Source organism: Trichoplusia ni, chromosome 3, assembly GCF_003590095.1.
Source record: "Trichoplusia ni isolate ovarian cell line Hi5 chromosome 3, tn1, whole genome shotgun sequence".
Taxonomy (NCBI): Eukaryota; Metazoa; Arthropoda; class Insecta; order Lepidoptera; family Noctuidae; genus Trichoplusia; species Trichoplusia ni.
Window position 1 is genome coordinate 12,806,922 of NC_039480.1, and position 108,414 is coordinate 12,915,335.

The 108,414-nt window shown below is 35.0% G+C and overlaps 9 protein-coding genes across 13 annotated transcripts; 5 read left to right on the plus strand and 4 right to left on the minus strand.

Annotated features, from left to right (window-relative positions):
• Positions 1–852: 852 nt before the first annotated feature.
• Positions 853–9,593, plus strand: LOC113491975 (eukaryotic peptide chain release factor GTP-binding subunit ERF3A). Of its 2 annotated transcripts, none has more exons than XM_026869215.1 (12): positions 853–1,806; positions 2,938–3,293; positions 3,974–4,079; positions 4,170–4,316; positions 4,399–4,544; positions 4,720–4,874; positions 5,076–5,193; positions 5,361–5,564; positions 5,737–5,895; positions 6,439–6,543; positions 7,184–7,352; positions 7,468–9,593. In XM_026869215.1, exons 1-12 carry the CDS (start codon positions 1,563–1,565, stop codon positions 7,509–7,511), a joined length of 1,953 nt encoding a protein of 650 aa, XP_026725016.1. In that variant the 5' UTR covers positions 853–1,562; the 3' UTR covers positions 7,512–9,593. The 2 variants fall into 2 exon arrangements, with proteins under 2 accessions (XP_026725016.1, XP_026725017.1); XM_026869216.1 differs by lacking the exon at positions 853–1,806 and adding an exon at positions 1,835–2,136.
• A 1,355-nt stretch (positions 9,594–10,948) lies between these two features.
• On the minus strand, positions 10,949–12,991 carry LOC113491980 (DCN1-like protein 3). 2 transcript variants are annotated; one of them, XM_026869223.1, is made up of 3 exons: positions 12,656–12,991; positions 12,354–12,579; positions 10,949–12,085 (listed from the first exon to the last, which is right to left on the minus strand). In XM_026869223.1, exons 2-3 carry the CDS (start codon positions 12,427–12,429, stop codon positions 11,376–11,378), a joined length of 786 nt encoding a protein of 261 aa, XP_026725024.1. In that variant the 5' UTR covers positions 12,430–12,579; positions 12,656–12,991; the 3' UTR covers positions 10,949–11,375. The 2 variants fall into 2 exon arrangements, with proteins under 2 accessions (XP_026725024.1, XP_026725023.1); XM_026869222.1 differs by having other exon boundaries at positions 10,949–12,265; positions 12,656–12,977.
• Positions 12,992–13,475: 484 nt separating this feature from the next.
• Positions 13,476–15,305, plus strand: LOC113491983. Its single transcript, XM_026869228.1, has 3 exons — positions 13,476–13,893; positions 13,981–14,196; positions 14,464–15,305. The coding sequence occupies exons 1-3, from the start codon at positions 13,605–13,607 to the stop codon at positions 14,592–14,594; spliced, it is 636 nt and encodes a 211-aa protein (XP_026725029.1). The 5' UTR covers positions 13,476–13,604; the 3' UTR covers positions 14,595–15,305.
• An 87-nt stretch (positions 15,306–15,392) lies between these two features.
• LOC113491977 (lysophospholipid acyltransferase 1) lies at positions 15,393–25,685 on the minus strand. Its single transcript, XM_026869218.1, has 10 exons — positions 25,220–25,685; positions 21,890–22,029; positions 21,121–21,198; positions 20,887–20,978; positions 20,555–20,802; positions 20,176–20,305; positions 19,656–19,876; positions 18,722–18,922; positions 16,838–16,989; positions 15,393–16,477 (listed from the first exon to the last, which is right to left on the minus strand). The coding sequence occupies exons 1-10, from the start codon at positions 25,295–25,297 to the stop codon at positions 16,279–16,281; spliced, it is 1,539 nt and encodes a 512-aa protein (XP_026725019.1). The 5' UTR covers positions 25,298–25,685; the 3' UTR covers positions 15,393–16,278.
• Positions 25,686–26,031: 346 nt separating this feature from the next.
• Positions 26,032–27,332, plus strand: LOC113491982 (26S proteasome non-ATPase regulatory subunit 10-like). Its single transcript, XM_026869226.1, has 4 exons — positions 26,032–26,258; positions 26,339–26,584; positions 26,755–26,924; positions 27,096–27,332. The coding sequence occupies exons 1-4, from the start codon at positions 26,157–26,159 to the stop codon at positions 27,244–27,246; spliced, it is 669 nt and encodes a 222-aa protein (XP_026725027.1). The 5' UTR covers positions 26,032–26,156; the 3' UTR covers positions 27,247–27,332.
• Positions 27,333–27,415: 83 nt separating this feature from the next.
• On the plus strand, positions 27,416–33,306 carry LOC113491976 (diacylglycerol kinase epsilon). The gene is made up of 12 exons (XM_026869217.1): positions 27,416–28,069; positions 28,291–28,453; positions 28,529–28,644; positions 28,823–28,946; positions 29,397–29,470; positions 30,103–30,237; positions 30,410–30,549; positions 30,859–31,030; positions 31,582–31,756; positions 32,591–32,646; positions 32,770–32,859; positions 32,965–33,306. Exons 1-12 carry the CDS (start codon positions 27,863–27,865, stop codon positions 33,100–33,102), a joined length of 1,590 nt encoding a protein of 529 aa, XP_026725018.1. The 5' UTR covers positions 27,416–27,862; the 3' UTR covers positions 33,103–33,306.
• A 4,321-nt stretch (positions 33,307–37,627) lies between these two features.
• LOC113491978 (galactan beta-1,4-galactosyltransferase GALS1-like) lies at positions 37,628–108,156 on the minus strand. Its single transcript, XM_026869220.1, has 8 exons — positions 106,530–108,156; positions 84,859–84,962; positions 43,559–43,712; positions 41,013–41,198; positions 40,435–40,658; positions 39,851–40,067; positions 39,170–39,373; positions 37,628–38,744 (listed from the first exon to the last, which is right to left on the minus strand). The coding sequence occupies exons 1-8, from the start codon at positions 106,704–106,706 to the stop codon at positions 38,607–38,609; spliced, it is 1,404 nt and encodes a 467-aa protein (XP_026725021.1). The 5' UTR covers positions 106,707–108,156; the 3' UTR covers positions 37,628–38,606.
• On the plus strand, positions 55,023–56,744 carry LOC113491981. Of its 3 annotated transcripts, XM_026869225.1 has the most exons (4): positions 55,024–55,809; positions 55,879–56,040; positions 56,179–56,264; positions 56,407–56,744. In XM_026869225.1, the coding sequence occupies exons 1-4, from the start codon at positions 55,527–55,529 to the stop codon at positions 56,728–56,730; spliced, it is 855 nt and encodes a 284-aa protein (XP_026725026.1). In that variant the 5' UTR covers positions 55,024–55,526; the 3' UTR covers positions 56,731–56,744. The 3 variants fall into 3 exon arrangements, 2 of the variants coding, with proteins under 2 accessions (XP_026725026.1, XP_026725025.1); XM_026869224.1 differs by having other exon boundaries at positions 55,025–56,040; XR_003400469.1 differs by lacking the exon at positions 56,179–56,264 and having other exon boundaries at positions 55,023–56,040.
• LOC113491979 (putative nuclease HARBI1) lies at positions 56,399–58,190 on the minus strand. Its single transcript, XM_026869221.1, has 2 exons — positions 57,772–58,190; positions 56,399–57,651 (listed from the first exon to the last, which is right to left on the minus strand). Exons 1-2 carry the CDS (start codon positions 57,978–57,980, stop codon positions 56,763–56,765), a joined length of 1,098 nt encoding a protein of 365 aa, XP_026725022.1. The 5' UTR covers positions 57,981–58,190; the 3' UTR covers positions 56,399–56,762.
• Positions 108,157–108,414: the final 258 nt, after the last annotated feature.

Consider the following 108,414-nt stretch of genomic DNA (forward strand, 5'->3'; position numbering starts at 1 on the left):
TAAATTTCCCGCGTCTCGAAAAAGCGACAAAATATGGTCGCAGGAAAGGTAGCGACAAAGCTGAAAATGTTGAGCTACGGCCTTTGTAGTCGGTCGTTTGCAGCGACAAATCTGGTCATGTGATATGTAGCGATCGGCTCAAAATGTTGAACTTTGTCGCTGGGGAAAAAAGGTCATAGGTAATTAATACACTATAGAATAGAGAAAAGAAAAGAAAAAAAATAAGCGGTCGAAACAAGTCGATGTAAATTACATAAAAGTGGTGCTGCAAACGGTCCCTAAATTAATTCCCGTAAATAATGGAATCGGACAAGGTAATTATATTATAAAAAAAAAAAAATACTTTAAAACATTTCATGAAATATTAGTAAAGTATGGACACAATGTACGTTTAAACCATAATTTTGTTTCTTCATTGTACAGTTTTATGAAGTTTAAAATGTACCTATGTAACTTTTAAAAAATCACACTTGTTTCTACTTATTAGTCAGTTCACAATTAGATTAAAAATGTTTTGTTTTTCGGGAAATTTAAAATGGGGTCGCTCGACCAGATTGTCGCGGCAAACGAGCGACGATCGACTCCATGAAGCAGCGACTTTTCGAGTTGCAGGAAATTTAAAAATGGGGTCACGTGATCATATTTGTCGCTGGAAAGGAGCGACCAGCGACTCCATGAGACCGCGCCAGGTATCGAGCGACGAGCGACTGCATGAAGCAGCGACTTTTCGGGTCGCGGGAAATTTAACAATGGGGTCACGTGATCGGATTTTTCGCTGTAAACGAGCGACGAGCGATTGCGAGCGGTTACGCCTTTAAACTGCATACAGCTTTTTCTGAACATTACGATATTTTTATTCATAAAATTTTAATTGCACACTAAAAATGTAGATATAAAATATGTTAACTTTCCTCTTTTGCATTAAAATATAATAAGGGTTGCAATTATTTCATTTATATATATTTGCTTTGACGAAATTAGCAAAACAATCGTGATCATCTGCGTTATCCCATGAATTCGTTACTTTTATTTAATAGTTAATCCATATGACATAATTAATTTGAATATCAATTAATATAATTTTAAAAGATTTTGCTGAAGTTTACTAAAAATCTTGAATTCGTCAAATATCAAAACGTCATTAAATAGCAAACGCTTTAGTCGATTTTCACTATGACCAGTCCATAGTCTAAAAGTCTACAACTCTTGTTATTGTTAATGGCAATTAAATAGTATATTTTTCATGGCAGCATTTAACCGGAAGTTAGTCATGAAATGTATTAATTAAACACAGTATTTAAAATGAAATAGGCTTGTTTCAGAGTATCATAGAATTGTCCTAGAAAAATAAGAAAGAAAAAAATATATAACATTCTTATTAAGGATAAGATTTTAAAATAAAGTATACTGTGATTGTTTCTTCACATATTTGGCAAATTGCCATGAACTTCCGGTACAAGATAAAGACACACGCGGATCTATTGAGAAAAGAACGCGAATATTCATAAATTTAACTGGAAAAGAAAGACTTATTTAATAAATTTACACTGTCTGTATTTAATATGTCCAATAACGGTGCTCCAGACTCTTGGGAAAGTCAAGCCGATGTCATAAGTGAACAAGGTGCAAAAGATTCAGACGATGTGTCTGCAAAATTTTCCACGTTGAATGTAAATGCCGTGGAGTTCGTGCCTTCTTTTTGTAAACCAGATGGTTCTGAGGCTTCCGACAAATCTGAAACCCCCACTACACCTCAAAAATCCGAAAGTGGTTCCACAAATTCCGCCGGGAGTCCTGTCTTAAATGGTAAGTCAGATGTCTTGTCATATTTATCTGCAGTGAAGCTTTGATTATTCAAATTTGTCAGTATTCAATATCATTACATTACAATTCGGATACATTCACTTTATCGAAATACCAATACACAAACTGAAAACCAAACGGCCACTAAAGCGGAACATACGTTCGATGACTTTATTTTTTTTTCTGAATCCAGTTCTAACGGGTTATTTCTCGACACGCGGCGCGCGACATTATATGTGTATACCTTAAAATCGGTATTTCATAACTTTCTTTTGGTGATATATCAGTGTTAAACTACAAAATTAGCCAATTTTAAAGGAATTATGGTAAAAGGTGTGTATAAAAATGTTATCAGCAATTAAGTTAATAAAACAAGTTAGTTCTCTGTCAAATATTTAAACCTCACTTGCATATGGATTGGTTGCTCACATCATTAACGTTATTCTAAGTTAAATTAATTTGAAATAAACATATGAACGTTGTTATTTTACTGTTTACGATTATTTTCAATAACTTGTGCATACTTATAAGCTTTTCAGTCACTTTGGCGAAAATACAAATCATCTGTTCCATACATCGTTGATCTTACTATGTGGCGTGCCACTTGCCGAATTGAGGTTTTTCTTTAGTTTTCGACGATTTTATTGTATTTTACTGTGAATAAGTTGAATATAAACGATTAGTGCATAATCATGCAGCCTGTAATGCAAACTGAATTAGGTAATATTTGACGATTACGAGTGAAATAAGTAAACCTACAATTTAATTTATTTTTTTGCTTTAATGAACTAATTACGGTATCTGAGTGTAATAAAAGTGGTTAATGTTACAAATTTTGCAAGTTTCATTAGTGGTTTAGCCAAAGTGAGGTTATTAATGTACTTGATGTTTAAGTTGAGGTTATAACTCATTGTTATAAGAATACCTTTAGTCTTAAGCCGATTGTCATCATTAGTATTAATTATATTTCAACTGTTTTCTTATAATTTCCATTAAGGACCGTATGTTTATGTGGTTGCAATATTGAGCCTAGTGTTGTGTCAACATTATTTTTATACAACTCTGAGGTGTGATTATACATTCCTTGTCCCACAAGAAGAAGGAATATGTTTAAAGACATCGTTTTCGAAATAGGTTGTGGTGATGGAGGTGGAGAAAGTGGTGATGGGCGGGCAGCTTCTGCCTCGCCTCGGGTAGAGGAGCCGCCTCCCGTGCCGCCCGCCGCCGGCACGCCCGCATCCGGTACCCCTGCCGTAGGCACGCCGGCCGCCGGCAGCCCGGCCTCGGGCACGCCAGCACACGGCACTCCCGCTGCCGGCACACCCACCGCCGGCACGCCCGATGCTCCCTCACCCGCTGCCACCACTGCCACTTTGCCTGTACCATCCGATGTATCCCCCACTGCTGACAGCTGGGAAGCTGAAGCTGACGATGCCTTGCTGACCCCTGAAGAAAACAACGAACAGGAAGATGAGGAAATTGAACAACAGGTATGTGTTTAGCAATTCTATAGATATGAAAGACAAATTGTTTAGCAATAACACTATTTTATGCCCATTTGGGCGAATTGAATGTAAGAAAAAGGTTACTGTTTGTTGTTTCTTGAAGTTTTCTACCTTGCCATTCAGAATTTTATCAATATTTTTAAATGTTATAATGGTGAAAGTCCAAAAGACCTGTTTACTTTCATATTGTAATATTGGCAGGGATGACATAGTTAATTTATGATTTTTACAGTATTCTGTCAAGATAGGTTGCTAGGTGACAACTGATACATATTTTCCACAACATAGGACCCTAAAGTCAAGATTTGATTTAGCATGACTGAACTAGAACAGCTGTTACTGTATGCATTTGTCCCTGTAAAAAACAACCAAATGTCAACTTTAAAATCTTAAAACTTCCATTTCATTAACACTTCAGACATTACTCATGCCATGTTTACTCAAGTCATGTTTGTTCATGATACTCATATCATTAGAAAATATTTGAGTGGAATTTTAGAATTTTTAATCATGAATATCCTGTTTTGAATTCTGACAATTGTATGTTTTTTCCCCTATAAGGGCAATCATATATATTTTTTTTAAATTGTGGAATAATAATATAACATAAGTTATGCAGGACAAGGTCTTTTTCTAATTTAACAATTTTGTTTACTTTTTAACAGGAGGATGGTGAGACAACAAAGAAAATTCCCAAGAAAAAGCCACCTCGTGTAGAAGACACTTGTAGCAAAAAGGAACACGTAAATGTTGTATTCATAGGACATGTAGGTGGGTAAACCAATTGTGTGATCTCATATGAATATGGTTACCAATGTTGTAATAAATTAACAATTATCAATGCTCTTGCTCTTATTTCAGATGCTGGAAAGTCTACTATTGGTGGTCAAATTATGTCTCTGACCGGCATGGTAGACAAAAGAACATTGGAAAAATATGAGAGAGAGGCACGAGAAAAGTCTAGGGAGTCCTGGTACTTGTCATGGGCACTTGACACAAATCAAGAAGGTATGTAAAGTAAATATCAAGAGTAACAGTAATGACCTAACAGTTTGGTGTGCAAATGTAAATGAAATCTTTTTTTTTTAAGAACGTGATAAGGGCAAAACTGTTGAAGTTGGTAGAGCATACTTTGAGACTGACAAGAAGCATTTTACAATACTGGATGCTCCTGGCCATAAGAGCTTTGTACCAAACATGATTGGTGGAGCTGCACAGGCAGACTTAGCCGTCCTGGTAAGTACTCTATTCACTAGTCAATATACAACATTAAAGTCATAAAGCTCACTTCAACTCTAAACTTGTTGGTTTGTTAATCATGTCTTATAGGTATGAAAATTGCAGTTGGCCATAGATATTTTAGGAGGTTTTATGAAGGTATCAAAATTTATGTTTGTCTTTCTTCACACAGGTCATTTCAGCACGTAAAGGTGAATTCGAGACTGGCTTTGACAGAGGGGGTCAAACTCGGGAGCATGCTATGTTGGCCAAAACTGCCGGTGTGAAACATTTAGTTGCACTTGTCAACAAAATGGACGATCCAACAGTTAACTGGGATGAAAAAAGGTAACTTAATACAATATTGTGTCCCTGACCTACACCTGATTAAACAAGTAAGATATTTTGCTGGAGTATAAACAGCTACGCAGTCAATATGTTAATGTGCAGTTATTTTAGACTGCTCTCTGCAAGATTTATTCTTTTATGATTAGTGTAGGTTTTTATTATAAGCATCCAGAAATATAATAGTATGATTATTTTTTTCAGATACAATGAATGTCGAGACAAGATTATGCCTTATCTTAAGAAGTTGGGTTTTAATCCAGCGAAAGATTTGTCTTTCTTACCTGTATCCGGCCAAACTGGACAAGGTCTTCTTCAAAGAGTGAGTACCTTAGTAAATAAAGCTACATATTTTAACCTCAATCTGCACGATTTTCTTAGTTGTACCAAATTGATGGTCACATTGATATTAATTAATGTCTTAAAACATTTTTTAACATGTAGGATAAGTTCATTACAAACCAATTATAAATAATTAATTTTTAATAGGTAACTGAAGAAATCTGTCCTTGGTATCGTGGTCCATCATTCATTCAACTCATTGATGAGCTGCCCTCATTGAACCGCAAGATGGATGGCCCATTCATCATGCCCGTCGTCGATAAATATAAAGACATGGGTACTGTACTCATGGGAAAAGTCGAAGCTGGTGTTACCCGTAAGGGCAGCACGCTATTCCTTATGCCTAATAGGGTAAGTCATAACTTCATTCAGTAATTACTTTAGTGTAAAAGAAACAGTGCCATATTGTCTTTAACATACAACATTTCACGTCATGATGACGTGACTTGATTGACGTCATTCTTTTACTGTTGTATAGATAAGTAAATAATGAGTTTTAAAACAACCTCTGTTGCAAATATAGGTACAAGTAACTGTAGATCAGTTATGGTCGGACGACATCGAAGTAACATCTATTGGTCCTGGCGAAAACGTGAAAGTCAAGCTCAAAGGAATTGAAGAGGAAGATGTATCCCCTGGTTTTGTCCTCTGTGACACGGCCGAACCTATCACCACTGGAAGGGTAATTATGTTTTTTAAATATAGACAAAGAGATTAAATCACTTTGCACAAACAAAAATTTTTCACATACATATGCCTACATTATTAGTGTTTTGCAATAGCTATAGTTTAAAGCTTTTTATCGCTAGCCTTCAATTTTTCTCGTGTAGGTACACTATTTTTGTAAAGCTGCCTAATCCGTTGAAGATAATCTCAGATGTATAGAGGTACAGATGAAAAAACCTACAAAATTGTCTGCCCATTGATCTATTTGATGTTTATTTTATGATTTTTAATTTATTTTGTAATAATCAAGACACAGAGAGTTATAGATTTATGCTATCACTATTTTGTAGGTGAATAAATCCTTAATGAACTTTTAGAAATAAATACAACAGTGAAAACTTGAAAACCATAACTGCAAGTGCATTGTAAGAATTCCTACTTTAACCCTTTTTATTCTCATAAAAAACAAAGACATATACTGTGAAAAATTAAATTATTAAGTTCTGATCTTTTCACTGTTGTAGTAAGAAGCATATAATCAATTTGTCATTATTTTCAGGTGTTCGACGCTCAAGTTGTGATCCTTGAACACAAGTCCATTATCTGTGCGGGTTACTCAGCAGTAATGCACATACATTGTGCAGCTGAAGAAGTCACTGTAAAGGTATGTTTCTATAAGTTGTTTCCTGTGTCACATGCGCAGCGCGACAGGCCGCCAGGCGAACTTCGACATGCGCGTATAGTCGTTAGTCTATGCCACGCCTCGCGGCGCGAGCAAAGCGTCGAGCCGCATGACGCCAATCGAGCGTTGAAGTAAAAATAATAATACCAGCCATATGTCGCATTGCTGAACACAGGTCTTTTCCCATGTAGGGAAGATCTGAGCATTTGGTCACCACTCTAGCTCACTATGGTTGGCGATTTCAGATTCCAATATTTTGATATAAAATTATACTTAAAACTTACTACTCAGAGTCAGTATGCCTGTAAAAGATTTTTTTATTTAAAACAGTCCGATTTTAATAGCTTGTTTATTAAATAAACAAACATGGGTACAACTCCACCAAGTTGAGAAGCATTTGTTGTTGTGTCAAATAATCTCTTTTGTTTGTTAAATTAATCCTTGGTGGATTTATGTTTTATTAATTGTTTGCCAGCAGTATTTAAATTGTTATTACTTTGTCTCTGACATCCTTGCCTATTTCATTTTAATTATAATAACAAAGTTTAAATTGTTTAATAAATCAATACTCAACTTATTTTTGAACTGGCAATTTAATAAACATCGTATTATATTGTTACAGGCGCTTATCTGTTTGGTGGACAAGAAGACTGGTGAAAAGTCGAAGACGCGGCCGCGTTTTGTTAAACAGGATCAAGTGGCTATCATGAGGATAGAATGCGCGGGGATTATTTGTTTAGAACCATTCAAGAAGTTTGCTCAAATGGGCAGATTCACATTAAGAGACGAGAGTAAGTATAGGCTACTTATTTATAGAATCTTGACACATCCTGTCACCTATAAGTGTTTATGCTGTTACAAACTGTTTAATACGACTCTGTTTTAATATTATTTTATTTCTTCCAGATAAAACGATTGCGATTGGTAAAGTCCTGAAGGTGATCGAGTAATTTGGCACTACAATTTGTAATTTAGCTAGGATAGGCCTTTCCAAAACCTATATCAACAGAGAATGCATGTAATATGTAATCCTGAATTTTGGGATCTGTATCCTGTGAGAGCTCGAGTGAATTGCTTTATCATGATCACCAAAAATACATTTCCCAATTTCTCAATATCATAGAACAGCTAGGCTTTATATAAGAATACTTACAGTCACAGCCTTATAAGCGACACATACTGAAATCCTCACGATGCTCTTACGTGTTTACAGTTACTTATCATTCAAGTGATATTTTGCTTTCATGTTTAAGCTCGTAACTTATGTGAACTATTATGTTGATGTTGTTTGCTACCAATGTAAATATTACGTTGGTCGACTTCGTTTGGTCTCACGGCCATATATTTTATTTAATATCCATAATTTAAAGAAATGTATTATTCGTCCATTCTTGTTGAGCATCGCGTAGAATTTGAGTATTCAGACGCGTGAACAACGTTTGTAAGTTTACTACGAATCGCTATTATATATTTTTTTCTGTGAAAAGCCGCAATTGTTTTACTGTAACACTTCTATTGTCATAAAGCGCGATGTGGTTTTCGATGGATAAGGCTCTCATGTAAATTGTTGGCATGATCATCCACTTAGGGTCAGTAAGGGTAGTGGACACTCATAAATGTTCTTATTATTTTAAATACAGATTTTTTTAATCGAACAAAAGTCGCTTCTTCACTACTCGACACTTTCACTAAGGTGCACTAAATGTGGTGATCACACTGACACATATTTATACTAGTGATAAAAATATTTTCACATATGGATATAATGGTTATTATAATACTGTTTCCTATTTTAAAACAAAATTATGTTTTATTTTAATAGTCTGCTATAATTACAACACTGTTAAAGATTTTCTTTTTCAGAGTAAACTGAACATTTTATTTGTGTATAACATCATTGATTTGGCTCGTTTCTGTTTTAATGTTACTTATTATAATCTTGCAATATTGTTTTATCTAATTATGATAATAGATTATAATTTATTGCCTTAGTGGTTGGTACAAGGGCGAAATAAAGGAAATATTTTCGTCGTAATGCAGCAATTATTATATACTGTAACTAAAGCAGTTGTGATGTCTCCCAACATGAAGTGTAATATTTATTAAAATTTAAAGCATATAGACAACGTTATAGTATATACATATATATATATATTAGAACAATTGGTACCGGACTTATCCTAAATAACGATATACGCGGAAGACTTATCAATATTTGGAAAGCCCATAATTTTTACTCATACATAAAGTATTAATGTAGGAACATAATGAGAGTACTTATGGAAAGATGTAAAGAGGCTCGCCTCACCTCAGAATCGTTATGATAATGTATATTATGAATTTATAAATTGTCAGCTTTTTTAATATAATCAGATTTACATCTAGGGGGCGATTGTATAATGTCAATATTTTGTGTATATCAGTGGACAAGGCGTGAGGCGCACGTAGCCCTCGGTTGAGGCCGTGTGAGCCCTTGTGGCGATCCGCTTTTCAGTAGACGGTAGAGAAGTGCGGCCCAGCGGCCCGGCGCGGCCATGTCCGCCTCACGCGCGCCTCGACACCGAGCGAGCACTGGCAGGCTGCGACTATATTATTTTGTTTAAAATAAAATTTTATTAATACCATTGTACTTATCTTTTTAACAACACCTGTTCATGAAATATTAATTCTATGATTTCACTCAACGCAGTAACCTGTATCTTAACTTGCACACTTACAAGTGTAAGTAGATGTAAGTTTTAATGTCAAAAACTTAGTTATTATCAAATAGGGTTGGTGTTTCTGAAATAGCAAAATTTCGGACAGCGCTTCTATAATAAGTACCATTTTATCTGTGCCTTTTAAGTAATTAGTACACATCAGGTATTTGCATATTACACAAACATGCCATAGTCTTAATTGAACATATTTGGCATGTCAATTATGTCCCAGAACAAGCAATAAATAAAACAATTTATATTTCTCTGCGTGTTATGTTATGTAATTAATATATTTTTGTATATCAGTTTGATTACAGATCATGTTATACTGGTCATGATGTCTATTTTGATTGCATTTTCCCCTTTAAGCGCAATCCTTCTTCCGTCCCTTTGTGCTAGGTGTTTTCCACGTCGGCTTCACGATTGTAAATTGTGGTTCTCTAAAACTACGTTACGAATTCAATGTAAATGTAACAATAGTAGTTATCTACTTGGTTTTCCTCCAGAGATCGTGGTATCGTGGTAAGTAAATACCAGTACCACAGTCATTGGGCGTTACTGTTTAATTCCGAGTAATTAGGTAGCACACATGTTTTTTTTTTCTAGAAAATGTTACCCAATTAAGATAGTAGGATAAAGTTTTTTTTTTTAAGAGGAAGTATTTTCATTTCTTTAAGAAGTCTTAAAGCCCGAGCTGGTAAAATTCTATATAGGCTTTATTTTAAACCCAGAAACGGTAAACTGACACAATTCTTGAAATAGAACCCCGCATATATTGTGACGTAAGTATGTTGTGGTTCACCTATATTTATTTTAACAAAAAAAAGCACAATCGTTGCCTGCGCTTTACATTTTTTTAATAAATTTCTGTTGTTTGGTCTATAAACCGAGGAGGAATAAAGCTAAACGTTTTCGATTTATAATCTTCTAGTTAAGTCGTCAATCAATGGCAATACCTGACCAGCCAATAAAATCATAGATTATTTAGATGCAATCTAAACTTACGCAACATCCGTTCTTTTACTCACCTTTTAAAATAGTATAATAGTCCTAGGAACGGCAAGAGGTAGCTAAAGCTGTTTATTATTTAAATACAAGGCTCATTGGTTTATATGCCAAAAGCTCACAAAGACGTTGGTTATTGCTGCAAGGAATGTCTACGTATCATTCCAGCATGTTAGCTTATGAATTATTATTACTATTTTGATAATATTATAAAAAATAAATAAAAGTAAATCCTGAAAACAATTTTTTTTCATCTCGTCAACAACTGGCATCGCCACCGGGCACCAATAATAACCATTTCTCTGTGAAAGTATGTTAAAACTGTTATCTCGTAAGATAGGTTGTTTAGACAAATTAAAACACGATCCCAAAAAAGCTTTGTTTTACAACAAAACTTATTACCAAGAAATTGATAAAGTGAGTAGATCTCAAAAGATAACATCGCGACCTTTATAGGGTGCACATTATTGCAGTACATTATTGAAATCTAAAAACCACTAAACTGCTCAGCGGTTCTCTATTATTTACGACGAGTATTTAAAAAATAAACCTTCCTCTTAAATCTCTATCTATTAAAAATCAGAATCACTACTTAAGGACATACAGACCTAGACAGTGGGAGCGACTTAGTTTTATAATACGTAATGATAAGGTAAAGCTTAGGATTAAATAAAACTTCTTTGTCATCATTATTCTATTATTTTCCAGGCAATATTCAGTTTGTGCAAGATTTAGACTCCAAGTAGCAATGCAAAAAAGGTTAAATAAAATATACAACATTTAAGAAATAAGGTACCTTTGATGCAACTAAGAACAATATTTACATAATTTTGTCTAATTCCATTACTGGAATGTTAAATAATTTTAAAAAATAAACCTAAAGATAAACTGTTATAAAATATAATAGTACTTTATGTACATTTAAAATCTCACATTATGTACCTACACTACCTACGCAATTTTGTTCAGTACGTAGTTCTAAATAAAACATTCATTTACCTTATTCACACTTAACTTCACCAGAGATACAAGACTAACATCATTGAACATTAATTATCAAATTATCAGTCTCAATATCTTAATTAAGTACCTAAAATTTGGCAATGGACATTAATCCTGCGTGCTGATATCATTCTTCTTGACATTTTGATTCATCTGATCATTCTCATATTCCACAAAGTCATCAAAGAGACTGGGCCACGCCTCCGTGTCATCATAACTGCTGAGATCATCCCCAATAAACTCACAGAAGTTTAAAAACATGTACCAAGTATCTTTTGGAATGCCTCTGATGTGGGGGTTCTTTTCTAAATATAATAACCACCTGTCCAATATAGGAGGATCATTGTTGGTGAAGACTAGACGCCACAATACAATTGCTATATCTGTTGGCAGTATTCTCTGGCCAGTACTCACATCTAAGCCAAATTTAAATGTAAATCTGTATAAATCTTTAAAGTGCTCAGTATCTCTTTTCAATTCACTAGTTATTTCATTTAATTTACTATGTATGCCTTTAATTGAATCTGTCTTCATATTCCTCAAGCCCTGTATAAATTCTGATTTTGTAAACCTACACATTTGACTAGCATTCAATTTCCAAGCCAAAACCAAAACTTTAAAATCATCAGGGTTTAACTGCAGATCATTGCAGAGGTTCTCTATGCCTTCTGCTAATATTGCTTCTTCTAATGAGTCTTTGTATTGATCAAACAGCTGGTTGATTTTGGATTCAGATACACGGGAGTCATTTGCACCTAATGAAGACATAGTCCGGGGTATGGATGGCAACTTCTGGTAGAATGGTTTGGGTAACCTCTCTGTAACAATATTTGTTTTCTGTGTACTGAGTAACTCAACAGGACTTTGATCACTTGACAGTGAGCTGGATATTTGAGAAGTACTTGTGGTCCTGAAATTGCTATTGCTATTTTGGTTGTCATGAAGAAGCGGTTGTTGTTGAGGGTAAACTGAAACAGGTACTGCAATTTCTGTCATCTCTGAAATAGGGAAAATTCAGGTATGTTACGACAAGTGACAACAAAGGCTTATACAGTTTTAAATATTTTATAATTTTATATCACTTACCATCTTTTTTTCTGTGAGGTGAAGTAGTAACATCAGCATTAGCTTGATTTTTGAAACAGCTGAGACAATGGCCCATTGGACAAACTCTGCTCGAATTTCTTCAAAGTCATAAAACTCTTAGTAAGCACACAAACAGACTTTACCAGTTTTTCATCATAAATGCAATAAAACATAATGATTAAAAACCGTTCGTTGATATGTCTCCTTTAGATTTTTCAGAGAAAACCTTAAACAACAATTAAGAATGAAATTTTTACAACAAACATTTCTTTTTGTTAAAATCTACCCATTGATTTGCTTACCAGAAATTCATATCATTTCCTTTAACAACAACTGTAATCAAACACATATGAAATAATTTGACCTCAGAAGGATTAACTTTTGCATGCCATCTCAGCTTGCTTATTATTTGAGCTTTATATCTAGAATAGTTTTAATTAAATTAAATTTCTCGTTTATATCAAATACATTTTCTAATCACGATCTTCTTTGACATTTCATTCTCTCAGATAAGGATTAGGATGTTGCTCGAGTATAAACATAAGAAGTTGTTGTAATGGAAATAGTCGATGTTACTATTTCACTTAGTCTGCATTAACAGCAATATTCATAAAAAAATCCTTTATTAAATTGGTTCATTTATTTTAACTAGTACTTTGGTCAAATTGGAATTTGGAAATTTGTTTTATAGTTATATATTTCCTCATCCACATGTAAAACTACATACTATAAGATAGTTAGGCTAGTTAGGTTGGTTGCTGCAATTTCCATGGAAAATATGACATTTTTGGATTTAGTGTTTCAGTACTTGCACTATTTATAGAAAGTATTAACTGTTTTTTTTACTAATGTTTCGTTTACCTTAGAAAGTATAAAGAGTCAAATCAGTCTAGATTGATGCCATGTCCCATTTCGAATATATCGAATGACCTCACAATGCAATTATATCCTTTAAGTACTTACTCTATGAATTACCCTCAAAGAACTGATTTGAAATTGGTAGGTGGTAACTTTGGTGGTAACCAATCAAATAAATATTTTCTGTTTTTAGATTTCATTCAACACGAAAAGCCATTTACGTATTCTGTTACATACTTTACATTAAATTTATAGTCTGTGTGCCAACGGTTAATTTAAAAGTTTAAATAATCAGTCGTGCTGCTGTTGTTGTTGTTGATTATATTTATTATTCTAAAACATTAAGTTATTGATTTCTTACTAACCGTGCCAATATTATTCATAGTTTACAAAATGAGTATTATAGAAAAAAATTGGGATATTAAGTTTAACTTAGATGAAATAGAAGAAAATAGTTATAGAGAATTCGAGGACAAAGTGAAGAGTTTGCATGAACAGATTATTAGTCATATAGAAAATGGTTTCAAAGTGCAGAAGGGTATTTATAACGGAAACTTTGCACAAAATCATGACGATGAGCTCAAAAGTTTGATAGAACAAAACAAACAGCTCAGACATAACATTGATACCAAAGCTGAAGAATTATCACAACAGAAGATTCAATATGAGAACTACAAGAAAGGTATGAACGCATTCTTGCTTTTTATATCTCAAATGTAGTTTAAAATATTCCTTTTTTTATTTACTAAGCATTACATTCATGTTACAGACCAAAAGCTGCTATCTCAAGAAATAAAAGAAACACATGAAGCATTTTTAATGGCGAAGAAATACTACAAGAAGTTTTTGAAAATGTATTATACAATAGAAACAAAGTCTAATGAGTCCCATACAATATTTGTGCAGTTTTTTACTGAATCTAAAAAGGAATCTGAAAATTACTCTGTCCGTTTGTCACGGGACACTAAAACAGGATCCTATAAATGTGAGTCACTGTTGCAAACATACAGTCAGCAATAGAAGTGGTTAAACACAATGAGAATTACAATTATCTGAATATTTTTGTATGTTTTACTATACTTTATGTATGGTGTCCAGTCTGTCTATACAATATTGATACCTGATAGTCAATGTTACTGCTTGAAATTGACTCTCATTGTGTTAGTGACTTCTGATGCTGTCTGTACCAAAGCCTTAACCAATATATTGTTTTGTCCACAATTTTTTTTTTAATGTTGCAATTTTGTTTCAGTATTAAGTGTAACACCAAAGCTGCATATATTCAACGAGCTACAGCAAACACTACAAGAAACAAATGATGTTCCTGGGGCACTCTGTAGTATTAGACAAGCATTCTTGGCTATCAAGACGAATAAGAAGTAACACTTGATCTGAAAAATTGAAGTATCTTATAATTTATGTGTAAGGGTGTTACTTACACCCACAAATACTAGAATGTAGTAACAGTTTATTTTAAAAAAATATGTAAATGGGTACATTAATTTCTTTTATTATATTTTAAATGAACTTAGAGGGTTGAATGAGTAAGGTGAACAAGTAAATACAATACTCTAAAGATATATTTTTTATTAACCATATAAAATACATTAAATATAAAATTAATTTGTAACAAAAATAAATACAATTCCATGTTGAGGTATTACACAAGTGTCACAACATCTCACATAGATGTGACACCATGATTTTAGATTTCAATATGTTTTGTGCAACTCTGGACTTACATCATTCAGCATTATGTACTAAATGCTGTGTGTCAGTGATTAGTTTTGGCCCACTCAAATTCATAATACTAGATATTAAATCTAAATGCATGCAAAAGCACACATTAACATGCTGTTATAAACTATTCCAACTTGACCTAAAGTTAAATACCTAGAAATTCTTTGTTCACTTATTTTTCTATAATTAGTAGTTAAGAATATTTTCCAAGAGACATTATTGCCAACTTACTATGGCATATATTTGCCATAATGTAATAAAATAAACCGATAATATTTCTAGTTAAAATGAAACAATTTTGTAAGATCCCGTCTATCACAACACATAGTTTGTACATAAATAATTTTAATCAGACCTTACTGGCTTTTTAATTCGTAAATGCATTAATTCCAAAGCTTACTATAGGATGTAAATAGGTTCCAAAGCCTGCATAACTTCTATACCAACAGCACTAACCAGCATAAATAACAATATAATAAGAATAAAATTTGATATAAGATTTATCTGTAAGTATTCGAAGTATTCATATTATTTTTATTTGGAGTAACAGTAGACTAGCCACAAATCGGCCGCGTAACAATGTTAGGAAACTAGTCGGGCGATACACATAGTATCGCCCGACTAATTCGTAAGTTAATCGTCAAATAAAGTATTAATAATAAAAGTCCACATTTATAGTTTTTTAAAAACATTATTGTAAGATCTCGTTTTCCAAATAATGCTATTTTTATTATAGTTCCACAGTTTGTAACAATTCAAAGGTAATTTTGCTTTAAACTAACAATTTAACTTTAAAATTTTCGAGTTTTGAAAAGTATATTGGTAATGTTTGTTACATATTAACCTAGTGGGTAAACATAACGGCGGTATGTAGCGGTAATATCAATTCACAGACAAAGCCGCTTAAGTAATATTTAAACTATATAAATCTCTACTGAAAATAATTAACAAAATAGTAAAATAAATCCTACACTTCTGTTCTAACATAAAAGCATCCTATCAGCTAAGTTTAGTCAAAAAGTACCAGTTAACTAATACTGTACGAAATCAATACAAAATAAGCATTGTGACATGTTTTAAAGTATTCGTATAAGTTAACAAAACATTGTTGGAAAAAAATTATAATATAATTAAAAAATCGAAGAGAACCGCCTCAATTCTGAGATAAACCTAACAGGAAGTAGCTGCTTACTTATTAAAAATAAACATGAGCTGTTACAGATTCGAGTTCCAACAGTTATAAACCAATTTCTCCATGAACTTTTTGTACATAATAAAACAGTAAAGTTGTGGTGTTCCATAGAATAAACCTTTAATGTTGATGTTCTTATGACATTTTCAGTTTACCATTGAATTCCTGCGGCACATCTCGGTTTGTTACGGTCACTTCTGTTGTATTAGAAACTGAAGTCTTGTGCTGAATTTCTAGAACATGAGATGACACCTTTCGGACGGTCGAGTGCTTGGTCTTCTCAGGTATTAGCATAGCACCTAATGCGATGAAGTGAAGAGAGTAGTAAAATTTTCTGAAAATAACAAGGCATATTATCAGTTGTTACATGAGACAAATTATTAGAAGTTACTTTGCAGTGAGCTTATAGGTAGGGAACTTTTATAGAAGACACAAAAAAAATTGCGTAATGTGGAAATGGAGATATTGGTAACGCTCGCGTTGGCCTGTTAGGTACAGGTATACTACGAGAATGCGTTCGACCGCCATGTATACACTCTCGCTTGGTCCCTTTCTATGCCCCTTTCCCCAGGACAGTTGGACGTTTAACGCAACAGTGCTTTAAAACCCGGTTCATGGTAGCGTCAAAGTTTCACTTCAAAACTTTTATCGTGCTACAAATCTATAAAATAAATGGTCTAAAAAAGATACAAACCCATAGAAGGCGAGGCTAGGAGCGAGATGAAGGAGAACAAATGGCACTGTGGCGTAAGTCATCGCGACCCGTGTGGTGATGAACGTCAGCGAGTCGTAGAACAGCTTCTTCGGTGGGCTGTCCAGAAACAGGGGGCGGATCGCGAATCTTATCTGTAATACAATAACACGATTTAATCAGTAACGTCAGCAAGTTCCTATTTTTGCAATTAGCCTGGTCGCAACTCGCAGGCTATGACTGTTTCACCGGACTATAAGAATAGTCCTCACACAAGTTGATCCAGAAAACCCGATATTCCGCCTTTTGCGTCCAGCCCGACTCTGCCTTTTCAAGGTAACTTGGTTCGGTAGATATATTTTTATTTATTCGTTCGACATGGCACTACGATTAAGCATGTAATTAAACATTTAGAAACATTATTCATGAAACAAATGAGTATTTGTAAAATACATGAATTTATTCTGTAATTACATGTTAAATAGGCATTGAAACTGAATCAGGTAGATATTATCTTTCCAGGTTCATCAGTGACAAAAAACCGTTATCTAATCAGTCTAACTAAATAAGTGCAGGTCTTAAGGTCAAGGCTGTCATGTCGTATTCTCATCTAATTTATTCGATTCGACGCTACGTCGATACTTATTTTGATTATATAGGTAGGTACCTACATAAAAAAGGTGAACAATCTTAGGTGATAAACAAACACACATTAAATAAATATAAATGACTGTTAAGTGGTATATTTGATTCGGTAATCTTTATTGTTAATTTACATTGGATTTTAGTCCCGTTTTTTTAACTGAGTTTTACTCTTTAGACTAAAACGAAAACAATCTTGGTGTGTCACCAAGATTGTTTACCTTTTTTAAGTACCAAACCAAATGGAGTAGGTTGTGAGACCCGCCATTGTTAATACCACATGAGAGCTATTTGTGATATCTATCCGACCGTAACGTATTATTCTTATCATCTTATGAATAATTAAAATTTATAAGCATAATCAAACTGTTGGTAATTAAGATTGTATGGTTTATGGTGGGAAATAGAAGACTTTGGCCGAATGCAAGAGCGATACTTTGCTAAGTGATGTTATATTATAAAATATTTTTTTGTCTCTACATTTTCTTTGAGATTAACTGAAATAATTCATTTTTTTATGACGATAGTAACGTCCGCTACACGCTGCGCGGAATATTCTGCCACTCATCCCTTTTGATGAATGAATTGGTTACAGCGCGCCGCATCGCCTCATGTTCATTGTTATGCAATTGTAGTCGGATCGCGCCACTACGCCAAATGGTTCATCAAATTTTGCGATACGAATGATTACATATGTATAGTGTTCGCTGTTGGCTTATATTCTGTAATCTAAACTAGGTTAGGCTAGAAGGAATTATATTGAACCGGTTCTCAATAAATGAACATTAAGGCTAGAGGTAGTCTGTAAAATAATTTCCGCATTTTCCTTGGCAACAGGGATCGGAAACCAGTTAGTGGTCTACCTATACTAGTTTGGGATGCCTCTTAGACTCTCTGGGAGCTGATGAAAAAGTGGTAACTAGGTCATAGCACCAAAACATCAAAATCAGGGCCCCAATTCTGCAAAGTACAATGGTGGATGAATGGAAATAGGACTAAAATGACACTATTCGTATAACGATTCTTCCAACACATAATTGAAAATTTAGTACGGAGCAGATCCCTCACGGACAATATAATTAATTTTCAATTATTGTGTTGGCAAAATGCTTAAAAGAATAGGAAAAGTTTAAAATTCAATCCAATTGCAGTTCATCCATCGGCCATTGTAAATAGCAGAATCCAGGCCCAGGTCACCTGCATCACTTTGGGGGGAAGAAGTGAATTCGGGTAAAGGTGTTTTACCTTTCTAGCAGCAATGGTGAAGATGCCACCGGCGAAGAAAGTGAGGTAGTATCCGGGGTGGAAGCCGTGCCAGACGGCGGAGAGCGCGTACACGCGGGAGGTGCGCCACGCCGCGCCGCCGCGCTCGTACGCCACGTCGCGGAGCCACGCGTTCGTGTTCTTGTTCCAACTGGCCACGGCTAAGCGAAAGTTTTGTGCGAACTGAAAATAGTACCAGGTTTAATAATATCCGTATATTTTTCCAATTCGATGTCAAACTGGAGAAAAGACAGACAATAAGACACAAATACGACTTTAAAAAACGAGAAGCTTGCTAAGCTTTTTCTGTGAAAGTGTACTGAAAAAAAAAGGTCACATGCAGAAGTATGGACAACAAAGCTTTAGTATTACAATACCGTGTTTAACTTTTGTGCATTGAACCCTAAAACGCGGTGTATTTAAAACCTTTGAACAGCGGGTGTCAATCGATGAATAATGTAAATCTATTATTATGCTGGCAAAAGTAAGTTTTAGAAGTATTGAAAAGGAAATTATACAAGATTATACGAACGTTATATGGAAATTAAGGAACGTTCAATTAATTATAAACATTAAAATACTTCGCTGTATATTTTATAAGCGATACAATACCTAGGCAGGAACATAAGAAGACCAAACAGAATATAAAGACAACTGTTTTTAAATGCTGTAGCATCATCAATAAAAAGTTATAGGGATAAGGCAGTTATATGGTTATACATGGGTCAGGGTGTGACAGTGAATGCATATACGATCTGGACCTCTGACTTGTTATTAATAGAATTAACGCGTGAGCGGAACCTGCTACAGCCTTTCCAATTCATTAAGCATATCGAGTCAGACTAACGACTCATAACACAACCATACAAACTCGGAAGGCCTACATATTATCTAAATAAAGTCAAAATATAATTACCTCAAAACCAAATATATCGATGTTGGACATTTTGTCCCATTTAGGAGTACCGTCTTTGTCGTAACCGTTGAATCCCATGCCGCAGTTGTTGCAAATTGCCTCGGAGAGAAGCCAAGCGTGGTAGTACTTGCAACGTACGACTAAGGTGGACAGGTATGCGTACCACAGCAGATACAACGCTGACCATGACCGGGAGACCTCTGATGCTGGATCTGTCAGTTCTAGGGATTAAAAACTTCATGTTAATAATAGACTCCGACATCGCGACACGGAGAAAAGACGAAAAAATTTGGGAAGCGATTCGATTTTAGGATAACTGGTTTTTATGACATTTGGTATTCCATATCTACGTTTGTTAAGGTGTCTAAGTAAGTAAGTACCTGCTTACTTATATTCTAAGGTGTGTTTGATCAGAACAACAATACAGAGTATGAGTCTATTTATTTCTTGTATGGTAGAAAATTTGCACGTTTAATTTAGATAAAGCTCTCAATGCAGAATAAAAAATCGAAGTAATCACCTTCTAAAACAGTCAGTGGGTATTTCTTGGCTAAAGTCAAATATAATAAAGCTGCGGCCAGAGAGCCGGCGACTTTATAAAGCACGGCTCGCCTCGGAGACGGTTCCTTGGCACTTGTAGTCTTCTCATCCTGTATGATAAACATAATTTGATTAAATTGTATCGAGGATTTTTTTCAGTACTTTCATGACGATTTATCAGCTTAGCTACTAAATGAGGTACCTAGTAGGTATATGAAAACATAAATAGTTATTAAGCAGAAAATTAAATTTATCTAAAAGGACTAGGTACTTGACATTATCTTGATTGTATTTAGTACGTAGAAAGGTAGGTGATGTATGAACTTCAAGGAAACAGCTATTATAAGTAGGACAATTACCTCGTCCACTCGAGCACCTTCAATAAACTTAATATAGTCGGAATAGAATACTACTGGGCCACACATCAACGTTTGGAATGCTAAAGTGAATGCGAAGTACTCCAAAGGTGACGGAATCTTCTCCAGTTTAGACAATTCTCTATCGACAGAATTACTCGTACATTTAGAACTGCTCGCTTTTCCAGTTAAATTATCCTGCAGTGAGTAAGCTAATGACGTCACCCTTTGAGTTATCACCATTAACGGACCTGAAAAGTACTTGCGATGAGTAAGATAACAACTGTGCCGTACTAATTAATGAAATCAGGCCTCCGTGCAATGTTTTCGTGTACCTGTTATATCCAACGTGTAGTCAGCAGTATGATATATTTGACGATGCAAATGAAGACATGATAAATAAATCATAGAAGCTGCTAAAATAACGCTGCAAAAAATACATTACAAATGTACGTCGTTAATTTATGATTAACAGAACTGTTATCCAAGCAATTTTAATGATATAAAGCGCGTCTTATTTTGTTTAAAATAATGTGAAGCTTTAAATATGCTTATTGGTTGACACTTACTTTCCCATTATTCTATGTGGAACACTCTTAAGTAGGGTGTATGTTAACATAGGCAGCACCGATAAATGTATAGCTTGTCTGTAAATAAAATATTTTTTCTTAATTTCGATTTAAACACAAGAATAACAAAAAATATGATGTACGGTTACATCAGTAACTTGACAATTGACTTGTTTAGTGTGCCAGCGAATGAAAATGAAATCCTTAACTCCATTCTAGAGACACACCTAGCCTAGTTAAGCGTAAGCTCTTCCTTTTTATGTCTTTTTAGAGGTTTTTTTTTGGTAATCCAAGGAGCAACCCTGGTGGGTGATAAAAATTTAATAAAAGGTTTACTAGTTATCGAAGTGCCTATACAAATTCAATATTATCTTTATTACCGCACATTATTGATATTTAATTCAAAACATAGCTCAGAGAATAAAATACAGCTTCAGCAGGATTCTGATATTGGTCTTATTGACTTTTTTGATAATTTCTGATCTGCACTGCATCATTGAAATAGCCCATTTAAATGCGTACTATATATTTTTGTAATTTTATAGAAATTGCTTCTTGGATAACCGCTAAGTGTTGATGGGGAGGGTCAGACAAAATCATCAGCGTCTCGTCCGCAATCAGTCTTTTTCTTTATCTATGTGGCGACGCTTCTGTACTTTTCCGGGAGATATTTGTCAAACAGCCTTTGCATCTACGACGCATCCGCGTCTTATTTTGTTTGTCCCGCTCTTTAAAAGACATGCAACATAATAAATCTAAAATGGTTTACCTTCCAAAACAAAAATAGCCCATCGTTAAACCTATAACAAGGCACACGCTATGTCGGAATTCGGGCGAAGCAAATCTTAACGGTTTTCGAAACAATCTTGCCAGGCATAGTGCAGCTACTTGTGCTATCAAAAAATTTACCTAATGAGGAAAAAAAAACCTAATGAATAACGTGCGACACGAGTGAAAAAAAACAATATTTTTTGCATAAGCAATAAACTTTACCTACTACGTACAATGAATAATGTGATATTGAAATCTAGATTGCTTTCTAACTACGAATATAGGTAACACAACAAAGGCTGAAAATATGTTCACTGGAATTGTATAAATTTGCATTGGTAATAAAAACATTGACCCGTGTACGTAAATAAATATCGTTGGCATCATATCCATTACAACAGTCATGAAAGACAAATTTCAAATTCCGATCTACCCAGACATAATATTATAACTCTTTTCAACAAAAAGATATAATAGATATAATAGATAGAATAGGACTAATGTTTAGTTCCAAGAACAAGGTAAATACGTTTTATAAAATACGAACACAATAAGACAATTAAGTTACAGCGCTTCGATATCTACAAAGTTTATAGCTGAAATTATAAGATTACCGCCAGTATTGCGATAAGAGAGAATCTTTCGGTTATCTTTGGGTTAACAATAATCTCGAGCAGTGAACTTAAAAATAACAAAGTCTTGGTCAGTTATCGCTCCCGATATTAAATAAACATTATGACGTAAATCAAACATCGAGGCCAATATTCGAGGTCGGTTAAGTGATATAATCGAGTGGGTATGACTATGACAGCCAATTAGGTAGTAGGCACCTGTTTTTTTCTTCTTCTTTTTTCATAAATTTAAGGCACTATTAATTTTCTTAATGTAGGCGTTTCTTATTTCAACACCTCACAATAAATTCAAATCTTTGAAGAAATATTGTGAAATAAAACCACGTGTATGTGGGTATTCCAGTTTCATGATTTCACATTTACGATATTTTCTCTTTAATGGCAAACTCGCTGGCACGTGACCACTTCGTTGGGTGATATTTTTGGAGTTAACATATATATTATGTACCTATAGCATAGGAATGATGTGGTCTAATAGAAAAATAATTTCGGTTCAGTAAATCGTGATATTAACTGAAGCTAAACCGTCAAAAACTTTACCTCTTTATAATATTTTACTAGGTATATGTAATATATATTATATTATGTATATTACATATACCTATAGTACACTTTGGTACATACCTTTTTGACATTCATCCTTAACTTTATCATCGAGTAAATTTATCGATGATTTTCCATCGTAATTTATTACGTTTTTATGAATCATCGTTCTTATACACTTAAATGATAGAACTATAAAATTAACCATGAAACATTGTTTACAAGCTGCATTATTCAAACTACCAATTATCAAACAGATTCTTTAATTTAGTTATTTTTAAACTTTTGTTAGTAGGTATCTTGCGAGTCCTTACGTTTATGTACAAGAATTCATTATGGGAAAGCTGATATGAATATAATATACGTAAGTAGGTACGAATTTGTATCTTATAACTTATATTTAGACATTACCAAGACGAAGGAAAACAACGTGATAAAACCAGGATAACTATGATGTCACCTCGTACTGAGTAGTGTAGTGTAGCGATCAATGCTTATTCTTTCTCCTTTCAAGAAGTTGCCATTGTGACGAAATGGCACAGTTAGAGCCTATTTATGGAAATTTAGTATTTTAAAAGTACAGACTGGACTAACTTCGGCCTACTCCGATGACGAATATCCTTTTTTTGTTTTTCTTTTTAATTTTATTACATCAGAGTCTATTTGTGATGTTCGTTATTCGTTTATTCAAAAATAAATACTCTTCTTACATTTAACATCGAAGCTGTTTTATTTTATGGTTTCTTTAAAGTATTTGTTCTATATGCGGCTGTGAATTCAAGTTTGTATTCGATCGCCGCGCAACTTTCTCTAATATTTTTTTCGGTCACATTACGTATTACATACGTGATGTTTTTTCTCATTCAGAGAAAAATTGAGATATCTGCATCCGAAACGCTTTAATGCAAAAAGTGAAGTAGCCGGCAGAATAAAAACTATTGGAACTGTGCTAAAATTACTATCACTAATTATTTTTTCATTTCGGTAATGTAGATAGACACGAATTTTTTGTTTTAAAAAGCACTGAGATTTTTCAAAGATCTGTAGATACTTTCCGTTGACACGCGTGATTTTTTCCGCGAGTAAAATAAATTTGCTACGAAAAACATATGTAGAAAGTTTTTATGATCAACAAATTATGATTTGAGAGATTTTCTCTTTTTTTTCTATGGGAAACTATGGCCATGCTAAGGCATAATAAGTAACTTGTGTTTGCAGGTCTAAAATACACATGTATATACCATTGTAATGGTTGGATCGTGGTTTTTATAACTTACTCTTGGTTTAATCATGTTAGTTTATTACATAACTTCAATAATAATTTTTAATAAATTGAAAAATCACAAGATTCATGAAGACATTAAATTGTGCAACATACTTTTATGAGAGGGATGGAGTGGCCCAAGGTTATGTACTTTGACCTTTAAATTTTATATATTTTTCAAGGTAGGTACTAATACTGAGAGCCATAAAATTGTACCATAAAATACTTAAAAACAAACTTGCTTCAGGTTTGAAACATTTTATGTAAAGAATGAATCTGCTATTAGATATGTCTTACAATACAACAGATAAATTCAAACTATTGATTAATAAATTCATTATCTTAGTTGGTAATTACAAATATTAATGGTGGTGCTTAACTCATTTAGATGGTTTAGACCTTGGTGACTTTAAAACTAGCCCGTCACTCCCTATAATACTTCTAAAGTTGTTATGATAAACATTAGTTGTAGACACTTGTAGTGAATCATACAATTTATTTATAAACATATAATAATGTTTTTAATAGAAACATCTATCAGATAATTTATTGTTGTTATAAGAGATAATATATTATGACAAAATATTGTAAGCCTTTGTTGTGCACATTGCCAAGCCGTATTTCTTAGAAAGTTTCAGAGTTCAAACGTTTCATTAAGGAATCATAATCTTGAATGATGCACAAACTATATTCCTAGTAGCAAATAGCAATACATTTGCTACCAACATTATCAATCAAACCATAATAATATTTATGCTATTCAATATTCTAAACAATATCACTTGCATGAAGCATACTTTCCTTCACTTATAAAGGCTAGTATAGACAATTATAAACTATAATATAACAACAATTATTTATGAAATAAAGAAATAATCGAAATACTTACAAGATCCAATGGAAGGCCAATTCTGCTTGACAAAAACAAGAATATTTTACTGCCGTCGTAGTAATCATAATACGTCATTGTAATTTCGATGTGTATACTGTAATTATTGTTAGAATAAATAGTTATTACTTCCACTATTTATTTGAAGCATCTAATTCCATACCCCTGACAGAAAACTCCTTTGCTTGTATGTAACAGTAATTTATTTCTTGAACCTGAAACACTTTATGGCTTTATTGTTTGCCAGTTAACTCAACACCAATGTATCACTCTTTTATTGAATAGAGCTTTATATGACTCGCTTCGAATTACAACTACGTAACTATATTCGATATAGTATCAATATTCACGTCGTCTTCATACTACTATGAAGTTTATAAGACGATAGCAGCGTATTTTCATTTTATAAACTTGTGTCAATTAAAAATTAAGTACGTCACTCGTTACAGTTGACACTTGTCTGACAGCAATAACAACAATGCGAAAGTTGAGGCAAACGAAAGTCGATGCCCTACAAAATAAAGATAAAGAAAAGTAGATGTGGGTTGGTAGGTAGGTCATGATAATATAACTTTATTCTCTGTATTGATAAAATGCCCCATAACACACAATAGAGTTTCTCCCGTAAACCGTAAAAATAGCTATGTTTTTAAAAATTTTAATAAAACTCTTGTCCCAAACAACGTAATTCACAAATTCAATCATAATTTGGAATCGTGATGAACTTTTCCTTTTCTAGATTTTCAGGCTTATTATGTTTTTAGTTGCATATAGTCTGTGACATTTTTTTTTGTTTTGTATCTGTTGCAAAAGCTAGAAGACATCTGTCAACCAGCATTCGGCATTTCATTGTTTACATTTTTCTAGCGCCAGATTCGCCTGAAAATCAGTTTTAATAGATTTGTGATTAATTCTAATTCATAAAATCCTTATAAAAATGTCGATAGGCTCTGTGTACGAGACTGCATATAGAGGAGACTTTAATCAAGTTAAAGTAAAAGTTGATCAAGACAGCACTTTAGTAAAAACACCGGACTCTGTAAGTTGTTGTTGATTATTCAGAGATAGTATTTTAATAACGAATATTGTTTTCTTAATAAATATATGCTGTATTTTCAGAACCAACGGCTTCTAATACACTGGGCTGCACTTGGAGGAAATGAAAACTTAGTGGACTTTTTGATTGACTTGGGAAGCCCTGTCGATCCATTAGATGACACTAATTCAACACCTTTAATATTGGCTTCATCAGCGGGAAGAATCGAAGTTGTAAAACTATTACTTGGCAAAGGAGCTGATGTTAATAAGAAAACAACTCGGGGCCAGTCTTCATTACATTATTCATGCTCTAAAGGTCATTTAGAGGTACCTATCTTTTTTGAACTAATAAATTATTCCTAAGTTTCTTGAATCTTCTAAATACTTTTAGAGTGACATCATTGCAAGAGGATAACTCTTCTGAGAGAACATTTGATTAATAATGATAATAGGTATGTTATAAATCAAAATATTTTAAATAAAAACTACTATTTCAGGTGACTAAACTTCTGATAAACTATGATGCAAACATTAATGAGACAGATGTCCTAAATGCAACACCTCTACATCGAGCTGCTGCTCAAGGCAGGAATAATATAGTTGAGCTACTTCTGGCGACACCTAATATTATAGTTGATATTTGTGATTCTACAGGTTCAACACCACTGTATGTACACCTTTTTTTTTCATATCTATTTTCTTGCATAAGTAAATATAATTTACTCCTTGAAAAAAAAAATGTTAGCTTTAGTAGTAGTATAAGACATTAAATATAGTTGCTATTTTATGAAAGGTGTAGAATGTAGTAAACTTATTTTCTATCAACTTATTTTTTCAGACATGTTGCTTGTGAAGAAGATAGAGAAGCTGTTTCCTGCATGTTAGTGAAGGCTGGAGCAAGTTTGGATGTATCCAACAAAGATAAAAAGACACCTCTGGATTTGAGTTCTGTCAAATTAAAGAAAACATTGACTGCCTTATTACAATAAATACATATGTACATATTTTAATCTAAAAGTTCAGTAAACTCTAATTAAAGAATTATTCTTTTAAAACAATAACTGCTTAACTTGTATTACTTGCTTTACAAGGTAATTTAAAAGTTGCCATTCTTATAAGATTTAGATAATTTTAGCCTACACATGCTGCTGCATTGTCCCCAGTTTAGATAGTAATAAAGAAAAGTTGTCTCTGCTGTCCGTCCTTATGTCTGTCCGTTCGTTTGTCGCCATGCTTTATATAATTAACCACTATACCTAGACAACTTAAATTTCAGAGATGATATTTTTCTGATGCCGCTAGAATATATCAAATATTTGACACACAACCAATTTATTTATTTTTAGCTTAATTGTACCGAATTTTACAAGGTCTGGAAGAAATAACGAACAAAGAAATTATATTTTGGGTGTGGCAAGTCTTGAAATTCAGAAGTTGACTTTGACAATGACATTTAGATTAGAAACTTGACAGAATTATTTTGTCAACATAATTTGTACCTAACAATAACAATGGAACTTATCTATCGATTTTTCCTCTATTGATAAATTCAAACTTTTGTTTCATAAATTAGATGTTCTAAATTAAAGTGTCCTTAGTAGGTCAATGTTCGAAATGGAATCCGTTTTGAATTTGAACGATGTTTTTTGCAATCACTATTTTTTAGTTGGTGCTGTGTTTCTGGTTTATTTATTATATCGAATTCTGCATTCTGTTTTTTCTGATAATAATTATATGCGGACAAGGTATAGGACAAGAGGACACACTTGGAGAAGTATTCAGTGCAACAAATCAGTACCGTACAACATTTATGTAAGTTTTTTCTTGTTTTGTGATTTCGTATACTCTGGGGCATTTTGACGCGTAAGTGATTACTTGATGGATGTAAAGCTATACAACCTATAAATAAAAATTCATTTTTTTATTATATTTAGGAAGAAATACATTTAATAAAGTCAAGATAATTAGGCATTTAAAACAATTGTATAATTTAAACAATTCTTTAAATGCATTAACACGATTCAATTTTTCAGTGCACAAATTGTAGTAAACTCATGTTACCCATAGTAGGATTGTTCTGTGAGTGTTGTGCTGTGAGTGCCTGCAAGAGATGCCACAGGGCAATAGACAAAAGAATGAGGTGCAAACCAATCACATGGCCTGGAGACAAACCTTTTTACCATCATTGGGTCCATGGTATGTATACCAAGAAAGCCAACTGCTTAATTATTTATTAGTGCTTATATTTTACAAAATGTATTTTATTACTAGTTGCAACAGTTCCAAGCGAGAATGTGGACCAGAATGATGAAGGTTTCAAGAAATACTTCTGTGCATGGTGTCAGAGAATGAAGCTCTGGACAACATCTGTAACATTAGATGATGAGGTAACTAGCAACACTGACTCATTATTAAATATATCATTGTTTTTTTCATGAACACAAAAAATAATTACATATTTAAAATTCTGAATAATTAACAAAAGAAAAACAATTTAATTAATCATTTTGAATAATTTATTAAACATGCAAACTTATTTATAAAATATTTTTCAACATTTTACAGCAATGTGACTTTCAAAAGTACCGGAACATAATAATACCTCCTGCATGTGTTCAGTTAGAAAAGGGAGTAGTTTCTAACATAAAGCATCCAGGGGACAATGACTGGGAACCATTTATTATTTTGGGTGTGTATTCAAAAGCAAAAAAGGTTGTGGCTTATTTAGAGTATCAGACCTCCTTAACTTCGCCTTTTTAATTTGTGAGTAGTTAGCTTTCTTCAAGACTTTACCCATGGCACTGTCCATTATTGCAGCAAAAAGTAGTATTCTTTTAATATACATAAGATTAAAGAATACTACTTTTACCTTGAGCAAATTTTATTCACATGAAACAAGAAATTTATTAATTGTTTGTCAAGAGATACATATCTGTAATATTATGTTGATATCTGAATGTGTCTGATTTAGTAGGTACATAAGTATAAAGAATGACTCTATTGTTTTCAAAATTCGTGCCAAGAACCTTTTGTGTATTTAATAAACATGTATATTAATGACTGTAGGTTGACGTTAACATCATACAAATTACACTCGTGAATATTTAATTTAAATATTCATGACAATAATTTTTTTCAGCTAACCCCAAGTCTGGAAGTAATAGGAGTGATGAAGTGCTGTCCTTATTTAGAGGCTTACTTAATCCCATTCAAGTAAGTTTAATTTTATAGTTTTGTATTTTCCCGACTTTCTTAGAAGGTGGATAAAATTTTTCGAGTATATACCCGTGCCCAATCGGTCCATCGAGCTGGTGTGAAACTGCGTTTGCCGATTCTTGGTCTCCACTCAAGAACTCGTCTGTTCTAACAGCCGTAGCTCGTTTAGAAGACGTAACTAGTTCTGTCACTTTAGCTTGCTTACTCTACAAGCTACGTCGGCATCGGTCACTTAATATCTCGGGATATTTTCATTTTATCTATAAAAGAAACTGAGCATAACTCGCTCAGCGACTTTTAAGTTTGTAGACTAGCCTCATTGTTAGAGTCTACTTTTCGGCGTCATAGGTCGTGATACTTTCGTTTTTAAACATTATTTATTATATATATACTTATCTTTGAATCAATTTGATTGTCTTGTGAGTTTAATCTGAAGAATTCACATTGGTATTTCCCCGCATTATATATCCCTTAAACCCCGTTCATACAAGTCCGTATCCATATAACCGCAAGGACCATACGACCATACGACTGGTGAAAACATAATAGAACATTCGCACACTCTTTCAATTTAGGAGTTTGTAGTAAGTAATGTAGTTAAATGTAGTAATGCTAAATTGTTTTTGTAGGTAGTGGATATTAGTTCGACATCTCCCGAAAGTGTTGTGCGATGGCTGCCTTCAAGATGTCGGATCCTCGTTGCCGGCGGAGACGGTACCGTGGCCTGGGTTATGAACTCTTTATTTTCATCACCACAAGTCAAGGTACCTATAATAATTAAATCGAAACGAATGATTGCATAAACATTATTTGCATATATTATAATTCATTATTGTTATTAATATGCATGCTTTGTTTAATGATCAAGTCCCGTCCATAAGTTATTTATGTATTTAATCTAACATATGTGACGTGCATATTAAATGTGTAACACAGGCAGCTGTTGCGATTTTGCCCATGGGGACCGGAAATGATCTGTCTCGCGTCCTCGGCTGGGGCGCTGGTGGACACTCAAATTTGGATGCGCACAATATCATAAATGCTGTGAAACAAGCCAATCACCAGCCCCTTGACAGGTATGCATAGCTACATATATATAAAAACAAGAGTTGTTCATGTCCAATTGTAAGTAAAGATAAATTATTACAGACATAAGTTTTTTTTATTCCTTTCGTTAAGATGATTTATGACTAGTTCCGTGATGGTTAATTTAGTATTCCGTTTAACCCAAAACTAGTCCGGTAATCCCTATAGATACGCGTGAGTAAACAGTTCCATCGAATAATAGGTACCTATTTTCTCCAGATTGGTTCACAAGCTCCAGGACTTAGAACCAATGATTTTCAACATGTAACTTAATTACAGCGTTAATTAATTGTTGACAGATGGAAGGTAACAATCAAGCCGAAACGAAGTCGTCTCGGTCGCTTGCGGCAACAGCGCGTGCTGTACGCGTACAACTACGCGAGCATCGGCGTCGACGCACAAGTGGCGCTGGACTTCCATCACGCGAGGGCCCAGTTCCTCTATAGATACGCTAGTCGGACGCTCAACTACGTAAGTTACCCTGTATCAAATCTCAAATGAAAAAAGATGATATAGTATGATTCAATAGTAGGCTGGTGTCAAAAAGTCATGGAAAACGTGCTCCAATATCAGTCTTTCAGAAAGACGCACTGATCCACCTAATAGGATTTAGGGACTTGACCTACATTGGTAATATCATGTCAATCCCATTAAGTACTTACTTAATTTGGAAATGGTTTTAATTTCATTTACACTGTACTATTACCCAATACTTATTGAAAGCAAAGTCAATAAAATTTACTTATAATTAAGTATTCAGACTGCAGGGCGACGTACAGAGGCTTAAGTAAACAAAAATAGTAATTCTTAGCCCTTCTGTAAGATGATTCTACGATGTTACGTACATCACAGCGCAATGTGCCGTATGCAACACTCATAACCCGCTTGGTCTGGTGTTTGTTCGGCAATTTAATGCGTTCTGATTTCATACGACGCGGGGCAAAAAAAGATGTTAGACTACCTACTTAATTAGGAATGCAGATGATGACGTAAGCAAGGTGAGTGTTGTACGTGCGTGTCAGATGGCGTACGCGTTCCTGGGCGTGGGCCGCGCGCTGGACGACGGCGGCTGCGGCGGGCTGGAGCGGCGCCTGTGCGTGTGGCTGGGCGCGGCGCGCGAGCCGCTGCCGCTGCCGCCGCTGCAGGCGCTCGTCGCGCTCAACATCCCCTCCTGGGGCGCCGGCGTCGACCTCTGGAGTAACTACTATTTTTATAACTCACCTCACAGCTTTTTATTTTGGTTTTGCGGGGAATTGACTGGCTTGACTGGTCTGTTGGTCTGGTTGTTAGTGGCCCTGACTGCTATATCGGAGGTCGTGGGTTCGATTCCCACGCAGGACAAATGTTTGTGTGATGAGCACGATCATTTGTCCTGTGTCTGGGTGTAATTTATCTATAATATATTATGTATATATTTAGAAGTATATAAGTACTAGCTTTTCGCCCGCGTCGAGGTCGGTTATATCGCGTTTCCAAGAGAACTCTTCAAAAGTCCGGGATAAAAACTATCCTATGTTCTTTCTCAAGGTCAACTCTGTCTCTATATTAAATTTCATTAAAATCAGTTCAGGGGTTTAGACGTGAAAGCGTCACAGACAGACAGACAAAGAGTTACTTTCATTTATAATATTAGTAGGGATGTTTATCAGTTACCTCACTCATAATATAAGCTGTTGCTAAGTTTGAGACTAGATGGCGTTGTGGGAAAGTTAAAAAAAATCCTCATGGGCACTCCCTCCCTGAGGGGAGGAAAAGGGTAGTGTCAGACTCTCACTGACTAAACCTGAACCGCCGTGCTACGTCATCCGTGTTTTCGTGTCGGTGTATGGCAATGCGTTGCAATCCTTCATACACCGACCGCGGGACTCACCTCACACCTGTGTACAACGCCGATTTGAAGAAAATAGAACTGTATTTTATACCCCTTACGGAGCAGAATATTTGGATACAAAATCTGTTTATTACCTAAATGCATTCGATTTGTATTGTGATATTAGGCGTTAACTTTCAAATAATTTTAAACGATTTCAGGTATGGGGAATGAAGAGGACGTAGCGGAACAGAGTATAAACGATGGGAAACTAGAGGTAATTATAAAAGAAAATTGAAATATAATATAGGGGAGGCCCAGCAGTAGGACAAAGGGGACTGGATAAAAAAATAGAATTTGATATCAGTATTGTTTTCAATATTTAAACGAAAATTTCCAGGTCGTTGGAATATCGTCGTCTTTCCATATTGCAAGATTGCAATGTGGTTTGGCAGAGCCGTACCGATTCGCGCAGGCTTCTAGTCTTAAGGTAATTGGACTTTATTTTTTCAGTATAAGCCTCATTTGAATACCATAAAATGTAGCGCTAACATGTTAGTTTTAATTAAATTAATTTCGCATTGCGTTGTTTTAGATTGAATTGGAGGGGTCATGCGCTATGCAGGTGGATGGTGAGCCTTGGATGCAAGGCCCGGCTACGATATTCATCGAGCCCGCAGGCCAGAGTCTCATGCTTCGAGCAAACTCCAAAATTCGGAGGTTTAATGATTAATATTAAAATTAAGGACACACCCAGTATTTTGAAACTAGAACCTCATTTGGCTAAACGTATTTAAAAGATAACTGTGAAAGTGGTAGTTTAGTACTTATTCGTAATTTAAATTACAACCCACCTCTAATTTTAGTGCCAATTACGATGGATTCGTTATTATGTGTTTGTTAAACAAGATATAAATTAAATTATGACATATTTAAAGCTTGTTTTATTTCTGCGTTGATACCTATGGCTTATCTTGACTCACATAAATATATTGCGGTGTACACCCTCAAATACGCAATAAATTATACAAGTAAAGTAATTTAATTCTGAGGGAAAGCCGTGCGCTTAGGTCATCAAGCAAAACCCACTGAGCGCGTCGTGTCGCGGCTTCAATGCCCTGGTAGGACAAGCATTGTTGTTTTGAGTCTGGGTGTCTTAAATGCAGGGCTGGATTAAGGAGAGGGCCACCGTGGCGAAAGCCCGGCGCTTCCACAAGCAGGGCCTTCCTTTGTTGCCCCGAGGCCTCTGGGCCCCTAAATCCGGCCCTGAGCCCCCGGGACAAGGATAAATTACTTATTGCGAGAGCGGTTTTATGTGAAAAAAAAGTACTTTGATTCTGTAATAGGTTATGTTTTTGATAGGTATATATTTGCAAGGTCGTTTATTTTTGATGACGTAGTTTCACAAAATTTGGAGCGCTTTCCTTTGGGTTAGCTGTAACTGCAGTCTGGATGTTATAATTGTTTCGTATTTAATAATACGTTGGACGTCATTGATGAAAAAAAAACACTTTGGTAGTTGGCCAAATATAGACAATAGTAATACTTGAATGGGTAAGAAAAGGAAGTTGTTGTTGCTGTAACGTACCAAAGCAATAGACTCAGCTCAGCTAGGTAGTAAAACTAGATTCCATAGATTACGTAACAGTTTTCGTAGCAAATATGCTACGCCAATATGCTACGCCTTCATGCTACGATGCTACGCCAGTCCATCAATACATTATAGAATATGGACCTTGTTTAGTGTAGGTGTTTTATTTGCAGTTTATGTTAATTTAAAAACGTTTTTCGAAAGGTATTAAAACACATATTAAAGTCAATATTCTTTTATTTTAATAAAAAAGACCATTTCAACATTCGACTAACAAATCTCTTTCTCCTTTGAACAAATACAACTCCTCACCACTAAAATAGACATCACAGATAAAATATAGACACAAAATATCCTTTTTGCCACTAAAATTGTTACCAGCGCTCACCATGAGCTCTTACAGCAAGGCTTGTAATTGTGGACGCGAGACGCTGCTACGCGAGGTGCTTATGCTTTCTCGCTTCCACAACAGCACGGTCCTGCTTTAACCGCCTATAGTACAAGCACAGTTGTCTATCAAACGCTGTTTAGCTTTTGTTTATGAAGAAAGTAATCATAAAATGAATGGCGCATATGAACTATTACTCTAAAATTATAATTATTATTACCTATCTACGAGCTACGATCGCCGTGTCTAACTACACACAGCCTTCCTTGATTAAGACAATTCTGAGCCTACCTATTTGATATAACCTGATAATTAGGTATGCTCTTTATACCAGCCAGCCCCTTAGCAATATTTCTAAAACCATTCAGTATGCATCAACCTTATGTTTTGAAATGAATTGGACCTGTCATTTCTATACATTTGAGAGATTTTAACGGTATTTATCAATGTTGAAATATCACTTACCTATGCGGGGGGGGGGGGATATAACCACATGTTTTAAAACTGTTAAAGCTGATGTTTGCATTTTGGAAAAAAATGTGATTTGGTTGAAAAATGTATGGTATCTTGAAATACAGAAATCCGAACCCGAGGCAAATATCGGTTCAAGGCGTTTAAGTTATTGTAGGTATTAGAAAGACCTATGTAATACGCTTGACCTGCCTACCACCACGTTTTGAAGGAGTAGGTATCATCGCAACATTCTAAGAGTAATAGCACATTTTACGACGACGCGTTACATCGTCTTTTTTCCACACCATTACAACTTTGAAAGGTATTCGTACGCTATATTCTTAATACCACTTTTGTGAATAGTAGGTACCTAATTATCATGACATTTTTACACAGTACCTAATAAACGAGACTGAAATGAATGCGCTATAATCACAATATTTTTGATAAGTATAGCTTTTATACAAATCTTATCCAAGTATATTTTACGCAAAATACAGGTTTACAAATAAAATCATTTAAAATCAAAGCGCTGTTTTCAGTTCACTTTTGATATGTTTCATATAACGGAAAATATATATGAAACAAAATATATTTCAGCCATAGAATTTTTGGTTTAAAAATGTGTTCATAAAATACATTTTTGACATTTATTTTAGTTAATTGTGTAACATTAGCACATTGAAAATAACGACTATTGCAATAACCATAGACTGTAGTTTAGGTAATTTAACAGTTAAAAATATCTAGTTGTTTGACAACTAGTTGGTTCGCAGCTTGATGATTTAAAAGTAGTTGATTGCTGCAACAAGCTGTAAAATAAACTATTCTTTAGCCATTTGATGAGATAGAGCAGCAGGATACAGCAGCTAAACAACATTTAATAGTACAAAATAATCACCTAACATAGACATTGTGCAGTTAATTGTATGGTTCAGTACAATATTTACAAGACGATTACACATATTATGTACAATTACTTGAGTTATTTACTATTCCTCACAGGGTAACATAATGACAGTTTCAGGGTAATATGGATACACTCCTAATAATACTCGTGTATTTTAAATGCGTCCGTGGAAAAATAAATTATTATTTGTTGAAAGTGATTTGGTAGAGCTATTTACAGATGCGTAGAAAAGTGGGCGTAGGTAAGAAAATAAACAGATTAAGATCGATTGTACACGTGTTATTGTGAGTCTTCGCTACCCGATGGCTTAGATCTCGAAGCGATTACCCCGTATTATAGATTTGAATTTTTTCAAAGGACTTTGCGCTTACCCTGAGCGCAAGTTTCGACTGCCTCACAAATTAGGTATGGTAGACATGAGGCGGGTGTGTAAAATAAGCTTATTTAGTAAACATAAATAAAAAATATCTTAAAAAATCACCATTAGCAAGATGTTGTACTTTCTGTTATCGCAGTATAGACATTTAATTTATCGATACTGACGTCACAATTAGCAGATGATCGGCAGATCGATACATAAATGGCGCGCGATAATTCTTGTAAGGGTCGAAACACATAGAACTTGCGCGGTGAAATGTAAAAAAAAATCGGTTTATGCAAACCTTCTTCCAAACTATCTTCACCAAAGGTTTGGACAGGTCCCGTTATCTGCGTGGATAGTAACCGGTGAGCGAAGGTTACCACACAATGGGTTTCAGCAGATGTACGATGTCCAACCCACTGTCGTGCACTTCATAGCCGAGACGCCAAGCGCATGCATACCGTCCCGACCCTTAGTTAAAATATATAAACTATATTCATCTTTAAGCGTTTATAGAACAATAATAATAATTGTACTTGGTTAATTAAATACGATAGAAAATTAAAGTGGTCCGTTGTACATAATCTTGCATAATTATTATGTTTGTTTTCTATTTCTGGGGCATTACATAATTATATGTAAGGCCGATCTTCCAATAAATTCTCAATGTCGGAATTATTTTACAGAATGAAATATATAACATGGGATTTATACATTATTTAAACTTAATAGAATACAGAGGTTTTTTTTTAATTGTAAACCAGTAGAAACGATACGATGTCTATAAAAAGCATTTTAACCCCTATTCTTGTCAATAAGCAACAATAAACAAGGAAATATTACAGATATCTTGTACTAACGCTGAGCAATAACATCAGATTGTTCAAGTTTATATAAACTATACTAAATAGTACATATTCCGATACATTATTTACAGTTTCAATATCTATCTAAAGTACCCGTCACGAGAAGCTATAAATTATGTAAACAAACATCTTTTACTAAGTAAACATTTTATACTGCGAGATAATAATAAATTGACCATATTCAATCGACATGAAATATAGACGGGTTATATGAAAGTAACAACCTATTTAATTTAGTCGGATCATATTTTAACGACGCAAAGCGCTATCGTTTGTGTTTCTTGGTACCGGAACGCGTCCGTCGCAGGGATTGTGAACTATCGGGACGCCATTTTGAAATAAACGCATCATTCGAGTTTCGAATGCGTACGAGTTTGTTTCATTGCTTTGCATATATCGCGGATCTGGTTGTTATTGTTAATTTTGTTATTGTTTCGTTATCACTTTTTTATTGTTGTTACTTTAATTGTTGCGTTAATTTTATTTGTTATTACGTATAATGGAGCCAGAAATGGAAACATCTGAATCTGACGAATAATTATTCTTAAATAATATTTATGTTAATTAATATTTGTTACTTAATAATTTATTAAATCTTAAACAAATTCATTTTTTTTGTTGGTCCAAATGTTGTGAACTCCTGAACACTTGTTTACAAAATTTATAGCTTCTCATGACGGTTACTTTAATGATAAATGGTAAGGCTAGGCGCATAAGTTCTTATTACAAAATATCGATTAACTACAGGATAGGAATGGAATTTATCCTAACATTGTTAAAAAAAAAAATGTCAGTTGTATGTACGTTTGACAGATGAATATCACCATTCTAAAAGGAATATGGTAACCGTCAGGATGACTGGACCGAGAAATAAAATACCGCATTATTTATTACCAATTTTAAAGAAACAAGAGACATCCAACCCATCAAATGTACGACCTTTCGAGTCTCTGCTCAGCAAAACTTTAAAGTTCTTTGTAGTATACATAATATAACCCGGGCTGGCAGCAAATATTTTTCTACAGCCTCGAGCATTTTATTCGCCTACCTTCTTTGGCCCAGTCATCTTGGCGGTCAGGTATTCTGACTTGTAATACCAGGTCTCATCACATATAGAAAATAATACATCTAATTTACTATGATGAAAAAATAACTTAGTGTATCTTTTGACTCATATTAAGAAAACATCATAGTTCTTTGTTTATATGTTTGCGTTATGTCCGACAAACTTTATCACTGGTGTTAAAACAGTCTGTTCCTCACACTCAATACAGCCCCAGTTAATTATTGAGATTTGGTCGAATTCGATAACAAATACTGTTGGTACAAAGTCGTAGACACTCCTAGCAATGCCTATTCAATGAGCTCCTAAAGAACGCGCAGTACATGCATTGCACTGTCTTGGTTTCACATCGGACACAGTACTGCACATAACATACATTCAGATATAGATTTGAAATGTTATCCTGTAAACTCGGCCACAATATAAATAACAACACAATAACAAACAAGATTAACTTTCCGATCCGTAACAAAATCGTCAAAACAGTCTTTGTTACCTAACGGCACACATCGAGACCAAGCAACTTCCTATAGATACTTCTTTCTTTATACTGGAGAACATTTAGGCAGTCTACATAGATGTATAGATCAGTTCTTCCCGCATGTTTACGAGGGACAGACGTTGGTCAGGCGTTTTCTCTCGGCGTTGACCCTTTGTTGTAGTTCTTCGGCCCACCGATGCGATGTGCGGTCGATCGTCGACGGCACTGTTAGGCAGTTCATGCCGCCGAATTCACACGCGATCTGTAACGTATATTTTGAAACATGTTAATGAAACATAAATTTAAACCACCTAACTGAGAAGGCCAAAATAAGATGGCAGGACAAACACAACGAATTCGAGCGGAACTTACATCTAACAGTCCCAACTGAGGTAACTTATAAATATAAATGTGAAGAGGAATATGAGAGTATTTTACTCTTTTTAGAGATATTATAAAAATCCCTAATAGAAATACCAAATACACATGCATGGCCAACCGCCTAAACCCTTTTATCCAAAATAACGTCTCCTGCCTAATTCCCCTTAACAAAGGAAGGCTTTTCGGCAAGATACGAGTACCATCTATACTACTCTATTATAAAATCTACCGGACCAAGTATACGTTGGTAAACAATCTTGGAAGTTTCAGAGCGTGGGAGATGAACACTAAGACGTAGTAGTGTACCCGGTAGTGATGCAGCAGCGCCCTGTCGGTGGGCACGCCCGCGGAGCTGGCGCCGGGCGCGAGCTCCCACACGAAGTGGTTCCCGAGCTCGACGGCGTCGCGCGGCCGCAGCGCGTACTTGCTGCGGTTCTTCAGCGCGTGCGGCGTCGCCCAGCGCCGCGTCTTGCGCGCCGTCACCAGCGGCGCGGGGGCCTCCGCGTCGTCCTGCCAAACAATCAGGAGTTTTAGTTTTTATCTATCTTTTGAAACATAACTGTTTTAATGAAACGTTGCAGAAACTTCTTGAGAAATGCTGCTGCTCCGGGAGCCTCTCTTCACCTTAGATTCTTACTTGGATTTAATTCTAATTAGGATTTCTAAGTCTCTCATAACTTTGAATTATTACTTAAGTAATTGAATTCTCTAAATTGTGTCAGTACGTACTTTGTACAAGACGAGTATAGCGCTTTTTTTTTCAGGACAGTTCAAAAATCTTCCACGTTTGATAACATATATCAACGGGTTGCTGCGGTTCAAGAGATCAAGTCGAGTAGTGTAAAACCAATTGGTTTGACCATACTTCTGGGTTACACCAGCAGCATAGTCGCAAAAAAGGTACCTACCTCATCTCTTACATTTTTTAGAATTTAAGAATAATTTAAACTTGGTTACATTAACAAATAAATACCATATCATATTTACCTCCCATCTTAAATAAAAGAATGCATTCCTAAAGAGGAAGGCGGACGGCGCTTTAGAAGGCGGGTCGTACGACGCGCGCAACGCCATGAGCAGCGCGGGCAGCGTGCGCTCGCGCCGCGGGAGCACCACCTCGTCCACGTCGATGACCAGCAGCCAGCCCGCGCTCGACATCGACCTGTATAGGCAGTCGTTGAACGCCGCGAACTGGCCTTCTGTCCTGTAATTGTATTTGATCAATTAAATACTGTTCAAATATACAACTTCAGGTTAAAGTCAGATTCAGACTGAGTAATTTTTGGATACCGCATAAGATTTATGTTGAAGATTAACTTTTGTTCATTGAACATTGGATTCAGAATATTTATTGCTTCGAAAAACTTACCCTGTTTAGGGCGATTTTTTATTTTATTAAGTTCTAAAACTGCCTTTTGAATTCCACAAATTTTGCGTAGCGCTTTAGCGTAGGGAATAGAAGGTAGTAGCTAGCTATGTAGCTATCTAATGTAGAAAAATGGTATTGATGTTCGCTCCAAAAATTTCTGTGTAGTGGTGTTTCATACGAAAGTATAATATAAAATATTTACCTGATTTCAACCTTGGACACAATTGGTAATTTCCACTGCAGCAGTGTGACTAAGCCCTGCTTGCGGTAGTCGTCTAGCAGACAAGCGACCGACGGACTCAGCGACTCGTTGTACATGTAGAAGTGACTCGCGCCAAGCTGACGGTTGAGCTCAAACCACTCGACGAGCCACTCGTCACGAGCATACAAATAGTGGAATGGCTTCACGCAAACATGTAGCGTCTCCTGTTCCGAAAAAGTAAAGGTCAAATAATAATGGATTTAAAGAAAGTGAGTGAGAGTTGTAAAAAATTAGAATTGGCCCTTTCAAAATTAGACCAAAGACTTGACGAACTGTAATAAAACAATTGCACAAAATACAATGCAAAATTATTTTATTAATAAGCAAGCTCTTATAGCTTGCTTATTAATAAAATAATTTTGCTCTTTCTTTTTCGAGCTCTTAAAAAATCAGTCCATTGTCAAAACTATCTTGGTTCAATATAAACTGTCTCGACTTTCCATTCAGCGATTATTGCCACTAGTACTTCTGCTTCTGCGTCAAGATATCAGGAAATATTTTTTTCCGCGTATAGTTACCTCAATCCCACTCTTAGGTTCAGTATCCAGGACAGTAAGGAGGTTGGTGGGCGGTCTGCTGGGAGAGGTGCTGGCCACCACGGAGATGGAAGCCCCCACTGTCTCCTGCGGCTTGACGCCCGAGTCGCGCAGCAGGCACAGAACGTATGTCGCGCTGTATTTCAAGTTCCAATTCTCTCGTATTGCCTGGAATTGTGGTTTGAAGAGGATTAAAAATAGGTTGTATGAGAATGTTAGCTTATTTTGTGATTTGGTTATAAAGTCGTTTTGTGGAATGTTATGTGCATTAAATGCAGTGGAAAACCACGAGTTATAATGCTAATTGAAAGACGGCTACATCCAAACAGGTAGGCACCGAAGTGTCTTGTTCGATTTATTTAACCGCTCTATTAATTTCGTTCGTTTGACAAACAGAAATATTATACCAAAATATGTTTGTTTGTTTTCTGTGCTGCACATTCCGTAAGACCAGAGTCATCGATTACTCTATCTCACGATATCAAAAACATTCGAGCAACATAGCCTGACTTCAGAAACAAATTCAAAATTTTACTGCAAATGAAGTCGTAAAATGTTAAAAAGATATCAAATCCCAATATCCGTACAAACGAGATCCAGTAATAAACGGGAACAATGACAAAAACCTTTTTTCAGATGAGCCCGTCAAAATTTTATTTCCTATCAATTTCGTACCAATTGTGCACACGTGTGCTATTCCCGGGAGAAATGGATTCGTGATTTTTACCGACCGATAGTTTAGCCGGATTGGGATTCGTTTCAGGGCATACGGAAGTACGCCTTTGAACATCAAAAAGGTGGGTAACGCGTGACTTGTGAGGGGAAGGGGAAATAAACTGTACGAGTATGTTTCGGGATGTTTGCTTGACAATGTTCCGATATTTGAACATGAATTCTTGGTAAAAAGAAATGCTTGGTTTAAGTATTGTCCTTGGTTAGAATGCATTGTATTGTTTATTCAAACAGCCGCGGGTGAAATGAACAAATCTTATTGTACTTCTAAATTGATACGTGAATAAAACATGAAATATAATGCCAAGTAAAGTATGATAATACGGCTTTGAGAGGCTATCTAGGGTTAAGTACTTCTAAACTTCTACATTGAAAATTAATTTTGTCTGTTTCAAAGAATAAAAGCAAACTTAATGAAAAAAGAAATATAAATTTAGAATTGTGTCAGTCTAAATTGGAATTTATGCCTTCTGGAATCAAAAACCGCTGAAATGTGTCCCTAGCCGATGGAAATGTATAAAGTTAAATAAACTGCGTAATAATGCGTAAAGTGGCATTTAGAACGCAATCTAATTTCCTTTACAAACCTTTTTGCTAATCGACTTTCATTTATCCTTTCCACTTGGGCGAACCACCAAACCATACCTTTTTGAATTCTTGTCACTAAAACCTTTTGAGCCACAAAGATCCGCGCTATTTAGAGCTCACGTACGCAGTACTTGGTATCTTTTTTGGATGTACTTTTGGCTTTTACGTAATGTTCCTTTCAAGGGACATACAATTAGTTAAATCATGTTGTTCTTGTATAAATAATAATTCTTGGTGTCAGTTTTACAAACATTCGTAACCTTTTGTCTGTCAATTTTTTTTTAAAAAGACGACTACCTCACTAAGGAATTTAATCCTTGTGTTGCGGGGGGTTTTACAAACCCCATGTACAATGACACCCAGACTCAGATCAAGCATTTGTGGATCACACAAATACTTGTCCTACGTGGGGATCGAACCCGCGACACGACACGCACAATGGTTTTTGGCGTGGTGACCTCAACCACTCGGCTATCCGTGCAGTCATTTATCAGTCAATTATAAATAAAGATGATTAAGAAACCTGAAATTTTAATTATTACAATCAAAAGACAACATGAATAGAAAAATATCTTAATATCAAATTTTATATTTCAAACACCAAAAACATATCAACGATTTATAAAATAAACAGCGCTCGTAAAAAGCTTATAAACTTGAAACCACAGTTGGAAAACTAATTGGTCCACAGTTTGTTGCTATAAGCTCAGAAGATACAGCTGTCGTCATAAGTGTACTGCGAACTTATCTTTACGACACGTACGCCAACTTACTGTCATAACTTAACACGGAACTTATACTGAAAGCTGTTCAAACATGCCATCACCGCAACCTCTTGAAGGCAGAATTTAAATCTTTTAATAGTTTCTTAAAATAGACATTTCTAAAGTGTATTTTGGTCTTTTGGGTGTTCAAAAAATTGCTGATGAAATGGATGGGCTAAAACTACCGAATTGCAGTACACTGGTTCCAATTACGCCGTCTTAAAGAAAAGCTAAGAAAATACAACTAAAAGGCGGCTGAATCGTTAATTTTTTAATTAAACTACGTTGACTTAACAAAATATTTCCGTGCATTTGAGTAAAAGTGACAGGGAAAATATCACCTGTCTCGTTTCTTTCGAGGAATACTACAGGTTTCGGGGTACAGTCAGACAGAAATATTTCATCCTGTTTTTCTTTTTTATATTTACTAAAAGACCTCATTACCTTGACTCTAGCTTTCAGCGTGAGCGTCCGATTATCCGGCAGCCACATGCGACACATGACGGAGTCAGCGCCGCGGGTCTTCGTCGCTGCGATGATGCGAACTGCCGCCACCGTCCGGCGCTCCACGTAAGCTGAGTACACGTAAAACCTAAACCTGGAATAGAAATGTAAGGTGGTTAATTGGTTAATTGTTAAATGGCGAAAGACAGGAGTGTCTTCAGAGGTAGGTGTCTAGGTGGTAAAATATATCAATGGTATTGACGATCACAAAGGAGCATACAATCAAGAATAAGCATTGTTAATATTAAGATTGATCGGTGGAAATGCCGCCCTCGTATTTTCCCGATATGAACTTTCATAAATTCAAATGAAACTTTGTATTTAGATCAAATAAAACGAATAATTACCGATTAACTAGCTGTCGGGTACTCGGGTGTCGAGTTGCCATTACTTTACATACGAGGAGTTTAAATCCTATTAACACATTTTTAACTCTAAAACAATTGAAAACCTTCAACTACCATCACGTTATTCTTATTCAATGTATATTCCACACGCCTCTGTATAGTTGAAAATCAGTATTCAATGTAAACACAAGCTGCCCCGCATCAGAGTAGTGATAGTCGGTCTAATACATCATGTGAATAAATAAGCACATACATAATGTTCCAAAACAATGCAGCACAATAGTACGCTAAGTCTGCGCCGTCATGTACGCGGGAAGGAATCTCTCTCGTGTAGGGCTGTCCGAAATTATACAAACTTTTTTTTATATTATCTATATTTTTTTAAGTGCAAGGTGGCACGGGTATACGCTTTGATGTCTTGAATACTGCGTTTGCTCAGGAAATTATCAGATTTCTTTAAAAGAACTACCATCTATTGCAATAAAATTGGTTACCTTACAGAATTATTGATAAGTATATGAGACTAATTATTTATCGATTTTATTTAACAACATTTAGTTATGAGGTATTATACCGATACCTAATCAGGAACAATATCCCCAAATACGGATAACTATTAATTTAATACCCATGCCAAGTAAATTGATTTTCTAACAAGAAAATAAACGATACACTTCCTACAACGTGATATATGTAGTCACAAATGAACTTTGTGATTACTAACGTCAAAATAATTAATGGCAAATAAGAAATTCATACACGCGTGTTCAATCTGACAGTCGAAGATGGCCGACCGTCATATATGACTTCGAAGAAAAATGAAATAGAATTTCCGTAATATCTACTTACTACCAATTCTGTTGGTAATGTGTTTAAAGATTTAGCTTTTCTTTGTCTTATTTTTTCTTTTATATCTCTAGCACTATTCGTAGGTACCTGTTAGTTTGTTGCTAACTCCGGTTTCTGAAAAACTTTTTTATGAAAGTATAACCTAATAAAAATAATATGATGAATACTACTGTTATTGGTTAACCTATTGCTGACTCTGATCATATTTAGAGGTCTGTACCTAAGGATCCTTTTACTGAGGCCCTGTTGTCTGTACGTCCACCCATCACCAAGCTGTATTTCATGAACCGTGATAGCTAGACAATTGAAATTGAATTTATTTTTATGGATGTGTTTCTATAGTTGCTATAAAAACAAACAAAGGAAAAACCAAAATTGTGGTAATGTGGTAATGTGGTAATGTGTGGTATACCTACTCATCTCAGGGTCACGAGGTCTATGTACATTCAGGTGGTGCTTTTGACAAATATTCCGTTAGTTTTTCATAAACTGAAAAATTCGTTACTTAAACACATTTTTTATTCTATTCTTTTACCTTGCCTGTCATCCCTAACGTCAGACATACGGTGTGACTAATATCGCGTTGTGTACGTTCATGAGAATATCCGGCCGGAAGGGATCGCTAGTTTTGTTTGTAATTACAATAGCTGAGAGGAACGCTCACCGTATTCACTGAACCTATTCACCTAGTATATATTATCGCACATTTTCTATTTAAACTTGAACATTTTTAACTCTTTCTTGCATGCTTGGACAGGCGACTCCATAGGAGCTAATTTTCGACTAGACATATATAGGTATATGTCTAGTCGAAAATATCACTTTCTTAACTTAGAGCGCTCTGATCAGCGCACAAATATTAAATATAAAATTATCTTCGCTATTGCGTCAAATTCAAAAGTGTTAACAGAGAAGAATAACTTAACGTTCTATGGTTTATTCTAGTTTATCAAAATTGTACGATGCAAAAGTCCAGTCGTAATTGAACAAATAAATTAGTACAAGAATAAGTGTGACATTTTTGTTGACTCTTTGAACGAACGTAATTCAACAAAGAGTGAAATTATAAGTTAGAAATATTATGAGTAAATACACTCTTACCGTGAGCAGTGCGCAGGGCCGAGGAAACTTTACATTCATGGAAAAAAGACATGCCCACTCGGTTTACGTATAGGTATTGTAGCATTTTTTTAATAATAATAATAATAATAATAAATCGTTTATTTGCATTAAACATGGTATACAAAGGTGTTAAATAGGTATATAGTAGGTACAAGCATGTTTAGCTAAGATGAACATAGCACGCAAATTTTTTAGGAAACTAAACTATTTATACATTAACATTTGTAATCCATAAATTCTTTTAAACTATAAAAATTACAATCACTTAACCATTTATATAATGCAATCTTTAATAATCTTATATTTAATACTTTGAATTTACTTGGCATCTTGTTATATATCCGCACACATGTTGCAAGACAATTTTTATTATATTTGGTCAGTCTTGGTAGATCACTCTGTGCTAATCTAAAAGGATCTCGTCTGTTGCGTGGACATATTTCATTTGCAGTTTTAAACAGCTGTATATGCTTAACTACGAATACGCATATTTCGTAAATGTAGATACATGGGAGCGGTAACAAGCCAAGTCTTTTAAACAGTGGTCGACATGATTCGTCGGGTTTTAGTCCACAAATTGATCGTATGCACTTTTTTTGAGCAATGAATGCTCTGGTCATGTCGGTGCTATTGCCCCACATTATAACACCGTATCGTAATATCGATTCAACATAGGCGTGATATGATATAAAGGCAGTCTTCATATTGGTAACATTTTTAACTTGCTTGAGTGCGTATACGAATTTATTAATTTTAGTGCTAATATTATCTACATGTAATTTCCAATTAATATCTTTATCTATTATTATACCTAAGAACTTTGTATGCGTTACCTCATTGAGTTTATTTATATTAAGTTTAATGTTATTTTTATTATTATTTGTATTATTGAATTGGATATAGACGGATTTGTTTAGGTTTATTTTTAAACGGTTAACGTCAAGCCAATGTATTAATTTATTGATAGTATTATTAATTTCACGCTCATGATCTGTAATGGTATTTTGTTTTTTATCAGTTGCTACTACAATAGATATGTCATCAGCAAAGAGGATGCATTTGTGTTTGGTTATTTCTGTAATGTCATTTATGTATATAAGGAATAATACTGGGCCAAGCACACTTCCTTGTGGCACGCCGTATTTATTATGTCTATATTCTGAACAGTAGGATGTCATGACTCTATTTTTGTTAATTTTATTGATACTAACGCATTGTTTCCTATTACTCAAATAGGACATAATCCACTGTAGAGCGGGTCCCCTTATTCCAATAGCTTCCAACTTTTCTAGCAATATGTCATGTGATACCAGGTCGAAGGCCTTTGATAAATCAAAAAATAGTCCAGTGGTCATTTGATTGTTGTTAACATTGGAAAGTATTGCTTTCATAAGAGAGAATGTAGCTAAAGTTGTAGATTTACTTTTTTGGAATCCAAATTGTTCGTCACTTATAATTCTGAATTTATTGCAAAAATCAATCAGTCTTCTATACATACACCTTTCATAAATTTTAGATAAAATCGGTATTAAAGTTATTGGTCGATAATTATTTATATCATCCTTATCTCCCTTTTTGAACAATGGCTTTATTATGGACAACTTCAATTTCTCAGGAAAAATTCCATTTAAAAATGATATATTAATTAAGTGAGTTAAGATCTTACTTAGCTCGTTACAGCAGGTTTTTATTATTTTAGTGCTAATTTCGTCATATCCCTCAGATCTGGTATTGCGTAAAGACATTATTTCTTGTAGCACCTCATTTTCTAGCAATGGCTTCAGAAACATTGAGTTGTAATATTTATTTCTTCTAGAGTTTCGGTCAGCACTTTGTTGATTTGGAATAGAAGTTAAGTTAGTGTAATGGTTATTGAACATAGAGGCTATTTTCAAAGGGTCTGTAATAACTGTGTCCTTTAGCTTTATGCTTTCTATATTCTCTTTGGAATTAGTAGCGTTAATTTCATTTTTTATTACAGTCCATGTTGCTTTACATTTGTTATCATGTGCATTAATATATTTAATATTTATGTTCTTTTTTGAGCTATATACACATTTATTTAGTAGATAAGAATAATTTTTATATTTGGCTTTATTAGTTGAATTTTTATTTTTATAATACTGATAACGTAGTTTTCTTTTAGTTTTACAACATTGTCTAAGACCTTTGCTTATCCATTTTTGTGCATTTTTGTTATTAGTATTAACCTTAACTCTTACGTTTGGAAAACAAAGATTGTAAAATAAACACAACAAATCATGAAATTCATTAAATGCGGAATTTGAATCGGTATTTAGATGAATATTAGCCCAAGTCAAGCTTTGCAAGCATTCCTTAAATTTTCGGATATTTTCTATGCTGTAGTCTTTTTTGAAAATATAGTATGCTGCTAATTTTAACGGTTTATTTTTAGTAGGGAAGCTCAACATTTGTGCTGTATCATGATCTGAAAGATGTAGAGGTAGCACGGTTGAGGTGGCATTTGAGATGTTGCTTAGGATATGGTCAATACAGGTCAATTTACGTGTTGGTACCTTAATGTGTATTGTCAAGTTATAATTATTTGCCAGGCTATGTAATTCATTAGTTATGTTGTTTTTTCTTAGAGTATTTATATTGAAATCACCGGCTATTACTAAATTTAATTTAGATCTATATTTTCTCAGCAGATCATGTAAAAGACAATTTAGTTTTGTTAAAAACTGATTTGGATCTGATTGAGGTGTTCTATAAACAGATATAATTACTAATTTATTACAAACTATCTCTACACCGCAGGCTTCAAAAGTGTTTTGTATTGCATGACCTTTTACAAATGTTAACTCTTTATAATTCAAACCCTTTTTAATTAATATACAAGTACCACCTCTTTGTTTTTCTCTTGAGAAATTAGAAGCCATTGTATAGTTATATATTTTGACGTAATTTTCGTTACCTTTTTTTATAAATGTTTCAGATAGACATATAACATCCGGATCATTATTTACTTCTTTTAATTCTTGAATCGTTATTTCTAATAGTTCTTTCTTTGATAGGATACTAGCAATATTTTGATGGAGTATTCTAAAATTTTGCTCCTTATTTACTTTGGGCTCGAAAAGTAAATAAGGAGCAAAATTTTAGAATAATTTGTAAGAACGAAAAATGTATACTCGAGAAATTGCTCCAGTGTATAGCCACCTTTGCAAAACTGTTACCATAACCGTAAACAAACAACAAAAAAATAAAACCAAATATTGAATCACAACCCTAATTTATTACTACGCAAGAAATCCAATCGTCAGTCTTCAGAACATTAACATAAACTTAAATACGAACTAACAGTTTGAGGGAAAACGCCGAAATAATATCTCGAGGCACGAAACATTAAAGCCTTGTTTTTGCAGAACAAAACAAAAGCTTAATTTCCTTCTATCGATAATAAATTCCGAGCTATAAAGGGAACGGCTTCGCAATCGAATCGCGAATCGTCGTCGTTATAAACATGGATAACAGATAAGTAGACGGACGTGCCTTTACACTGGTATAGTGCTGGAACCAAGCTACCACCATTTTTTTTCAATAAAACTGGGAGTTGTGGAAGGAAGGTGGCGCAGGGCGTAGAGTGCCGTCTCTTCTACAACTGACAGAAATCTAATTTAAAAGGGGATGTTAGTCTGAGTTAGTGAGTCCTGATTCACTTATTTTTCGTTTGTTTGTTGTTCTTTGCCAAGATTCAAACAGGGAAAAACCAAAAAAATATGCCTAGTTTCACTGTCGCTGCACGCAAAAAAGAAAAAAATATACCTCGTATTTATAATTTTTTTTTCTAATTTATTAACCTTACACAAGCTACTGTGGCCCAAGACATCGATAGTACCCTTACCCACAACCCGTAAAGCAAACACCATCAAGAAAAACTACAATCATCATCGAAAAGTGGTTGTTGTGTAGCCAGAATACCACTTCCTTCAGCCCCTCTTTATTCAATGTTCGCAATAAACAATGCCTATCGAAATGCAAATATTTGTCAACGACCTCGAGAGACGGGATTTGCGGCAGTGACGTCCAATTCCTATTGCTTATTTAATAATAGACAGCGGACGAGCGACACTATCGATCTGTCTGTCGCCAAGCTGCTACAGATTATCCCATTGTATCTAGAAGCATTGAGTTATCTTACAGATTTCATTAAGGAGGAATGGCGATTGAATATTTTTGGCACTGGAATGTACTGATTTAGTAAATAAGTTACAGAATCGCTGTTAATTAAGTGAAGTTTTAGTCTGTTACTAAATTACTTAAATTTCCATATGATATAATACATAATATGTAACTTACTTTCTCTAAGTAGGAACATTCTTCTTGAGTACTAAAAATGAAATAAATATTGTACTTTATAATTATTCAAGTAAAATTATTATAAGTTTTCCCCTCCGTAACGAAGAATGCATAGCCGCTTAAGCTAACTAAGATGATTAAGTACACTGATTGAGTCCGAAACTAGTCGAATAAATACGCGTGAGTCAATCATCTATTACATTAATAAAATAATTTGTAAAATTCTCGATAACTACTGAATATTTTCTTCCATCTTAGAAAATACTATCCTAAAATTCGTTACCAGACAGAAGTTCTATTAATTTCGTTTACACAACTTTCCAAACAAACTACAATAGTTAGTCAAACAACAAACGAATTCCATCATAACTCACAAAGAAATATTATTATGAGCAACATTATTAGTTAGCACACGTCTACGATCAATCTTACATCAAGATCAGTGCCTGTACCACGAACTCTACAAAATAAAAGACATTTGTCGTGGCTGTCTATGTTAAAGCGGGACGCTGACACGTGACGCAGAGCGCTATCTCGCTTACATAAAAAGAAAAGTATTTCTTAAGAGTTCGTAGTACAGGTGCACTGGTAAAGGTAATTTCACGAGTCTCGCGTACTCGGAATGAGAAGGCTCGAGTGTTCACACCTACTCGTTCACTGGCGACGTTCGCCTCGGGAAATGGAAAAAGCACTTCATTTTCCAACGTCGAAGAATGAAAGGAAATTGTTCGAGCGACAAATCCGACAGTCAAACTGCACTTGTTTACATTTCGCTTTGCATTTGATAGTGCTATTAGGAGATTTTTTATCGCCCTGCCAATGCTTTTCCGATCACTCTTAAAACTTTAAGGAATGTGTTTGAGGCTTTTAACTTTAAGAAATGCTGCTTCGAATTTATGTTAGTGAACTTCTCGTGCACATCTAACTTCTGCCAGAGGTATGAATAGGAAGGGTATTGCCTATTTTTCTTCATAACTGTCCGGTAGACTAAAAAAGTATATTTTTAGTTGGGATAAGTGTGTCAAACATGTGTTTAGTTTTTTTAGTACCTATATTTCATGGCAATATAAATTTAAACGAACAACTTCAAATCATACCTTGATCGTCTGTAACTGTTTAAAAACCAATACTACAGATTATCCTAGATTTAAGAAGTCAGTATTATAACACGTGCCGCTATAAAAAGGATTTCGGGGAAAATAATCCACACGCCTCAAAAAAAAAAAAAAAATTGAGTACCGCTAACTTTCTGCGTGATTAGTGTTGCCATTTATATCTGGATGTAGCACAATACCGGCAAATGTGTTTCGGGGTCTCGAACCAATTTATGAAATCCGTGGGATATATCTTTAGGTAAAGTACCTGTTTATTCTATTTTCGTCTGCGTAACAATTTCCTTTGCCCACCTGATTCTATTCCAATAGCTATTATTTTCCAGGAAGTGGTGTATGAAACACTTATACGATTTATTACAAACTTACCACTGCTGACTTTGTTGTTGTATCTTTCTACCTGTAAGGTAAATTAACCCTAGAAATTTGTGTGCAATAGGATATAGGTATAAAAAAGAAACGTGTTAATGTGTTAAGGACGGAAATTGTGTTTTACATCAATTAGAAGTCGGTAGTAAATAGTGACGTATCGTCTAATTAGTCTACTGAGAAAAACCAGATGCATCCGTGACCATCGTTTACTCGGTGTCTTACTTCTTTTCAGCTTGCATTAAGTGTAAATAACTATTAAATAAAAACAAAAAACAGTAGTGCATGAATATAATGACGACACAAATTCAAAACAAAAGAGGTATTTAATTAAGAGACGTTTGCAATAATGACTCTTGCCATAAATGGCTTTCGCCAATCGGAATTGCCACTATCAAGCTGATAGATGCAGGCGATTCCATTCAAACAGGTCAATGGGAACCAATGGACCGTTTATCACGACATTTTTCACAATACCCTCTAGATAACCATTCGAAAACAACCTTTAACTAGTTAAAACTCGTGGTGTTACCTGCGATTTAAGGATATACCAATAAATCAGGGACCAATATCTAATATATTCATATAAATTTGAATTTTCGACACACTGGGAACAAAAGAAGTCTATCTATCCTTTATAAACATCTGATTGATCGTCCTAAAAATAAGAGACAGCCCAGCCACACACAGTTTTTTTCAAAATTAGTTAAGCTGTTTCGGCTTGAACAAGAAACAAGCATACATCCTCACCTATTTTCGGTTGTATGATAATATTCTAGTATAAAGTGTGACTCAAACATAAGCAATAAAAAAAGGTATCCAATGTTAAAAATAGATGGTATCTACTATCTGATCGGGTGCCGGAATAATCGAGTTTGGAGCCAAATCTCTTAAATCCGTTACAGCTCGCCTTAACTCGTGAATGACATCCATTTATATTCAGTACGCATCGCAGCCATCGTTAAGATGATATTCAATGACGTTTTTATGAAAATTTCGCTTCGAATCGAAAATATTTTTTGAACTTTCTGATATTTTTTAGTATCCGCCATTATTCGGCTATCGGTATCCTATGGTAGGGTAATCCCCATTAGGAAGTCGCTCAAAAAGCACCTGAGTCAGTTGGTCCTGAGGTAGTTATTTCGTAGAAAGAATTGATAATATATTACAAGTGCCAATAGTCTGTAATATAATAAATATACGCTATAGATATTCCGCTACCGGGCAAACCTCTTCCTATGTAGAGAAGAAATGAGCAATAACCTGATGTTTACTCATTAAATTGGACATACTTTGCAATATTTGAAAATTAAATTTCCTTGTTGTGTTAAGTTTAGAATAAAAAAGAACGTAATATATTATAATAATTTATTATTTGACGAAATGGAATGAAACGAAATAGTTCCGTCACATAGAGATCACTCGTTACAAGTTTCTCATTCAATGGGCGCTTAATTTGCAATACCGTACCTCATATTTTGTAGCTTTAATCATTTTATCTGTTAACCGTTAGATTGCTATGTCTAGCATCATATTCTATTAATTATATTTAGAATGAGTACACAAATATTAAAATCTGTACTCAAAACAATTGTTCAAAAATAAAACAATGGCACCAATTAGGAAATGTCGCCTATTTGTTTTAAATAAAACAAAACACAAACGAATTCCAAACATTTTATACCTACGTCATAGTAAAACCACTGACCTCTATAATAATACGTTATAATAGCTATCTAATTTCTGTCAAAAAACAGTTATCCTTTTTTGTTTTAATTTTATTGTATGAGCTGGCTATACAAAATTCTTTAGGAGTTAATTTAAAATTCGAGGACATTCACAATTGCTCTTTGACTGCTATCAATTCCTTAATGGTGAGCTTCAAATAATCATGTAGGTATAAGTAATAAGAAGATTCAGGCGGGTGGGTCCACCATAAATAGGGAAAATGACCCCAGTTGCCTATTAGCATTTTTCAATCAATCGATTAGGACCGCCGCCTATTGAACTTCAATACACAGTTTACTGATTTTTAATCGTCACGTCATCTAATATATAAAATTCCCGTGTCACGATGTTAGTTACCGTACTCCTCCGAAACGGTTCGACCGATTTTTATGAAATTTTCTACACATATTCAGTAGGTCTGAGAATAGAACAACATCTATTTTTCAAAACCCTAAGTGACAAGGGTTGCCCACAATAAAATTTATTTTTTTATTTTTTGGACAATATTGTTTGTTTTCATTTTTTTATAATGTAGCATTAAAAAATAAATACAACTAGAAAAAAACATCGGCAAAACAACGTTTGCTGGGTCAGCTAGTATATTATATATTTTACTCTTATATTTCGCTAGACAGCATATTATAATAGAGGTTAAATGAATCAATGACTGAATGAAACAAAATAGCATCGCTACTTTAGGTACTTTATTTTTATCGACTGCATCAGACTGATTGAAGGACGGATGCCAATATCATAAGCTGATGTTTTTTATACATTTCATTGTTTACAAAATATGATAAGAGTTAAAACATTTAATTAACTAAATGAATGCACAGTGGGCGTGTTATCAGCGCTTTATGTATTGATAGATAATTTTACTATCGCCGCGTAAGCTGAGTGCACTGTTATTTTGTTTTTTTTTTCAGAAATTCAATATTTTACTATGATTTTGTATTAGTATGATAGGTATCAACTGCGGGTTTGTTTTAAATCTAAAATGGAGCAAGAATATCTTTATCAACTAGAAAATTAATTATAGATAAAAAAACTTAAACGATACTAAAAACACTTTTAAAAAACTGAAGCACCGATATCGTTGCGGTGGACAAACGTACCACGAAATATATGCATCAAACGCTGTGGACAAGCAACAACTTATACATACATACGTAGGTATATGTTGGTAACTATTGTTTACACACAATTATATTATAGAAAATACTGAATGTCATTTTTTGTTTAATAATATATTCGATGTGTCCTTCGATGTCAATCAATTAATTATTCAATTACTGTTATTTACACACGCAATGGTGCTATGGAAGTCAAAGGTTTTTGTTGACTCATGACAGTTACATTAAAGGATATAAAGATAAACGGTATGTTGATTTAATAAATAAACATATATGTATGTACCTATATCTATAAAAAAAAACTGTTATTTATGTAACAGCTGCGATGGCACCTCTTACCTCTACGTATATTCTCTGCTACTTGCGGATAATGTAGCTCTATACTAAAAAAATATTTTTTAATTAACATCGGTTCAGTAGCTTAGCAACGGTGGAAGTGTCACAAACATACTTGAAATCGTAATAAATATATCATTTCTTTTGTGCCTGGGTGCAATTTTTCGATATGTATGTACATATTAGAAAATAAATCTTTTTATCAGTCTCAACTTTTCTCCCTCGAAAAAGTTTTGCGTGTTTGAGACTAAGGCCCGGTTTCACCAACATCGAATTAACACGAGAGTAGCTACCCCAATATAAATTTATTCTAACCATTTACCCCTTGGTTAACTTCAATTTCATTTCACCAAGTTAGTCTGCGGATATCTTAATCTTGTTTAGTTACTCTGTAACCTTGAACGAATGGATGGAATGAAACTAGAACGCTACCAAGTAAAATAGTCCGGTTGTTCCGTGCCTGAGCAATGGCGCTCCCTATTTTCTAAAATTGTTTGGATAATGTTTTGACTTATGCTTTGATCATATTTGATTAGTTTCCTTGTTTATAATTGTCATCAAAATAAAAATAAATAAATAAGACCTGGAAATGGCAAATTATAAGAGAAAGCGATCTGCTAATTGGATGGCATCAGAAAAGACGCAGCTGGTAGATCTAGTTACTGAGCATTTTCATGTCATAGAAAATAAAAGAACCGACGGGGTTTCAATGAAGCAAAAACTTGCGGAATGGACGACAATATCCAATAAATATAATTCGCAGACAACGCTTTCCCACCGTACTGCCGAAAATTTGAAATCCCAGTGGGAAAGTTTAAAAAAAGCTACCAAAAAAGAAGCATCTTTTAAGAGGATGCATTTAATTAAAACCGGTAAGTGTATGTTACAAAATTTTTATGGCAATTGTATCTATAAATCTACAAAAACTTGTTTTTTCTTAGGTGGTGGACCATCAAGGCCGAAGATTGATGATCCTCTTCAAGAGAGGATCCTGGGTCTTATAACGCCAAGTGCTGTAGGTCTACATAATCCGTATGATAAAGATAATGTAAACGTTACAGAAAATATCACGGAATCATTTTCAGCAGAGGCACATAAAAAGGGTTTGTCAGATATCAATTCATACCTAATAAATAAAAGTAACAGCCTTAAGCTTTGAATAGTATGATAATGTCTCACGAAAGTTTAAACTCAATGTATTGTGTCTTTGCACGATGATCTTCTATTATATATTTTTTCAGACGAATTATTACATACAATTCCTGGCCCTGAGGTTCAGACTAAGTCAACACACCACGTTGATACTAATGAAACCATGAATAATGTGGTAAAGTTGCACACTTTTTACATCATAGATTCAAAAATATTAAACAAAAATGTTCCTTAATTTTAGTAAATTACCTGTTTCTTCATATGTGTACTGTATTTCCATGTTTACGGTTGCTTTACATATTATGTATCTTTTTTAGGATTGGGGCGATTACACTCCAAACTGTCTAAAAACGCCTGTTTCAGAACAATTGAAACCTTCAGGCAAAAAAAGGCCTTATTCAGGAAAACGACTTGAATGGATGTCGAAAAGGCGGCCGCAACTTACGAGAGCCTCTCTTGAAAACTTGCAGGAGTTGAAGGGGAAGGCTATTAATGTCCAAATCGAGCATGCAGCTAATGAGAGAGAAGAAGCTAAAAAATTGTTTGAAATCCAAATGGATATACAACAAGAAATTTTAAAACAAGAAAAAATTAAAACTAGGTTGCTACTTTTAGAGTTGAGACAAAAAAAACGCAAATAAATATTTATTGCTTATAAAATTTGTTTTATTGGTTACAATATACTTTGAAAATAATTATTAATGATAGCATCTCGCACTGAATTGGGCCTGATGTATTGTTGTGGATGTTGTGGTTGCTGAGTTATCTGACCATGGTGTAAAAGTTCATCCCATGGAGCTGGAAGTTGTAGTGCGGGATCATCAATGGGATTGACTTCACCTCGTTGCATCAACATATTATGCAACACGGCAGTGGCTACAATAATAGTCAAAGACTTGTCCAGCTTAGTGCGAAGCCCTAAGGCCAATGCAGGAAACCGTTTCTTCCAGATCCCGTATGACCTTTCAACAGGATTACGAGTCCGTATTTGTGACTCGTTATAGAGTTGTTCCACTGGAGTCCTAGGGTTCTCTAAAGGCGTCATCATGTACGAAGTGGAAGCATACCCACCATCTACTAACAGCAAAGCATTGCCATACTGGCCAGTTTCAAACTTACTTTTTATGCAACTATTATTGAATATAGTGCTGTCGTGAGATGAACCTGGCCACCGGGCTACTATATCAGTGATCTCCAAGTTTGCATTGCAAATAGTTTGCACGTTGATGGAAAAGTAGCCCTTTCTGTTGCGATATAGTTCTGCATGATCTCCACCTGGTGAGGATATACGGACATGAGTACAATCCATTGCACCAATGACTCGCGGAAATCTAGCGATTTGAAAGAATGAATCCTGTTCTTTTCGTATTTCCTCGCGTGTTGTTGGAAATCGGATATACTCTTTGTGCAACGATGCTATTGCTGCACTGACTTGGTGAATAACTCTGTGTGACGTTGGTGTACTGATACCGACAAAGTCACCAATGCTCATTTGGGTATTATTTGTTGCGTAAAATCTTAATGTAGCTAATAATTGATTGACAGGCGATATTGGCTTATTTCTGAAACAAAACGAACAAGTGCTAGAATTAATTTCCACTTTTTACATAGAAGAAGGCACCTTTTTTAAATAAAATTTGCATAAATTACATAAATAACATGCTATTATTAATAAAACTCACCTATCTGATGTATACTCCAAGCGGTGCTCGATTTTTGCCAGTAAACTTAATGTTGCCTCCTTGGATAAGCGAAATCTTATCACAAAATCGTGTTCGTCGTACTCTTCAAAATAATTAGCCCTTTCCTTAAACCACCGTGGACGAGGACAAAAATAATCATCATCTTCGCTATCGGTTTCATTTATTAATGCATACAAACGGCGCGCCATTTTTTAAATGCGATGAACTGACTTGACAGTGACACTTCTAACCAAAGATTAGCAGCTTATATGACCGAAATTGGCGGTATATGACCTTATTCTAGTATAGAGGTTTTATCATTAGTTTAAATGTTGGTGAAACGTAAAATGGATATACTCGAGAGTAATTAACGATTTATTCTTGTACTAAGACTTATACTATGTTGGTGAAACCGGGCCTAAATGGCGTTATGTGAAAGTTGGGGAATATTAAAAAGAATTATAGTATTAAGATAATCAACACGGTGGTAATACTGAATACATTTAACTATTTAAAAAAAAACATAAGAGGCAAGGTTGTCCACCTCAACCTAAGTAAAAAAAAGAAACCTAAGTAAAGAATCTACTAACCCTTTAAACGTGTATATTGCGTTGTTTTTCAAACGGCTTCAACCCTAGCGCTATTCAACCGATCAGCATAAGCGCCGACAGCAGGCGAACTAAGCCTAAGTGCGTGTAGGCGACAGCCTGTGCGAACCACTAATTGTTCAAACACAATTACGAGTTTATACTGTACGTCTGTACCCATACCATGAAACGCTGAACAAATAATGTTGTTGTTGTGGAAGCCAGATGGCAATATACGCAATGTATAGCGCTCTCTCGCTTTTGTAATGACAGTAGTCTTGCCTTAAGTGATCGTAGTACAAGTTTTGGTATCTAAGGCGAGATTGCAGCAAGCCCGAACAGTGCTGTCATGAATTATCAAATGATTAGTCTTGACCTGGTTTGTCAAAGGAAAATCAATGTACCTTGGCATTGCTGACATATATGCTTCATATTGTTTGAAGAAACGGATCAATGTGTTAGCCGACGTAATGGGTTTGTCATAAGTTATGCATAATCGCGATGATTGAACCAACCATAGGAACATGCAACTTGAAGCGATATTGAAGAGACAGTCGCACGTAAACGTTAATACAGAAATCCACATTATACGTTTGGAATAGAGACAAATTATCATGTGTGGTCTATTCAAAGATATGGTGACATCAAAAATCCATTTCTAATTTATTAAGTAAACTAATCTCCGAATACTGAAACACTGCGTATCCTAAAAACATACTTATATTTATCTGTCGCTACTTAATGCATAGATGTGACAGACATGGCATGAGAATTTTAGTAAATTAAAACTGATTCACTTGACAGCATTTAATATGCCGCTAGAGGTTACATACAGGACTGCCACAATACCCCATTGCTTTCCCCTACAATCAAGAAAAAGATTCATGGCGGTATAACGACGTCTGTCTTATGGAGCTCAGTAATGACGTCTTCCATCCATCTTAGAAATAGAAATACATAGTTTTCCCGTCATGACAAACGCAGTCTGGTCACGTCGTCAGACAACGCCAAAAGAAAGTATAACATCGCCTAATCACAAACATTACAGGCCGACATAAAAGTCCTTATGCGAGATGAAAAATGTACAGAAATATTAACACACATTACTATGATTGTCTACAGACAGGCACAGAGGACCTTTAGCCTAGTCTTGAAGTACAATTATTAGGTGGTGAACATCGAAAGTCGATACAAATTTGCAGATTGCCAAAGTTGTTAAAACCACTTCAATTGTTGAAACTCTGATGTTCAAGCTAATTTGTTTCTTAGTCCTAATACTCAGTTACTGTTTTTTTTTTAAATTAGTTGTTCAGGAGTCTTGCGAAACACTAGTAGTAATTTTTTGTAGCTAACTGTACCTTTTACAAGTCATATGAATGGGAAAGGAGAAATATGAAATGAGCGAACAGAATTAATTTGACCACGTGACCTTCTCGTGGGTTATGTAAAAAACTTGGCAAAACTTCTAAATTAGGGACCGAAGAAAGAAAACGTACAAAATATGACACAATACGTAAAAGGTTTACGTAAGTAATGAAGGGTTGGGTTTGGCTGTTTTCATGAATATGATTTTTTTTTCCAAGTTTGAGTTTTAATAACCAATAAATTTGCTATTCTCCTGGACGGCTGTCAATGAAGTAATCCAATTATTTCATATACATAGAAATCATTATGTATCGCTGATGGAATTGCAGCCTTATTCCTTCTGTCCTCGTAGTCCCCCCGATATGGACACGTCTTTTTTCTTTGCGTAAAAAACGAAATAAGCTCGCGGGCATCAGCTGTGCAGTGCCTGAAGATCGCAGGACTGGACGTTGCGGCTTCCAAGGCCCCATTTTAGTAGCATCTGTAAAACATGCATACAGCTGCGATCGTCATTTATTTGACTATTTTATCAGGTGTTGTAAACGCTTTTTCGATCATACGATTTCCAACCAATTTCAGGCTTTATTACCCTTTTTCTATCTAAACTAACAAAAAAGCAAAACAAATTAGGTCGCAATCTGTTCTAAAGGGGCTGTAGGCAGGATTTATTGCCTATCTAGACAATGTTTCGTATATTGACTGATAAATCAAGCCAGTATCCTCGTGAGATCAAATGCTGGACACTCGCAGCGTCGTGGCGTTAATATAACAACATTAAATAACTAAACGATGATAATAAAGCTTCTAATTTAAGATTTTCTAGCAATTTAATTTCACACGAAAATTAAAAAATTAATATAGTAAAATAAAAACAATACTCTCAAAAGTGCTTGCTTTGTAGTTGTTGAATGATGTTTTCCAAACGATGTCAAAACTTTGGTCATGATACAAGTTTTGAGGGTAATAAAAAAACGTCTTACGATATAAATATTCCATCAACATTCGGACCGTCGCTACATAACTTACATGTGTTGTTATTATCGTTAATGCCTAATGACTGACATTCAACCAAACCATAAAACTTTTGATAGTTAACAGAAAGCTTTGTCTATATGCCTGTGCTTTTAAACATGTAAAAATACCAAATTAACCATCAACACCAAAGGAATCCAAACCGATCTTTGATCAGTGTCGGATACCTTTCTCTCCAATTTACATTAACCGAGGGTGGAAAAATTCCCATAAGGCTGGTTACACACCTGTTCGGGAGGCCGGTCCTTGCAACGATATTATGGTACGGACTCACACCGGGAAGCGTACGAACTGATCCACGTCATGCCTAGGCTACAGTGGCTAGTGGTTTGCGATGCGACTAAAAAGCGAACGACTATGGTATGGCTACATTTTAAGCGAAAAACTAGCCATGATGTGACTACATTAAATGTTTTTGGTACCTAATTTCGTTGCTACTGATGATACCCATAATGTGGTCAAATACATATTATTTTATGTTGAACTTGTCGCGCAAGTGAAAAAAAAACGCCGGTAATTTTATACAGCCAAAGACGTGATTACTCTAATTTTGTAGCTTCTTCTACTTCTTCATAAAATCAAACATTAACAGGGATATTCTACAGTGTACCCATAAACGTGAATTTAATTACATATTTATTTTAATCACTCATGTAACGTGTTATACGGTCCTGTTCCGGGAGCGCATTCAGCCCAAACGGTTCTCCCGAAAAACTGCGAAACCAGCCTAAAGAAATTCACCCCGCGTTAAGTCCCAAACATTAAAGCGACCTTTTCAATCTTTCACCTTTATGAACATCGTTCAAATTTGAGCAGATATAATCGATACTCTTGTTTCCACATACTCGTACGTGTATACTCAACGTTCTTTGATTTCATATTATTTGACGTCGAAGTGTGTTCTTTTAAAAGACGTGTGTTATTGGCATTTTGAGCCCTTTTTAATATCGCTACATAAGTATGTATTTATTGTTAAGGCATTAAAATGTTTTTATTACTTACTTAATTAATACAGACTTATACGAGGTATGTTTAAATCAAACTTCAGGCTGTAATTTGTGATTTAAGAGTTTTCTGTAGAAAAATGCACTTATTCTTGAATTTTATAGTCATCTTACTTCAACATTTAAAATAGTAACTCGCTGAATACGACTATACCTTCTTTCATTCAGGTACACATTTAAAACAAGACCGAACTTTAATTTTAATACACAATAATATATGTACTTAAGTCCACTTTTATCCCCAAATCGCAGTGAATCGTTGGTTAAATTTAAATGTCAATTACACTGCGCGGTGCCACCGCATGATTTGGCGGACTGTGCTTTACAAAAGCTCCGATGGAACGGTAATTCCACGTAATGTACATGGTCAACCACAGCGCTCCATTTATTTAAAGTTGTTGGCGTCACGCAAATACACAATGTTTATAATTCGGCCCCCATCAATTTGAACTATTGTTTGTCAGTTTTCTGGTCAACTACGGTTTATTTAACTTAGTACAGAGTGAGTACAATTGTTTGGAAATCCGTATATAGTGCCTATATACAAAGTAGGCCTTACCATATTTTCTACTGTAACCGAAACTTTAATGGTTCGTCAATTATGAAAAATTGATTTCATAAGGTACTTAACCTTGATTTGAAAGGTACTCCTATTAGTAAAGGAAGTTGAACTTACATTTATCGAGTAAACGCTTGGTGTTTCAACTTTATTGAAAGTCTTTTTAGACAAATCTAAGTCTGAGTAGTACTTACCAGTCAATAGCCTGTAGCGGGCCTTTTCCAAAGTTAGGAAAATGTCTCTCAAATTAACTCAAGACTGTTTTATTCGTTCTGATTGAAATCCCACGATATACGTAGTGACTTTTCAATTCTACGTAAGAATTTCCAAGACCTGAACCCAGGCAAGATATAGGTAATGGGACTATTTAAAATGTATAACTTTTTAATTATTTTAAGTCAATATTTTATGTAGCATAGGAAAAAATCTTGGGGTAACCTGGATTCCAAATATTGGAACCTTAAATATTGAATGCCTCATATGCATCAATACTCAAAACTTCGTTAAACGGGAACAGGTCTTTGCCTAGCAGTGGAACATTTATCTGAAGGCTGAAAATTTAAATATACGAATATAGCACTTCAGACTTCACCTTTTAAATAGAAAGGCAAAAAAAATATTTTAATAACTACACTCAACATTAAATGTTGGCCCGGATGGGCAGTCAAGTGTAAAACTTTTCAAACATAGCGAGATCTTGACGTGACACTCCACACTCCAACTTTTACGAGATTTTATATTTGATTCACTCTGTTCAACGAGAGAGGCAAAGATTAAACATATTTTTAGATGCTGCTAAGTTTAAATCTTGATATATATTTTTACAAAGTTATAAAATCAAATGTAAGAGTCTAGACAGTTTGCTCCTCTATTTAATGGCTAAAGTTAGTCATTTTAGCTTGTTATTAGACTATATTGGTTAACGTAATTAGTACCATATTGTAGTGGTTGACGTGGCAGTTGGTTTGCTCCACGTAAATACATAAATAATCAAAATCGGACAAGTTCGAGCCAGAGCCGCGGAGATACTGGAGAGGTAAGGGGTAGCATATAAAATATAAACGTGTGGGTATTAACTATCAAATTTATTTTTATTTTGAGTATCTGTTATAATAGCAGCATTGGAAATACATTATCTGTGAAAATTTCAACTGTCTAGATATCACAGTTCATCAGATACAGGGTGACGGACAGACAGACGGTCAGCGGAGCCTCAGTAAAAGGGTTCCGATTTACCCTTTGGGTACTTGCATAAACAATATGAATAGATAGCATCTTCCGCGTGTTGTCTGTACACTCACCTAGATTATAAACAGAACACTACATCGTGGAAGCGAGACAGCGCATTATACATTCCCAGCGTCGTTTCCCTTCCGCAACGGTAACAGTCCTGTAAATTCTTGTTTTAAGAGCTCATGGTACGGGGACTGTGCCTCTGTATTTAGTAGTTAGCACTCAATACTCCCGCAAACACCGCAGGCGACCCGATGCGACACTAATGGACATAAATATTTTGTAGCCAGAGGCGGGAAGTGATTTAACTTTCAAGAAAACCCGATTTCCAACGGTTCCTTAATGGCTGGTAGATAGAAATGTTGAGAGTTGATCGACGCTTGGAATTATGTCAGTGTGGCGACGAATCTAGTTATCAGATGGCTGTGGCTTTTACGTAAAGGTAATAAATAAACCAAAGGTTTTTTTTGTCATATTTATGATTGAACTAGATTAAATTTAGTTGAATTCTAGACTGCAGAACTGGAGATAAAGTCTATATACTTTAGTACAGATGAATCATAAAGTATCATCTTCTTAAAGCTACGGAGCTAACAAGGTAAGCATCTAAGCTACGGCACTGGAACTAAAACTACAAATCTATGTAGAAATACGTACCTACATACATATTATGCACACAAATTACCTAATAAACAAATGCTAGGTACAAACTCCCAACATTTTCTACTATTTATACTGTGCAAAAGCTACGAAGTTAAATGTTCAAAAGTTCAAAAAGCTTGTCGAAAACATACATGTCGGTAAACGCTGTGTATTTCCATTTCAGTTAAAATACGCGGAGCGCTGAATAGTTTCAGTTTTCACAAAATAATAGCTTGAATTCGGACTATTTTTGTAGTTTTTAGAGTTACAAATTAAATATTTCGTGGCGATTTATTTTAACTTGAGCTAAAGACTCATCGTGAGCGAGGTATCGTTTCTCTTGCTACCTATGAACTTATTAAAGTCTTTACGGCATTACGCTTGAATAAAATAATCGTCGGAAATCGGAAACTTGCGATTTCAAATACAACTTGTCTAATATAAATCGCTGATGGCTTGAAAGTTCAGTGTACATTGCAAGGCATCTTTATTCAAAAACGTTAAAGGATGACGCCGAGAACAGTTCAGTTATCTTATTTATTTCTTTCAGAAAAAACTTGATGCCTGGAAATTACTTCATATTTTAATTTTTTATGTATATTTGAGAAGATGTTTACGATTTCTAAGCTTAGAGAAATTAAGACCTTCTTAAGAACCAAGAATCATATCATCAAAAGAACCTGTGTAAGTCTGTGATTGAATCAACTCTAAAAAGTCCGGGAAAAACCTCCATCCCCAGTGAAAACGGAGCCTTATTATCAAAACTACCGCCCATTAACAACCGATCCATCATACCGCCTCGTCCAAGATTAGATACCAATATAACTGAGTGGAAATAGTCAGCAATCAATATTGCAATACCCTATCCAATATACGGGACAAAAGCATTCCCAACGCTCACACCATAATAGGCAACAATAGACAAATTGCGGTAACATTGTACAATAAGCAACGGAAGCCCGTTAACACAATCCGATTTCGGTACAAAATGGCCGTATTCTTTCAGTGGCATGTGTTGGTGTTTATTATAGTGCCAAGCCATTTTCTACCTAATAGCAGGACAGTTACTCATTTAATTTGAATGTATGTACATGTAGTTGTTTTAAAACCTATTTGACTTTGCTGTGTTGTGTTGCTGACCGTACTTGTAAATGTTCCGGCGATTGACACACTTTAACACTATACTGCGCTGCAACTTAGCTTTTGTGGACACCCTATGTTAACGGCTAATTGCAACAATGTAAATTCTTTGTGAATCCGTTTGTGTTCCACTTTTGTTGCTGTCTGTATCTACAAAACGTCGTCTGTCAGGCATGTCATTTTAATTGAAGCCTTTATTACGTGTAAATAGGAGTAGCAAAACAAACAGAACGTCAAATAATCAAGGAGCTTAATGACGCAATTGTGAGTACATTCGGAAAAGGGAAACTATGTAGAATAGAAATCACGTGTATTGTTACGGTAAACAAATGTAAATTGCATTAAATCCGCTGTTCATTAGCGACAGTGTAGAGCTTAGCTCCACTACTGTGTACTAGTGTTACGCTGTGATTCCCCGAATAGTGTAAAACAATAACATAACTATGAAATTCTAACTGATTCTAAGAATTGAGTAAATGCAGGTTATTGGTATATATTTGTTTGTTTCGATATCAATATATAGCAGTAAAGAATCATTGAACCAAATATATGTATTTAAATATACATCGAGTGTGCATTTTCTGTATATAAATGAGTACGTTTAATTTATCTATACTCTATACTAATATATAAAGTTGAAGACTTTGTTTGTTTTTTTGAACGCGCTAATCTCAGGAACTACTGGTTCAAATTGAAAAAATATTTTTGTACTGAATAGACCATTCATTGAGGAAGGTTTAAGGCATGGTATATAACCATCATGCTGCGACTAATAGGAGCGAAGATACAATGGAAAATGTGGAAAAAACAGGGCGGGTATAAATCTTAACTTATATCTTATAACCACGCGGACGAAGTTGCGGGTAACAGCTAGTATATTAATACATCGAGCTAGTCAGAGAAGACGATGAAGTTACTGGGATAATATGGCTCATGATAGAAAAATCTGTATTCTAATGCGTAAAGTGAGTAAACCCGTTGCCAAGAGGAGAGAGAAGAGAGATACAAGTAGGTTATAAACCTCATCTAAAAATCAGAAAATTTGACCTACAATAAATGTTAATTTTCATTAAAACTGTGGCACACTAAGCTTCGAAACAGACCACGTACGAATCCATTCATCAGCGCTCTTCAAATGTAAACCAGGCACCTAAACGCAATGTGTGCACAAAACATATTGTCGGTGGTGGTCCCAAATTTGTCGCGAACGCTGCAGGTGGCAGTTCTAAATGAGATCCGAGCCACATTGCGGGCAAGCTGCCTAGACATCTCAACCCTCTATTATACAACATGTTTAAACAAACCTTGGCCATCATTTAAATAAAGCTTTCGTACAAATAAGAAACATGTAATAAAACAGTATTCTACGTAACAAATTAGGCTTTCGATACACTGGCTACTGCCTGAATACGCTGGTAGCGCATCCTTGTTGGCAATTTCTTGGTGAAAATTATTTATTTGCCCACGTTTTTATAAACTTACTTTCTTGTTTTTTGTATGCTTGTTTGTTTGTCGTTCCGGTTGGATTTTAAAAGTCAATTTTGAGGCACTTCCAGATAAGCTAGCAGGCTGAAATTTTCAGGGTAGCTTCAAACCCGATGACAATGCAATTTACAACTATAACAACTGTCAAAATTTGGCATTTAAAAACGTGGGTATTTAGATTTTTTAAATCGATTAATTTTGTTATGCTCCTTCGTCATGTCAGCTTGAAACACTACGCAATAGGCCTTCCTTCTTTCCTGATACTTTTTTCTTTATTGCGCGTCTCGAACATTTCTATGCCTATAATTAGTATTAATCATGTGACCAGGGTCTGTTTGCAAACATTGTACAAATAGACACGGAAGCACACACGCACGCCATTTTTTCCTAAAGTTAAAAGCAAACGCTTGCCGGCAACGCGTCGCTTGTCGCAACACACCTAACCTCATTATAATTTATGTTCCCTTATTTACTAAAGAAACAAAAACTGACCCGCTTTTGTAGGGAATGCCAATTAAACACTGCTGTCCTTATTGTTGTATGTTTGATACATTTTGTTTTGTTAAACAAGAAAGAAACAAACAAGAAAGTGACAATTTATTTGCTCTGCGTCATTTTTTTTTGTTGAAGCGACTATTAGCAATATTTGTTTTAAGTATAAATAAAATTACAAAATATGTACATATTGTGTTTTTTACTTGAAGTTGTGTGTTACTTGTTACGGCGGTACATTTTTAATTAGTTTACGTTACGTTTAGTTTACATAAAATTGTATAGATCCTGAGACTCATGTAGCGCATTCCGCAGCGTTGAAGTTATTTGTCATATTTTGATTATGTCGTATAAAAATATAAAATACTAATTATACAAATAGGAATAATCAAAGTGAAGACCCTAACTTCTTCCTTCCTGCGTTTGTCACGTTTATTCATTGGCAGAACTTATTCTTCTATTTTCTTCTATTTTGTCCTGTCTATGCCTTCACTTTCATATTACTTCTGTGTGAACAGCCCATATTTTTTTATCCTTAGAAATGTTCTTATAGATATTTACAAATTTTGATTTTACAAACAAAAAATATTCCTTTGAAAAACATAAAAGTGGTTTTAATTAATACAAATAAAGTTGGCTTTTTATATTCACGCAAAAACCACTTGATTCTGGGAATAAAGAAATCGAACCAATTAAGATTTAAAGAACAACCGCATAATGTAAGGTTAGGACACTATAAGACTTCCTTTACAATTCCGAAATTTAAGAATTTTATCGGGAGAAACAATATTCCTAAATGAAATACATCTTAAGTAGAATAAGGTCACTTGACCCACAAAATGTCTTAAAACCAAATGATCACACCGAAACGGTCGGCTTATCTTAAATCATTTAGATCCGGAGATCTTGAGATAAAATAAATTACGTGCTCTGCTAATGAAAAGATGGTACAAATATGATGTAAGTATATTGTAGTGTATATATTCTTTTCTTAAGAATTATCAAAAACTCGTTACAACCGAGTCAGTCTTGAGACACGGAGATTTCCTTACAAATAGGCACGAGAAAATTTATCTTATAAAAGAAAATTCATATTTCCCGTTTCAAATTTATGACCTCACCAACCGCTTAACTTAGATTTTTGTTTTTTGGTTGTTATGGCATAAACTGAAAAACATTATCCGAGAAAATTTTAGTTGTTCAGCTATTGCTGTACATGAAATAGAGCATGATGACAGACGAACGCATCGTATACAACGTATAAACACGTTTGAAATCATAATTCGCATTTCCATTGGGTTGGGAACGCAGAGTCAGTTTTTATACAAAATTTTCCAAATATTTCATTAAAAACAAAAGGCAGAAAGGATTATGAGATAAAAAGAAAAAATCTCACCAGTGGTCTGGTTAATTTTGTTTAATCATATTAGTGAGCGGAGATTTCAGCGACACAGCCGCGGCGGCAACGTTGGCCAGGCTTTTACACTAAATTAGAGTTCTTTGGACAGAAATAGCGCGGTCGGCTTTCAACCGCCGTGGGTATAAGCGCGCGTTCTAACCAAATGTATAAATAAGTAAGGTATTGTGAGTAGCAGGCTTACTCCCGAGAGTGGCTTGGTTCTGTATATTAGGTTCCGTACTTAAAGAAAAAATCCGGGTCCCTATTATTAAGGCTCCGAAATTTGTCCGTCTGGCACTAAGCTACATCTCTGTTCTGAACTGTTTCAGCTAAAATAGTTGAAACAGTTGACAATTTGAAATGTTTTTTAATTTTAAATCAAATTCTCATCTTTTAACGCAACGAAACGTTATTTTCACATATTTGAATGTATTCTATTACTTATCACTTACAACCTGGCCACTGACAGGCAGGCTGACAGTCAACCCCGATGTGAACGGTAAACTATTCGATATATACATCGTCATTAGTGACGTCATTACGTCTGGTCACCGTTAGTCATTACGCCTGGCCTAATGCGTAGCGTAATGTAATTTAGGTGTTAACGAAAAAGTGATTATGTGTGGAAATACACAGTCCAAAGCGTAACGTCCACTCACAGTCAGTGCTGGACGAATACTGACTATCCGTTCAGTGTGAACGCGGCCTAAGACTTGTATTAAATAACTTACGTTGGAATATTTCTGTATAGCCGTGACAACGTTTATGGGCGTATAAAAAAAATAAGATCCTTAAGTTTATAGATGGTGTAGTAACAGTTGCGTTTTTTATTATGTTTATTTAGGCTTGTACCTAAACAATTTTATATAAGGAATTGCTACGAACCTTTGCATTAAGAAATGTAAATTCAACCGCCCAATATAACTAGATTATAAATTATTTTATAGTTCAAGTTTTAAAGTGCTCTACAAAATTGTCACAGAAAAAAAGGGGAATTGTGGCTTAAACGTTAATTTCCCGCTTCTCTACATACTACACGCAGACCTTTATATCTATAGGGTGTTGCTTAAACCTATTCCAAAATCCAATAACCGATTTAGCTTAAAGCACATCCTTGTATGAAAATACCAATATCAGATAGGCAATAATTTATGACGTAATTCGAACGCAAGCTTAGGTGCAGACAACACACACACATATACTCGAAGCGCATATATACTGTATACACATAGTAACAATGATCAATAATTAAGAGGTAATTAGGAGGCATAAATTAATCGTAACATTAATGAATGCACAGTACCCCGCTGTGCTACTGGCAGTGGCTTGCTGTTATGTGAAGCTAATGCACGCAAATAGGTAAACCACAGGGATTCGACCCCTCCTATTATGTTTGTGAATATTTAACTTGCTGAAGGATAAAATATGACGTTGCTAATAAATATATGTATAATAGCTGACCCAGCAAACGTTGTTTTGCCGATTTTTTTTTCTAGTTATATGTAAATTTAATGCCAAATTATAAAAAAAAAACAAACAATTTCGTCTAAAAAATATATTTCTTTTTTTGTGAGCAACCCTTATCACTTAGGGGTATGAAAAATAGATGTTGTTATATTCTCAGACCTACTGAATAAGCATATAAAATTTGGTCGTTTCGGAGGAGTAGGTACGGTAACTAGCATCGTGATACGGGAATTTTATATATTAGAAGAAGAAGATAGATAGAAGATAATATTGCAGACAATTTATGATGTTAAGGAATTACTTTCATATCATCACGGCAAATGCTCAACCTTAGTATTCAACCTTATTTTGCCTTGCCTGGAATCTCCCAGTGTTGAGCAGTTTTCCCCAAATCCCTAACTGTAATAATATGCCCCCTCGAACCAAGCCAACGTCATACCAGATTTTCTCTAAACTGTAAAAGAATAACAAGCTTGCAGTGTTAGTCTTTATTTACTCATTTATAATATAAGCATAGATAGTATCAATAACCTAATTAAACAATTCCAAACTCCAACAATGAACGTCCGAAACCCGTCAGATCTTTGGATAACGGTCACAACTAACAACCATGTCACAGCTCCATTCAAACATGTGATGGAGACATGAAACTCCAATATGACCGATGTGATCGATATCGGGGGCTTACACATAAATCTTGGGAGATTGATGGACAGTTGTCATATGTCTTCAATAGCTTTAAGACTGTCCTGTCATCGTCCAAACGACGAAGATTAACATTAACAGTCTCCCGGGATGTCATATCTCCCGTGTCCCTCTTAAATGGCCCGTGAAGTTACTAACTGCCGTATTCACAAACGGCACTTAGCTGAGAGTCGCCCTTAAGGGTCATGGCTCCGTCACTACAAAGTGGATTGTAGAGGCAAATAGACTTTTAAAAAGACACTTAGTAAAGAGTCTTTTACAAACGTTCTCGCTTGTGAACACGGCTGTGAGAGTATAGGGTAATTTATGAAACCTTCTGAGACCAATCAAACTTAATGATACCTTTTGTTGTTTGTTTTGAATATTGAACTTATCCTCACAAAATGCATACTATGTCGTGATTGTATTATCTGCACTTAAAAAAAAATCAAAGTTGTGCTGTTGGATAAATTGGCCATGTTATATTTTATCCTCTACCACTTCAGTTATTTTAATTTAAAAATTGAAATTATTAATTATTTCAAATATTTAAAATCCAATGCGAAAAAATCTTTTCCAGGAAACAGAATACTAAAAAGGCTTTATGAAACATCCTGCATCAGCGAAGCGATATAAAAAGAAAATTAAAAAAAATGCATCACGGCTATCAGTTCTGCATAACTGGAAATTTGAATATCAGTTAACCAACCGAATATTTTTAAATTCCATTGAGGAATCCCTGACCATGTTAAATACGTTTTTATTTTATTTTCAGTGAATGTTGCGCAATAAAAACGTAAAGTTTAATTAATTTTCGGAGCTCTCGAGCGTACGTACGTTTTTCATTTAGTTATAGAAATGCATGTTTGATTTGTATTCCAATAAATTTCGTATAAGCGTTTCTGTTCGGATACGTTCTGTAGTGCTCTTGCAAAGAATAGCAATTTCTAATATTCAGGTTTTATTAAAAACTAGATTTCGTTTTGTGCTTCGCCCGGTTCGATGTCAGTTATTGCGGTAAAATGAAGACTGTTCTTTCTTGTATTTCAAAGTTAATTCATATGAAATGGTTGCTTGCTTGGTTTTACAGGAAAATCGTGATGGTGTCCTACCTTTTGATTGTAATAATATAATTTATATTCCTTTATTAGTTGTATCCGCTATCTTCTCTTTCTCTTTATTTAAATGTTTCATATTTTATCACCTATTGACCTTTGTCAAAGAATATCCAATAAAACTCATCCTATTTTATTACTTACATCTTTATTCATCCTTAAAGCGGTCAATCGAACAAAATTACCATAAGTATAAGTATCAGAGGAGACATACCCACAAGCCATTACCGAGTGGGTGCGGATCTAAGTAGAAAAGCATGTATCGCTATAAAATGACAACAGTGAATAACCCAGATGGAAGTGCTTTAAGCTGTGGCTGGTTGCTATGGCAACGGTTCATGTGCATGTAGTACTGCTATAGAATTTGCGATGTTGAAAGCAATGCCGACGCCAACGTGCGGTTAGACTGCGTTTGTGACTGGACGTGACGTGTGTAGCGTGATAACAATGTTGTGTTGTGAAGGAGGATTTCTGTTGTAATTTGATTATTTTTTTTAAGCGTCGAGGTATATCCAAGCCTGTATTTCAATCTGCTGGAACGACATTACCTACGATAAAGTAAACTCTATGATGTCATACAGGTTCTGTCTTTGTCACTGCCAAGTGGAATTAATGAAGAGATACCGCGAGATTTATGTTTTCGTGCTTAAATACGGGCAATAGATACTTACGATACATACACCTTTCACATAATAATATAATAAAATGTATGCAAAGTTTGTCAGAAAATCCTACTACTATTATAAAGGCGAAAGTTTGTAAGTATGGATGTATGGATGTTTGTTACTCTTTCACGTAAAAACTACTGAATGGATTTGAATGAAACTTTACCACAATATAGCTTATACATCAGAATAACACATAGGCTACAATTTTTGAGGTTTCTAATGTGAGGTCGTAAAAAAACACATTTTTTGCGCTTACATTGCAAACGCTGACTGAATCCTACAAGATAGATAGAAGGCAGATAGATAGATAGAAGGCAGGTATAAATTATAACTTATATCTTCTAACCACGCGGACGAAGTCGCGGGCAACAGCTAGTACTATATAAAATTTTAATTAAATATTTCTGCATTTTGGTATTATAGTATTAGATTTTAAGTCTAAGTAATTATACCAAATATTTTTTTTACTTTAAAATATTAATCAAAGTAAAAAAAATCTAACACACCAAAACACAATTTTCCAAATACAAGTGACAGACGAAAAATGTTCCATCCCTTTTCCAATACACAAATATCCAGCTTCACAACATTTATGGTTATAAAGCAGGTTTAACAGCTGTGTAAAGGCAAGGGAAAGCCAATAACATCAGCAATTTCCATTGCAATTCATACCGCCCATATGGAACGTGGGTCATCAATCTGCGAACGCGGATGAATTCACAAAATGAAATATCCAAGAGAAAGTTTGTTCAGCAACATTAATTCAGCGAAGAACGCACCTAAAGCAATTTCTTGACATCCCTTCTTACATAATCGAGGTTGCCGCCATCATGGAGTTTAATTCACATTCCGAGACACTAATTAAATTCCTTCAAACTCGAGTGAATCTTTTCAATTTAAAACTAGTGGAAGTTCGTGCGTGTTAACTGTCTCACTAGAAACTCTTACGACGTCTTTTATAATTATTGCGCTAATCACAGTTTTACTGTACCTACAAAGGAGTGGCAGAATGAAGTTGGATGTTTCTGAAACTGTAGATCTATATTATGTTTTCCACTTTTATGGTACTTACTTTGTTCAGCATTGTCTTTCGGATTAATATATGTTAAGCTGGGCGTGGTTTACTAGCTAGCTATGTTATTATTTTATATATTTTCGACAAATAACCAGTAAGTAATAGTTCTTTCTTTTCCTAACGTAGAAACTTTATCAGAACGTGTTTAAACTATGTAAAAAAAGAAAGAAATAAGGGGTTTATTTATTAATTAACTTATCTCTTATTCTCTTTTATATAGCTAATAACACATAAACAACGTGGCTTTCTATTGAAAATTAATTTTCAAAATTAGTGCCTATGCTTCAGACATTACTTCCTGCAACGGCACAAAATTACAAACTCAATAAACTCTTTTCAATATTAGTAAAAGTGGTATAGATTTATGTAGACAGCAATGTTTCTTAATTTTAAATTATGTTCGAAATTATCAACACATATAAACATTACGCCATCAGGCTACTGACACCCACTTTATGGTTGTATAATGTTCAGCAAATAACTCGTAAACGGACTGTCGTTAAAGGTCTGAAATGATTTTTAAATTAACTCTCTATCTCTGTTACAAGTGTAGGTTTTTATACCAGTGTCATTAATCATTAGGTGTAAAAAATGATTGAATTAAATGTGGTGTGTTGTGGTGCGGGTTCATGCGGGTTCGATTAAGTCCAACTCGTAACAATCAAACTAAGTGCGGGAATCCAGAACAGCGAAACTTGAGTTTCGTGATTCCGGATTACTGTAGAAAAAGGACAATAAAAAACTAATTTATAAAAAAATATCATCTTCAGTTTCATGATCATTATCAATATTTGTCACTAAACTACAATAGATTATGAAATTTGACAGTCCGAATTTTAACTAGTTATCATGATATTATTATGCCTTGTACCTAATAGGCAGATAAATACCAGAGCCTTAATAATAGCAGTCCAACAATTGACGTACGATACTCTACTAAAATAAAGGTTGTACGTAATCTAAAAATTCTTAAATTGTTCGCTTTCTACTGACGTTGAAGATTGTAGAAATGTCACCTGGCTGAAAAGGGATGAAATTTTAACTGATCGGCGCGCGCGGCGCTGTTTGTGCTATTAATTTGTTTATTACCAACACTTTCAGACAAATGAAAGCTGCGTTAGTATTCAACGACACTGTATATTTGGTTGTTTACCCATATGGCAGAAAATGAATTTGGACTGTATTATTCTATAGACAAACGAAAACATTCACATTTTATTTGAATACAGAACTTTTACTTTATGCAACGGAATGCAGCGAAGTTCTATGGACAAAGATGAGGAAAAAAATTGGTGAGTGTTTTTCTAGTCGAGTTCAGAAGCAATTGCACTCACAAGTTGAGTCGAGTGTCACCGATGAGTGTCATCGGTCGGCGACGAGAACTCTCGACGGACGGAGGGTACGCCCTCTCTAAAACTTTTTGCTCTATTAATGTGAAATTCGAAATTGCTTTTTAATTTGTCGCAGAATGACTGGATTTTTTTTGTTGGTTGAGTTGTTTTAGTTTTATACCGATTTTTAAAGTGTGTTTCAAAGGGTTTTTCCTATTTTGAGGACTCCTTACAAGAAATATAAAAACGTAACGATATTACTAAAGTTCTGCTGTCTGTCCATCTGTCCGTCCGTCACTAAGCTGTACCTATCTCATGCACCCTGATAGATTTCGTAGATGATGTATTTCTGTCGCCGATACAACAAATGTAATTATGTGAAAAATAAAGGGTTTCACTCAGAGTACAGTATCCTGAAATAAAAGTGCCCGTAGTACTAACAGAACACTCGGATGACAGGCGAAACTTTGAAAATCGAATTCGAGTTATCATCTTATCGTTATATTCGAGATGAATTCAAAAGGCAGTTTCGTAGTTAACGCGTAAAAGCGTTACAAACAAACAATATTAAGTACCAAAAATATATTCTAATATCAGACTACTTTAAGATCTATATCTTAGCATTTTTATCTTAAAAATACTTGAGGAAAGATATTAGCCATAAAGCCATTACATAAAAGTTCAAGCATAATACTTTTATGGGCTCCCGAATAATAATGATGATGTTACCTATCTAGTCATATAGGGCAATGAACTTCCAAGAGAAATATGAATGAAATAATGAAACAAAAATGGATGAAAAATAGCATACAAATGTTCCGCACCTGGACTTGATCAACGAGCTTGCTGACTGCGGGTTGGCAAATCCTAATACCAGTATCTGGAAACGCCAATCGAAATATTTTCAAACTAGCTGTTGCCCGCGACTTCGTCCCCGTGGGTAGAAGATATAAGTTATGATTTAGGTGTACCTGCCCGGTTTTTTTCACATTTTCCATTGTATCTTAGCTCCTATTAGTCGCAGCGTGATGGTTTATAGCCTAAAGCCTTCCTCGATGAATGGTCTATTCAACACAAAAAGAATTTTTCAATTTGGACCAGTAGTTTCGATTAGAGATTAGCGCGTTCAAACAAACAAACAAACAAACTCTTCAGCTTTATATATTAAAAAAAATAGTAAAAATAGTATAGAAGTATAGATTTCCAAATATTCTTCTTTTTTGTACGGTCATTTTTTTACGGCAGGGGGACCCTGGGAACCCTCAATGTCGCGAGTTTTTGGAAGGTTTCTAAAACATTGAAGCGATGATAAATTCAAATATATACTAATATATAAAACTGAAGAGTTTGTTTGTTACATTTCCTGACAGACTGCAAAAAAAACTGCTTAACAACGATATCTATGCTCAAAGATTATAGCTAAATATTGATTGGTTGCGAACGACCAAAGCAATTTAAACTTTATGTCGATGCTATAAGTGTCTGAGGATTATCGTAAAGTGTCGAATATGTTATGTTAATAGAATTTTACCTTCAGTCTTATCACGTAAAGTGCTACAAGAAACTGTGTCATGTTAAAATTTTATGAAGCGTTGCGATGTGTACCTAATACCTAACGACATTCGAGATATGCTAAATGTTTTAAAAAACACCGTGTTTTAAGCTACACCGGTACAAAGTACAGAAGCTGTTTGAATGAAAAATCTTATGCAGTTTCCAAAACACGGTTTATTAAAGTTCTTAAAATATTTCTGAAATACGGCCTGCAGCAGATAAAACGGGCTGGGTTTTCAAAATGAATAATTTAATTATAATATACCACAAAAACACAAATAAAAACATATTTTGGTATGAGAAGATATGGTTACTATTTTTTTACAAATGTAATAATAGGCTCATAATTTTACCTTTGTAATAGAGAGCAAGAAAGTTCATGAAGAAGTTACTCATGACGTCACTGGACGTAGAAACTGACTTAACAACAGGCATCGCAATTTGCCAAACTATTCCTGTATTAGACGAACTAAATATTTTTATTTTCATACCCAGTTAACAATTCCATTGGGTTACAATAATAATCAATGAAAATATACTCCAAGCAAAAACCACCTTAAACGATACGTCACTAAAATAAAACAGATTTAACACACAGCCTGTACTTAAGCTCAGGAATTTTCTCTTTCGGAGGAAATGTCTTCACGACTCACGTTCACCTCAAGCCACAGACCGCAAAGAACGCTCCGAACGGTACGAACGATAGGTTCGTAGTGTGTACGATCAGCAACAAAATCAGATGAATATGTTCAGAAAAACGAACATCCAAAAACGATAACAGACATCTATTTATTGATTTTCTGACAGCTTTTCTTCGAATTCCCGTCTGTAACTTAGTTTCCCAGTTACTGAACTAAATTGTTGATCCGATTTTACTCAAGTTTCTTTTAAATCTGATTGTCCTGAAGTGCTTTTGCTGACTGTACCACTAGTTCTGTAGTACAAGGTGATATGAACGTTAAGAATCCCGTGTTAGAAGGCATCTAAACTACATCGAAGGGGAAATACGTGACTCCTCGAACAGGAATAATAGCATTCAGGTTAAGATAAGGAGCGCTGTGTTCGTATGCATCCCGACGATATTTTCTCGTTCGATGGCTCTTGGTTTTATTTTATTTATTAAAAAGGTTTGAATGGAAACTGGAGTTTTGGGTTGTTGTTAGGTAGAAATTTGATATCCATCCATCCAGGTTTTCAGGCGACTTCTCAGATATAATTTAATACGCGAATATATTTATTGACGGTTCTCATCGGTTTTATTTTTGCCCGAATCGGGATTTGAACCCAACAAATCATGCTTGGCATTCTGGCTAGGAACTGCTACACCAACGAAGCATTCAAAATGAAGTCTAAACAAAATTAAATTAGAATACTAACATCAACATAAACGATTGGTTGGTTGGAAAATCAAATATGCATTACCTTAAATATAGACTACGTTCACTATGCGTTACCCAAGTTGTAATCAACCTCTTTGTTCTCGAAATAGGTTAGTATTTACTAACATTTTAGCCACACTAGAAAAACTCCCACCACCTCTTAAAGCAATTATGTTGCAGCTGTGGAAGAGAGATGCCGCTCTATAGCGGGTAGCGCTGTCACGCTTACACATCTGCTAACATTACTTATGCATGGCGGTAGTCTGCCCCATATAACGTGTGTGGTTGTGTGCACAGCAATTGGAAAACAATTACATTTGCATGTTTGATAAAAAAATGCAGTAAAAGTATGAAACTAAAATATTAATGGAAATTACATGTATGAAAGAGAGTGCCTAATGTATCTATTGTGTGTCGGTATGGTTATTGTGAGGTAGTTCTTTTTATGACTCAAATAAATATTTATCGTAAAACAAATAGCGAATTTAATCATTGTTAGGTTAAAGGTACATACATACCAAGCATTTTGGCGATATTTACGGTAGACCAGACGAAAACTTATAAGGCATCTCTAATTAGAAAACAAATCTCATTAAAGTTTGGCTATAATACTATAATTCCTTATTTCTAACTCCAACGAATATAAGTGTCCGTAATACAGGACAGAACCCTTAAGCCTCTCTGAGGCAACGCGAGAACTATCGTGCAAGTTGCAATACATTGCGGGATTTCACAGCTCTGATATCAGAAGTGATATATTATTACCGACAATGTATTGCATTCGCACGATGTCTCGTATCATCAAATGAGCGTGTTTTATTTAAAAACATCAACCTGCCGTGTTAGACATATTTCTGAATAAAATAAAAACACTTTATTTTAACAAAGTTCACCGATTTCCCCGTCTTTGTAGGCTGAGTAGGAAATATATTCAGCTACGCGTTTGTGAAACAAACTTGAATAACACAAACCTTCATACCGATACGTAAAGCGGTTAGCTGATTTTGATAAGACAGTGAGTATTAAAGAAGCAAAATTAAATCAATGAAAAAATATTTTTAGATCCCACACATTTTAATGAAAATTCTGGTCTTAATCCACTAATCAGAAAAAGTACTATCTAACGTTTTCAAACCGAAACTAGTTTAAATATTGGAATCCGAAATCGCATTGACTTTGGCTTCTGATTGATACTTAAACCTTACCCACATTATGGAAAGAGGCCTGTGCCCATCAGTGGGACAACTACAAGCTGGTATTATTTATATTACTTATTCTTTGCAAACGCTCTACTTAATCTCATTCATACTCAACCGCAATATAAATAAAAGCCTTCAAGAGAAGGTATTCGTATTTCCATCGCGGTATTTAATGTGTCACAACAAAGTCTTTATTTCGCTTAACATTTTATTGCGTGCCCGTGTTTCGCTTGAGGGCTGACAGTTCGCTTAGGTTTTGAAATTCAGTGAAATATTTCTTACATGAAATATTCCCGTCGCAGGAATATTCGATGAATTGTTTTCATCTTTTGTGAAGAGTCAGCGATGAGATACTATAGAAATGTAAGTTATGTATGAAACATAAATAAGAAGGAAGACGTTCTCCAAAATTAAAAATGAAAATTGAGCTTTTAATGAAAAATCCATACATTTTTATTGCGAATATTTTTATTTTATATGCCATCAAATTAAACACCGCCAAATATGCCGTCAATTAATTTCTTGGAGATAATTTATTTATGCACAGTCAACAGTATTTTAATTATGAACAAGCTTCACCGAAATACGTATAGATTTTGCAACTTGAACGCTACTGATTAATTTTAATTGTGTTTACATTATCACGTATCACATATTCATAAATGAGGGGCTAATTAGTCGCGCGTCACCGCCTAATCACGCGAATGTGTTTATACCTACTTATATTAAGTGCATACCATAGCTAATTAGACATAGTATACGTTTAGTATATTTATATACATAAAAACTGTACTGAAATCTGTAATTTACAAATTCCACAAATGTTGTGTGTATTATACTTTTGTACCGCTACATCGACCCTACCCTAGCTCCTGCTTATTCTTATTGTATGGATAATGTAAAATCTAATGTCAAAGTTTAGACCGGCTTTTGTATTAACTTAAACTTATGTGGTTACGAACTCTATACTATTGGCACTGCTGAAGCAAAAAATCTTGCTTGATTCGACGCACGCAATGAGTATACTACTTTGATACCATACCAAACTCATATTAAATCCTTCAGATGCTCTCTAAAATACACGAACTTTTTCAGTTTCTTTAGATAAATAATGTTTATAAATAAAACGGCTAATGTCCTTAAGTCTGTTGGCAGGTCGCCAGAATAGCCCCATATGGGCAAGAAGGTTTTATTCGTGATATTTTAGGCCATTCGCTTTTGTTCTGCCTCGAGTTGTTTTAGCAACTTGATTTTCGTAAACAATATGTGGATATGAAGTTTCACACTTGTGTTCTTGGATGTCTTGTTGAGAACTTCGAATATACAGGGACTTAGTTGGGGAAGATATGACTATCTATCACTTGTGATAAGTTATTTGGTCCTTTGCCACTTACGAGTATACTAAATGCTCTTTCTGCTAAATAAAAGTTGATATTGTGAGCTGAAGTGTTTCTTTGTCACGTTTCGCCTGAACCACTGAACGTTTCACTTTCAATTTGAAGTATATATCCTTCACAAGTTTTACACACATTATCATCAAACGCTGGGTTCTTGCCGGTGTAGCTTTCTCAGTACGGTGCCATCTCTTACTACCTACGTTTTTTCTTCTACCCTTTCTTTCAGTTGGTCCATGAACTATTTATTTACTTCTAGATCATTCTTAAGTAGAACCTACATATATGTACAAGTTATAGACAAATATCGATCTGACTTAAAGAACAACAATGCTGAGTAACGTTTAATTATCAAAACATATCAATTACAAGGTCAAGCGTAATGTTTATGTTATTACTAAAAATATTTGAATGTTATTAAGCATCCAACAATTATTATGTTGACGAAAATTGTTTACAAAACGACTCAATGTGAGTTTAAAGCGGGTGTGTCATACATTTTTTTATGTATGAAATACATGTGAAGGATTTGGCGTTTTGGGATATAGCATCATGGTTAATGACTACACGGATAGTTGCCGAGTGGTTGCGGTCACAACTCCAAACCGGGTACGCGACGGGTCGCGGGTTTGATCCTCACATAGGACATGGGATACATGAATGCTTGTGCTAATTATGGGTATCTTTGTTCATGTACATTGTGAAATCATTTGAAAATCCTTTGATTGATATTATACGTATTATATTCTTACTGCTACTTCCAAAGCAATAGCATCATAATAAACCAACATGATGTATCACAATGGATTACAAAAGAGAATGAATTCAGATCAATCTTGTCGAACTTCACCGGATAAGGATATCGATATATTTCAATCCAATAGATATTGCTATGTTTTCCCTTTGTCTCAATTTTCTTTAAAAAATCATAGGTATATTGATGAGTTCTGAGTTTGTTTCAACAGTTCTTCACATGGTAGTCGTATTTGAAATGTCGACGAGAACGTTCTCAAGAAAAGACATGTAAAAGTGATGACATATCCTACTTGCAGAATAAGTAATTTCATTTCAGTACATTCATAACATTGAGACCAGATTAAAGATCCAGATCAACCTTTTAAAATAAGATTTTATACTTCAGAAGCGAGACAGCGCACTTTGCAGCCTCTCTGTTCAATTGCGAAAATATTTTGGTAAGATGTGCCAGTAACCCTTATGAAAACGTTGCTCTCCTTTGCTTGGTAGCTTTACTGCTAGGTTACTGTCTTGTAGTAAACAATAAATTTTATATATTAATTGTGACCGTTACAAGGTATTCGACAAAAAAAATGTTGAGTCCGTCAGAAAGAATTGCAAAAAATATTGGATAGGTACGTATTTTTTTTATCTCGTAAACAAAGAAATTGCGGGACAAAGTGTTTAAAGACCTCTGTGACGCCACCAGCAGTACGTTTTTTACAAGCAGGTGATGTTTTTAGCACCCATTACCATACTTAAGTGCTTTTTACCCTACTTTTTGATGATTTGAACATCCCCCTCCAATAACGGTCAAGTCCAGAACGACGACGAGATAAGGTCGCCTTTAGGTTTCACGCCATCTTTATCATTGTAAAGCAGAATGTAGAGTCAAACAAACATTTAGCTAAGTGTCGTTTTTTCCAAGTTAAATTAACACTAAGATAGAAATCGGTTATTTAAATACACGATACAAAACAAAGTCAGCTGACGCGGCTCTACTAAACCGACGAAAACAAATACAACTCCGCTGTAAACTTTAAGCAAGACTACTAATTGTTAAACAGAGTATTTTTCGTTTCAGCACAATTGAATAAATAATCTCTGTTTCGGCGACTTGGATAAGTCAATACAAAGTCTATTAATACAAACAGATTTAAACAATAGATAAACAAAAACTAATAGAATATAGCTAATGTAAAAATATGAAATAAATAAAAGAAATGAAATAAATAAAATGATTTGTAGTTTCGATATGGAATTGACACAATTCCACGCTGCTGATCATTCTGGCACCTTGTCTGTTCTTCAATGACTTTGGCCGCTGTCAGTACCTTGTTAACTTTGTATTTTATGTTACCAAGAACTAATTAAAACGAACCCAACTTCCAAAACCACACACTTTGGATAAAGTTTTGTACTGCATACATACTAAATAGTAATAGGGTAGTTTAACTTTATGCAACTTTATGTTCAACTTTGTATCTAAACCACTAAACCGATTTCGGTAAAAAAGGTAGGGTTTTAGCTTAAACTCCAAACAGGGTATTATATTATAAGGCATAGATTAATGTTTGCCGCTGTAAGTGATATTCCCAAGGGCAAAGTTGATTAATAACAAAGGCTGGAAATTACGAATAGCCATAAAAATAAAATTATAGTTAAAACTGTACATCATTTGCATACACATATCAACGTTTTATAACGCGGTACAGTATAACCCACCCTACATACCACCTATATTTTAATATTCAACACTTTTAACAAGCATGCATACTAATTAATTAGCTGCTTTAATTTCCTTTACCTACGTTATCAAGCATACTTCAGCGTGTGTGAAGCTTTGTTATTTAATTTATGGGTCAAGGGATACGAAAAATTCGGTAATTTACCCGCTCTGCGACAATATGTGGGGTTGCAAAGGTATTTTTTGAGTGTTCACTACAGTCAGTTGACACGAAAAGGAATGTCATATCATTCTTCTTTTGATCTATGAACATATGAATATTTAAACAACCTTGATTAATCAACAACAATGATGACCTATTTTATTTTTTATTTTTTATCACGTCACCTAATTCACTCCAGATGTGTGTCTGCACAGCTTATTATGTCAGAAATCACACAAATACAAAATGTTTGGAAATAGTTAGAAGTAAACCCAAAAAAATTTTGGCGTGACTGAATCTTCCGTCAACCCTTTGTTAGGTGAATTTTATTATAGTTAATTCATTATATAAAATATAATGAATTAACTATAATAAAATTCAGCCTTCATTCTTTTGATCATTCTCTTTTGTCATCAATCATCATCTCCTTTGTCAGATAATAATGGTGGGCAGCAGTTAGTTCATAAGAAACATTTTTTGTACACAAAGTTAGTAGAATTTGAATAAAATGAATGCATCGTCAATAGTAGTCCAGTGGAAACCAATTACACTACTAAAATTCATTTTCGAAGTGCGAGTACAGCGTTGAAAAATATCAGAAATCGAAAACATTCAAATAGAAAGCTCTCTGAAACTACTTTAGTATGTAAATAACGACTCGCGAAAATCATTCAGTCAGAAAGCGGAACTCAGAACGAAAAATCATGGCGTTTAACGTTACTCTCATTCACCATAAATCTCTTTGAAACGTGCCCACTTAAAAACAGTATGTTTTCACAAAAACTACGAAACAAACGTTAAATCATCAAGTCGTTAGCAATATTTAATTTTAAGTATTTTTATATTCTAATCGCATTTTGATAGCCCTAAAAAGTAAACGTAATGCTAATGTGTCAAAGAACTTTTGACTTAGACATACACGCAAAATATTTTACACAGCGTGTGGGTACGTTAAATTTTAAATTATGGGTAAAATATTTCATATTACAGCGTGCAAAGGAAATACCCAGCCATATTTCAGAAACGCTTCCCTCCATAGAAATGTAGGTAGAACTTTCCTTTAAAAGACTGAATTCTCAAGAATAAAAATTGGTCTTGCCATATAAGAAAACGTAAACTTTATCATTGAATAGTTATACACCATACATAAAAAAATAGGTATTTAACCTTATAAAAACCGATTCTTATTCCCCTCGATCTCGTTCCATCTACAAATTCTAAATCTAGTTCAGGATTCTTGCATATATTAACATGTATTTACAAATTAGCTTAGTTACATTTAGCGCCTGTTTCACAATCACTGAATAGAGAGAAAGAAAGAATAAGCTTTTATCTGTCACAACATGCATACAAAGTTATAAATGACACCGCCATTAAAAGCCAACTGCGACGGGTAGGTGGCCACTTAGCATTGTGTCGTGTTACGTCGCTAAAACACGGCGCTGATTTTCACTGATCACCTAAGTGACGAGCGGATACTAAGCCAGTTACGATAATAAATTAGTATTAATAATTAGCCGCTATCTGGCAGATCAATTGAAATATTTTGCATTATTTGCATGAACTGTCAAGAAATTTAACAGGAACTTATGTGACGGTGGTGAAACAGGGCCTCAATGTAAGCTTTACGGTGTATAAGGCTGCAAGGTTGTAACTCACCTAGTACCGGCGACGGGCTGCCACACGGCGTCAAGGGGCGCGTGCGCAGGTGGCGGGGGCTCCCCGTTCTCCCCGCCCCCCGTCTCCGTCCTGCCCTCCCAGCCCTGGAAAAACACAACAACTTGAATACTAGAAGACATACAGGTCAGGGGGCCTATCAGTACCATTTTAATTAGGTCCATTGTCGGTGAGGAAGCGAGATGCCCCGCTCTACCCCATGTAAGGGGTAGAGACGTCTAGCTTAAAAATCACAACGATCTTACTAAATGGTAGGTTATCAATGTTATACACAGAAGTGACGTCACGCGTTTGTACTATTAACTGTAATTTGATCAATTCATGTTAGCGGGACAAACTAAAAATGTAATACGTATTCATTATTTTTCATTAAACTATATGACGGACATTCAAATATACAATACAAAAATCTCATCCATATTATGATAATAATAACTATAGATTGAAGAGTCCATAAAAAAGTGGAAAGTCCCCTTAACCGTTTTGATTGTTTTGCGCCCTCGTCTTTAGACAAACGTATCCATATAATCATACGTAATCAGACTAAAATGTAAATACTATCTACTTTTACCATTACCTACAAATGAATCCTAAATTTAGTTCACTCAAGGAATTAGAATGCTCTTTCCCCGTACGTAATTAATTTATTGCATAGAAGCCAAACCCAATCCTAGTTACCCACCGGCCAGAGGTAATGCATAACAAATTAGGAGGTACGGTCAGCAACGACAGACGACGAACAAGATCACGTTTAAGAGCAACATCAATGTTCAGTGACCGCACCACCCACTACAATATTGTTGTTCAGCTCGTTCAATAAATTTAAGTATCATTATTATTTTGAATAGCCTAACTCTTATAGTGAACTGAAGCGTGTTCATAACTATGTATAGCAGATGCAGCAATATTTTTTCGTCACTTGTCACGCTGTCTCTATCAACGTCAAGCAGAATATAGAGACAAAAACACACTTTGGAACGTCACTTAAATTTACTGAAAAGTCTGTTAAATTGCATTTTGTTACGTTAACATGTCTTGTACGTCAGACAGTATTCACCGACTCTTGTTTCTAACTGTACCTACCTTCCTTCACAAGGATTCTGTTCCTACAATCCCTCGAGATTTCCAAAATTTACACCGCATCTGCAGCGCACCTAATTGGGTATTTCGATTCGAGTTAATTTACTAGTAGTCGTCCTGACTAAATCGCTCGCTACAGTCGCTACAGGATCAATAAGTTATTACTGCCATTAGCCGACTGTATAAGAATAGAACTAGCTTTCTAGATTTGAAAATAGAATTAAGGGATTTTTTTTAATTAGTAAGTGCATTTTGTGTTTTGTAAAAAAGTATTTTAGGCCAAACACGATGATTAATCAGTTTATGACAAGAGCAGCAGTATGATGTCAAATAATTAAAATAAATCACCCGATTAAATCGTTATTACACATTCCTATCTTCTTAATATATAATGTTTTGATATATTTAACTTAGTAACACCACAACGTATAAATTTCGAAAATGTATAATGTAAACGAAATTGTACTCAAAACGAGACCTGGGTCTTCCTAAGCCCGCGCTCAACTATTGTACACCTAAGGTTTTTTTACCTGGATAACCGACAATCACACCAACGCCTACATAAAAAATAACTATCCAGTGATAATAACAAAACCTAAAAAAACCAACAACAACCTCTAATATCAGAATTTAACCAAGTAAATAAATCACTAGCCACTGCACTTAATGATCAACTTATCTCATAAATAGGTAGAAAGCTGTTAGGATCTAATCGAGCAAACTTAGCCGGCGCCTGGCATTAACCGGCGGTCTTAATACCTTAGGAACACACCTATCTGCAGCTAATCCCGCTCCAGCTCACTTATGTAGTCAAATTATACCGTTATAATCTCCTAGGATTACAAACAATGCACTTGGAGAGGCCTATGTCCAGCAGTGGACTGCGATAGGCTGATGATGATGATGATGATGATTACAAACAATAAGTTTTAGATAGCGAGATACCTACTTGAAGGATACTTAAGTATTATACATTAAAATTTATATAAGGGTATTATTCTGAATTCAGTTCTCTGAGCGAATGAGAAAAAGAAGAAATTTGTTTTTTTTTCTCTTATTAAGAACAGCTTTATCTCTATAAATGTTGATGAAACTAAGGCATGGAAATCATTTAAACTACATTTAAGGACGTTGGTGACTTGTAGTAGCCACAATAGTGGACGATGCGGGCGAAGCCTTTTACAGAAGCTACATACATAGATGGCAAAATACATTTATACATAGTTCGTATATCGTAAAATTTAAGTTGCATTTTCTTCTAAACAAAAGTTATTTCGTTTTCAAGAGAACCAATTTAATATACCTTTAAAAGGATGAGGTTATATAATTCGTAATTTCTGAAGATAGTTTTAAACCTTTAACGTGTGAACATAGAGAAAAGTTATAGAGGCATAGTTATTCAACAATTGCAAGACGTCGAGCCAGATTAAGACATGAGGGGATTACGGCCGACGGCTTATGTCTTGAAAACATAGCTGACGGTATAAGCCGAAACATGGAATACAGGTACATACACAGCATACACTACCTACTACCCTCTTTGAGAGAGATCAAAATATAAAAGGTAGGTAACTCTGACGATAAAAAGTCGGTCTGGAGCGAGTCAGACTCGCGACAGTGATGGTTCCCTACAAATAGGCTAAAGTAAAACAAATTGCAATAAACATTGGTCGTCCAACAAATTTTCGACCCTACTAGCAGTTGCTTAAGATTTTTATTTCAATTGTCTAGCTATCACGATTCGTGAGGTCTGATGACATGCAGACGAACTGATGGAGAGATCTGGGAGCCTTAGTAATAGCGATCCGTTTTTGAAATAGGAAAAGACACAAGAAACCGTAAAAATTAATCTGAACGAACTTTAAGTTCGTACTTTGGAAAAAAGGAAGAAGTCTTTATCTCTAATCCCTAATCGAAATTTCTTATTACCAAACTATAATACGTAACTCTTTCGTAATATTCGATGAACAACAAAACTTTACACAAACATATATTAAGTAAATAAACGAGTGATTAATTCATTGGTACATTTGACTTAGGAAGTTTATTTGTTTTTATTCTCATTAAATGTATTGTAAGCCACGTTTTAAGATTAAATCACACTAAGATTGTTTTTAAGCAGATGACCACAGGGCACACATTCGTATATGTGTGCCTACTAACACAATATTATTTTAGATTAATATCACTAAGTACAGTTTTTAATCTTTTAAAACATTAACTTTCGTATAGCTTTATACAATACAACGTGTGCTACCATTTAACTCATCAATCACTCTATTTGATCTTGTCTATGGCTTTCAGTAATAATGGTATTATGTAGTATGCACATTATGTAGTACAAACAGATGCGGCCCTGGACGTGTTGACAAACATGTTTAGTCTCGTATATTGATTAAAAATATTAGGCCTTTTCATTTTTCAGAAAATAATTACAGTTCTACAAATATCTTACTATTTCCTAGTAATGTTATAAACGCGAAAGTTTGTATGTATGGAGGTTTGTTAAGTTCCTCATACACGTAAAAACACTGAACGTATTAGACGAAACTTGGTACACAGATAGTTTATAACCAGGATTCAAGTATAGGATAGTTTTAATCCCGATTTTAGTTCCCGTCTGATCATTTTGGATTTCTAACAGGCGGACAACAGCTAATAGACTTCCAAGATTTAGTTAATAAAGGGAGTCGGGATCGCTTCGTCACTAAACGATATTTTTTTTCGTTAAATATTATCGGTTAATGACGTCATGAGTCTTCACGCTTTGGCTATGTGTATGATAACTTATCCTACTTCTGATAGCATTCATTCGACGCCTTATAATTTTCTAGTTCATTCATATTTCATGCCGCGTCTTGCCGCCCGAGTTAATGTCGCGCTATGTGTAGACACACCTTTAGACTCGACTAATCGTTGTTGATGGGTATTAAAACAACATGTTTTTTTCCAGTAAAGGTATACTAAACAATAATTAATAAATGCTTTAAACATTAATACTTTCTGTTAATAGACAATTAATAGATCAGTAGTGACCTCTGATAAAGTATTAGATGGAAAGATCAATATTGATATCATTTTTAATTGAACGAAAACGTGTTTAAACATGTCGACGGGCATGAAAGCACGCTGCAGTTCTGTGTGCCGTGACAAGTGACAATTTATGTTCGGTCCATTACAGATACTACATAACAAATAGAACGTGCCAGTTGTATCAGTCGAGCGTACAAGTTTTATACAGTTTTGTGCTTAGAACATAAAAAGAACATGTAATATATACATTTTTAATGCAATGGTATATTTTAAGGGATACGGCAGTCTTTTCCCGCGTTTTTCTCCGTGTAGATGTCGGTTAAAGCTTTGAAAACATTGCCCTCTACATGACGCAGTCAGGTAAAAAGTATATGTTAAAGCAGGGTGCCGGCTTCCTCCATACTGTGTACAGGAATCAAGGCGCCACAAGAAGCACTACAAAACTCCATTCTATTTCACAAACTCGCGTTCATATAATTATTGGGAGAGCTTTAATTGTAAGTTTTGAAACCCAACATTTTTATATTAGGCAGGCAAAAAAATAAATATGTTAATGTTTAATAGTTGGTCATGATTTTGTATATGTGTTGTTGCCGCTCTGACCTCAATTAACAGAAATAAAAATGGGGTTCAAGCAATGGCCAGTAAACCCTTGATACCGCAAATCAAATTAGCACTTGACCGGTTTTAACAAAACAGAGACAATCACATCACTTTCGTCGCAACTGATTTAGCCAATCAGCAACATCGGTCCCAAACGTTAACATAAACATAAAACACATTAAAAGCGGCGTACGTTCCCCTAAAAGCCTCCAAAACAATTAAATTCCCACAGGAGGCAGTTATGCAAGTTAAATATTGGCCGTTCATCGTGTGTGCACACAACTCTTGTTAATGAATAATCAATTGCAGTTGAATGTCACTCGGTCTGCGCAAATGTTATTAGTAGCACAGTTGGCCCATTTACATAGAGAACGATATTAAGGTCAAATCGAATTTAGTTAATAGAACCTTCCTCAGACCCAGATTGCAATGTTACAGTGGAGATAATGTTCTGCTATTAAAAGTTTCAGAAGTGTAAAGTATATATTTATATAAGTACATGGTTTGAATATTCGTTTAGTGGTTAGTGGCCCTGACTGCTATACCGTAGATCATGGGTTCGATTCCCTCTCAGGGAAAATGTTGATTGGACGAGCTTGATCATGTTTTCTGTGTCTGACTGTAATCCACCATATTATAAAATTCTCGTGTCACGATGTACGAAATGCAACTCCTCCGAAACAGCTCGACTGATTCTCATGACATTTTGTGCATACAGTCTGAAAATATTTTTATTTTTCATAGTTCCCAATAAAAAAAGACCTAAACTGGGCTGACTGTGTAAGGCTGACAAGGTACTATCATTCATCCATATCTCAATCATATATTACAGAAAAAAACATGTCATATTATTGTTTTGTCGGCGTTTAATGCGTTAAAAGTATCTACGTAGTCATAGTCTAAAATAATGTGTATTTTAAAATATTTACATTTACAGCCAAAAAAGTAACACCAGAAATATTAAAAAAGGACCTGCAAAATTCTTGTCTCCGTGAAGCTTCGATACAAACCGTCCTTTAATAGAAACCGAGTACACCTCCATACTATTCCATAGTTCGATCCATTTTGATAGAAAGGTTCTGTCGGAAAATTTTATTCGTTCCTTTAGTTTATTGAATATGACGCCGGCATCCCGACAGTTTTTCACACGGGACCGACCCGTCTAGGACCATATTCGAATATTGTTTTGCACCCAACCCTCAAGCGAAATTTTGTTTCAGATGATCTTTCAATTTCGATGGTCCGTGAGCGGAAAGTAAATTGCATATAAATGTGTTTACTTTTTGCAACGTAAATACGAAAGAAAAATAAGAAAAATATTCAGGCATTCGCTTCGGAAGCCAATTGTAAGTGAAGTTTGAATAACGAGTGCATTTATTCTAATATTAAAAACTAAATATATATCTATTATAATAAAATGTATCTATTTACTATTTAGAATGCTTTATGGTAATGGTGTCGTTTCGGAATTTAAACTATTCGTTATCGTCACACTAGTTTAAATAATTAAAAAAAAAATAACAAAATAGGTTTTAATTCAAAAATGTACCTACTTTTCCAACTTTAACACTATTCATAGTTACACCCACACTTACGTATTTAATTGTAGTTATGTATGTGTGTCATAATTCGTTATACTTATTATAACAACACTGTTTGGATTTTGTGTTAGCTAGTATAGACGACGTAACAAATTCATTTACTAAGTACCTACTTCATATCATTTGGATTAGGCTTGGGCATTTTGTCCTTTCATGCTATTATATGGATAATTAACTGTTTCCTTATTTGTGTTAAGTGAAAGTAAATCCAATACAGAGAAATAAAATATTTGCAATGAAATACAAACAATACTGTAGAAAGAATCGAACGTCATCATCAACCCATATTCGCCCACTGCTGGACATAGGCCTCCCCTATTGCACACCATCGAGATCTATCTTCGGTTGCTCGCATCCAGCTCCTGCCAGCCTACCGAGGTCAATGACCAGAATTTTAAATTGTTTATTGCACAGTGACACGTCCTGTTTAGAGTTAACGCACATAAAATAAATGTCAAAATGTTAAATGGGTTAGGAAACGTCAATAATCGTGCAACATTATGCATGCATGTTGCAACAATATGTAATGCATGTTTATCCATACACCGAACCGCTTTTTTCATTTATATTTTTAATTTAACGTGAAAAGTGTCAAGCCTTGACCAAACGAATAAAATCTTATTCGTTACAAGTCACCTGTGATTTAAAATTATGGTAAAATAATAAGCATATCTTTGCTATCAAATAAATCATTTTTACGAAACAGTAGAAGAAATATCTGCTTTTAGTATTTTGTATTCTTCAAATACTTCTGTTTTCAACATAACGACTACTGTATGGCCATATGGCAAACCTAATTCCATACAGTTGTTTATTTATAAAACTGTTAAACTCCTTAAGAAGCGTAACAATCACTTTCGACGTCGAACATCACTCAGTTAACAAGTCACTCTTAAGTGTCATGCTGTCTTTGTCACTGTAAAGAGTAGTAGAGACAAGTAGACAGATAAACAATTGTCGAAGTGTCGTTTATAAATACGGCTGTTAGACAATCTACAACACAACCCTTTTCAATTAAACCAGACAAAGAAACAACGTCGTACAAAAAAAGAGAGAAATATTTTCACTCTGTGCAGCGAAGACCGCATTACGCAAACGGCACGAATGCAGTGAAAAATGAATGAACAAATATACCGGGACAACCGGATACCATACAAAATGCTCGTCATGAATCAAGAAGCGTTCACCCCGAGGTGCAAATCAGAAATATACATGACATCTCGTTTATTTTCATAGTAAAGGTGACAACACACGTACAGACTATTTCAACCTAAATTAGACCAGATAGAGAGAGCGATAATTTTACGTTATTGAAAGTGAAAATGTAATTGTCGACTGGCCTGTTGGTCTAGCTGTTAGTCCAGTCCTGACTGTTATATCGGAGGACGTGGGTTTGATTCCCACCCTGGACAAATACTAGTGTGATAAGCACGATTGTTTTTCCTGTGGTTTTAGTATTATGTTAGAATAACAATTGTTTCATAAGGACTCAATATACTAGCTTAGCTTAGTTTGAGACTAGATGGCGTTGTATGGAACTAATATAATTTAATATACATAGAAACTCGCGTATCATCTTAGTTACTAAGATAGCTTGACAGCAATAATACTGCGGTATGGCTGTCAGGTTTGACGATCAGGAAAATATCATTTTCACCGCGACATCGCAAACTTACCGCTTCTCAACCAAGTTAAGTAATACCGTAGCCAACACAAATCTGTCGCGTCGGTTCACGATACATATTTTTCTACTTACGGCCGCGAGTCACGCACACATTGTAAATTAACACACCACACAAACAACCGTTTTGACACGTAAGTTATATTCATAAAATCATTGAAATAACAATTGTATTTTTCGGTGGTTGTTTCAATAATTATGATCTAATTTACATATTGTTATTAGTTCAGGTTTTAATAGGAATAATAGCAATGTACGCGTATTGTCACAGATGTTAAAAAAACATTTCCGGCATAATAATTTTGAACATGTGGGTTACAATTGAACACACATTTATTATAATTACTAATATTGAATCTTTTTACTCTGTTTGTTTTTAGGCTGTCCTTATCAAAAAGGTTATAATGGAACCCTACTAAGGCTTTGCAATCTGTCTGTCTGTCTACTGTTGGAAGATTTTCCATTGTAGCTATTACACGACAAAAAACACCGATTTTAAGAAACGTTGGTACAGACTTGAATTTTATGAGGGGGCAAATAAGTTGCAAAGCTAATAAACAGTTTTCCCAAATTTTCACGAGTTCAACTTAAATTAGATTGGTTTTACTTTTACTGCCAAAATACAAACTGTTAAATATTAATAATGAAAACTCAAAAAAGACGACGGTTCAATCCGGTTCTTTTGTCGTAATAATCGACCCAGGCAGGTAAAACCGCGGGTGAAAACTCGTCCCGTGTTCCATTTAACCCGTAACCACATCACGCGGATGCATCCACAACGAAGCGAAAGTTTATTACGATTTATGTGCCGCTTTAATAGCACAAAATAAAGGCAAAACTTGGGAAATGACGACGACTTTTCAAATATTCAATCACGGCACGCCAACAACTTAATGTTTTTGGAACTTTCTATCTTCTAAGAGATAATAATATATTCTTGACAAGCTCAAACTTGTAACTTGTATCCTTAGCTCTGTAATGCTGTATTATTAAATAAGTTTTCATCCCTGAATACCTAGAACGCACGAGGCCGCGAGATACCAACTCACTCCATAGAGACAGATATACAGCGCCTCTAATTTACATATTAGACCGTAACGAATCTTAAAGTAAATCATTGTGGATATTATTATGTTGTACTGTTTCATGCCTCACTTCTGCAGTGTCATTGACATACATCTCCGTCATGAAAGCATCTCGGCCATTTAAAACGAAGCCTAAAATAGAACGGACTACTTGCGAGGTTTTGTTTCTACCTTTTCGCTTTATGATGGACAGCGTTTTTGTTTGTAAAGAGCTCGTACTACCTTTAATCGGTGAATAAAGATGTCTCTATTCAAGAAATGTTACTAAAGATTACTTACATTGAATGTTTTGACGAATGCAGCGGTTTTGAGACACATGAGGCACTTGTAATTTTTTACCTGAAATCTCATGAACAATATTTTTTTAACGATATTCCTGCTGAAATCTATGTTAATTAAATATAGTTATACAATTCAATTCTTCAATAGCCGCTATTGTCGCTGGTTCATAGCTAAACACAAACAAATAAACATGACACAACGGACGAAAATTAAACCTTCTTGTTCAATTACCTGCTACACTTCATCCTTTAATTAGGTTCCCTGGGTGCCAATTTGTATGAAAAATACAAACCCTTTGGAAGCCGCATTTATATTATTATGACGCAATTTTTCATCTGGAAGAATTTCATTAGCGTCCTCACAAGATGCTGCAGAGTCTCGGATGAAAGATGCTGGTCGCTTTGTTATCACTTTTTATATTAAGCATGCAAAAGTAGTTACACCGTTTAAATATTCTTCCTTATAAAATGGGCAGGCGACGTTGGACGTCCGTTTAATAATCTTGAGGATTTTTAAACCCTTGTCAAGGGGAACTGATAAATCTTGTTACTGGGGACGGACAGGCCTATAAAGGTTTTCTATTAGTATGTGTATATCACTCGGGTTTTATTCGTTTAACTGGCTGGACTTTTATTAGCACAAATCTTTATTGATTTACGGAGGCAGTGCCTGTTGCCAATGGAATAGTGAGAATTTTTGTGCATGTTTTGTCCACAAGTAGTTATATTTCACGAAATAAATGTTTGAACAAATGAAGTTAGCAAGTGTTATTACATACTGTGTGTTGTCATATGCCACACAATCCCGAATAGTTGTTTAGTTGAATAACAATGTACCAAAACTAATTTCATCTGGTATAGAGTACTTTGGTTTATCAACACACATGTGGGAGCTGACTGCTATATCTTATTAAATGTATTGCTTTGTTTTCGCTTGAAGAAGAGCGCAAATACAAACTCTAATTAATAGAATAAAGTATCAGACCACTGTACTCAGACGTATCAATTCAATTACGTACACCATGACAAAGCATAAGTAAGGATAATTATTTCATTAAAAACATGAAAAAGCAAAATTCCACATCTTACATAATTAAATATGCTCATGTTCGTAATAAAATATATTAAACACACTTCAAATCCTTAATAAGAAGGGTCAACCAATAAATGTTTGATATAGGCTCAATTTTACCGTCATAAGGGTCCCCATGCCTAAATGCTTTTCCGGACCCGACCTTAACATTTCCGCACCTATTAAATTGAATCACCTTTACTGAAACATTATATGTATAATGCATTGTAAAATATTAACAGGGTCGACTCTACATTAATATTATTACAGCTTAATTGGTTTCAAGTTGGTGTTGTGACATCTTGTAATTATAGCTATTTTATTTCACCAATTACCTATGTCTACACCATAAGTCTGAGAGCAAATTTTTGACTGTTTCACCGGACTATGCATTGACATTCTGATAAAATTGACTTACTCATTCCGAATTTAAATTGAAAACAAGCTTAATAAAAATGAGCTCCAACGGGCATAATGTTTTTAACTTTTTACACGTTGAACAAGTACCCGTCGTGCAAAATTATATTTTTAAGGCAAAATATCAGTTAACTTTTCCAACGCAACTGAGTCAAAGAATTCTTGAAAGGCTGACGTTACAAAAGACTTTATACGGGTCTTCGAGTACTTAGGTGTAGTAGCTTCTACAAAAGTTTCCTCTTCAATTGCGGCTACCTTAGTTTCCTAGCAGGCTTACTTATAGCGGACCTTTACTTCCCGAGTTACATGATACCCAACTCCCGTCTCGTTAGCAAACTTCGGTACACCTACAGACGTAGTCTGTTTATTCTGGACAGTATTTTATTTTAAAGGAGCCTGTAGTTACTAAGTGTACCTTTCGTGTATCCAATGGAGATTGGTTTTAAGGTCGACATAGAGGTATGACTGGTTGCTTCTGAGCAGCTTCTGATAAGGAGGACTACAATAAGCAGATCTCTAACATTCACTAGTTGTAGAGGCATCGCTAGAAGAAGAATAGACGAAAATTAATACTACAATGGGCACAAGTAGCGTAAAAACAGCCGGATTCATAAATTAATTTTAATTAAAGGCTTCTTGTCGCTGTAGATTTGTCCATCTTTTTGGATTCTGTGCTGTCTTTCACTTCCTTATACGTTATTGGTCTATTGCAGCAGTTGGCCTATAAAATATTCAGTGTTTTAGCTCCTCCAAAGGATGTTCGAAAAACATAATACGATCTAGACCCATTAAGATAAAACAAATGACACGCCTAAGGCAAGATAGTGTATACTTATATTTAAAATTGATTGCACTCAAGATTGTTGTTTTACGAGCAAGCTTAGTGTGCCTTGCCTCACTAATAAAATTAATGAACGGGAGCCTTCGACCGACGCCGGGATGGAAACTCAACCTCTTGGAATTTTCATCACGGGAAAATACTTTATTTTGATCAAGTCTTGATCCTACTACGTTTTAGATTTAGATTAAGGTATGGTAAAGTGGAGCAGTTTAAACCTTGATTGGTTATTCGTTTAGCAAGCTGATAAATTGAAGAGAAATAGATAACACCGTACCTAATATATTTTTTACAATGTTTGATGTTGTGAAAGAAGAATCTTGTCTTTTACCATTCAGGAACACCTACCTTGCCTCTAACTAGCAAAAAACATCTTGATGCTCTTTTGATAAAAATATCCACATCACAGGCCAAGATGGATAAAGGGGTGGGAAAAGATCAAACGTTTGTCCACGAGGACAATTTTGGACCTGCACAAAAACTGATGATAAAAAATTACTACGAGAACAACTCTCAGTCTTTTACAAGGTATCTTATAATGGACTACACATTTTATAACAAGTAAAAACTCTTATATTAACTCTCTAAATATTACCCTTCCTTTCACCCTCTATTGTTTCTACTACTTTACAATCTTTATAACCTCTACGCCACGTTTATAAAATAAAACATCTTCACTACCAAAGAGTAATTAGAACGCAGTAAACATGACCTACCCGAGCGCATTCAGGGTTATTGCCTGTAGTTAACTGCTAAGCGCCGACTACCGACTCTGTCTAATCTCAGTTCAACTTATCTTTGCGCACGGCACCATGGGTGGGTTACTCTTGTAAACATACAGTGACACCGTGCATTAAAACAGCTTCCATTTCTGCGTCTCTGTCACATAAATTGATGTTTCAATCAATTGCTCATATAGCGCAGCGCGCACAGATAGGTTTAACTGCCTGTGACAAACGCCTTATATTAAATCTCTCCCTACCCCATACATTTAAAAGGATACCCTGGAGTATCTTCATATGGTTCTAGATGCCGAATTAAGAGCCTGTGGGTCAAATAAGAAGCATTTATTAATTATATTTGAAGTTTTATTTTAAATCACGCTGACGACATCGACAAATTGTCACACAATTGTACAAATTGGGTTGAATAGGAACTTTTAGTCAACCTAGTGGCGGAATTGAAAATGGAAATTAAAGAGGTAGAAATTAAAACTATAACAGTTTTTGTCGTTTTGAAAAGATAAAAAAGTCGTCTTGCAACTCCAGGCTTTCACCTACTCCTACCGTAGCTGAAAACTGGAGCATCACAGCATCGTTGTCATCTTGAAGCATTAGCTGAGCCGAGAAAAGAGGTCCTTTTGCATCTATTTATAGCTCTACCTCGATTTTAGTCTAAGTAGTAGACAATGTCATTTCAGTTGCAATAAGAGGAAGAGGTTCTCATTCGTACTTCGATATCTTTTTATGCTTTCGTTTTGCGTTACCATCAGACTGGATGAACCGATTTTGCTGTATCATTTAAACATGAAATGCAATGTGATTATTACTTAGTTTAAAAAAAAACCATCAAGTTTGGATCAGTCGATTTTATTTAAAGTCGGTTAAAATATAAAAAAATAATTTTATCTATCTAAGAGACAAAATCAAAACGCTCCCAAAACGTTCACAATTTACTAATGTACTAACTACTAGCCGTCTACCCTGCTTTAAATATCTATCAAAGAGCGACTTAAACAAATGGAGTTTCCAGCAACAGTTTAACAAGTACTAGCCGAACTAACGACCTGTACTTTGTTACTAAACTTGTAAATTCCAACAATGTTCGCGGCGAATCACTTAAAGCTCACTGATCGATTTCTGACGGAATTCCTGTTACAATCGTGAACAGACAGAGAATAGAAGAAAAGCGTTGTTACGGATTTGATAAATACGTTTTAGGGTTTCATGAAAAAGATGGAAAACCATAAAATTAGGACGCTGTCTGTCAGTCTGCTACTAGCTATATTATTGACTGCACGGATAGAAGAGTGGTTGAGGTCACTACGCCAATCCTACTGTTCGCATCGTGTTGCGAGTTCAATTCCCGCGTAGGATAAGCATTTGTGCGGTCCATGATTTTTTTTTGCGTCTTAGTTTGTTTATGCACATGATTTGTATATTTGTGAAACCCCCCGCAACATAAAGATTATATTACTTAAGGCGATGCCTCAGTTAATGTGATTCCGTTTTAAACATATGGGCGCGATTAAAACAAAATAAAAAAGATAGTAAAGGCTTTCATACAACGAACGTAAAAAGTTTTCGTTGAACCTTTCATGAGTGAGTCCGGCTCGCACTTACCCGGGTTTGTGTGTTCCCGGGATATTTTTTGCTGAAATTCAGGAAATTCCGCAAAAAATACTGAGTACAAGATAGGATTACGTTGCAAGGAGAAATGAATGTTCGCGTTAAAATTTTGCTCACGGAGTTTTTATCATAGTCTCGAAGCTTTGGTTTCGTATGGCTGGACATAAATAATGTAATAGGTAGGTATATAGAAAGTGAAGTGAGTGTTACTGAAGGGATGCAGAACGATATGATTTGGATTTCACTTGTTAATACGAGTGTGTGGCGAGGTAGAACCGCCATTACTTTTGCGGTGTAATAGATAACAGAAAGATATGCGACGCGATTTTGGAAAAGGATCTGACACTTGTTTGATATTAAATTGATGCTATACTCCGATTAAGAACGAGAATACGTTTTAGCCTGGCCTTTGGAGGTTCCAAGGATCCGCTGCCTATCCTTTCGTCAGTCACTAGGCTGTTACCTCATTAATCGTGGAATTTTCACAGAGGATTTTTTGACGTTACATCAACAAAAAAGAATAAAGGTTAAGCAACTGATCATAAGGCAGATCAGGGTTAACGTATCCGTGTGGATAAAAGCCCCTTAAATATAATTAAAGAATATAAAAAATGATAAGGCAGATCAGATCAATATTTTTATGTTTCTTTTTCTTTAACCTATTTGCAAGGATCCTTTAGTGTTGCGACTCTCATGAGTCTGCTAAGTCGTCGAGTAAAAAAAAAATAGATTCAAAAAATCTTATCCCACCCACGTTTTTAAATGTCACTCCATTCAAATTTCAAAATCGGTCCGTTAGACGTTATTATTTATTTATATATTTATATTAGTTGTAAATTGCATTGTCATCGGGTTTGAATCTACTCTGAAAATTTCAGCTTGCTAGCTTATCAGGAAGTGCCTCAAAATTGAGTTGCAAAAATCCAACCGGAGCGACAAACAAACAAACAAGGAAAGTGAGTTTATAAAAACGTGGGAAAAAAGTATTAACATAAGTCTCTTTACTTTGCAATAGTATTGGTGAATATCAGTTCATTTCCTAGCACAGCCTTTTTACCTAAACCATTAAATGTAGCTGCCTCCTAGTACTCCTAATGGAGTGTATACTCCAAATGTTTGCATAGGTATGTTTACATAACTATGAGTTCACATGACAGTTCTTACACGCGATAACTATTTTACATTTAAAGCAATACACTAACATGCCTTGCAACCAAAATCATCAAAAGCGTAGAGCATAGCGTTGATAATAATCGATTGGTTCTTAATCAATTCGTGATGGAAAGACGCTCTCATGAAATGTATCTGTATCTAAGACAACTACACTGGCTATAAAACCGAGACTATTTAAAAAGGTTTATGCAATAACATTCACTTATTTACCGCCGGGCAAAGGTCTCTCCCGACTCTCCCCAGACTTCCTGCCGTCGTTTTTTTTACCTGGAGATATCGTCATGGACTTTCTCCACCCTGGGGAAGTCGGAAAGGTGCGCCGGACTCTTACCGGCTAAAACCACCGGAGTGCTTCAACCTTCCCCTGTACCTGAGACTACCACATTGACGCAAACTACCGCAATGACTTCCTGCTGTCCTAATGCAACGCCCTGTCTGGCCATTCCCTCGTAAACCCACCCAGATCGTTCAAGTCACGTTTTCTAGGCATGCCATTTCGACGACGTCCCTTCTGGCATACTTTGGTTGGTGATTGTGGCCTATCTGTCCTTCATTCATTACATGTAGCCCGGCCTATTTCAGGAGACCTAGAAATGCAACCCAAAATAAAGCATCGGCTAGGTTGCGAGCAGACCTCGATCCAGTTTCGAAATAGAAAAATCTATACGATGTGTTTTGGAAAAGCCCAACCACATTGCTATCACAACTAGTGTGCACAAAATTAAAATTTCTCTTTCAAAAAAACAATCAATAATCTAATATTATACATAATTATCCTGCTTTACAAAATTGTCGTTAGCTGATCAAAAGATGTATGAACCAAGTTCCTACTCGGGATGAGGCTATTGCTTCCTAATGTTCATTTATTAAATTTAATCATTTGAGTTGGAGTTAACTGGGTTGGTCTTGGCTTTGCCTACTGTCGGTGGTCTGTGAAAGCATTCCCGTTTGGAACCCGACTAAAGGGAGCGAAAAAGCATCCCGATGGTTGAAATCGATAAGAGTTAGGCGAATAATTGGCTTAAAAGGACTACAACTAGCGCTATAGAACTTAGATGAACCGGTTTTAGGAAGATTATTGCACACAGTTAGTATATTTCGCATTAAATATCTAATTATTACAGGATATTTAAATCCCGATAACAGAATACAACACGATAAAAAAATGTTTATTTAAATAAACAACTAAAACGTGACGGAAGTGATGTCATATTGTATCTTGAACTTTACACGTGTAAGTTTCTGCAAAGAGTTGGCTCCCTTGGTAGGATTCAATTTTAGTACAGTCAGCAATAGAACTCTCATCCGATGTACCAAGTGCCAATGATTTTTGTTATGTTTAACAATAAGGCTAAACAGAAACTTCGTTTCTTGTTTTTTTAAACGGCTCCCACGCTAAGGAATTTTACCCTTATGCCAGACTAACGACAATCATCTGTGGATTGCTTGTCCTACGCGGGATCGAGCTCGCGCGACACCACTCGCTAGCTGTGTTCGGTGTGATGACATCAACCATTATCTATCCGTGCAGTCGAATTTCATTGTGTAGTTAGTTTGTAACTCGGATGGTGTTGAGCGACTTCTTTGCGGACGGTGCCTAGTGTGCCTACACTTGATTTTGACAGTGAATCTCGGGTCAATAAAGGTCAGGGGTAAAGTCAAAGGTGGCTGAATGTGTTACATACAGTGTCACTCAGTTACTGTGTGTTGAAGAGAGTACTGTTAGGTTCATTTTCTTTTATAATCTTTAAAACATAATTAGCCACCCAAAGGGTACCACTAAATGGTTTAAGATGTCTTTAAATTGGTTTAAAGTGAGCGGATAATCTAGGCTCCTTTTATCAACAAAGAGAGATAAAAGGATATTGCAGATTTCTTTGCTATGGCGGGACATAAAGGCCTAGGAAAAAGACAGAAAAATGTCGCCTTAAATTTGCCTTACTGTACCATTTTTCTTTTAATTTTTAGAATATAAAACGGTCAATTGCGAGACGGGGTACAGACACTGAGTATCGTCCTAATATAAAAGGGGTTTGGCTTCCTATTTAATTTAAGACCGTACCAACTCTTAGACCTTGATTTTTATTATTTTCCATCGTCTTCAACAATATGTAGTTAGACTTCTTTAAATTGAGCTGCTAAATATTTCTCGTTGCAGAAAAATAATATAAAATATAAGTACCTACGAGTATATAAGGATCTAACCTAGTCGTAGTCTGAAACAGTATCATTACAATATGATTTGGATGTATTTAGGCTAAGTTTATCGATACATAAATAAATTACTTATTTTATAAAATACCTAAATATAACACGTTTGTCAATTTTTACTGATTCTCCCCAGTCTTGTTGCTATCGAAAATACAGCGAACTGAGAGTGGACATCGAAAATGCAATCAACGTCGGAAATTCACTCAGAGGCAGTCAGGGCCCTCCCAAACCCGACACACTTCGGTATCTACCGTGTGCCTGGCAACAGGTGAGCTATACATTCCCATGTATGTAGTAGTATTATTGGAACCAAGTTGACGTGGTGGCCTTATGGTACTGGAGCTCTATGTAGGCATGGTATCACTTTTCAAGTTATTGTACAATGTACTTTTACGAAAATTATACCACCATTGACAAAAGGTTGTGAAACATATCATGAAGAAATAGATATTCTAAATATTGGAATAATCGCTGAGCCACAGTGACAAAAAATAAAAAAATGTGATAAATGCTAAATCCATTTTCTATGGGAAGAGCTAAGTAACAGGACATAGACAGGCTGGTATTTTTACATAAAATCTATCTTATAAAAGACATGACGGACGTATGAAATAAAACGTAGGAAGAAGATTTTCTTGTTCTAGCTGATTCGATAAACAATCTGAACAAAAGTAAATGGCATCGAATAACCTTCTTGTGCTTAGATAATACAAATAACAGAGTCTAGATTGACCTCACACTTCAGCCCGGTGACGTCAAACCATAGGACAAGATCGCCTCGCGTCCCAATATGATTAACTCGAGACTACCTTCCACTTCAGTGTTACACTAATTTATTTACAAACGTCTCAATCTAAACGATTTTATTCCCTTGAGTAGCAACCGTACCCTTATACTCATTTATACTAATGTCAGTCAGTCACAAATACTTAAAGCTTAATGTTTTCCCTTATAGCCGGCAATTCCGTGATAAAGGATGCTTTCTAAAAGCGTTTATTGTCTTTAAGCATAATATTACCATTAAAATATTCATCGGCGCCTCTAATGACAAACCTCGGACAGTTAGGGTTCGAAGGACGTGAACTCGAGACAATGTCGCTGTAATATATTTCGGTCAATTTAGCCGAACGGAAAATAAGACGAGAGAATAATTTGCTAAAGGAATATCATTCAATTGCGCGAAACGCGACGGGATCAATTTGTATTTATTACATTCACTGTCAACGGATGACATGAATTTATTCGCCTCTCACATGAGGCAGTGAAGTCTCCGATACCCGATAGCATAAGTCTCCAATGACGAGTAAATGAAGCTCCATGAGTTTGTAGTCGCTTAAATTTAAGTTTAAGATGAAAGCTTCATCTTTCTGGCATCATCAAGAAAAAACAACAAAGATATTCAATATTGTAGAAACTGGTAGCTCCAAGACCCAGTTATAAAGCCACAGGTAGCATTATTCAATTTGAAAGAACATTTTTAACGGATGTACAATAACAGAACTGGCAATTTATTATTTACCACTTCACGCGGCTAAGCTGCCTTGATTTCGGGTCAGTGCAATACAGTTTTTTACTCGTCCTCCATCCATCTTCTTTCACACGTATACGTTTCTGAGTATCACGGTTCAAGAATGCTCCTTCAGTAATTTTGGGTCTTGACTTGAGATCATATTTCTGTATACGAACTAAAAAGTACGATTGTATTTGTCATTACGGATACACAGGTCCTTGCTCCTCCTACGGAAACATAATATTTTACCGAGAACTATGTGTTATTAAAAGGTATCAGTTACCTATCCGCCTTCCCCAAAGCGCAGAAAGTCTATGACGATTTCCGCGGGTAAAAACAGGGTGTCAGTTACCGTCATCCCATATCTCATCACAATTTGTCTACCCATTTGAGTGTGAAGAAGTAACAAAGATACACAAACTTTCTACTTTATAATAGCGTTTGTGAATAGAAATGTTAATTTCCGGATTTACTCTAAAAGTAGATCATACTGGATGCTTATACATTATCAACTACCAAAAAATACCTACTTGGGATAAAAACGCCTGACTATCATATCGGTAGGCAAGGAAAGTTTCCCCAATATTTCCACTTATATTTTTATGCTAAATATTTTATATTAAAATATTTTTCCCTACAATTTAATTTTAGATCTACTGCGAAACAACAAAACTTAAAACATACATTAATCATGACAGAAATGCCGCTTGTAAACGATAGCACAAAGAATGCTTTTAATCAAATTAAAAAGCTGAAAAAGGGATCTAAACGCGCTTAATTAATTGCACTCCGTAATGAATGTTGAGATGAGAGTGGCAAAGTTTTTGCACGCTTCTACGAGAAAGTAACATGGAGAGAAAAAGAAACAAGGATAGTGGAGCAATGGAAATGGATTAACGTAAACAAGCTGAAGCAAGCAGGAATGTAGTTTCAACACTATTCCAGGAGAGCTTATCCTATAAAACTCTGAACGAAATGTTTCGGTTTCTTTTAAACCCAAGTAGGAAAAGGTCCGATGAAATTATATTATAGGAACTACATCTAAAAGGAAGTACGTCGACCAACTGAAGGAAAAGACAAAGAAAAAGATTGAAATCGTGACATTAAAACATTTTTTTTAGGAATTAACGTAAATATTGCCCATATTTATTGGCTGTTGGACTGACGGATAGTTGTTGAAAATTTTTTATTCCTCTAGTATCAATTGCCAAAATTATCATTTCATTTATTGATAGCTGTCTTAATCGTCCGAAAAGACATTTTTTTGTCCAAATATTCTAAGGTGATGAAATAAGATGGATATTCGTGACAAAACTAGGTATGAGCATAAAGTCTACTTTGTTGTCCCCTACATAAGAGTCGGAATAGACGTTAGACCAAACCTAAACGGTCTAAACTAAACCAGCAGCCATTTACAATAAATATACAATGAAAGATAGATGTACGAATAAATCTGAACCGCCAAATTGCCCGCAGTTTGAAATATTGCACGATTAGGCGAACGACGAATTATTCCCGTTATCTACAGCAGTTAATCTAAAGATGGGTTGACGAAATTTGAGTAAATATTGTATTTGTGAAGCTAAATTATTGGAATAAATTGGTGATACAAGGCCAAAGACAAGAAGGACGGGGTTTTGAAGTGGATGTGCAGAAAATGTAGGAAAATCTTGCTTTTCCAAACAAATTCCGAAAAGGATCAAATGCAGGAAAATTTTAAATCTGAAATTCCGTATGACCTAATTTTATTGTTTATAAAGAAAAGTTGTTTTTTTTTTATCAATTCAAATCTTTTCACCCTTCGTCACAATTAATTTCACAACAGTGTATTTGAAATATTTTACATTTAAGATCACACGAATATAAATATTTAAGTAGGTAAGTATTTAGAAATTAGAGAAGCTAAATTCGATCTTTTTTTTCGCATTTTGTATAGATAGATGCATATAAAATTCCGTAAAACCTTAATACTATAAATTACAGTAGAAAAAAGTTAAAAGGATTTACCAAATCAAGTCGAGAAACTTAAAGAATATTCGATCCTTTGTCTCAGAAAAGCTCCTTCAAGCAAGAGGCTTCGAAACAACGATTGATAATATCGTTTCCATAACTATTACCTGTAGATCAATGATCATAAAACCTCATCAAAATATCTGAACATTCAATGATTTCCGATGTATCATAATGGATTGAACGTAAATATTTGCCTTCCTCCCGATCACAACAAAGCTCGTAAAAATTGTAGTGCGAAGCTCGGAACGGGTGCGATATTAAGCAGATATATAATAATTAATAAGTAACTAACTATCCATAGATGAAGCAGATGGTCCCCTTCAGCAAATGTATGTTGACCTCGTAATGTTGATCTCTCAAGTAAACGTTCGGGAATTATGGCCGGTTTTATTTTTAGACGACTCGATCTTAGGTAACAACGGTCCCAATTAGATTCTGGCATATTCTCCTTAATATTTTGTTTATGAATATTCATTGACAAGAACGTCGCGTCTATAAAGCATATTTTGTAACGAAAATTGTCCCTCAAAACAGCGGTTTTAATTGTCAACAAGCAATTTTTGTGTCAATATTTGCCTAAAATAAAGCTTCTCTATAATTTTGTAAATATTTGCTTCAGTTTCAGCAGAATTTTATTCATTTAAAATTTCGTTCGAGTTATTTCCATTGTCTCAAGGAATCATAGCAATAAAGGAACACAGGCTGACCTGCAGATTTTCACTGTAGCGGGACCTCGCTGAGCCAGGAACATTGGGGCGCTCCAGCAGCAGTAGTTCAGTGAGGACTATCACACCGAACACAGCAAAGAACATGATGAAGATGAAGAAACTGATGTTTGCGCGCTCTTTGGCACGGGAAGGGGCCGCGCGCGCGCGCCACTTCATCGTGCCGGCACTGCACTCGCATGAGCACTGGGACAACAGTGGCCGCTAACGCGCGCGCCACACGACTGATCACAGTCACCACCGGAGCGCCATACCGCCGCGCGCTCCGCAACCGCCACCCGCGTCAAAACACAACACGACGCTTCTCACACTATTTTTATTTGGCTAAATTAATCTAGCTCTCTAATACATCAACAAATCCTACTTTATGTTATAGTGTTCAAATTAGTAAACACGACATCTGTATCAGAAATAAACGATTATTTTTATTATTATCATTCCCAACGTAATACGCAATGGTGGACTGACAGGACTCCGTTCAAAATTCGGGTTGCTAGCTCGCGGCTAAGATTACGTACCGTCGAGTTTTACCCCTTAACCTATCACCTTAATTCAACTCTCACATAAAATATTCCCGTCGAAGTTGTTGCATACATCGAATAAATAGAATGAAATGATAAAAAATCACAGTAAATCCGCCAAATCTTTTGTCATGAATTTCAGCATAAAAACTGAACACAAAAACTTGCACGATATCGTTCAAATTGACATTCAATCCACAAAGTTCAACACAAATAATGTAGCATTTTCCACCACGAATGCATTTGGTGTGGGGGATAGCAACCCAATTTGGTAGATATGAGTACGCATGCGCGCCCCCGCCCTCCGTTCAATGACTTGACGCTCAATGTGAGGCTATACAAAGAGTTTGTATTAGGCCTATCAGCTGTCGAATGCACCCTACATGAAACGCTGTGCGTGTTGGAATTTCCGGCGTACCTGCCCGGAAAAGTCTCGATCGGCGATTTTTCATGGAACGAGGAGCGTGTTTTTCATTTGAAAAAAAAAAAAACGATTATTTGGCAGAACTAACAGATATGCTTTGTTTACACTTTTCTGTTCTATCGACGCTTTAACGGATGTGTATTGAAACGGAAAGCTCTGATTGTCAAACCATGTCTTAACTTTGTACGTTCAACTTGTTTTCACCTACAGAATAGTCTCAAATTACCCTCGTTTTTATGCAGCCGAGTGAAAAAGGCAGAAATTAGACCTCTGAGCTTAAGTTTTACAGGTAATTACCATCGCAACAAAGGCTTGTTAAAAGAAAAATAGGTCATACACAAACAACGGCTGAAAGCAGGCGTGGACTGGGTAAAGTGCATATTTAAGTAGGATCTGCATATTTTGCGACAAAAGCTAGTGGAGTACGAAGTCAGTTTTATATATTATTTACATTACGGAAACAGCCAAATAAAGATACGCTCGAAACTTTGGTACCTAAGTACCTAAATGATTTTTTATTTAATTTGAATTTTTAACTTCATAGATCGAGGTGTGCTACGTTATTCTTGTTCTTAAAATAACTTTCTCTGTTTTCTCTAAATTTGACATATCTTATGCGACAATCATTGCAGCCGTAATTTTTAAATTATACAATTAGGTGTCAATTTAGGTACTGCTAGTAATAGATTTCTAATCTTTCACGCAAAGATCACTGCACGGATTTAGACGAAACTTGGTACACAGATAGTTTATAATACGGATTGGAATAGTTTATATTCCGATATTATCGGGGCCGCCAGCAACACCTAGTAGAATATAATTAATCTATAGCTTTAAATATAACCTGAATATTATATTTAAAGTGTGTTTAAATATTCGAATCAATTCGCAGAAAAAAATATTAATTTTCTGATTTTTGACT

Excerpts from the sequence above, each read along its gene's own strand:
- LOC113491978 (XM_026869220.1), bottom strand. The coding sequence starts at position 106,706 with ATGAAGTGGCGCGCGCGCGCGGCCCCTTCCCGTGCCAAAGAGCGCGCA. Across the intron at positions 39,374-39,850 it reads TCTTTTATTTAAGATGGGAG|GACGACGCGGAGGCCCCCGC; the intron begins GTAAATATGATA and ends ATTGTTTGGCAG. Across the intron at positions 38,745-39,169 it reads CGCTGCTGCATCACTACCGG|ATCGCGTGTGAATTCGGCGG; the intron begins GTACACTACTAC and ends TATACGTTACAG.
- LOC113491983 (XM_026869228.1), top strand. The coding sequence starts at position 13,605 with ATGAGTATTATAGAAAAAAATTGGGATATTAAGTTTAACTTAGATGAA. Across the intron at positions 13,894-13,980 it reads ATATGAGAACTACAAGAAAG|ACCAAAAGCTGCTATCTCAA; the intron begins GTATGAACGCAT and ends TTCATGTTACAG. Across the intron at positions 14,197-14,463 it reads TAAAACAGGATCCTATAAAT|TATTAAGTGTAACACCAAAG; the intron begins GTGAGTCACTGT and ends ATTTTGTTTCAG.
- LOC113491977 (XM_026869218.1), bottom strand. The coding sequence starts at position 25,297 with ATGACGTATTATGATTACTACGACGGCAGTAAAATATTCTTGTTTTTG. Across the intron at positions 20,306-20,554 it reads AAGGTGCTCGAGTGGACGAG|GATGAGAAGACTACAAGTGC; the intron begins GTAATTGTCCTA and ends TTTATCATACAG. Across the intron at positions 18,923-19,655 it reads TCGATATATTTGGTTTTGAG|TTCGCACAAAACTTTCGCTT; the intron begins GTAATTATATTT and ends TACTATTTTCAG.
- LOC113491981 (XM_026869224.1), top strand. The coding sequence starts at position 55,527 with ATGGCAAATTATAAGAGAAAGCGATCTGCTAATTGGATGGCATCAGAA. Across the intron at positions 56,041-56,178 it reads AGCAGAGGCACATAAAAAGG|ACGAATTATTACATACAATT; the intron begins GTTTGTCAGATA and ends ATATTTTTTCAG. Across the intron at positions 56,265-56,406 it reads ATGAAACCATGAATAATGTG|GATTGGGGCGATTACACTCC; the intron begins GTAAAGTTGCAC and ends TATCTTTTTTAG.
- LOC113491976 (XM_026869217.1), top strand. The coding sequence starts at position 27,863 with ATGTTCGAAATGGAATCCGTTTTGAATTTGAACGATGTTTTTTGCAAT. Across the intron at positions 29,471-30,102 it reads GCTTACTTAATCCCATTCAA|GTAGTGGATATTAGTTCGAC; the intron begins GTAAGTTTAATT and ends TTGTTTTTGTAG. Across the intron at positions 30,238-30,409 it reads TTTCATCACCACAAGTCAAG|GCAGCTGTTGCGATTTTGCC; the intron begins GTACCTATAATA and ends TGTGTAACACAG.
- LOC113491982 (XM_026869226.1), top strand. The coding sequence starts at position 26,157 with ATGTCGATAGGCTCTGTGTACGAGACTGCATATAGAGGAGACTTTAAT. Across the intron at positions 26,259-26,338 it reads TAGTAAAAACACCGGACTCT|AACCAACGGCTTCTAATACA; the intron begins GTAAGTTGTTGT and ends CTGTATTTTCAG. Across the intron at positions 26,925-27,095 it reads TCTACAGGTTCAACACCACT|ACATGTTGCTTGTGAAGAAG; the intron begins GTATGTACACCT and ends TTATTTTTTCAG.
- LOC113491975 (XM_026869215.1), top strand. The coding sequence starts at position 1,563 with ATGTCCAATAACGGTGCTCCAGACTCTTGGGAAAGTCAAGCCGATGTC. Across the intron at positions 4,317-4,398 it reads ACTTGACACAAATCAAGAAG|AACGTGATAAGGGCAAAACT; the intron begins GTATGTAAAGTA and ends TTTTTTTTTAAG. Across the intron at positions 6,544-7,183 it reads CTGAAGAAGTCACTGTAAAG|GCGCTTATCTGTTTGGTGGA; the intron begins GTATGTTTCTAT and ends ATATTGTTACAG.
- LOC113491980 (XM_026869222.1), bottom strand. The coding sequence starts at position 12,429 with ATGGGCCATTGTCTCAGCTGTTTCAAAAATCAAGCTAATGCTGATGTT. Across the intron at positions 12,266-12,353 it reads ACCTCACAGAAAAAAAGATG|AGATGACAGAAATTGCAGTA; the intron begins GTAAGTGATATA and ends TCCCTATTTCAG.
- LOC113491979 (XM_026869221.1), bottom strand. The coding sequence starts at position 57,980 with ATGGCGCGCCGTTTGTATGCATTAATAAATGAAACCGATAGCGAAGAT. Across the intron at positions 57,652-57,771 it reads TTGGAGTATACATCAGATAG|AAATAAGCCAATATCGCCTG; the intron begins GTGAGTTTTATT and ends GTTTTGTTTCAG.